This window comes from Pinus tabuliformis, chromosome 8 (genome assembly GCF_031772625.1).
Source record: "Pinus tabuliformis cultivar Carrire ecotype Pingquan chromosome 8, CPIR1, whole genome shotgun sequence".
In the NCBI taxonomy this organism is placed as follows: Eukaryota; Viridiplantae; Streptophyta; class Pinopsida; order Pinales; family Pinaceae; genus Pinus; species Pinus tabuliformis.
The window spans coordinates 1,704,628,347-1,704,772,525 of record NC_142294.1 but is presented as its reverse complement, the minus strand read 5'-3'; the positions used below and the strand labels follow the sequence as shown (position 1 = coordinate 1,704,772,525).

The 144,179-nt window shown below is 34.7% G+C and overlaps 3 protein-coding genes and 2 long non-coding RNA genes across 7 annotated transcripts; 3 read left to right on the top strand and 2 right to left on the bottom strand.

Annotated features, from left to right (window-relative positions):
- Positions 1–106,868: 106,868 nt before the first annotated feature.
- On the top strand, positions 106,869–108,109 carry LOC149242819 (uncharacterized). Of its 2 annotated transcripts, none has more exons than XR_016245744.1 (4): positions 106,869–107,197; positions 107,308–107,492; positions 107,619–107,764; positions 108,053–108,109. It is a non-coding gene; the product is annotated as an uncharacterized LOC149242819 (long non-coding RNA). The 2 variants fall into 2 exon arrangements; XR_016245743.1 differs by having other exon boundaries at positions 108,032–108,109.
- A 9,759-nt stretch (positions 108,110–117,868) lies between these two features.
- LOC149242818 (uncharacterized) lies at positions 117,869–118,727 on the bottom strand. Its single transcript, XR_016245742.1, has 3 exons — positions 118,531–118,727; positions 118,335–118,435; positions 117,869–117,926 (listed from the first exon to the last, which is right to left on the bottom strand). It is a non-coding gene; the product is annotated as an uncharacterized LOC149242818 (long non-coding RNA).
- A 7,921-nt stretch (positions 118,728–126,648) lies between these two features.
- LOC149242816 (uncharacterized) lies at positions 126,649–130,889 on the top strand. 2 transcript variants are annotated; one of them, XM_089367724.1, is made up of 7 exons: positions 126,649–129,645; positions 129,749–129,829; positions 129,910–129,990; positions 130,104–130,175; positions 130,256–130,336; positions 130,441–130,520; positions 130,621–130,889. In XM_089367724.1, the coding sequence occupies exons 1-7, from the start codon at positions 129,555–129,557 to the stop codon at positions 130,630–130,632; spliced, it is 498 nt and encodes a 165-aa protein (XP_089223850.1). In that variant the 5' UTR covers positions 126,649–129,554; the 3' UTR covers positions 130,633–130,889. The 2 variants fall into 2 exon arrangements, 1 of the variants encoding a protein (XP_089223850.1); XR_016245741.1 differs by lacking the exons at positions 130,104–130,175; positions 130,256–130,336; positions 130,441–130,520; positions 130,621–130,889 and having other exon boundaries at positions 129,910–129,960.
- Positions 127,621–128,459, top strand: LOC149242817 (uncharacterized). The gene is made up of 3 exons (XM_089371023.1): positions 127,621–127,803; positions 127,905–128,104; positions 128,186–128,459. Exons 1-3 carry the CDS (start codon positions 127,621–127,623, stop codon positions 128,457–128,459), a joined length of 657 nt encoding a protein of 218 aa, XP_089227149.1.
- A 4,092-nt stretch (positions 130,890–134,981) lies between the features above and the next one.
- Positions 134,982–135,527, bottom strand: LOC149242815 (uncharacterized). The gene has a single exon (XM_089371022.1). It carries the CDS (start codon positions 135,525–135,527, stop codon positions 134,982–134,984), a length of 546 nt encoding a protein of 181 aa, XP_089227148.1.
- Positions 135,528–144,179: the final 8,652 nt, after the last annotated feature.

Genomic DNA, 144,179 nt, shown 5'->3' with positions numbered 1-144,179 from the left:
AGATTTAGGTGCTGCAATAAATATTATGACACTTGAAATAGCACAATTGCTTCAGTTAAAAAACTTTATTAGGGAAACTCCAACCATCCTAGAATTGGCTGATCGCTCTACAATTAAACCGGAAGGGGTCATTGAAGATTTAATAATTTCTGTAGAATCCTGGAATTACCCAGCTGACTTTGTGGTGTTACAAACTAAAACAAAGTTGGGGGGTCATCCGCTGATTCTAGGAAGACCTTGGTTGGCTACAGCAGATGCTTTCATCAGCTGTAGATCAGGATCAATGACCATCTCTAATGGGCAGGAAACCAAACAGCTTACCCTCTATCCTCATGCTACACCCATGATTAATAATGACAATTCTGTATGGGTAGATTATGAGGATGAAGAAACCCAACCTATATTGACTATCGGACAAGCCTTAACCTTCAAAGACTCTACCGAAGATGAATTAATCAGCAGCTTCAGGTCTGAACCTTCTTCAGTCAGCCCAGAAATGTATAATCACTTCACTGCAATCTTAGAATCTGAATCCCAGCAGGACCTGAAAGATAAAAGCTCATTTCAAACAACAGTAGGCAGCCCCTCCAAAAGTACAACAATAGAAATTGAGCTTGGAAAAACATTAAATATAAATCCTAACTTAACTGATAATGAAAAACAGCAGTTAATAAAGTTACTCCAGGAAAATAAAGAAGCATTTGCATGGGACTATACAGATATGAAAGGGATCTCCCCTGAGCTATGCACTCACCGTATTTATATTAAATAGGGATCCCGGCCAGTCTGTCAACCCCAGTGGCGAATGAATCCCAATCTAAGGGAAATTGTGAAGGAGGAAATTCAAAAACTCTTGAATGCAGGATTTATATATCCTATATCTGATAGTGAGTGGGTTTCCCCACTTGTGATTGTACCCAAGAAAAATGGCAAATGGAGAGTATGTGTGGATTACAGAGCACTGAATAAAGCCACCCAGAAAGACCATTTCCCTTTACCATTTATTGATCAATTATTGGATAATTTGGCAGGTAAGAAATTCTTTTCATTCTTGGACAGGTTTAGTGGATATAATCAAATTAATATTGCACCCCAAGACCAGGACAAGACCACATTTACTAGCCCATGGGGGACCTTTGCTTACAGGGTACTTCCATTTGGACTATGTAATGCTCCAGCAACATTTCAAAGAGCAGTGATAGGGATTTTTTCTGATATGCTAAATGATTCATTAGAAATATTTATGGATGACTTTACTCCTTATGGAGTGACTTTTGAGGATGCACTGCAGAATCTTGAAAAAGTACTTAAGCGGTGTATAGAAGCACACCTTGCCTTAAGCACTGAAAAGTGTCATATGATGATGAATCAAGGTATTGTATTGGGTCACTTTGTCTCATTCCTAGGAATTCAAGTCGATCCAGCTAAAATACAGGTAATTCAGACCCTCCCTATCCCTAAAACACAAACTGATGTAAGAAGCTTTTTAGGACATGCTGGATACTATAGAAGATTTATTAAGAATTTTTCCAAGATAGCTTCTCCTCTATTTGTGTTATTAACAAAGAATGTTGAATTTAAGTGGACTGATGATTGTGAAAAAGCATTTAATGAACTCAAACATCAGTTGTCTGCAGCTCCCATTTTGAGAGGACTTGATTGGGCACTACCCTTTCATATATCCTCTGATGCCTCAGACACTGCAATTGGAGCTGTCTTGGGTCAGGAATAAAATAATCTTCCCTATGCAATTTATTTTATCAGTAAGAATATGACACCAGCTGAATTGAATTATACAGTTACTGAGAAGGAATTTCTAGCAGTTATTTATGTTATCAATAAATTTCGACATTATATTACTGGCTACACTACATTTGTGCATAATGATCACTCGGCCATTAAATATTTGATGAATAAATCAGTTACAAATGCCCGAGTCACCAGATGGTTGTTATTATTACAAGAATTTGACATCACAATTGTAGATAGGCCAAGGAAAGAAAATGTAGTTGCTGATTTCCTTTCTCGATTATAAACTGATGAAAATGCTCCAGTAAATGATTCTTTTCCTGATGAATATTTATTTGCAGTATCTGTTCACTCACCTTGGTACGCAGACATTGCCAATTATCTAGTTGCAGGAAAATTACCATCACACCTATCACACAGGGAAAGAAGAAAGATCATTCAGCAAAGTGCTAGGTACAGTTGGATAAGCGGGTGTCTTTTCCATACAGAAATCGATCAGGAAATCCGAAGGTGCATTGGTGAAGATGAAATTTATGATGTACTAAAAGCTTGTCATGATGGCCCTTGTGGAGGACATTTTGCAGATAAAAGAACAGCACACAAGGTACTCAGAATGGGTTATTATTGGCCATCACTCTTCAAAGATGCTAGAAAATATGTTAAGGCCTGTGATAGCTGTCAAAGAATGGGCCAGCCTAATCACAGGGATGAAATGCCACTCAATCCCCAGGTAATTCTTGAACCTTTTGAGAAATGGGCATTAGACTTCATAGGTCCCATTAATCCTCCATCCAATCAAAGAGTGTACATATTAGTATGCACAAATTACATGACTAAATGGGTAGAAGCTAAGGCACTCATTAAAGCTAATGAAGAAGCAGTACTAACATTTTTATTTGAAGAAATCTTTGTTAGATTTGGACTGCCTAGAGAATTAGTCACAGATGGAGGACCTCCTTTCAACTCTCATGGCTTCAAAAATACACTTCAGAAATATCATATTAAGCACAAAATGACTACACCTTATCACCCCCAAGCAAATGGGTAGGTAGAAAGCACCAATAAAGTCATAGAAGCCATCCTAACAAAAACAATAAAGGAGAATAGAAGGGACTGGTTTCAAAGGTTGCCCGAGGCATTATGGGCCTATAGAACCACTTGGAGGAATACTACAGGCTTTTCACCCTATGAATTAGTTTTTGGAAAGAACGCTATTTTCCCTGTAGAGTTTGAGATCAAAACTTTAAGAACTGCTTTAGCTGTTAACCTTGATTTGACTGATGCACAGACAGCCAGGTTACAGCAACTTCAAGAATTGGACGAGAAAAGACTGGATGCCATCCATCAAACAACCATGATACAGCAACAAAGAAGTAAGTGGCATGACAGAACCATCAAGCAAAAGCAGTTCCAGAAAGGTAACTGGGCTCTACATTATGATTCTCATTTCAAGAATTTTCAAGGTAAGTTAAGAACAAGGTGGTTAGGGCCTTATGAAGTGGATGTTGTTTTTCCAAATGGGAGAGTTAGACTTTTAACAATTGATGGAAGCAGAACACCATTACTAGTGAATGGCTATCGACTCTGTTTATATCAGAGGCCTGTTTCTAAAGAAGATTTTAAAGCCACTTTCATGGCAATTAAACAGTATTTTTTTCCAGGGGAACTTGATGTTCCTCAAAGCACTTAAATTTTTGTTTATTTATGCATTTTTTTAGGATAGATATTCTTTTCAAATTACTAATAATCCCTGCCAAGGGTTACCATATTATATTTTAGTATTTTGCAGATTTGAGCTGTGGAAAATAGCTGAGAATGAAAGCTTTAAAGGAATCACTTTGCGGACTTGGAATTCCCGTTGCTGCAACACCAACTTCCGTTGCTGCAACACCAATTCCCGTTGCTGCAACACCAGTTCCCGTGCTGCAATACCTTTTTACATTGCTACAACATCTTTTCCCGATGATGTAACATCACTTCCAGTGGCTGCAACACCAATTCCCGTTGCTGCAACACCACTTCCCGATCCCATAATACCTTTTTAGCAATCCTCTCATTTATAAAAACACCAGTCTCTCCACTTCAGCCCCAAGAAACGAATTTTTTATAAAATACACCACTTCTTGTGATGATTACGATACTCCACTATCACTTCCCGTCATTATTATAAAAAATCGCTAGTATTCTCATGCTCTTAGATCCTTGGTAATCATTATGATCCAACAAAAGATAAGACAAGACTTTTTGACGCAGCAACCAGAAAGGTAAAACATAAAGGTACGCATGATTATGTATGGACATTAAATAATAGTTAATGCGGAGAAGCTGATAGGACTACCAAATAATTTTACTTCCAATCATATCACTTACGCATAGAAAGGGGGGCGATTACCAAAATGATTTCATAATTGCATACTACGCCAACTGCCGTCGCCCTTAACTCTCCCGGTAATATGTAAAAGTCACCTTATCACGGCATGTTACCATTTGCAACGGTTTACTCTGAACTGAATTCGGAAACTCGGCTCTGAACTGTGAAATTCACTGAAACAGCAGCTATGGGAGGAAATCTCATCACACATGAACCTGGCACAACAGCACTTCTTGAGCTCTATCCCGAAGTTTATCAAATCTTTCTGCAAGCGGGATGGCTAGATTATTTCAGGAGACTTCCAGACTTCGACGCGCAGCAAGTCCTCGAGTTTGCATGCAATTTAACAGAAGGATTTTCTGTTGTTCAAGGAGTCCAAATCCCAGTCACGGAGGAAGTCATAGCCCAAGTTACCGGGCTACCAGCTAATGGCATACGGTGGTTCAGTAGGAAGCACTTGATCCTTAATGCGCAGCAGGATTTTCTTCAACCAGGCGAGCAGGTGGAACCGAAGGGCAGAGGTGTAGCACTTCAGTCATTGCCTCAACCGTGGCCGAAAGTTGCTGAATTTGTGAAGCAATACCTGACGTGCGAAGGCCGGTACCAGGTAATTTACCAGCACGATTTCGTCTTATTGAATCATTTGAGGAATGGTCGGTTGATAAATATGCCATATTATTTATTGGGATGTCTTAAAAATATGTCACGTTACACTGTCAACGCAAAGCGTCCGCTTCTTTCCTTAAAACACCATCGTCTAGCTCAATTGCTCATAAATAGAGGCCTCGCTTTAAATAACCCTCCACCCCCCATTAATCCCCATCAGGAGGCAGAAATTCCCCAGCCAGAACGTGAAATCCCTCATCAAGAAGAGGAAATTCTTCACCAAGCTGAAGATATACCTCAGCAAGATGAAGAAATCCCTCAGCAAACAGAGGATATTCCTGAGCAAATACCTGAAGAAATCCCTCAGCAAACAGAAAATATTCCTGAGCAAATACCTGAAGAAATCCCTCAACAAGCAGACGACATTCCAGAACAAATTCCCAAAGAAGTCCTCCAGCAAACACCCCCACAAGTTGCTGAAAATGAACAATCAGCAGTAGAAATACCCGCGGAAACAACCCCATCCCCTAATAGAACCAATCCATCCATTCCCATACTTGGTATTTCTACCGATGACTCTGATGATAATATCCCTATTACCCTGCTCAAACGAAAAATGCAGAGGAAAATTGAAACCCCACCAAAAAGAAGAAGAACCAGGGCTTCGGCTAAAGCAGCTACTATTTCTGCCACTGTCCCTATCTTAAAGAAAGCCAGCCTGAAAATAAAAATATCTGAATTCCCTACTTCTCTACCCAAGCAAAGGACTCAGTCGTCTGCAATAGCTAAATCTCCTAGTCACACCCCTCCCAGTTCACCATCCATCACCTTAAAAACCCACATTACCACCAGCCTTAGAAATTCCTCTCCCTCACCCTCGGAGGCTGAGATGCAGAGTGTTCACAGTTTCGTGACATCATATTTTAAGGTAGCTGACACACAAGAACCAGCTACCGACACCCAAGGTAATATTGGCCAAGAAGCTGCAGCACAAGAAACAGCCACTACCCCAGGTGACACACAAGAATCACCTATCGAGGGTATAAGGGATCAAATTAATGTTGAAACACAACCTCTGCCTCCACTGGAACCTACTGCTCCACAAGCTCAGCCCACCATATTGGCCCTGCAGGAAGAAATTGAATTTTTAAAAGCTCAAATTCAGGACTACCAGGAGGAAATTATAAGGGTCAAGGAAGCCTATCAAAATGAATTTAGCCTGCATGTTTTATCACGAGTAGCATCTGCAGCAGAGAAGAGTAAGGACAATGAATATGTGTGTACCAGTTGTGGTGACATATATACTCAAGTAGGATACAAGATAGTGGCAGAACCAATGAATGAAGACCCTGCTGTTGTGGTTGAAACAAAAGAACATGTTGCTACACAGATGGAAACACCACAACCCTCCGCTCAGAAAGAAGAACCTGTTGTCACACAAAGAACCAACGGGCTCTCCAGAAAAGGTGCAGAAGAACCTGTTGTCACACAAGAACCAACAGGCTCTCCAGAAACGGTGCAGGAACAGAAAGAAGAACCTGTTGTCACACAAGAACCAACAGGCTCTCCAGAAACTGCACCAGAGCAAACAGAAGAACTTACTGACACACAAGAACCAGTAAGCTCTCTAGAAACTGCACCAGAGCAAATAGAAGAACTTACTGACACACAAGAACCAGTAAGCTCTCCAGAAACTGCACCAGAGCAAACAGAAGAACTTGTTGAAACACAAGAACCAGCAAGTTCTCCAGAAACTATGCAGGAGGTAATAGGGAATAAAGAAGAGGAAAAGTCACCACGGCCTACCCAAATTTCCATGGAACGAGAAGAAAAAGAAGTTACAGCAAGAAATGAGGAAAAAGGCATAGACTCACCCCGGCCTATCCAAGAGGAAGAAATGGTTACAGAAGAAAACATGGACTCACCCAAGCTTATTCAAACTATCATAGAAAAAGAAGAACCCAGGCCTATTCAAACTGCCATAGAAAAAGAAGAAAATGAAGAAGAAAATATAGAATCACCCCAGCCTACCCAAATCGCCATAGAGAAAGAAGAGGAAGAAGTTACACAGGAAACAGGAGGAAACGAGGAAAAAGGCATAGACTCACCCCGGCCTACCCAAATCGCCACAGAACAAGAAGAGGAATCAAATACACAGGAATCAGTACAGAATATAGAACATGAAGAAGAAACAATAGCTGGAAATGGAAAGGAAAACATTGGATCATCCCGGCCTACTCCAATTATCACAGAGCAGATTACCCTTGTTGATGCCTTTACACAAACAGAACTTCCCTCTGTGAGTGATGCATGCACAGAAACAGATAGTTTTCAAGAACTAAAAGGAAAATGGTGGAGAGAATATGAGTTGTCACAAGGCAAAGCATTCCAAGAGCAAAAGGGGACCTGGTTCATTTATGCATATAAGAACTGGGAAGCACTTGAGCAGTGCAGAGCTTAGTATAAAGAGATTAAGGAACTAAAAGCCAGATTGTCCCAGATGTTTGAGTTATTCCAAAGAATACTTGCCACAAGGAAACCCTCTTTCAATTATGCGACATTTTTTAGGGAAAGACTCACATTCTTACAGATAAAGGCTGTCAAAGAAGGTAGACCTCATCAGGTAGTTACATCAGAGAAATTTATGATAACCTTTGCAGAGGCACCTAAAAATGATCAAAATTTGTTATGTGAACTGTATCTCCATAATGAAGCCATGACCGAAGAAAGAAACATGAATATGCTACCTGTGGTTGGCGACATACAGCTGAGAGCTTTCATCTCCTTTTTAGCTAACCAACTTACATGGCAGAACGCTTTTACCTCAGCTCAACATAATGAACAGAATTTCCTTCTGTGGATTAGGGTTGAACCTCAGAACGCAGCCACCTTCATTGCACAACATCAGAGAATGATAAGTGATCCTGAAATGAAGGACCACGTCAGGCAACTACAAGCAGTAGTTCTGAGAGACTGTCAACACTATGTAAGAACTAAGGCTCCCTTGGTTGTCAAGGCAAATAACTTGTTCTGGGAAAACTGCCCCAAGGAGAGGCAGGAATATCACCCTTATAATCCACCAAATTTACAGGCAGCACTCTCAAGGGTACCTTACTATGTTAGATGCATGCAATACTGTGCTGAGAATTGGATTGGCTACAGATTTAAATTTCCACTTCTATGGTTATCTGGTGAACAATACAGGGGTCAATTTGGATCATCCAAAAAGGAAGAAGCAGCAGCATGGAGGCAAATACAGACTGTCTGTGGGTTCAGAGATAAGTTTGATGCCACTTCTTATAACTATTGTCTCAGTAATCTACACTGTTCATCCCAGTACTCTGATTCAGACTCAGAGTAAGCATTGCATGAGGACATGCAATCTCTTCAGTTGGGGGGGATGTTAGGATTCAGAATTGACCATTTTTGACCTTATATTTTGGCCATAATATTATCCTTTTTCAGTTCAATAGTTGTAAGCCTTGATTACATGATGACTTAATCACCCCAAGGTATGAAGTAATTCTCCGCATATCTATATGTTTAATTGTTCATTACATGTTCATGATTATCTTTATATTTATCTTTGGAAAAGCTAACTAAGTGCCAAGTAACCGTGGAACTGTCTAAAGTCTGCAGGAATTACAATTCGCAGTTGCTGTAACACTAGAAACAGCAACTACGCAGTTGCTGCAACACCAGAAGCAGCAACTACGCAGTTGCTACATCCAGCAACGGCAACTATCTAAAGCGGGGGAATGATATTTTGCAACAACTGGAAACAACAAATGGCAACTATCTGAAGATGGCCAAAATTCCGCGCTGACACAACATGATCAGCAACTGTCCAAAAAGGGCAAACACAGTTGCTAAAATATCAGAAACAGCACGGGTTTACTAAATCAGCAACCATGGGGAAACGGCGAAGGATAAGGCGAGAATCCCAAGAAGACGGTCAAAGTTCGGTTACCAGCTGTAACAGCAAGAAGCCCAAGAAAGAATACATTATTGTAACAGTATCCTGTAACTCTTATTTTTGACAGAAAGATCTAACTGAATGAACTGTGATAATCTATTGTAATAGATGTCTCCTCTATAAAGAGGAGACATCTACATTGGAAAAGGGAGAGAAAATAGTTTTGTAAAGGGAATTTTGGAAGACAACAGCAAAGTCTGAACTCTCATTGTAATTGAATCTTTTGGCAGATGAATAGAAGATTGTTCTGAGCATCTAATCTAGTATTTGCATTCTGGGGAATCTTGTGAGAGGGACTGGGCCCACCTTCCTCACAAGATTCACCCATTTACTTTTCTGTCAAGTGTGTAAGTGTGTTTGGTAATTTCTTTATGTTGGTACTCTGTTTTGGATTCTGTAGCATTATCTCTGATAGTTTCCTTTTTGCTGGCACTCTGTTTTGTTAATCGTTTGAAACTGTACTTCACCGGTGAATTAGAATTACAGTGTGTATTAGCAATCTGGTTACAGGGGCAGGTGCTGAACGTCCTTGTTTGGAGGATAGGGCCTTGATCCTCTGATAATAGATCATCCATCACTTTTCTTTTCAGATTTGTCATCTTAATTTAACTACTTTCATTTTATCTTTACAGTACATTGTTATCACATAACGTGAGAATTACGTATACTACAACTTTTTAATGCTTTTAGAGTTAAGTACATACAGTACGCGGTAGCCTTTGAAAAAAAAGACTTTCCCAGGTTGACAATTTAATGTGGTACTTGATTGTTAATCAATAAACAAATCAACTAGCCAACACAACTATGCATAGAAAGAGTTAACAAGTAGTCAAAGAGCACACATGTCAGAAAACGATCATTAAAAACTAGGTCTTATGGTGAATTCGCACCTCAGTACCCTTGGAAAAATTCCGTAGTTGACATGCAGACTTTTTCCACTCGTTAACTCAATCAATTAAATAACTTGTGATCATCAATGTACTAAGTAATTGTATGTCTAGATGTTTCTATTTCAATTTCTAATGTGGTAATGGAGATAGAAATAAAAAGAAATAGAAATTTGAAATTGAAATTGACATTGAATAGAATATAAATACAAATTAACATGTACATGTAGGAATTGTCATAGAAATTGACATGTACGTTAAAATCAAATTGAAATAAAAATAAAAACTGCAATGTACATGAAATCAATGTGTTAAAATTTCACACGTACATTGAAATCAATGCGCTAGAAATTGAAAAAAGCTGAAATAGAATTAGAACTGAGATGTACGCTAAAATCAATGTGTTTGAAAATCACATGAAATTTAAATAAGCTCATTAAAAATTGAGATGTCCAAAGAAATTACTGGGACAAAATATGAGGGTGAGAATGAAGAGAAATTGAAATTGACTCTTTTAATGAAACCAATTATGTACAAAGAGAGTTAACAAGTAGTCAAAGAGTGCACATGTCAGAAAATGATCATTGAAAACTAGGTCTTATGGTCAATTCGCCCCTCAGTACCCTTGGACAAATTTTGTAGTTGACATGCAGAATTTTTCCACTCGTTAACTCAATCAATTAAATAACTTGTGATTGTCAATGTACTGAGTAATTGTATGTCTAGATGTTTCTATTTCAATTTCTAATTTTGTAATGGAGATAGAAATAAAATATGAAATAAAAATGGAAATAGAAATTTGAAATTGAAGTTAAAATTGAATAGAATATAAATTCAAATTAAAAATCACATGAACCTTAAAATAAGGTCATTAAAAATTGAGATGTCCAAAGAAAACAATCTGACAAAATATGAAGGTGACATTGAAGAGAAATTGAAATTGAATATTTTAGTGAAACCAATTATGCACAGAGAGAGTTAATGATCCGGATTTAAACAGGAACGCAACAAATTACAGAGATAACCATATACACAAAGATGCAGCGGAAATAATACTTCATTTCATTAATGGAAAATACTGAAATATGCTTACAAACAGAAATGGCAATAAATTAGCTAGGGCGATGGTAGCTTATCTCTGAGAAGAGATGTGATGGCTACATGCCTCTAAACTGTTCCGAACTGTATTACAATGAGGCTCGAAGGCCTATTTATTGTTGAGAAACAATGGAAAACCCTTCACATCCCGAAACCTAACCCTAGAAGATGAAACGCCAAATTGTGGGCCCCGTTTGGGTAAATTGGTACATCAATTTCCCTGGGTCGTAACTTTGGCATACGATCTCTATTTGACGCGTATGATAGCTCGTTAGAAAGATCTATCCGAGTACTACCACTTTGGGAGGCAACATCGGTCCATGGACCCATGTTGCCCCAAAATCCCAAAAAAACGTCGCTTAGGGCCTCAAAACGGCTCCGGAAGTTCAGGACCTGAAAAACTGCTAAAAATAGTAAACTGTGTTGTAATTTAGGAAACTGAAAAGACTGAAAGAGACAGTTGTGGGGGTCCAAATGGGTTGGTGGGTGGCCACCAACATCCACCTGGATCATTCCTCCCCCCTTAGGAAGCAATGGTCCCCATTGCGTTGAGTTCCTCCATCTGCTGAACTTGTCCTGCAATCTCTGATGTGTCTAGTGATGGTGGGAAGCATGGTCGATGATGGTCCACATTGAATACTCGGTGCAAGCGAAGGAATGGAGGAATGCTGTGCTTCAAAGCATTGTTGCCCATAGCCTTGGCACTGTTGTGAGGACCATGTTGGAGTGGTCGGAGCTTCTGATGGGCTCTTGTAAGGCGTTCTTTCTGCAGATGTAACCAGAATTTGTTGCCCACCTGAAACTTGTGTGGTACCCATGTGGGTGAGGAGAAGTTGTTCCTGTGTTTTATCATGACCGTATTCCTTTGCTGCTGCTGCTGCGTAGAGGAACCCTTTTCAGGGGTCATGGATGTAGCAACGATCTTCCCCTTACTTTGGGAGTGAACCAGGCAGATGAATTTCCTGGTCTGTGATATGAGCTTGCTGCCTTTTTTGGTAGTGATCAAAGATGTGGCGGTAGGTGGGGCTACCTCCGGTATCCTGTATAATGAATTATTCAAAGAAATAATGATAGCACGAGGCCTTGACTCATACATAGCATGTCGCCTCCACAAGTATGGCTGGCCTAACAATACATCACAAACATCCAGAGGTGTAACATCACACAATACCTCGTCTGTGAAGGGTTTGATGCTGTAGGAAAGGCGGCACTGCTGGCGAACTTTGAGATCTCGTCCTTCATGAAGCCACCCGATACTGTACGGCTGTGGGTGAGGTGTAGTCGATAGGCCCAACCGCTTCACGACCTCTGCTGAAATGAGGTTCTTTTGGCTGCCACTGTCGACAATGAATTGCAGCGGCGAACCCTTCACCCACATCTATGAGTGGAAAAGACGCTCCCCTTCCTCTGGATTTTCGGGCTCATCTTTCTGGATCTTGGCGGTGGCAACAGTGGCGCTGGGATCCGCATCAATGATCTGCTTCCCTTTGCCAGTCCCCTTGTCGAGTTCTGGCTCAGGGTCGGAACATGCATCTGATTCGGAAGCCTTCAACTCGGCCACCAGCGACTGCTTGGTCCGACACTCACTTGTGTTATGAGTGGGACTCTTGTGGAACTCACACCACTTTCCTGTGTCCTTCTTCGGCTTCGTGGTGTTGTTCTTTTCTTGCGGCTTCGACGGGTTGTCTTGGGTTACCCCGCCTTGGCTTTGTCCTTTGGGCTTCGGATTTGCAGATCCAAAGTCTCGCTTCTTCTGTTTGAACTTTTGCTCGATTTTGACAGCATATCAGTATGCTGTGCCGAGTGAGGGGATGTTCAAGAGTCCCATTTCTTCCTGGATGTATCTGTGTAGGCAGCCACGGTATTTGAGTACCAGATGCAGCTCAGAATCTTTGATACCCAACTGTGTGCGAAGGGTATGAAAAATGTTTGATAACTCCGACACATCTTGGTCTCGTCCCTACCGCAGTGTGGTCCATTTGATGTATTTGTCCTCATAGCTTCCGACAGGGTAGTACTGCTCCTTGATGGCATCCCGGAAGTCATTCCAAGTGGGTGCGGCTGAAAATCGTGAGCCTGTACTTTCATCCTTCTTCTCGCAGTAGGTTTCCCACCAGTCCTTGACGTGGGGGGCTGCTTTGAGAAGAGCGAAAACAATCTTTTCCCGACTTGAGAATTCATGAATAGAAAAATACCCATCTAGCAGATTTAACCATTTATCTACGGCATCTGCATCTATTTGACCCTCGAAGATGGGGATTTCAAAATTAACTTGTACCTTGAACGGTGTGGCATTTCCAGAGTCGCTGTTGGAAGCCGATGCGTCGCCTCTGGGTAGCCGCTGAAGGATCTGCGCAAAGCTATCCATCATCACGTTCCTTTGCCACTCGAGGGCTTCTTCGAGCAAGATTTTGATAGGATCTCCTGCCCCCTCGTCTTTCTTCTCATCCGCCATGAGAGGCCGTCGGGATTTTCGAGGTTGTTCTTGCAAAGGTTCGACCAGTTCAAGCCCTAACTCCTTATATCCCGACCTCGTTGGGGACATGCAAAGAAAAAGGAGACCGCTCTGATACCACTGATCCGGATTTAAACAGGAACGCAACAAATTACAGAGATAACCATATACACAAATATGCAGCGGAAATAATACTTCATTTCATTAATGGAAAATACTGAAATATGCTTACAAACAGAAATGGTAATAAATTAGCTAGGGCGATGGTAGCTTATCTCTGAGAAGAGATGTGATGGCTACATGCCTCTAAACTGTTCCGAACTGTATTACAATGAGGCTCGAAGGCCTATTTATTGTTGAGAAACAATGGAAAACCCTTCACATCCCGAAACCTAACCCTAGAAGATGAAACGCCAAATTGTGGGCCCCGTTTGGGTAAATTGGTACATCAATTTCCCGGGGTCGTAACTTTGGCATACGATCTCCGTTTGACGCATATGATAGCTCGTTAGAAAGATCTATCTGAGTACTACCACTTTGGGAGGCAACATCAATCCATGGACCTATGCTGCCCTAGAATCCCAAAAAAACGTCGCTTAGGGCCTCAAAACGGCTCCGGAAGTTCAGGACCTGAAAAACTGCTAAAAATAGTAAACTGTGTTGTAATTTAGGAAACTGAAAAGACTGAAAGAGACAGTTGTGGGGGTCCAAACGGGTTGGTGGGTGGCCACCAAAATCCACCTGGATCAGTTAACAAGTAGTCAAATAGCACACATGTCAGAAAACAATCATTCAAAACTAGGTCTTATACTCAATTCACACCTCAGTACCCTTGGACAAATTCCGTAGTTGACATGTAGAATTTTTCCACTCGTTACCTCAATCAATTAAATAACTTGTGATCATCAATGTACTGAGTAATTGTATGCCTAGATGTTTCTATTTCAATTTCTCATGTGGCAATGGAGATAGAAATAAAATATGAAATAGAAATGGAAATAGAAATTTGAAATTGAAGTTAACATTGAATAGAATATAAATTCAAATTAACATGTACACATAGGAATTGTCATAGAAATTGACATTTACGTTAAAATCAAATTTAAATAAAAATAAAAATTGCAATATACATGAAATCAATGTGTTAAAATTTCACACGTACATTGAAATTAATCGGCTAGAAATTGAACAAAACTTAAATAGAATTAGAACAGAGATGTACACTAAAATAAATGTGTTTGCAAATCACATGAACCTTAAAATAAGCTCATTAAAAATTGAGATGTCCAAAGAAATCAATGTGACAAAATATGAAGGTGACATTGAAGAGAAATTTAAATTCACTCTTTTAGTGAAACCAATTATGCACAGAGAGAGTTAACAAGTAGTCAAGAGCACACATGTCAAAAAACGATCATTGAAAACTCTGTCTTATGGTCAATTCGCCCCTCAATACCCTTGGACAAATTCCAAAGTTGACATGTAGACTTTTTCCACTCGTTAACTCAATCAATTAAATAACTTGTGATCATCAATGTACTAAGTAATTGTATGTCTAGATGTTTCTATTTCAATTTCTTATGTGGTAATGGAGATAGAAATAAAATATGAAAACAATCATTGGAAACTAGGTCTTATGGTCAATTTGCACATCAGTACCCTTGGACAAATTCCATAGTTGACATGTAGACTTTTTCCACTAGTTAACTCAATCAATTAAATAACTTGTGATCATCAACGTACTGAGTAATTGTATGTCTAGATGTTTCTATTACGATTTCTAATGTGGTAATGGTGATAGGAATAAGATAAGAAATAGAAATGGAAACAGAAATTTGAAATTGACATTGAATAGAATATAAATACAAATTAACATGTACATGTAGGAATTGTCATAGAAATTGACATGTACGTTAAAATCAAATGGAATTAAAAACAAAAATTGCAATGTACATGAAATAAATGTGTTAAAATTTCAAACGTACATTGAAATCAATGCGCTAGAAATTGAACAAAACTGAAATAGAATTAGAACTAAGATGTACACTAAAATCAATGTGTTTGAAAATCACATGAACTTTAAAATAAGCTCATTAAAAATTGAGATGTTCAAAGAAATCAATGTGACAAAATATGAAGGTGAAATTGAGGAGAAATTGAAATTGACTCTTTTAATGAAACCAATTATGTACAGAGAAAGTTTACAAGTAGTCAAAGAGCACACATGTCAGAAAACGATCATTGAAAACTAGGTCTTATGGTCAAATCGCACCTCAGTACCCTTGGACAAATTCCGTAGTTGACATGTAGAATTTTTCCACTCGTTAACTCAATCAATTAAATAACTTGTCGTCATCAATGTACTGAGTAATTGTATGTCTAAATGTTTCTATTTCGATTTCTAATGTGCCAATTGAGATAGAAATAAAATAAGAAATACAAATGGAAATACAAATTTGAAATTGAAATTGACATTGAATAGAATATAATTACAAATTAACATGTACATGTAAGAATTGTCATAGAAATTGACATGTACGTTAAAATCAAATTGAAATAAAAATAAAAATTGCAATGTACATGAAATCAATGTGTTAAAATTTCACACGTACATTGAAATCAATGCACTAGAAATTGAACAAAATTGAAATAGAATTAGAACTGAGAGGTACGCTAAAATCAATGTGTTTGAAAATCACATGAACTTTAAAATAAGCTTATTAAAGATTGAGATGTCCAAAGAATCACCGTGACAAAATATGAAAGTGACATTGAAGAGAAATTGAAATTGACTCCTTTAGTGAAACCAATTATGTAAAGAGAAAGTTAACAAGTAGTCAAAGAGCAAAAATGTCAGAAAACAATCATTGAAAACTAGGTCTTATGGTCAATTTGCACCTCAGTACCCTTGGACAAATTCCATAGTTGACATGTAGACTTTTTCCACTCATTAACTCAAACAATTAAATAACTTGTGATCATCAATGTATTGAGTAATTATATGTCTACAGGTTTCTATTTCGATTTCTAATGTGGCGATGGAGATAGGAATAAAATAAGAAATACAAATGGAAATACAAATTTGAAATTGAAATTGACATTGAATAGATTATAAATACAAATTAACATGTACATGTAGGAATTATCATAGAAATTTACATGTACGGAAAAATCATATTGAAATAAAAATAAAAATTGCAATGCACATGAAATCAATGTGTTAAAATTTCACACGTACATTGGAATCAATCCGCTAGAAATTAACATGTACATGTACGAATTGTCATAGAAATTGACATGAACGTTAAAATCAGATTGAAATAAAAATAAAATTTGCAATGCACATGAAATAAATGTGTTAAAGTTTCACACGTACATTGAAATCAATGCGCTAGAAATTGAACAAAACTGAGATAGAATTAGAACTGAGATGTACACTAAAATCAATGTGTTTGAAAATCACATGAACTCTGAAATAAACTCATTAAAAATTGAGATGTCCAAAGAAATCAATGTGACAAAATATGAAGGGGACATTGAAGAAAATTGAAATTGACTCTTTTAATGAAACCAATTATGTACAGAGAGAGTTAACAAGTAATCAAAGAGCACACATGTCAGAAAACGATCATTGAAAACTAGGTCTTATGGTCAATTCACACCTCAGTACCCTTGGACAAATTCCATAGTTGAGATGTAGACTTTTTCCACTCGTTAACTCAGTCAATTAAATAACTTGTGATCATCAATGTATTGATTAATTGCATGTCTAGATGTTTCTATTTCGATTTCTAATGTGGTAATGGAGATAGGAATAAAATAAGAACTAGAAATGGAAATTTAAATTTGAAATTGAAATTGACATTGAATAGAATATAAATATAAATTAACATGTACATGTAGGAATTGTAATAGAAATTGACATGTACGTTAAAATCAAATGGAAATAAAAATAAAAACTGCAATGTACATGGAATCAATGTGTTAAAATGTCAAATGTACATTGAAATCAATGCGCTAGAAATTGAACAGAACTGAAATAGAAATAGAACTAAGATGTACACTAAAATCAATGTGTTTGAAAATCACATGAACTTTAAAATAAGCTCATTAAAAATTGAGATGTCCAAAGAAATCACTGGGACAAAATATGAAGGTGACAATGAAGAGAAATTGAAATTGACTCTTTTAATGACACCAATTATGTACAAAGAGAGTTAACAAGTAGTCAAAGAGCGCACATGTCATAAAATGATCATTGAAAATAGGTCTTATGGTCAATTCACACCTCAGTACCCTTGGACAAATTTCGTAGTTGCAATGCAGACTTTTTCCACTCGTTAACTCAATCAATTAAATAACTTGTGATCATCATGTACTGAGTAATTGTATGTCTAGATGTTTTTATTTCAATTTCTAATGTGCTAATGGAGATAGAAATAAAATATGAAATAGAAATGGAAATAGAAATTTGAAATTGAAGTTAACATTGAATAGAATCTAAATTCAAATTAACATGTACACATAGGAATTGTCATAGAAATTGAGATGTTCAATAAAATCAAATTGAAATAAAAATAAAATTTGAAATGTACATGAAATCAATGTGTTAAGAAATAACACGTACATTGAAATTAATGCGCTAGAAATTGAAAAACATTGAAATAGAATTAGAACTGAGATGTACACTAAAATCAATGTGTTTGAAAATCACATGAACTTTAAAATAAGCTCATTAAAAATTGAGATGTCCAAAGAAATCAATGTGACAAAATATGAAGGTGACATTGAAGAGAAATTGAGATTAACTATTTTAATGAAACCAATTATGTACAGAGACAGTTAACACGTAGTCAAAGAGCACACATGTCAGAAAACGATTATTGAAAACTAGGTCTTATGGTCAATTCACACCTCAGTACCCTTGGACATATTCCGTAGTTGACATGTAGACTTTTTCCACTAGTTCACTCAATCAATTAAATAACTTGTGATCATCAACGTACTGAGTAATTCTATGTCTAGATATTTCTATTTTGATTTCTAATGTGTTAATGGAGATAGGAATAAAATTGAGAAATAGAAATGGAAATAGAAATTTGAAATTGAAATTGACATTGAATAGAATATAAATACAAATTAACATGTACGTGTAGCTATTGTCATAGAAATTGACATGTAAGTTAAAATCTAATTGAAATAAAAATAAAAATTGCAATGCACATGAAATCAATGTGTTAAAATTTCAAACGTACATTGGAATCAATACGCTAGAAATTGAACAAAACTGAAATAGAATTAGAACTGAGATCTAAACTAAAATCAATGTGCTTGAAAATCACATGAACTTTAAAATAAGCTCATTAAAAATTGAGATGTCCAGAGAAATCAATGTGACAAAATATGAAGGTGGCATTGAAGCGAAATTTAAATTGACACTTTCAATGAAACCAATTATGTACAGAGAGAGTTAAGAAGTAGTCAAAGTGCACACATGTCAGAAAAAAATCATTGAATAAATTCGCACCTTAGTATCCTTGAATAAATTCCGTAGTTCACATGTAGACCTTTTCCAATAGTTCACTCAATCAATTAAGTAACTTGTGATCATCAACGTACTGTGTAATTGTATGTCTAGATGTTTCTATTTTGATTTCTAATGTGGTAATCGAAATAGGAATAAAATAAGAAATAGAAATGGAAGTACAAGTTTGAAATTGACATTCAATAGAATGTAAATACAAATTAACATGCACATGTAGGAATTGTCATATAAATTGACATGTATGTTAAAATCAAATTGAAATAAAATTAAAAATTGCAATGTACATGAAATCAATGTGTTAAAATTTTACACGTACAATCAATGTACTACAAATTGAACAAAACTGAAATAGAATTAGAACTCAGATGTACACTAAAACCAATGTGTTTGAAAATCACATGGACTTTAAAATAAGCTCATTAAAAATTGAGATGTCCAAAGAAATCAATGTGACAAAATATGAAGGTGACATTGAAGAGAAATCTAAATTGATTCTTTTAATGAAACCAACTATGCACAGAGAGAGTTAACAAGTATTCAAAGAGCACACATGATAGAAAACGATCATTGAAAACTAGGTCTTATGGTCAATTCGCACCTCACTACCCTTGGACAAATTCCTTAGTTGACATGCAGACTTTTTCCACTCATTAACTCAATCAATTAAGTAACTTGTGATCATCAATGTACTGAGTAATTGTATGTCAAGATTTTTCTATTTCAATTCGTAATGTGGTAATGGAGATAGGAATAAAATAAGAAATACAAATGGAAATACAAATTTGAAATTGAAATTGACATTGAAGAGAATATAAATACAAATTAACATGTACATGTAGGAATTGTCATATAAATTGACATGTACGTCAAAATCATATTTAAATAAAAATAAAAATTGCAATGCACTTGAAATCAATGTGTTAAAATTTCAAACCTACATTGAAATCAATGCGCTAGAAATTGAACAAAACTGAAATAAAATTAGAACTGAGATGTACACTAAAATCAATGTGTTTGAAAATCACATGAACTTTAAAATAAGCTCATTAAAAATTGAGATGTGCAAAGAAATCAATGTGACCAAATATGAAGGTGACATTGAAGAGAAATTGAAATTGTCTCTTTTAATGAAACCAATTATGTGCATGGAGAGTTATCAAGTAGTCGAACAGCACACATGTCAGAAAACAATCATTGAAAACTAGGTCTTATGGTCAATTTCCACCTCAATACCCTTGGACAAATTCCATAGTTGACATGTAGACTTTTTCCACTAGTTAACTCAATCAATTATATAACTTGTGATCATCAACGTACCGAGTAATTGTATGTATAGATGTTTCTATTTCGATTTCTAATGTGGTAATGGAGATAGGAATAAAATAAGAAATAGAAATGGAAATAGAAATTTGAAATTGAAATTGACATCGAATAGAATATAAATACAAAGTAACATGTACATGTAGGAATTGTCATAGAAATTGACATGTTCGTTAAAATCAAATGGAAATAAAAATAAAAATTGCAATGTACATGAAATCAATGTGTTCAAATTTCAAACGTACATTGAAATCATTGCGATAGAAATTGAACAAAACTGAAATAGAATTAGAACTGAGATGAACACTAAAATCAATGTGTTTAAAAATCACATGAACTTTTAAATAAGCTCATTAAAAATTGAGATGTCAAAAGAAATCACTACGACAAATACGAGGGTGACAATGAAGAGAAATTGAAATTGACTCCTTTAATGAAACCAATTATGTACGAAGAGATTTAACAAGTAGTCAAACAGCGTACATGTCAGAAAACGATGATTGGAAACTAGATCTTATGGTCAACTCACACCTCAGTACCCTTGGACAAATTCTGTAGTTGACATGCAGACTTTTTCCGCTCGTTATCTTAATCAATTAAATAACTTGTGATCATCAATGTACAGAGTAATTGTATGTCTAGATGTTTCTATTTCAATTTCTAATGCGGTAATGGAGATAGAAATAAAATATGAAACAGAAATGGAAATAGAAATTTTCAATTGAAGTTAACATTGAATAAAATATAAATTCAAATCAAAAATCACATGAACTTTAAAATAAGCTCATTAAAAATTGAGATGTCCAAAAAATCAATGTGACAAAATATGAAGGTGACATTGAAGAGAAATTGAAATTGGCTCTTTTAGTGAAACCAATTATGCACAGAGAGAGTTAACAAGTAGTCAAAGAGCACATATGTCAGAAAACGATCATTGAAAACTAGGTCTTATGGTCAATTCACACCTTAGTACCCATGGACAAATTCCGTATTTGACATGCAGACTTTCTCTACTCGTTAACTCAGTCAATTAAATAACTTGTGATCATCAATGTCTTGAGTAATTGTACGTCTAGATGTTTTATTTCGAATTCTAATATGGGAATGGAGATAGAAATATAATAAGAAATAGAAATGGAAATACAAATTTGAAATTGAAATTGACAATGAATAGAACATAAATACAAATTAACATGTACACGTAGGAATTGTCATAGAAATTGACATGTACGTTAAAAAAAAATTGAAATAAAAAAAAAAAATTGCAATGTACATGAAATCAATGTGTTAAAATTTCACACATACGTTGAAGTCAATGCGCTAGAAATTGAACAAAACTGAAATAGAATTAGAACTGAGATGTACACTAAAATCAATGTGTTTGAAAATCACATGAACTTTAAAATAAGCTCATTAAAAATTGAGACGTCCAAAGAAATCAATGTGACAAAATATGAAGGTGACATTGAAGAGAAATTGAAATTGACTCTTTTAGTGAAACCAATTATGCAAAGAGAGAATTAACAAGTAGTCAAAGGGCACACATGTTAGAAAACAATCATTGAAAATTAGGTCTTATGGTCAATTCACACCTCAGTACCCTTGGACAAATTTCGTAGTTGACATGCAGAGTTTTTCCACTCGTTAACTCAACCAATTAAATAACTTTTGATCATCAATGTACTGAGTAATTGTATGTCTGTATGTTTCTAATTCGATTTCTAATGTGGTAACGGAGATAGAAATAAAATAAGAAATACAAATGGAAATACAAATTTGAAATGGAAATTGACATTAAATAGAATATAAATACAAATTAACATGTACATGCAGGAATTGTCATAGAAATTGACATGTACGTTAAAATCAATTGAAATAAAAATAAAAATTGCAATGTACATGATATCAATGTGTTAAAATTTCACACGTACATTGAAATCAATGCGCATGAAATTGAACAAAACTGAAATAGAATTAGAACTGAGATGTACATTAAAATCAATGTGTTTGAAAATCACATGAACTTTAAAATAAGCTCATTAAAAATTGAGATGTCCAAAGAAATCACTGTGACAAAATATGAAAGTGACATTGAAGAGAAATTGAAATTGAATCTTTTAGTGAAACCAATTATGTACAGAGAAAGTTAACAAGTAGTCAAAGAGCACACATGTCAGAAAACGATCATTGAAGACTAGGTCTTGTGGTCAATTCACACCTCAGTACCCTTGGACAAATTCCGTAGTTGACATGTAGAGCTTTTCCACTACTTGACTCAATCAATTGAATAGCTTGTGATCATCAACGTACTGAGTAATTGTATGTCTAGATGTTTCTATTTCGATTTCTAACGTGGTAATGGAGATAGGAGTAAAATGAGAAATAGAAATGGAAATAGAAATTTGAAATTGAAATTGGCATTGAATAGAAAATAAATACAAATTAACATGTACATGTAGGAATAATCATAGAAATTGACATGTACGTTAAAATAAAATTGAAATAAAATTAAAAAATTACAATGTACATGAAATCAATGTGTTAAAGTTTCACGCGTACAATGAAATCAATGTGCTACAAATTGAACAAAATAGAAATAGAATTAGAACTGAGATGTACACCAAAATCAATGTGTTTGAAAATCACATGAACTTTAAAATAAGCTCATTAAAAATTGAGATGTCCAAAGAAATCAATGTGACAAAATATGAAGGTGACATTGAAGAGAAATTGAAAATGACTCTTTTAATGAAACCAATTATGCACAGAGAGAGTTAACAAGTAGTCAAAGGGCACACATGTCAGAAAACGATCATTGAAAACTAGGTCTTATGGTCAATTCGCACCTCAGTACCCTTAGACAAATTCCGTAGTTGACATGTAGACTTTTTCCACTCGTTAACTCAATCAATTAAATAACTTGTGATCATCAATGTATTAAGTAATTGTATGTCTAGATGTTTCTATTTCAATTTATAATCTGGGAATGGAGATAGAAATAAAATAAGAAATAGAAATCGAAATACAAATTTGAAATTGAAATTGACATTGAATAGAATATAAATACAAATTAACATGTACATGTTGGAATTGTCATAGAAATTGACATGTAAGTTAAAATCAAATTGAAATAAAAATTAAAATTGCAATGTACATGAAATCAATGTGTTAAAATTTCACACGTACATTGAAATGAATGCGGTAGAAATTGAAAAAAACTGAAATAGAATTAGAACTAATATGTATGCTAAAATCAATGTGTTTGAAAATCACATGAACTTTAAAATAAGCTCATTAAAAATTTGAGATTTCCAAAGAAATCACTGTGAAAAAATATCAAAGTGACATTGAAGAAAAATTGAAATCGAATCTTTTAGTGAAACCAATTATGTATAGAGAAAGTTAACAAGTGCACACATGTCAGAAAACGATCATTGAAAACTAGGACATATGGTCAATTCACACCTCAGTACCCTTGCACAAATTCGGTAGTTGAAATTTCACACGTACATTGGTATCAATGTGCTAAAAATTAACATGTACATGTACGAACTGTCATAGAAATTGACATGAATGTTAAAATCAAATTGAAATAAAAATAAAAATTGCAATGCACATGAAATCAATGTGTTAAAATTTCACACGTACATTGAAATCAATGCGCTAGAAATTGAACAAAACTGAGATGTACACTAAAATCAATGTGTTTGAAAATCACATGAACTTTAAAATAAACTCATTAAAAATGGAGATGTCCAAAGAAATCAATGTGACAAAATATGAAGGTGACATTGAAGAGAAATTGAAATTGTCTCTTTTAATGAAACCAATTATGTGCACGGAGAGTTAACAAGTAGTCAAACAGCACACATGTCAGAAAAAAATCATTGAAAACTAGGTCTTATGGTCAATTTGCACCTCAGTACCCTTGGACAAATTCCATAGTTGACATGTAGACTTTTTCCACTAGTTAACTCAATCAATTAAATAACTTGTGATCATCAACGTACTGAGTAATTGTATGTCTAGATGTTTCTATTACGATTTCTAATGTGGTAATGGACATAGGAATAAAATAAGAAATAGAAATGGAAATACAAATTTGAATTTGAAATTGACATTGAATAGAATATAAATACAAATTAAAATGTACATGTAGGAATTGTCATAGAAATTGACATGTACGTTAAAATCAAATTGAAATAAAATTAAAAATTGCAATGTACATGAAATCAATGTTTTAAAATTTCAAATGTACATTGAAATCAATGGGCTAGAAATTGAACAAAACTGAAATAGAATTAGAACTGAGATGTACACTAAAATCAATGTGTTTGAAAATCACATGAACTTTAAAATAAGCTAATTAAAAATTGAGATGTCCAAAGAAATCAACGTGACAAAATATGAAGGTGACATTGAAGAGAAATTGAAATTGACTCTTTTAATGAAACCAATTATGATAAGAGAGAGTTAACAAGTAGTCAAAGAGCACACATGCTAGAAAACGATCATTGAAAACTAGCTCTTATGGTCAATTCGCACCTCAGTACCCTTGGACAAATTCTGTAGTTGACATGCAGAGTTTTTCCACTCGTTAACTCAACCAATTAAATAACTTGTGATCATCAATGTACTGAGTAATTGTACGTCTAGATGTTTCTATTTCGATTTCTAATGTGGTAATAGAGATAGAAATAAAATAAGAAATACAAATGGAAATACAAATTTGAAATTGAAATTGACATTGAATAGAATATAAATACAAATTAACATGTACATGTAGGAATTGTCATAGAAATTTACATGTACGTTAAAATCAAATGGAAATAAAAATAAAAATTACAATGTACATGAAATCAATGTGTTAAAATTTCAAACGTACATTGAAATCAATGCGCTAGAAATTGAACAAACTAAATAGAGTTGAGGCTTCTGTGATCCATAACAAGTTTGCGAGAGATTTTTCGGCGAAAATCATATGATAAACCATTTGTCGACGTGTTTCGAACCAACCAGTGTGGTTCATCATCAGGACAAGTTTAAGAAACAGATCCAGCTAAGCATGTTAAATAGTTTGTGCAGAGACTCCAACGGCTAAATCGGCCCATGGCTAATTTTGACCTACGGACCCAAGTCAATATTATTATTATTTTTAATATTAGTACATTTTTTTTAATATATATATATATATATATATATATATATATATATATATATATATATATATATATATATATATATATATATATTAAAGTTATGATATTAGGTTGTTAATAAATAAAATACTTATAACAACCTATAAATACTTATATATTACAGTTATGATATTAGGTTGTTAATAAATAAAATACTTATAATATATATATAAGCAGTACATTCGTCAAAGACAGGAGAATCTCTTACACCTCTCTAAGGTAGCTCCTAAGAAATTTTGGAGGCAGATTCTAACTAGGAAGACTAAGGATAATAATAAAATTGCTCTTTGCGATTGGAATTCCTATCTTAAAAAGCTTTATGAATCTCCAAATGTCATGGATAATTTGGAAACCCTTCTCACAACAAAAGAAGTTTTCTCTTTAGAAGACATTAAGTTTGGGGTTAATCGCCTCGCTAATGGGAAAGCTAAGGACATTGAAGGTTACCAAGAAGAAATCTTAAAAATTGGAGGTCCTGTCCTCATCCCCCACATCCACAAGCTTTTCAATCAAGCAGTCAAGCAAGGGTTCCCTAAAACTTGGACTGAGAGCCTCATTATCCCTATTTTTAAAAGTGGGGATACAAATAACCCCTCTAATTATCGAACAATTATGATCAGCCCTCTCTTAGCCAAGTTATATGGTAGTATTTTGGAAAAAAAGTTAAGCATATGGCTTGAAAGTGAAGGTAAGCGGGCTAAAGGCCAAGCAGGTTTCAGAAGACATCACTCAACAACAAACCACCTTGTTACGCTTAGGATCATTGCGGAGGAATGTCGTAATGATAAATCCAATTTATTTTGTTGCTTTGTGGACTTTAGGCTTTCGATACGGTTCCTAGATCCAACCTTTGGAATAGATTAGAAGAGCTAAAGGTTCCTCTCGAGTTGAGAGTCGCCGCTATAAGGTTATACGAGAATGTAATTGCCAAGCTAAAGAGCAATGAAGGGTGGTCGAAAGATATTAAGTGTAACATCGGAGTTAAACAAGGTTGCCCCCTCTCCCCTACCCTATTTGGCATTTACATCAATAAGCTCGAAGGCTATTTAGAGGAAGCAGGATGTGATGGCACGATCTTAGCTGGGATAGTCGTCATCCTTCTTCTTTATGCTGACGATATTGTTCTTTTGGCAAGGTGCCCATCTGATCTTAATAAGCAACTCAGGCTTCTTAAGGATTTATGCTCTACCATGGGTATGACTGTTAACACTGACAAAAAAAAAGTTATGATTATCAAATCCAAGAAGGACACTTATGCTAATTTTATGTATGACAATAATAACTTGGAGGAAGTGTATTCTTACAAGTACCTAGGAATTGATATTCATCACAAGCTCAACTGGAACCATAGCATTGAGAAAAGGATTAATGGGGGGTGGAAAGCTTACTATGGTCTTGAAAATAATTGTAAAATTGCAAACCTTGTAATGTGGGATAAAAAGAAGTTCCTCTTTGAAACTTTAGTCACTCCTATTATCTTATATGGTTGTGAGGTTTGGGGTTGCAGCATCTCCAGAGAATCATGGAGAAAGATTGAGAAAATCTAGAAGCGTTTTATAACTTATAACCTGAAAATTAAAAGTAATACACCCTATCCTATTCTCCTTATAGAAGCAGGTCTTTCCCCTATTGAGAGCCTAGCTATGCTTAGGTTTCTGTTGTACAAGCACAAAATCAGTAACATAAACGATCATAGACTTCCTAAGCTAGCTTTAAATTCTAGCCAAAACCACCTAAGGCTCAATCGAGGGTGACATAAAGACACAAGGGCCTGGTTAAACTATTGGGAGATCAACGAAAATAATGCATTGCAAAACATAAATAACATTAAAGATATTGTTACTTCTAAGTTCAAAGAAAAAATGTGGTGTGAGAAAGACTTAGCGGCTACAAGAAAATTAAGTTATTATAAGAAGGTCATCAACCCCACCCTAGAAGATCAAAAGTATCTCTCTATTTTAACTAGCTCAAAGAAGAAAATTAATATAGCAAAGATTAGAACGAATTATCATGAGCTCCATATTGAAACAGGTCGTTGGGCAGTTCCTAAAACGCCATGGATGGAAAGGATCTGCCATATATGTAAGAATAGGAACATCGAGGATGAAAACCACTTCCTCTTAGAGTTCCCTGCGTATAACCACATTAGATCTCAGTTTCACAATCTTTGTTACAATACTGACCTTCCTAGCCTTTTACAATGTCAAAATTATAGTGAGCTTGGGAGGCTTCTCTCCAAGCTTTTTGAGCATAGGAATAAAATCTTAAATCAAAATAGATAATTTGTTTATTTAGGTCCGATAGACCATTATTTGGTCTCAGCGGACGTTAACCACCACCACCACCATCATCATCATCATCATCATCATATATATATATATATATATATATATATATATAAATTAAAGTTATGATATTAGGTTGAAAATCAGTCGGTGTTGGGTCCCAGCACTCTCGTCCTAGTAGTTTTTTTTTTTTTAGTTTATTTGATTTTGATTTTTATTTTTTTATTTTTTTTTTTTTAAATTTATTATTATTATTATTATTATGATTATTTATTTATTTATTTTAATTTTTCATTCAGACCATCACTTTGTTTTATATTCATTTATATAAAAATAGCCCTGGTTTTTCTAATTTAACTTACTATTTTTAATTATTTTATTTAAAATTTAATTATTTATTAATAATTTTTTAAATTATTTTTATTTATTTTATTTTATTTTAAGGGATTGTTCCCCTAAGGGTATTTTTTTCACTTAAATTTATTTATTTTATATTATTTTTTCAATTATCTTTTACCTTACTTTTATCTTGATAACCGAATATTATAACTTTAATATATATATATATATATATATATATATATATATATATATATATATATATGTATGTATATATGTATGTATATATGTATATATATGTATATATATGTATATATATGTATATATATATATATATATATATATATATATATATATATATATAATTTAAATAAATTAAAGTAAATTAAAGTTTTTTATAACTAACCATTAAAAGTATTTTATTTATCTATATATTTGACCTAATTTTACTTATTTCCATAAATAAAAATAATAATAATAATTAATAACAATATTTTGACTACTAATATTAATAATATATTAATATCAAGACTATATTACTAATATAATATTAATTATATTTAATAAATAATTTAATTAAACTAAAAATTACTTATATGACTAAATATAATAATAAATAATTTAATTAAATAAATTACCTTTTCTAACTAACCATTTAAATTATTTATATTTTATCCTTAACTTTATGATTTTAATATATATATATATATATATATATATATATTATTAATAAATTACTTTTTAAGATAACCATCGAAAAATCCTTAACAACATATTATTATATATATTTATGTTTTATATTAACAATATTTAGTAAATAATTTAAATAAATAAGTGTATTATCTTAAACTAACCACTATAAGTATTTTATTTATTAACAACCTAATATCATAACTTATATATATATATATATATATATATATATATATATATATATATATATATATATATATATATATATATATATATATATATTAAAAAAAATTGTATTAATATTAAAAATAATAATAATATTAAATTAATGATTATTAATTTGACTTGGGTCCGTAGGTCAAAATTAGCTGTGGTCCGATTTAGTCATTGGAGTCTCTGCACAAACTATTTAACATGCTTAGCTGGATCTGTTTCTTCAACTTGTCCTGATGATGAACCACACTGGTTGGTTCGAAACACGTCGACAAATGGTTTATCATGTGATTTTCGCCAAAAAATCTCTCGCAAACTAAAATAGAATTAGAACTGAGATTTACACTAAAATCAATGTGTTTGAAAATCACATGAACTTTAATATAAGCTCATTCAAAATTGAGATGTCCAAAGATATCAATGTGACAAAATATGAAGGTGACATTGAAGAGAAATTGAAATTGTCTCTTTTAATGAAACCAATTATGTGCACGGAGAGTTAACAGGTAGTCAAACAACACACAAGTCAGAAAAAAATCATTGAAAACTAGGTCTTATGGTCAATTTGCACCTCAGTACCCTTGGACAAATTGCATAGTTGACATGTGGACTTTTTCCACTAGTTAACTCAATCAATTAAATAACTTGTGATCATCAACGTACTGAGTAATTGTATGTCTAGATGTTTCTATTTCGATTTCTAATGTGGTAATGGAGATAGAAATAGAAATTGAAATAGAAATTTGAAATTGAAATTGACATTGAATAGAATATAAATACAAATTAATATGTACATGTCGGAATTGTAATAGAAATTGATATGTACATTAAAATCAAATGGAAATAAAAATAAAAATCGCAATGTACATGAAATCAATGTGTTAAAATTTCAAACGTACATTGAAATCAATGCGCTAGAAATTGAACAAAACTGAAATAGAATTAGAACTGAGATGTACACTAAAGTCAATGTGTTTGAAAATCACATGAACTTTAAAATAAGCTCATTAAAAATTGAGATGTCTAAAGAAATCACTGGGACAAAATATGAAGGTGACAATGAGGAGAAATTGAAATCGACTCTTTTAATGAAACCAATTATGTACAAAGAGAGTTAACAAGTAGTCAAAGAGCGCACATGTCAGAAAATGATCATTGAAAACTAGGTCTTATGGTCAATTCGCACCTCAGTACCCTTGGACAAATTCCGTAGTTGACATGCAGACCTTTTCCACTAGTTAACTCAATCAATTAAATAACTTGTGATCATCAATGTACTGAGTAATTGTATGTCTAGATGTTTCTATTTCAATTTCTAATGTGGTAATGGAGATAGGAATAAAATAAGAAATAGCAATGGAAGTAGAAATTTGAAATTGAAGTTAACATTGAATAGAATATAAATACAAATTAACATGTACACGTAGGAATTGTCATAGAAATTAACATGTACGTTAAAATCAAATTGAAATAAAATTAAAAATTGCAATGTACATGAAATCAATGTGTTAAAATTTCAAACGTACATTGAAATCAATGTGCTAGAAATTGAACAAAACTGAAATAGAATTAGAACTGAGATGTACACTAAAATCAATGTGACAAAATATGAAGGTGACATTGAAGAGAAATTGAAATTGTCTCCTTTAATGAAACCAATTATGTGCAGGGAGAGTAAACAAGTAGTCAAACAGCACACATGTCAGAAAACGATCATTGAAAACTAGGTCTTATGGTCAATTCCCACGTCAGTACCCTTGGACAAATTTCGTACTTGACATGTAGAATTTTTCCACTAGTTGACTCAATCAATTAAATAACTTGTGATCATAAACGTACTGAGTAATTGTATGTCTAGATGTTTCTATTTCGATTTCTAATGTGGTAATGGAGATAGAAATAAAATAAGAAATAGAAATGGAAATAGAAATTTGAAATTGAAATTGACATTGAATAGAATATAAATACATTTAACATGCACATGTAGGAATTGTCATAGAAATTGACATGTACGTTAAAATCAAATTTAAATAAAAATAAAAATTGCAATGTACATGAAATCAATGTGTTAAAATTTCAAACGTACATTGAAATCAATGCGCTAGAAATTGAACAAAACTGAAATAGAATTAGAACTGAGATGTACACTAAAATCAATGTGTTATAAAATCACATGAACTTTAAAATAAGCTCATTAAAAATTGAGATGTCCAAAGAAATCAATGTGACAAAATAAGAAGGTGACATTGAAGAGAAATTGAAATTGTCTCTTTTAATGAAACCAATTATGTGCAGGGAGAGTTAACAAGTAGTCAAACACCACACATGTCAGAAAACAATCATTGAAAACTAGGTCTTATGGTCAATTTGCACCTCAGTACCCTTGGACAAATTCCATAGTTGACATGTAGACTTTTTCCACTAGTTAACTCAATCAATTAAATAACTTGTGGTCATCAACGTACTGAGTAATTGTATGTCTAGATGTTTCTATTTCGATTTCTAATGTGGTAATGGAGATAGGAATAAAATAAGAAATAGAAATGGAAATAGAAATTTGAAATTGAAATTGACATTGAATAGAATATAAATACAAATTAACATGTACATGTAGGAATTGCCATAGAAATTGACATGTACGTTAAAATCAAATGGAAATAAAAATAAAAATTGCAATGTACATGAAATCAATGTGTTAAAATTTCAAATTGAAATAAAATTAGAACTGAGATGTACACTAAAATCAATGTGTTTGAAAATCACATGAACTTTAAAATAAGCTCATTAAAATTTGATATGTCGAAAGAAATCACTAGGACAAAATATGAAGGTGACAATGAAGAGAAATTGAAATTGACTCTTTTAATGAAACCAACTATGTACAAAGAGAGTTAACAAGTAGTCAAAGAGTGCACATGTCAGAAGACGATCATTGAAAACTAGGTCTTATGACCAATTCGCACCTCAGTACCCTTGGACAAATTCCGTAGTTGACATGCAGAGTTTTTCCACTCGTTAACTCAATCAATTAAATAACTTGTGATCATCAATGTACTTAGTAGTTGTATGTCTAGATGTTTTTATTTCAATTTCTAATGTGGTAATGGAGATAGAAATAAAATATGAAATAGAAATGGAAATAGAACTTTGAAATTGATGTTAACATTGAATAGAATATTAATACAAATTAACACGTACATGTAGGAATTGTCATAGAAATTGACATGTACGTTAAAATCTAATTGAAATAAAAATAAAAATTGCAATGCACATGAAATCAATGTGTTAAAATTCCACACGTACATTGGAATCAATGCGCCAGAAACTAACATGTAAATGTACGAATTGTCATAGAAATAGACATGAACGTTAAAATAAAATTAAAATAAAAATAAAAATTGCAATGCACATGAAATCAATGTGTTAAAATTTCACACGTCCATTGAAATCAATGCGCTAGAAATTGGACAAAATTGAGATAGAATTAGAACTGAGATGTACACTAAAATCAATGTGTTTGAAAATCACATGAACTTTAAAATAAACTCATTAAAAATTGAGATGTCCAAAGAAATCAATGTGACAAAATATGAAGGTGACATTGAAGAGAAATTGAAATTGACTCTTTTAATGAAACTAATTATGTACAGAGAGAATTAACAAGTAGTCAAAGAGCACACATGTAAGAAAACAATCTTTGAAAACTAGGTCTTATGGTCAATTCGCACCTCAGTACCCTTGGACAAATTCCGTAGTTGACATGTAGACCTTTTCCACTAGTTGACTCAATAAATTAAATAACTTGTGATCATCAACGTACTGAGTAATTGTATGTCTAGATGTTTCTATTTCGATTTCTAATGTGGTAATGGAGATAGGAATAAAATTAGAAATAGAAATGGAAATAGAAATTTGAAATTGAAATTGACATTGAATAGAATATAAATACAAATTAACATGTACATGTAGGAATGTCATAGAAATTGACATTTACGTTAAAATTAAATTGAAATAAAATTAAAAATTGCAATGTACATGAAATCAATGTGTTAAAATTTCACGCGTACAATGAAATCAATGTGCTACAAATTGAACAAAAATGAAATAGAATTAGAACTGAGATGTACACTAAAATCAATGTGTTTGAAAATCACATGAACTTTAAAATAAGCTAATTAAAAATTGAGATGTCCAAAGAAATCAATGTGACAAAATATGAAGGTGACATTGAAGAGAAATTGAAATTGACTCTTTTAATGAAACCAATTATGCTCAGAGAGAGTTAACAAGTAGTCAAAGAGCACACATGTCAAAAAACGATCATTGAAAACTAGGTCTTATGGTCAATTCGCACCTCAGTACCCTTGGACAAATTCTGTAGTTGACATGCAGACATTTTCCACTAGTTAACTCAATCAATTATATAACTTGTGATCATCAACGTACCAAGTAATTGTATGTCTAGATGTTCCTATTTCGATTTCTAATGTGGTAATAGAGATAAAAATAAAATAAGAAATACAAATGGAAATACAAATTTGAAATTGAAATTGACATTGAATAGAATATAAATACAAATTAACATGTACATGTAGGAATTGTCATAGAAATTGACATGTACGTTAAAATCAAATTGAAATAAAATTAAAAATTGCAATGTACATGAAATCAATGTGTTAAAATTTCACACATACAATGAAATCAATGTGCTACAAATTGAACAAAACTGAAATAGAATTAGAACTGAGATGTACACTAAAATCAATGTGTTTGAAAATCACATGAACTTTAAAATAAGCTCATTAAAAATTGAGATGTCCAAAGAAATCAATGTGACAAAATATGAAGGTGACATTGAAGAGAAATTGAAATTAACTCTTTTACTGACACCAATTATGCACAGAGAGTTAACAAGTAGTCAAAGAGCACACATGTCAGAAAACAATCATTGAAAACTAGGTCTTATGGTCAATTCGCACCTTGGTACCCTTGGACAAATTCTGTAGTTGACATGCAGACTTTTTCCACTTGTGAACTCAATCAATTAAATAACTTGTGATCATCAATGTACTGAGTAATTGTATGTCTAGATGTTTCTATTTCGATTTATAATGTGGTAATGAAGATAGAAATAAAATAAGAAATAGAAATGGAAATAGAAATTTGAAATTGAAATTGACATTGAATAGAATATAAATACAAATTAATATGTACACACAGGAATTGTCATAGAAATTGACATGTACGTTCAAATCAAATGGAAATAAAAATAAAAATTGCAATGTACATGAAATCAATGTGTTAATATTTCAAACGTACATTGAAATCAATGCACTAGAAATTGAACAAAACTGAAATAGAATTAGAACTGAGATGTACACTAAAGTCAATGTGTTTGAAAATCATATGAAATTTAAAATAATCTCATTAAAAATTGAGATGTCCAAATAAATCAATGTGACAAAATATCAAGGTGACATTGAAGAGAAATTGAAATTGTCTCTTTTAATGAAACCAATTAATTGCAGGGAGAGTTAACAAGTAGTCAAATAGCACACATGTCAGAAAAAAATCATTGAAAACTAGGTCTTATGGTCAATTTGCACCTCAGTACGGTTGGACAAATTCCATAGTTGACATGTAGACTTTTTCCACTAGTTTACTCAATCAATTAAATAACTTGTGATCATCAACGTACTGAGTAATTATACGTCTAGATGTTTCTATTTCGGTTTCTAATGTGGTAATGGAGACAGGAATAAAATAAGAAATAGAAATGGAAATAGAAATTTGAAATTGAAATTGACATTGAATAGAATATAGATACAAATTAACATGTACATGTAGGAATTGTCATAGAAATTGACATGTACGTTAAAATCAAATGGAAATAAAAATAAAAATTGCAATGTACATGAAATCAATGTGTTAAAATTTCAAACGTACATTGAACAAAACTGAAATAGAATTAGAACTGAGATGTACACTAAAATCAATGTGTTTGAAAATCACATGAACTTTAAAATAAGCTCATTAAAAATTGAGATGTCCAAAGAAATCACTGGGACAAAATTTGAAGGTGACAATGAAGAGAAATTGAAATTCAGTCTTAGTGAAACCAATTATGTACAAAGAGAGTTAACAAGAAGTCAAAGAGTGCACATGTCAGAAGACGATCATTGAAAACTAGGTCTTATGGCCAATTCGCACCTCAATACCCTTGGACAAATTCCATAGTTGACATGCAGACTTTTTCCACTCGTTAACTCAATCAAGTAAATTACTTGTGATCATCAATGTACTGAGTAATTGTATGTCTAGATGTTTCTATTTCAATTTCTAATGTGGTAATGGAGATAGAAATAAAATATGAAATAGAAATGGAAATAGAAATTTGAAATATAAGTTAACATTGAATAGAATATAAATTCAATTTAACATGTACACGTAGGAATTGCCATAGAAATTGACATGTACAATAAAATCAAATGGAAATAAAAATAAAAAATGCAATGTACATGAAATCAATGTGTTAAAATTTCAAACTGAAATAGAATTAGAACTGAGATGTACACTAAAATCAATGTGTTTGAAAATCACATGAACTTTAAAATAAGCTCATTAAAAATTGAGATGTCCAAAGAAATCACTGGGACAAAATATGAAGGTGACAATGAAGAGAAATTGAAATTGACTCTTTTAATGAAACCAACTATGTACAAAGAGAGTTAACAAGTAGTCAAAGAGTGCACATGTCAGAAGACGATCATTGAAAACTAGGCCTTATGACCAATTCGCACCTCAGTACCCTTGGAAAAATTCCGTAGTTGACATGCAGACTTTTTCCACTCGTTAACTCAATCAATTAAATAACTTGTGATCATCAATGTACTGAGTAATTGTATGTCTAGATGTTTTTATTTCAATTTCTAATGTGGTAATGGAGATAGAAATAAAATATGAAATAGAAATGGAAATAGAACTTTGAAATTGATGTTAACATTGAATAGAATATAAATACAAATTAACACGTACATGTAGGAATTGTCATAGAAATTGACATGTATGTTAAAATCTAATTGAAATAAAAATAAAAATTGCAATTCACATGAAATTAATGTGTTAAAATTGCACACGTACATTGGAATCAATGCGCTAGAAATTAACATGTAAATGTACGAATTGTCATAGAAATTGACATGAACGTTAAAATCAAATTAAAATTAAAATAAAAATTGCAATGCATATGAAATCAATGTGTTAAAATTTCACATGTCCATTGAAATCAATGTGCTAGAAATTGAACAAAATTGAGATAGAATTAGAACTGATATGTACACTAAAATCAATGTGTTTGAAAATCACATGAACTTTAAAATAAACTCATTAAAAATTGAGATTTCCAAAGAAATCAATGTGACAAAATATGAAGGTGACATTGAAGAGAAATTGAAATTGACTCTTTTAATGAAACCAATTATGATCAGAGAGAGTTAACAAGTAGTCAAAGAGCACACATGTTAGAAAACGATCATTGAAAACTAGCTCTTATGGTCAATTCACACCTTAGTACCCTTGGACAAATTCTGTAGTTGACATGCAGACTTTTTCCACTCGTTAACTCAGTCAATTAAATAACTTGTGATCATCAATGTACTAAGTAATTGTATGTCTAGATGTTTCTATTTCGATTTCTAATGTGGTAATAGAGATAGAAATAAAATAAGAAATAGAAATGGAAATAGAAATTTGAAATTGAAATTGACATTGAATAGAATATAAATACAAATTAACATGTACATGTAGGAATTGTCATAGAAATTGACATGTACGTTAAAATCAAATTGAAATAAAATTAAAAATTGCAATGTACATGAAATCAATGTGTTAAAATTTCACACGTACAATGAAATCAATGAGTTAAAATTTCACACGTACAATGAAATCAATGTGCTACAAATAGAAAAAAACTAAAATAGAATTAGAACTGAGATGTACACTTAAATCAATGTGTTTGAAAATCACATGAACTTTAAAATAAGCTCATTAAAAATTGAGATGTCCAAAGAAATCAATGTGACAAAATATGAAGGTGACATTGAAGAGAAATTGAAATTGACTCTTTTAATGAAACCAATTATGCACAGAGAGTTAATAAGTAGTCAAAGAGCACACATGTCAGAAAACGATCATTGAAAACTAGGTCTTATAGTCAATTCGCACCTTGGTACCCTTGGACAAATTCCGTAGTTGACATGCAGATTTTTTCCACTTGTTAATTCAATCAATTAAATAACTTGTGATCATCAATGTACTGAGTAATTGTATGTCTAGATGTTTCTATTTCGATTTCTAATGTGGTAATGGAGATAGAAATAAAATAAGAAATAGAAATGGAAATAGAAATTTGAAATTGAAGTTCACATTGAATAGAATAAAAATACAAATTAACATGTACACGTAGGAATTGTCATAGAAATTGACATGTACATTAAAATGAAATTGAAATAAAATTAAAAATTGCAATGTACATGAAATCAATGTGTTAAAATTTCAAACGTACATTGAAATCAATGCGCTAGAAATTGAACAAAATTGAAATTGAATTAGAACTGAGATGTACACTAAAGTCAATGTGTTTGACAATCACATGAACTTTAAAATAATCTCATTAAAAATTGATATGTCCAAAGAAATCAATGTGACAAAATATCAAGGTGACATTGAAGAGAAATTGAAATTGTATCTTTTAATGAAACCAATTATGTGAAGGGGAGTTAACAAGTAGTCAAATAGCACACATGACAGAAAACAATCATTGAAACTAGGTCTTATGGTCAATTTGCACCTCAGTACCGTTGGACAAATTCCATAGTTGACATGTAGACTATTTCCACTAGTTTACTCAATCAATTAAATAACTTGTGATCATCAACGTACTGAGTAATTGTATGTCTAGATGTTTCTATTTTGATTTCTAATGTGGTAATGGAGATAGGAATAAAATAAGAAATAGAAATGGAAATAGAAATTTGAAATTGAAATTGAAATTGAATAGAATATAAATACAAATTAACATGTACGTTTAGGAATTGTCATAGAAATTGACATGTACGTTAAAATCAAATGGAAATAAAAATAAAAATTGCAATGTACATGAAATCAATGTGTTAAAATTTCAAACGTACATTGAAATCAATGCGCTAGAAATTGAACAAAACTGAAATAGAATTAGAACTGAGATGTACACTAAAATCAATGTGTTTGAAAATCACATGAAATAAGCTCATTAAAAATTGAGATATTTAGACTTCTGTGATCCATAATATTGTAAGAAAATCTTCGGCAAAATCACATAACGAATCTTTTGTCGACGCATTTCGAACCAACCAGTGTGGTTCATCGTCAGGACAAGTTGAAAACCAATCTAGCTTTAGCGTGATTAAATAGAGTGTGCAGAGATCCCAACAGCTACATTCCTAACGGCTAATTTGACCAAGAGACCCTGGTCAAACTACAAACAGTCAATTAATATTTCTCGAAAAAGCTATAATCAGGTAAATATTTGGTAAATTTTAGGTGTAATATTCTTATTTTAATTAAGAGGGTTATTATATCCATAATATATTTTATTTATTCATATTTAATTATTATTCAAAGAAAGGTAATCAAACCCTATTATTCTAAGAATTTAGTTATACTAGATAGACGTGTGATAATTAATTAATGGTCTTTGGTAAGACCATTAATTAATTATCACACGTCTATCTAGTATAACTAAATTCTTAGAATAATAGGGTTTGATTACCTTTCGTTGAATAATAATTAAATATGAATAAATAAAATATATTATGGATATAATAACCCTCTTAATTAAAATAAGAATATTACACCTAAAATTTACCAAATATTTACCTGATTATAGCTTTTTCGAGAAATATTAATTGACTGTTTGTAGTTTGACCAGGGTCTCTTGGTCAAATTAGCCGTTAGGAATGTAGCTGTTGGGATCTCTGCACACTCTATTTAATCACGCTAAAGCTAGATTGGTTTTCAACTTGTCCTGACGATGAACCACACTGGTTGGTTCGAAACGCGTCGACAAAAGATTCGTTATGTGATTTTGCCGAAGATTTTCTTACAAAAATTGAGATGTCCAAAGAAATCACTGGGACAAAATTTGAAGGTGACAATGAAGAGAAATTGAAATTCAGTCTTTTAATCAAACCAATTATGTGCAAAAAGAGTTAACAAGTAGTCAAAGAGTGCACATGTCAGAAGACGATCATTGAAAACTAGGTCTTATGGCCAATTCGCACCTCAGTACCCTTGGACAAATTCCATAGTTGACATGCAGACTTTTTCCACTTGTTAACTCAATCAATTAAATTACTTGTGATCATCAATGTACTGAGTAATTGTATCTCTAGATGTTTCTATTTCGATTTCTAATGTGGTAATGGAGATGGAAATAAAATATGATATAGAAATGGAAATAGAAATTTGAAATTGAAGTTAACATTAAATAGAATTTAAATCCAATTTAACATGTACACGTAGGAATTGCCATAGAAATTGACATGTACGTTAAAATCAAATGGAAATAAAAATAAAAATTGCAATGTACATGAAATCAATGTGTTAAAATTTCAAACTGAAATAGAATTAGAACTGAGATGTACACTAAAATCAATGTGTTTGAAAATCACATGAACTTTAAAATAAGCTCATTAAAAATTGAGATGTCCAAAGAAATCACTGGGACAAAATATGATGGTGTTAATGAAGAGAAATTGAAATTGACTCTTTTAATGAAACCAACTATGTACAAAGAGAGTTAACAAGTAGTCAAAGATTGCACATGTCAGAAGACAATCATTGAAAACTAGGTCTTATGACCAATTCACACCTCAATACCCTTGGACAAATTCCGTAGTTGACATGCAGACTTTTTCCCCTCATTAACTCAATCAATTAAATAACTTGTGATCATCAATGTACTGAGTAATTGTATGTCTAGATGTTTTTATTTCAATTTCTAATGTGGTAATGGAGATAGAAATAAAATATGAAATAGAAATGGAAATAGAACTTTGAAATTGATGTTAACATTGAATAGAATATAAATACAAATTAACACGTACATGTAGGAATTGTCATAGAAATTGACATGTATGTTAAAATCTAATTGAAATAAAAATAAAAATTGCAATGCACATGAAATCAATGTGTTAAAATTTCACACGTACATTGGAATCAATGCGCTAGAAATTAACATGTAAATGTACGAATTGTCATAGAAATTGACATGAACGTTAAAATCAAATTAAAATAAAAATAAAAATTGCAATGCACATGAAATCAATGTGTTAAAATTTCACATGTCCATTGAAATCAATGCGCTAGAAATTGAACAAAATTGAGATAGAATTAGAACTGAGATGTACACTAAAATCAATGTGTTTGAAAATCACATGAACTTTAAAATAAACTCATTAAAAATTGAGATGTCCAAAGAAATCAATGTGACAAAATATAAATTGACATTGAAGAGAAATTGAAATTGACTCTTTTAATGACACCAATTATGTGCAGAGAGAATTAACAAGTAGTCAAAGAGCACACATGTACGAAAACAATCTTTGAAAACTAGGTCTTATGGTCAATTCGCACCTTAGTACCTTTGGACAAATTCCGTAGTTGACATGTAGACCTTTTCCACTAGTTGACTCAATCAATTAAATAACTTGTGATCATCAACGTACTGAGTAATTGTATGTCTAGATGTTTCTATTTCGATTTCTAATGTGGTAATGGAGATAGGAATAAAATTAGAAATAGAAATGGAAATAGAAATTTGAAATTTAAATTGACATTGAATAGAATATAAATACAAATTAACATGTAAGAATTGTCATAGAAATTGACATTTACGTTAAAATTAAATTGAAATAAAATTAAAAATTGCAATGTACATGAAATCAATGTGTCACAATTTCACGCGTACAATGAAATCAATGTGCTACAAATTGAAAAAAACTGAAATAGAATTAGAACTGAGATGTACACTAAAATCAATGTGTTTGAAAATCACATGAACTTTAAAATGAGCTAATTAAAAATTGAGATGTCCAAAGAAATCAATGTGACAAAATATGAAGGTGACATTGAAGAGAAATTGAAATTGACTCTTTTAATGAAACCAATTATGCTCAGAGAGATTTAACAAGTAGTCAAAGAGCACACATGTCAGAAAACGATCATTGAAAACTAGGTCTTATGGTCAATTCGCACCTCATTACCCTTGGACAAATTCTGTAGTTGACATGCAGACGTTTTCCACTCGTTAACTCAATCAATTAAATAACTTGCGATCATCAATGTACTGAGTAATTGTATGTCTAGATGTTTCCATTTTGATTTCTACTGTGGTAATAGAGATAGAAATAAAATAAGAAATACAAATGGAAATACAAATTTGAAATTGAAATTGACATTGAATAGAATATAAATACAAATAAACATGTACATGTAGGAATTGTCATAGAAATTGACATGTACGTTAAAATCAAATTGAAATAAAATTAAAAATTGCAATGTACATGAAATCAATGTGTTAAACTTTCACATGTACAATGAAATCAATGTGCTACAAATAGAACAAAACTGAAATAGAATTAGAACTGAGATGTACACTTAAATCAATGTGTTTGAAAATCACATGAACTTTAAAATAAGCTCATTAAAAATTGAGATGTCCAAAGAAATCAATGTGACAAAATATGAAGGTGACATTGAAGAGAAATTGAAATTGACTCTTTTACTGAAACCAATTATGCACAGAGAGTTAACAAGTAGTCAAAGAGCACACATGTCAGAAAACGATCATTGAAAACTAGGTCTTATGGTCAATTCGCACCTTGGTACCCTTGGACAAATTCCGTAGTTGACATGCAGATTTTTTCCACTTGTTAACTCAATCAATTAAATAACTTGTGATCATCAATGTACTGAGTAATTGTATGTCTAGATGTTTCTATTTCGATTTCTAATGTGGTAATGGAGATAGAAATAAAATAAGAAATAGAAATTTGAAATTGAAATTGACATTGAATAGAATATAAATACAAATTAATATGTACACGTAGGAATTGTCATAGAAATTGACATGTACGTTAAAATCAAATGGAAATAAAAATAAAAATCGCAATGTACATGAAATCAATGTGTTAAAATTTCAAACGTACATTGAAATCAATGCGCTAGAAATTGAACAAAACTGAAATAGAATTAGAACTGAGATGTACACTAAAGTCAATGTGTTTGAAAATCACATGAACTTTAAAATAATCTCATTAAAAATTGAGATGTCCAAAGAAATCAATGTGACAAAATATCAAGGTGACATTGAAGAGAAATTGAAATTGTCTCTTTTAATGAAACCAATTATGTGCAGGGAGAGTTAACAAGTAGTCAAATAGCACACATGTCAGAAAACAATCATTGAAAACTAGGTCTTATGGTCAATTTGCACCTCAGTACCGTTGGACAAATTCCATAGTTGACATGTAGACTTTTTCCACTAGTTTACTCAATCAATTAAATAACTTGTGATCATCAACGTACTGAGTAATTGTATGTCTAGATGTTTCTATTTCGATTTCTAATGTGGTAATGGAGATAGGAATAAAATAAGAAATAGAAATGGAAATAGAAATTTGAAATTGAAATTGACATTGAATAGAATATAAATACAAATTAACATGTACATGCAGGAATTGTCATAGAAATTGACATGTACGTTAAAATCAAATGGAAATAAAAATAAAAATTGCAATGTACATGAAATCAATGTGTTAAAATTCCAAACGTATATTGAAATCAATGTGCTAGAAATTGAACAAAATTGAAATAGAATTAGAACTGAGATGTACACTAAAATCAATGTGTTTGAAAATCAGATGAACTTTAAAATAAGCTCATTAAAAATTGAGATGTCCAAAGAAATCACTGGGACAAAATTTGAAGGTGACAATGAAGAGAAATTCAAATTCAGTCTTTTAATGAAACCAATTATGTACAAAGAGAGTTAACAAGTAGTCAAAGAGCGCACATGTCAGAAGACGATCATTGAAAACTAGGTCTTATGGCCAATTCGCACCTCAGTACCCTTGGACAAATTCCATAGTTGACATGCAGACTTTTTCCACTCGTTAACTCAATCAATTAAATAACTTGTGATCATCAATGTACTGAGTAATTGTATGTCTAGATGTTTCTATTTCAATTTCTAATGTGGTAATGGAGATAGAAATAAAATATGAAATAGAAATGGAAATAGAAATTTGAAATTGAAGTTAACATTGAATAGAATATAAATTCAAATTAACATGTACACGTAGGAATTGTCATAGAAATTGACATGTACGTTAAAATCAAATTGAAATAAAAATAAAAATTGCAATGTACATGAAATCAATGTGTTAAAATTTCACACGTACATTGAAATTAATGCGCTAGAAATTGAACAAAACTGAAATAGAATTAGAACTGAGATGTACACTAAAATCAATGTGTTTGAAAATCACATGAACTTTAAAATAAGCTCATTAAAAATTGAGATGTCCAAAGAAATCAATGTGACAAAATATGAAGGTGACATTGAAGAGAAATTGAAATTGACTCTTTTAATGAAACCAATTATGTACAGAGAGAGTTAACAAGTAGTCAAAGAGCACACATGTCAAAAAACAATCATTGAAAACTAGGTCTTATGGTCAATTCGCACCTCAGTACCCTTGGACAAATTCCGTAGTTGACATGTAGGCTTTTTCCACTAGTTGACTCAATCAATTAAATAACTTGTGATCATCAACATACTGACTAATTGTATGTCTAGATGTTTCTATTTCGATTTCTAATGTGGTAATGGAGATAGGAATAAAATGAGAAATAGAGATGGAAATAGAAATTTGAAATTGAAATTGACAATGAATAGAATATAAATACAAATTAACACGTACATGTAGGAATTGTCATAGAAATTGACATGTACGTTAAAATCTAATTGAAATAAAAATAAAACTTGCAATGCACATGAAATCAATGTGTTAAAATTTCACACGTACATTGGAATCAATGCGCTAGAAATTAACATGTAAATGTACGAACTATCATAGAAATTGACATGAATGTTAAAATCAAATTGAAATAAAAATAAAAATTGCAATGCACATGAAATCAATGTGTTAAAATTTCACACGTACATTGAAATCAATGCGCTAGAAATTGAACAAAACTGAGATAGAATTAGAACTGAGATGTACACTAAAATCAACGTGTTTGAAAATCACATGAACTTTAAAATAAACGCATTAAAAATTGAGATGTCCAAAGAAATCAATGTGAAAAAATATGAAGGTGACATTGAAGAGAAATTGAAATTGACTCTTTTAATGAAACCAAAGAGAGTTAACAAGTAGTCAAAGTGCGCACATGTCAGAAAACGATCATTGAAAACTAGGTCTTATGGTCAATTCACACCTCAGTACCCTTGGACAAATTCCGTATTTGACATGTAGACTTTTTCCACTCGTCAACTCAATCAATTAAATAACTCGTGGTCATCAATGTATTGAGTAATTGTATGTCTAGATGTTTCTATTTCGATTTCTAATGTGGTAATGGAGATAGAAATAAAATAAGAAATAGAAATGGAAATACAAATTTGAAATTGAAATTGACATTGAATAGAATATAAATACAAATTAACATGTACATGTAGGAATTGTCATAGGAATTGAAATGTACGTTAAAATAAAATTGAAATAAAAATAAAAATTGCAATGTGCATGAAATCAAAGTGTTAAAATTTCACACATACATTGAAATCAATGCGCTAGAAATTGAACAAAACTGAAATAGAATTAGAACTGAGATGTACACTAAAATCAATGTGTTTGAAAATCACATGAACTTTAAAATAAGCTCATAAAAATTGAGATGTCCAAAGAAATCACTGTGACAAAATATGAAAGTGAAATTGAAGAGAAATTGAAATTGACTCTTTTAGTGAAACCAATTATGTACAAAGAAAGTTAACAAGTAGTCAAAGAGCACACATGTCAAAAAACGATCATTGAAAACTAGGTCTTATGGTCAATTTACACCTCAGTGCCCTTGGACAAATTCTGTAGTTGACATGTATAATTTTTCCACTCGTTAACTCAATCAATTAAATAACTTGTGATCATCAATGTATTGCGTAATTGTATGTCTACATGTCTCTATTTCAATTTCTAATGTGGTAATGGAGATAGGAATAAAATAAGAAATAGAAATGGAAATACAAATTTGAAATTGAAATTGACATTGAATAGAATATAAATACAAATTAACATGTACATGTGGGAATTGTCATAGAAATTGACATGTACGTCAAAATCATATTCATTATAGGATTTCTAGTTGATTCATTATATCATGTTAGAGGAAGTCCGCTAGGTGTCATGTCGTGTGACTCATCTCAAGCCATGATCTGAAATCTGAAAAGAAGATCAAGATCTTAAGGACTGATAATGGGACTGAATATGAATCTAATGAGTTTCATGACTTTTGTAACAAGGTTGGCATTAAGAGGGAGACTACTACACCGTATACTCGTGAACAGAATGGTGTGGTGGAAAGGAAGAACCATACGATTTTGGAAGTCGTCCGTACCATGCTCCATGATCAAAGACTTCCAAATTTTATATGGGCCGAAGCTGCAAAAACCATCGTATATGTACAAAACCGATGCCCTTATCAAGCATTGGGACTCAAGACTCCTAAAGAAATGTTCACCGGTAAGAAACCTGACATATCTCATTTTAGAATTATTGGAAACCCTATATATTTTCATGTGTTGAAAGAGAAAAGGAATAAATTGGGTGCACCTGGAAAGAAAGGAATCTTCATGGGCTATGGTGAAAATACTAAGGGCTATAGAATCTATGTAGCCGGTCAAAGGGAAGTTGTGATTAGCCATGATGTCACCTTTGACGAAGATATGGCTCTCAACAAGGTGAACAATCTTCCTACTTTAAGGAGCTCTCAAGAAGCTGACACCAGGGAACCAAACAAAAAAGATGATGTAACAATGCTCGATGTGGGTGAACCCATGCATCCTATTGATCCACCTGAGCCTTCCTCTTCTAGGAAGAAGCCCTCTTGGCTTAGGGGGCTACTCGATGATGCTGAACCACACTACACCCTGAGGAACCTTCTGTACATTGCAATTTTTAATTTTATTTCAATTTCATTTTAACGTACATGTCAATTTCTATGACAATTCCTACGTGTACATGTTAATTTGTATTTATATTCTATTCAATGTTAACTTCAATTTCAAATTTGTACTTCCATTTCTATTTCTTATTTTATTCCTATCTCCATTACCACATTATAAATTAAAATAGAAACATCTAGACATACAATTACCCCATACATTGATGATCACAAGTTATTTAATTGATTGAGTTAACGAGTGGAAAAGGTCTGCATGTCAGCTACGGGATTTTTCCAAGGGTACTGAGGTGCGAATTGACCATAAGACCTAGTTTTCAATGAGCATTTTCTGACATGTGCGCTCTTTGACTACTTGTTAACTCTCTTTGTACATAATTGGTTTCATTAAAAGAGTTGATTTCAATTTCTCCTCATTGTCACCTTCATAATTTTCCCAGTGATTTCTTTGGACATCTCAATTTTTAATGAGCTTATTTTAAAGTTCATGTGATTTTCAAACACATTGATTTTAGTGTACATCTGAGTTCCAATTCTATTTCAGTTTTGTTCAATTTCTATCACATTGATTTCAATGTACGTTTGAAATTTTAACACATTGATTTCATGTACATTGCAACTTATATTTTTATTTCCATTTGATTTAAATGTACAAGTCAATTTCTATGACAATTCGTACATGTACATGTTAATTTGTATTTATATTCTATTCAATGTCAATTTCAATTTCAAATTTCTATTTCCATTTCTATTTCTTATTTTATTCCTATCTCCATTACCACATTAGAAATCGAAATAGAAACATCTAGACATACAATTACTCAGTACGTTGATGATCACGAGTTATTTAATTGATTGAATTAACTAGTGGAAAAAGTCCACATGTCAACTATGCAATTTGTCCAAGGGTACTGAGGTGCAAATTGACCATAAGACCTAGTTTTCAATGATTGTTTTCTGACATGTGTGTTGTTTGACTACTTGTTAACTCTCTGTGCACATAATTGGTTTCATTAAAAGAGACAATTTCAATTTCTCTTCAATGTCACCTTGATATTTTGTCACATTGATTTCTTTGGACATCTCAATTTTGAATGAGCTTATATTAAAGTTCATGTGATTTTCAAACACATTGATTTTAGTGTACATCTTAGTTCTAATTCTATTTTAGTTTGTTCAATTTCTAGCGCATTGATTTCAATGTACGTTTGAAATTTTAACACATTGATTTCATGTACATTGAAATTTTTATTTTTATTTCCATTTGATTTTAACGTACATGTGATGGAGGGTTATACCCCCAAAACTATCGGCAATCTCTTTGCAAGTGGAGGACTTACACAATATAATCTATCAAGCAGTAATTCTAAAGAATTACTTTAACACACACACAATCGCGCTTTTATATTTCCCTTTTTTCCTTATATCGGCACTCGCTATCCCTTTGGTATATCGGCGGATTATATGGAGCAATGCTCGATATGCCACGGACCCGATGTCCTTATTCTACCGTCTCTATATTGAATTCGGGTCCGATATGTATCGCGATCGCTAAAGCAAAGCTTGCGGACCCAATATTTTATATGCAGTCTTTAATAACTTCGCTGGGTCCAGTTATCGGCAATCGCCACAATTGACAGCCCTTCCACCTCCGAATTGACGGACCCGACGACCCCTTTCTGAGCCGTTCTATAGGAATTTCGGGTCCGGCCTTTTCGGCGATTTCCATCGGCGGTTGTTAACACAATGGACCTTACGGACCCGCCGAAACCATTTAACTGTGATATATTATATTTCGGAGCTCTCCAACTTAACTATGCCGAGGGTTCCTTTCGGACCCGAAAAGATTATAAACCAAACTCTATAACAAATCGGCTCCGGGATATCGGAGCTTTTGCAATGTTAAGGCCTCTCTCCCTTCCGACGCAATATTTGGTTCGGACCCGATGGGTTATGAACCAATATAAATAGTTTTTGACGTCCGCTACAGTGCCGCTTAATGTATGAATCTTTAAAGTAAACTGAAATATTTGCGAAAAATGTAATTAAGGGCCTGCGGACACATAAATGAAAAGGAAAACGACCAAATGCCAGTTTACACAGCAGGTGTATCAAGCGGAAACAGTAAAACAATTTCACACTGTCAATACACAAAGTGATAAATTATGCATACATATTACCAGAACCCATTGGATTAAGAATGTCGAGAGAAAAGTTTCAATAATAATGCTTGGCACTCACTCCTCTCTTCTCTCTTCCTTGAGAGCTTCGCTGCCTCTTTATTTATAACTAAGGATAGGCCTTCTCGGACCTTATCCGATACAAAGAAAAGCATGCTTTACAGAATGATTTAAAGCTTGAAAAGATTTGTTACAGCTGAGCATAAATAGCATGTTTTATTGCTAGATTCTATTCTATCTTTTAACTAAAAAAAACATAGAAATTGCAGGCTAAAGGACCCCACTCCCTTGCCTGTAGATTTTTTTTGGATTTTTTGAATAATTTGGAAGATTTTCCCCTCTGAGTCACATGCTCCTGCATCAGACTCCTGAGGACAAAATTCTTCATGGGCTCCTGTCCATGAGCTCATCTACAGATTTGCCCAATTTCTGTAGAATGTCTTCTGTAACCCAAGTAGCTTCAGCGATCGGCTGTCCCTTCCATTTCACCAGATACTGGAAATACTCTCGTGCCCTTGTCTTCTTATACACTTTCTTATCCAGAATTCTTTCTGGCTGTAAATCCTTGGCTGTGGGTAACTGTTTTACCCAGTCAATCTCCGGAGTCTTTTGATCCTGTGTTGTATCATCTGCAGCTTCATTCTCATATTTGTACAAGTCTGCAACATTAAAAATTGGTGATATTCCCACACCAGGTGGTACTTCAATTTCATAAGAATTTGCAGAGAATTTCCTCAGTATTCTACATGGTCCAATTTTCTTGGATTTTAACTTATTATACTCTCCCTTTGGAAATCTCTCCTTTCTGAGGTGTGCTAAAACCAAGTCTCCAACTTCAAAGTTCACTTCTCTTCTCCTCGTGTCTGCTCTAGTTTTATATTGAATGTTGTTGTCTTGTAGCTGTTGTTTCACCTGTTCATGTATCGTCTGCATTCTTGAAGCAAAGTCTTCACCTTCTGCACTTCTCATTTCTTCTTTTCCCAAATTCCTTAATTCAGATATTCCCCTTGGGTGCATTCCATAAACAATATGGAATGGGCTCTATCTTGTGCTCCTGTTGGGTGAATCATTATATGCATATTCAACTTGTGGTAACACTTGATCCCATTGCTTTGGATGTTCTGCAGTAAAGCTCCTTAAAAGATTGCCTAAACTTCTATTTACAACTTCAGTCTGTCCATCAGTTTGTGGATGGTAGGCAGAACTGAAATTTAATTTAGTTCCCAGCTTCTTCCATAGTGTTCTCCAGAAATGTCCAACGAACTTTGAATCCCTGTCTGAAACAATGCTTTTGAGAAATCCATGTAATCTTACAATTTCTATAAAAAAAAAGTTAGCAATGTGAGAAGCATCACTAGTTTTATAACATGGAATAAAGTGTGCCATTTTTTAAAATCTGTCCACTACCACAAAAATTGAATCATAGCCTCTTTAAGTCTTTGGCAATCCTAGCACAAAATCCATACTTACCATATCCCAAGGCCTATCTGGAATTGGTAATGGAATATACAACCTTGTGTTCTGGCTCCTTCCTTTTGTATACTGGCAGACTTTACAATTTCTTACATACTTCTCTACTTCAGATTTCATTTTCGGCCAGAAGTAAAATCTGTTGAGCTGTTCAAAGGTTTTCTCTCTACCAAAATGTCCTGCAAGTCCTCCACTATGCTTCTCTTTGATTAAATTCTCTCTCATTGAACAGTTGGGTATGCACAGCTGATTTTTTTTGAATAACAGCCCCTCTTGTATAAAATAATCCAACCACTTTCTCCTGTCCGCCAAAACAGGATTCTTACAAGCCTCAAATGCCTCTTTAAAATCTGAATCAGTCTCATATAATTCTTTAAGAAAATCAAAACCCAACACTTGGATTTGACTTTCTTGCAGCAATACACTTCTCCTACTTAAGGCATCTGCGACTTTGTTTGATTGTCCAATTATATGCTTCAACACAAAATGAAAGCCTTGAAGATACTCTACCCATTTAGCATGTCTCTGGCTGAGTTTTGGCTGCTGCATTATAAACTGCAATGCATGGTTATCTGAATAAAGGATAAATTCCTTCGACATTAAATAATGCCTCCACTTCTTTAGTGCCTGCACAACTGCATAAAACTCCTTATCATAAGAAGAATACTTCCTTCTAGAATCATTTAGCTTTTCACTGAAATAAGCTATTGGTCTATCTTCTTGGCCTAAAACCCCTCCAATTGCTTCTGCGCTAGCATCACACTTAACTTGAAAAGTTTTGTTAAAATCAGGAAGAACCAAAACAGACTTTTCAACTATTTTCCTCTTTAACAGCTGAAAATTTCTCTCTGCTTCAGCAGTCCACTTAAATGGTTGTTTATCCTTCTTTATGGTCTCAATAATAGGTGCATTAATCTTACTAAAATTCTTAATGAATTTTCTGTAAAAACTAGCAAGACCATGAAAACTCCTTACCTCAAAAATACTCTTGGGTGAAGGCCACTCCACAATTGCTTTGATCTTTTCTGGATCCATCTTTAATCCTTCAGCTGAGATAAAAAATCCCAAGTACACCAGCTCCTCTTTCATGAATAAACATTTCTTCAGATTCAACAATAATTTTTCTTGTTGTAGCTTCTGTAAGACATAATGTAAATGCCTCAAGTGCTCCTCCTTGGACCTGCTATAGACTAATATATCGTCCAGATATACTATTACAAATTTACCAATGAATTCTTTAAGAACTTCATTCATAAGCCTCATGAATGTACTTGGTGCATTGGACAACCCAAAAGGCATCACTCTCCACTCATATAATCCTTCATTGGTCTTAAAAGCGGTTTTCCATTCATCCCCTTCTCTTATCCTTATCTGATGATAGCCACTTTTAAGATCTAACTTTGAAAAATATTTTGCGCCAGACAAGCAATCCATTAAATCTTCAATTCTGGGTAACGGAAATCTATACCTGATTGTAATCTTATTGATGGCTCTTGAATCTGTACACATTCTCCAGCCTCCATCTTTCTTCGGGCTCAGCACTGTTGGCACTGCACAAGGACTCAGGCTTTCTTTGATCAACCCCTTGTCAAGCAATTCTTGCACTTGTTTCTTAACTTCTTCATTTTCTGCAGGAGTCATTCTATATGCTGCTTTGTTAGGTAAGCTTGCTCCAGGAATCAAATCTATATGATGACTGACTTTTCGAATTGGCGGTAATTCATTATTCAAATCATCAACAATAATATCACAATAATTCTCCAACATTTCTTGAATTTCAATCGGTAATTCAGAAAATTTAGTAGAAGTCAATATTACCTTGGGCTTGCAAATTACAGCAAAGTTTACCTCATTTTCTTCAATCTGCTTCAAGTATTCCTTCCCTCCAAGAAACAGAGTTTTTGGACTAGTCTTCTGCCCCGGTGCCTCTTCTTCTTGCAAAGGCAACAATGTATGATTAACACCATTCTTTCCAAACTTGTAGGTGTTTCTCTTCCCATCATGTATGGCTCCTCTGTCATATTGCCAAGGTCTTCCAAGCAATATGTGACACACGTCCATTGGCATCACATCACAAATAATTTTATCTTTGTACTTGCCCACTTGAAATTCCACTTCACACTGTTCACTTACCAACAGTTGATGTCCCTTTTGTAACCATGACACCTTATAAGGTGTTGGATGCTTTATTGTCTTCAGCTTCAATTTCTCCACTACTTCTGTAGAGACCAAATTATCAATGCTGCCACTATCAATGATCATCTGGCAACATTTCCCTTGGACTTTGCACACTGTCCTGAATAAAGTTTTCCTTTGTGGCGGTTCAGCAGCCACCTCCTTCATTGGCTTAAGTAAGACTTTATTAACCACCAGAGATTCTCCTCTTTCTGGTGTATTTTCTTCTTTTGCTACCGTTGTCGCTGGTGCTTCTTCTTCAGTTGGAGCATCAATTGCATTCCTCTGCTTTATGTCTGCATTCTCTGGGCAATCAAAAGCTCTGTGTCCCATCTTGTTACATCTGTAACATCTTAATTCTCTGCCTCCTCTTCCTCTGGAAAAACTCCCTCTGCCTCTTGCATCACCTTCTCTGGGTGCATGTTGGGTTGAGCTACTGCTAGCTCCATCTCTAGGTGCTGTAGATCTTCCTCTACCACCTTGACTTCCTTTTCCTCTGAAATTCCCTCTCCCTTTGGCAGACTGCTTCCTCATGAGTTTTTCCTCAGCTTTCAGCGCTATCTAATAAGCTTCCTCTACTGTTTTAGGAGACAGCAAACTTATCTCATCCTGAATGTCCATCCTGAAGCCATTCATATATCTAGCCACCTTCTCATCTATGTCTTGAGCTTCTCCAACTCTTATGCTTACTTTATAAAACTCTTCTGTATATTCTTTTACTGTTAAAGCTCTATGTCTAAGATTTTTCATTTGTCTAAACAATGTTTGCTGATAATTACTTGGCAAGAAATTACCTCTTAACTTTGCTACCATTCGGCTCCAATTCTTGATTGGTTGCTTACCAAGTCTCTTCCTTTCCCCCTACACACCATCCCACCAGAGTGCTGCATGGCCTTTTAATTTGGTGACAGCAAACTTTACTTTCTTCTCGTCTTCTGTTTCCTCGTAATCGAAGAATTTCTCCATGCTGTTAATCCAGTCGATCAATTCTTCTGGATTCAATCCTCCTTGATATATCGGTACTAATTGGTTCCATGGCCTGGCTGTGGATTTCAATACTGACTGAAAGAACCTCATCTCAGGAGTAACCTGTACAGCTTCCTCCTCTTCAGTAGCTTCAATTTCGGGCTCACTGACATCTCCATCATCTATAATTCTATCTGAAGTTAATGCGTCCACTCTAGCTCGCAGCTCTTCTACTGTTTCCATTAGTTCAGCATTTGCAACAGGCCGTCCTCTTCCACCACGTCCTCGTCCTCTTCCAACTCTGAAAGCCATCCTTCTTCCGCTCCTGAGATTCAATTCAATGTCAGTTGATGGCTCCGATACCACTAATGATGGAGGGTTATACCCCCAACACTATCGGCGATTGCTTTGTAAATGGAGGAATTACACAATATAATCTATCGGGCAGTAATTCTAAAGAATTAATTTAACACACACACAGTCGCGCTTTTATATTTCCTTTTTTTCCTTATATCGGTGCTCGCTATCCCTTTGGTATATCAGCGAATTATATGGAGCAATGCTCGATATGCCACGGACCCGATGTCCTTATTCTACCGTCTCTATATTGAATTCGGGTCCAATATGCATCATGATCGCTAAAGCAAAGCTTGCGGATCCGATATTTTATATGCAATCTTTAATAACTTCGCTGGGTCCAGTTATCGGCAATCGCCACAATTGACAACCCTTCCACCTCCGAATTGACAGACCTGACGACCCCTTTCTGAGCCGTTCTATAGGAATTTCGGGTCCGGCCTTTTCGGCGATTTCCGTATGTGGTTGTTTACACAATGGACCTTACGGACCCGCCGAAACCATTTAACTGTGATATATTATATTTCGGCTCCAGATTTCGGAGCTCTCCAACTTAACTATGCCGATGGTTCCTTTCGGACCCGAAAATATTATAAAACAAACTCTATAACAAATCGGCTCCGGGATATCGGAGCTTTCGCAATGTTAAGGCCGCTCTCCCTTCCGACGCGATATTTGGTTCGGACCTGATGGGGTTTGAACCAATATAAATATTTTTTGACGTCCGTTACAGTGCCGCTTAATGTATGAATCTTTAAAGTAAACTGAAATATTTGCGAAAAATGTAATTAAGGGCCTGCGGACACATAAATGAAAAGGAAAACGACCAAATGCCAGTTTACACAGCAGGTGTATCAAGCGGAAACAGTAAAACAATTTCACACTGTCAATACACAAAGTGATAAATTATGCATACATATTACCAGAACCCATTGGATTAAGAATGCCGAGAGAAAAGTTTCAATAATAATGCTTGGCACTCACTCCTCTCTTCTCTCTTCCTTGAGAGCTTCGCTGCCTCTTTATTTATAACTAAGGATAGGCCTTCTCGGTCCTTATCCGATACAAAGAAAAGCATGCTTTACAGAATGATTTAAAGCTTGAAAAGCTTTGTTACAGCTGAGCATAAATAGCATGTTTTATTGCTAGATTCTATTCTATCTTTTAACTAAAAAAACATAGAAATTGCAGGCTAAAGGACCCCACTCCCTTGCCTGTAGATTTTTTTTGGATTTTTTGAATAATTTGGAATATTTTCCCCTCTGAGTCACATGCTCCTGCATCAACATGTCAATTTCTATGACAATTCCTACATGTACATGTTGATTTGTATTTATATTCTATTCAATGTTAATTTCAATTTCAAATTTCTATATCCATTTCTATTTCTTATTTTATTTCTATGTCCATTACCACATTAGAAATCGAAATAGAAACATCTAGACATGCAATTACTCAGTACATTGATGATCACAAGTTATTTAATTGATTTAGTTAAAGAGTGGAAAAAGTCTACATGTCAACTACGGAATTTGTCCAAGGGTACTGAGGTGCGAATTGACCACAAGTCCTGGTTTTCAATGATTGTTTTCTGACATGTGTGCTCCTTGACTACTTGTTAACTCTGTCTGTGCATAATTATTTTCATTAAAAGAGTCAATTTCAATTTCTCTTCAATGTCACCTTCATATTTTGTCACATTGATTTCTTTGGACATCTCAATTTTTAATGCGCTTATTTTAAAGTTCATGTGATTTTCAAACACATTGATTTTATCGTACATCTCAGTTCTAATTCTATTTCAGTTTTGTTCAATTTCTAGAGCATTGATTTCAATGTACATTTGAAATTTTAAAACATTGATTTCATGTACATTGCAATTTTTAATTTTATTTCAATTTGATTTTAACGTACATGCCAATTTCTATGACAATTCCTACATGTACATTTTAATTTGTATTTATATTCTATTCAATGTCAATTTCAATTTCAAATTTGTACTTCCATTTCTATTTCTTATTTTATTCCTATCTCCATTACCACATTAGAAATCGAAATAGAAACATCTAGACATGCAATTACTCAATACATTGATGATCACAAGTTATTTAATTGACTGAGTTAACGAGTGGAAAAAGTATACATGTCAACTACGTAATTTGTCGAAGGGTACTCAGGTGCGAATTGACCATAAGACCTAGTTTTCAATGATTGGTTTGTGACATGTGTGCTCTTTGACTACTTGTTAACTCTCTCTGTACATAATTGGTTTCATTAAAGGAGTCAATTTCAATTTTCTTCAATGTCCCCTTCATATTTTGTCACATTGATTTCTTTGGACATCTCAATTTTTAATGAGTTTATTTCTAGTTCATGTGATTTTCAAAAACATTGATTTTAGTGTACATCTCAATTCTAATTCTATCTCAGTTTTGTTCAATTTCTAGCGCATTGATTTCAATGTACGTGTGAAATTTTAACACATTGATTTCATGTGCATTGCAATTTTTATTTTTATTTCAATTTGATTTTAACATTCATGTCAATTTCTCTGACAATTCGTACATGTACATGTTAATTTTTCGCGCATTGATACCAATGTACGTGTGAAATTTCAACTACCGAATTTGTCCAAGGGTACTGAGGTGCGAATTGACCATATGTCCTAGTTTTCAATGATCGTTTTCTGACATGTGTGCTCTTTGACTACTTGTTAACTTTCTCTGTACATAATTGGTTTCACTAAAAGATTCCATTTCAATTTCTCTTCAATGTCACTTTGATATTTTGTCACAGTGATTTCTTTGGAAATCTCAAATTTTTAATGAGCTTATTTTAAAGTTCATGTGATTTTCAAACACATTGATTTTAGCATACATCTTAGTTCTAATTCTATTTCAGTTTTTTTCAATTTCTAGCGCATTGATTTCAATGTATGTGTGAAATTTTAACACATTGATTTCATGTGCATTGCAACTTTTATTTTTATTTCAATATGATTTTGACGTACATGTCAATTTCTATGACAATTCCTACATGTACATGTTAATTTGTATTTATATTCTATTCAATGTCAATTTCAATTTCAAATTCGTATTTCCACTTCTATTTCTTATTTTATTCCTATCTCCATTACCACATTACAAATCGAAGTAGAAACCTGTAGACATACAGTTACTCAATACATTGATGATCACAAGATATTTAATTGATTGAGTTAACGAGTGGAAAAAGTCTACATGTCAACTACGGAATTTGTCCAAGGGTACTGAGGTGTGAATTGACCATAAGACCTAGTTTCCAATGATCGTTTTCTGACATGTGTGCTCTTCGACTACTTGTTAACTTTCTTTGTACATAACTGGTTTCACTAAAAGAGTCAATTTCAATTTCTCTTCAATGTCACTTTCATATTTTGTCACAGTGATTTCTTTGGACATCTCAATTTCTAATGAGCTTATTTTAAAGTTCATGTGATTTTCAAACACATTGATTTTAGCGTACATCTTAATTCTAATTCTATTTCAGTTTTGCTCAATTTCTAGCGCATTGATTTCAATGTACGTGTGAAATTTTAACACATTGATTTCATGTACATTGCAATTTTTATCTTTATTTCAATTTGATTTTAACGTACATGTCAATTTCTATGACAATTCAAACATGTACACGTTAATTTGTATTTATATTCTATTCAATGTCAATTTCAATTTCAAATTTGTATTTCCGTTTCTATTTCTTATTTTATTTCTATCTCCATTCCCATATTAGAAATTGAAATAGAAACATCTAGGCATACAATTACTTAAGGCATTAATGATCACAAGTTATTTAATTGATTGAGTTAACGAGTGGAAAAAGTTTACATGTCAACTACGGAATTTGTCCAAGGGTACTGAGGTTCGAATTGACCATTAGACTTAGTTTTCAATTATTGTTTTCTAACATGCGTGCCCTTTGACTACTTGTTAACTCTCTCTATGCATAATTGGTTTCATTAAAAGATTCAATTTCAATTTCTCTTCAATGTCACCTTCATATTTTGTCACATTGATTTCTTTGGACATCTCAATTTTTAATAAGCTTATTTTAAAGTTCATGTGATTTTCAAACACATTGATTTTAGTGTACATCTCAGTTATAATTCTATTTCAGTTTTGTTCAATTTGTAGCACATTGATTTCATTGTACGCGTGAAATTCTAACACATTTATTTCATGTACATTGTAATTTTTAATTTTATTTCAATTTGATTTTAACGTACATGTCAATTTCTATGATTATTCCTACATGTACATGTTAATTTGTGTTTATTGTCTATTCAATGCCAATTTCTATTTCCATTTCTATTTCTCATTTTACTCCTATCTCCATTACCACGTTAGAAATCGAAATAGAAACATCTAGACATACAATTACTCAGTACGTTGATGATCACAAGCTATTTAATTGATTGAGTCAACTAGTGGAAATGGTCTACATGTCAACTACGGAATTTGTCCAAGGGTACTGAGGTGTGAATTGACCATAAGACCTAGTTCTCAATGCTCGTTTTCTGACATGTGTGCTCTTTGACTACTTGTTAGCTTTCTTTGTACATAATTGGTTTCACTAAAAGAGTCAATTTCAATTTCTCTTCAATGTCACTTTCAAATTTTATCACAGTGATTTCTTTGGACATCTCAATTTTTAATGAGCTTATTTTAAAGTTCATGTGATTTTCAAACACATTGATTTTAGTGTGCATCTCAGTTCTAATTCTATTTTAGTTTTGTTCAATTTCCTGCGCATTGATTTCAATGTATGTGTGAAATTTTAACACATTGATATCATGTACATTGCAATTTTTATTTTTATTTCAATATTATTTTAACGTACATGTCAATTTCTGTGACAATTCCTACATGTACATGTTAATTTGTATTTACATTCTATTCAATGTCAATTTCCATTTCAAATTTGTATTTCCATTTGCATTTCTTATTTAATTTCTATCTCCATTACCACATTAGAAATCGAATTAGAAACATACAGACATACAATTACTCAGTACATTGATGATCACAAGTTATTTAATTGGTTGAGTTAACGAGTGCAAAAACTGTGCATGTCAACTACGGAATTTGTCCAAGGGTACTGAGGTGCGAATTGACCATAAGACCTAGTTTTCAATGATTGTTTTCTCACATGTGTGCCCTTTGACTACTTGTTAACTCCCTCTTTGCATAATTGGTTTCACTAAAAGAGTCAATTTCACTTTCTCTTCAATGTCACTTTCATATTTTGTCACAGTGATTTCTTTGGACATCTCATTTTTTAATGAGCTTATTTTAAAGTTCATGTGATTTTCAAACACATTGATTTTAGCGTACATCTCAGTTCTAATTCTATTTCAGTTTTGTTCAATTTCTAGCGCATTGATTTCAATGTACGTGTGAAATTTTAACACATTGATTTCATGTACATTGCAATTTTTATTTTTATTTCAATTTGTTTTTAACATACATGTCAATTTCTATGAAAATTCCTACGTGTACATGTTAATTTGTATTTATATTCTATTCATTGTCAATTTCAATTTCAAATTTGTATTTCCATTTCTATTTCTTATTATATTTCTATCTCCATTCCCACATTAGAATTCGAAATAGAAACATCTAGACATACAATTACTCAAGACATTGATGATCACAAGATATTTAATTGATTGAGTTAACGAGTAGAAAAAGTCTGCATGTCAACTACGAAATTTGTCCAAGGGTACTGCGGTGTGAATTGACCATAAGACCTAGTTCTCAATGATTTTTTTCTGACATGTATGCTCTTTGACTACTTGTTAACTCTCTCTGTGCATAATTGGTTTCACTAAAAGAGCCAATTTCAATTTCTCTTCAATGTCACCTTCATATTTTGTCACATTTATTTTTTTGGACATCTCAATTTTTAATGAGCTTATTTTAAAGTTCATGTGATTTTTAATTTGAATTTATATTCTATTCAGTGTTAACTTCAATTTCAAATTTCTATTTCCATTTCTATTTCATATCTTATTTCTATCTCCATTACCACATTAGAAATTGAAATAGAAACATCTAGACATACAATTACTCTGTACATTGATGATCACAAGTTATTGAATTGATTGAGTTAACGAGCGGAAAAAGTCTGCATGTCAACCACAGAATTTGTCCAAGGGTACTGAGGTGCGAGTTGACCATAAGACCTAGTTTTCAATCATCGTTTTATGACATGTGCGTTGTTTGACTACTTGTTAACTCTCTTTGTACATAATTGGTTTCATTAAAAGAGTCAATTTCAATTTCTCTTCATTGTCACCCTCGTATTTTGTCCCAGTGATTTATTTTGGCATCTCAATTTTTAATGAGTTAATTTCAGATTTCATGTAATTTTCAAACACATTGATTTTATTGTACATCTCATTTCTAATTCTATCTTAGTTTTGTTCAATTTCTAGCGCATTGATTTCAATGTACGTGTGAAATTTTAACACATTGATTTCATGTGCATTCCAATTTTTATTTTTATTTCAATTTGATTTTAACGTTCATGTCAATTTCTATGAAAATTCGTACATGTACATGTCAATTTCTAGCTCATTGATCCCAATGTACGTGTGAAATCTTAGCACACTAATTTCATGTGCATTACAACTTTTATTTTTATTTCAATATGATTTTGGCGTACATGTCAATTTCTATGACAATTTCTACATGTACATGTTAATTTGTATTTATATTCTATTCAATGACAATTTCAAATTCAAATTCATATTTCCACTTCTATTTCTTATTTTATTCCTATCTCCATTACCACATTACAAATCGAAGTAGAAACCTATAGACATACAATTACTCAATACATTGATGATCAAAAGATATTTAATTGATTGAGTTAACGAGTGGAAAAAGTCTACATGTCAACAACGGAATTTGTCCAAGGGTAATGAGGTGCGAATTGACCATAAGACCTAGTTTCCAACGATCGTTTTCTGACATGTGTGCTCTTCAACTACTTGTTAACTTTCTCTGTACACAATTGGTTTCACTAAAAGAGTCAATTTCAATTTCTCTTCAATGTCACTTTCATATTTTGTCACAGTGATTTCTTTGGACATCTCAATTTCTAATGAGCTTATTTTAAAGTTCATGTGATTTTCAAACACATTGATTTTAGTGTACATCTCAGTTCTAATTCTATTTTAGTTTTGTTCAATTTCTAGCGCATTGATTTCAATGTATGTGTGAAATTTTAACACATTGATTTCATGTACATTGCAATTTTTATTTTTATTTCAATTTTATTTTAACGTACATGTCAATTCCTATGACAATTCCTACATGTACATGTTAATTTGTATTTATATTCTATTCAATGTCAATTTCAATTTCAAATTTGTATTTCCATTTCTATTTCTTATTTTATTTCTATCTCCATTACCACATTAGAAATCGAAATAGAAACATCTAGACATACAATTACTCAATACATTGATGACCACGAGTTATTTAATTGATTGAGTTAACGAGTGGAAAAAGTCTACATGTCAACTACGGAATTTGTCCAAGGGTACTGAGGTGTGAATTGACTATAAGACCTAGTTTTCAATGATCGTTTTATGACATGTGCGCACTCTGACTACTTGTTAACTCTCTTTGCTTTCATTAAAAGAGTCAATTTCAATTTCTCTTCAATGTCACCTTCATATTTTTTCACATTGATTTCTTTGGACATCTCAATTTTTAATGCGTTTATTTTAAAGTTCATGTGATTTTCAAACACGTTGATTTTAGTGTACATCTCAGTTCTAATTCTATCTAAGTCTACATGTCAACTACGGAATTTGTCCAAGGGTACTGAGGTGCGAATTGACCATAAGACCTAGTTTTCAATGATCGTTTTATGACGTGTGTGCTCTTTGACTACTTGTAAACTCTCTCTGTACATAATTGGTTTCATTAAAAGAGTCAATTTCAATTTCTCTTCAATGTCACCTTCATATTTTGTGACATTGATTGCTGACCAGTACCTCTTTATTTTTGTCAAGCTTGAGGAGGATAACAAATGCTTTTTCTATAACTTGCCCTTCGGGCAAACCCATCGTTATGTTTTAACGAGCCTAGCGATAGTGAAACTCGTTCTCGTCTAAAGACAAGTTTGTCGCTATTAATATTTTTAACGAGTTTAACGACGAAGATAACTCGGTCCTTTTCATTTTTAGAGAGTCTGAAAAGGTACGTAAAGGTAACTCCAAAATTCCTTTTTCGTCATCTAATCCCTTAAGTCCAAAAAAGTATAAAACAATACAGAAGGGATGAATTTTCGATAGTTTTAACGAGCCGAACAAAACAAGCGCTTGATCTTTTTGTGCAATAATCCCTCAGGTCCAAAAAGATTAAAATCTAAATGAGGGATAGCACTTCCTGTCCCTTTAACAAGCTGGAAGGCCAAGGACTCGGCAATCTTTTCATATTTTACGAGTCAGTTGAAAAGAGCTTAAAGAAGACTCGTCTTTTGAGGAACGAGTGATAAAATGGGTAGCAGTTGATTCCAGGTAAGGTTTGGAATTTTCCAATCACGGCAATGTCACAAGGATGGCTAGTGAAATCACTCTTCGCAGTTGTTCCTCAAAATGGGTAAACAATCAAGTGGAGGTGAATGATTAGCCAATGAAAAAGTGGAGGTGACGGTGCAAACACGACCAAGGTTTTAATGGCTGAAGTACTACATTCACGGTGGTTATTTACCGGGGAATAGTTCATTTTTTAACGAGCTTAAACGCGGGTCGAAACATTTGCTCGGTGCGGGTTTATTTTTTAACGAGCTTGAACCTTGTGGTAACACTGCTCGATTAATCCAGTCGTATGATAAGAATGTCTCATATAAAAATGGCAAATTTTAGAGTTTTGCCCCACATCCTTTCTTTATGCAAGTTAGGAGACGACCAATCCTACGAGTTTAAAGGGTTAGAGGTCCTAAAAATTTAAAAAAATAAATAGTCGCTCTTTGCTTGCACTCCAAAAGGTTTGCATGCCCCCAGGTATAAAACAGAGTTTCAAGGTTACCTCTACTTCCATCCGCCAAAACATTTGTTTTACCGAGAGAGGCCTACCTCTTACAGGTTACCCAAAGATTGTTCTATTCACAGCGCAAACAAAACACTTCTTTGGCAATGTCTACCGAAATAAACAAAGGTGAACGGATGATATAGTGAGACCATCCCTGACATAACTTTGACAAGAGGATCTTGTTCTAGAATAACCCCCTCTTCCAATCACGGACAGGGGTACAAACTAGTGTTTTCCTGCCGAAGCAGACCAAGGTGCATGCCCCCTGGGTTTCAGCCATATCCCTCTGAATTACTCGCACTCATCGGGAGGACAGACTGGAGATTGAGACATTTCTTGCGTGAAAAGACCATTCAGGGATGGTATATGACTATTTGCTCTGTATGATCTGGGAAATGAAAGCTGGTCCACGAGCTTGACCACTCTTCCTTCGTGCGAAAAACACATTACTCTAAAGAGTGAGGAGACAATTTCCCCCATGCAATAAATATAGTCTCGTCCAAGGAGTAGATTGTAATCCAGGGGTCCTTGAACTACCATTACGTTCATGCGAACTTTTTCCTTCTCAATGTTATGGGCACATCGGGAAGGATCGCTAAAGGTCGACTGGTTCCTTTATCAAAGCCCGTCATATTTCTCATCTCAGGCAAAAGCGATGGCGAACCAAGCGCTTTCCAAGCAGTTGAGGAAAGGATACTCACAGAGGCCCCCTCATCTATGATGGTACCAGCCATAACCATTCTATATATTTGAACGATGATTCGGAATGGTACGCTTGCTGGTAAACGGGGTCTGCCTAGTTGATTTCAGTCGAAGGAGACAACTAGGTTGCTTGGAGGTGGGACCGAATAGACGGCCGGGTATGGCTCTGACGAACTTCCTTCCTGTGGTAAAGGAACGGGTAAATTGCCCCCTTGTTCGTTGGAGTTTGTGTTTATGAAGAGAATTTGGACGGTGTCGTCCTTGTTCTCTTCAGTGACGGTATCATCTGAAGATAAAACCTCTGAAGGCAAGACCGGGTCAACTGCCGCCTCGACCTTTTGATTTTCGTCTGGTATGGATTCAGATGGCTTATCTTCAATGATAGGTGCTTTAGCCGACCACCTGAGCGGGCCAGCCGGATTTTCAACTAATGACAGACTCGGCAAGAGTTTTTTATATCCAGGAGGAAGTCGTAACGGTGAAACCGGACGATCATCCAAAAGTCTTTTAGCTTCGTCTAAGAAGGGACAACGGTGGATGGCATGATCGCCTTCGCACAGTTTACAAGGAAACCTACATTTCCCTTTTTTTCCTGGGGCTTCACTTTCACTAGTTGATGGTGTGCTTTCAACATGATCATCAGAGGTTGACGACATCGGGTTGTGCAAACGAGGAGACCAGTCCCTTAATATCCAAGGGATGTGAGGACAATCTCTATGAAAGTGGTCTCCTTTGCAAATGACACATGGTGATTTAGGCCTGGTCGGTGAAGTGTGTGGATTTTCGTTAGACGATACTCGTTTTCCCCCATTCGCCTTTGGCTCCATCTTCTTCTTCTCTTTCTTCTTCTTTTCCTTCTTCTCCTTAGGAACTTGACCTTTGGCTTTACCAGCCCCATCAAGCAAAGAGGAAGGAGGAGAGGAAGAATTAGAGGAAGTAGAAGGCTGGTGGGCAACTCTGGATTCGTCTAATTGCTGATTCAATTGTTCAGGAATAGTGGTGTTTTGAACGACAGAGGTTGAGAAGAGCCATACAGGCAAACCAATTGTCAGCCCTGGAAGCGACAATGTGGCCATATGGGGCGCACCAACATCTCCCCAAGAGGAGAAGGGACTAGGATTTCCACCAAGGGGAATTCCTTGGTTGGTAGGCTCCATTTTCTCAACCCAAGATCAACGTAGGAAAGGGTAATGAATATTCCGTTTAAAATAAATTTTTATACGCTTTGACACAACTTGCTTTTTCAGTTTTTAAGAGTCGAGAAAAAACAAAAGATGACTCTAGTCTCCTTCGATTTTTAATGAGCCTGAAGTGACAAGTGCTCAGATGGACCTTTTCCATTAAGGAGTCTGAAAAGGAACGAAAGGGACTACTCTGGAGGTCTAGGTAGAGGGAGTACCAAACCAATCACAAAACTGCAGAATACTTTTTACAGTACGGCAGTCAATCTTCCCGAATGTTGTGTTCAGTGCGTTGTGATCGATAAGGCAGCAGACACAGCTTCCTATGGATAAAGGATTTAAGCCTATAGGGGTCTCCCAAAATATACTCGACGGTACATGGGAGCACAAGTCCGTACTGGCACTTATCGTCTCCAAGTGGAGGAATCACCCAACCATCAGTGAGGACAACAGTTACCAGGCTTTACGACGCCGGAATACGTCTCTAGCCTAGACCTCTAAATGTTGTGCGTCAAGTTCCAAAGCGTTGTTAGATTCATTGGATTTATTTTAAGTTGATCTTGCTTATGAAGTTTGCCTTTTGAGTTCACCACGAGATGTAGATGTAATTCCTAAAATGCAATCTAAAGATGATAAACAAACTTTTATCTCTTTTCTGCAATGAAAATCCTAGCTACTAGAGGAAAAGAAAGACACAATCTTTTCACAAAGAGAAAAGAGCACACTGTAAATGCACTTTCCTAAATCAAGCCAAACAGACTGTCTATATGCAAATGCACATGCATGTATTTGTTTTCGACTTTCTTAGTATTGATGATAAAAAGAAAGTTGATGTACAAATCTAAATTTGCTTTCAAGCGACAAACAAAAACAAGCTTCTTTTCGAAATCAAAAGATAGAGACGATTACGACACCTTGCGATTTTGAAATGAATACTCGTTTTTGACATTAGAAAATCGTAAATTCAGACCAAAGGCAATAGTAAAAGTATAATCGACCATCAACAGTAATCAAGCTTTCTCCTATGATCGAAATCGACACTTGCGACAGATCTAAATCAAAGGATGACAGTACGATTATTCTACTTTTGCAATGGAAAATTGTAAACGACTCAACAAACACACAAAAACATCTACAGTTCTTTTGTACAAAGGAGGCAGAATAAAAGCAAGGAAAAGGGGTTTTAAACAGACATACACTGATTACAGGCAGCAAAATTCAGAGACAAAACTGGAAAGAATGACACACAAGAACCTCAGCTGCACAAGGCTAGTCTGATCAGCGCACCTGTAACACAGAGAAACTGCATTGTAGCGCAGGTTGCCCTGTCGGGAAGTGCGTTGAAATGAAGGATCTCTTCACAGTACCTGCGCTGGGCCAGAAACGAGAATCTGTCCGGGTTCTGGGTCACAGTTTGCAGTTTAGTCTTTGGTTTTTGGCCGAGTAAAAACAATCAGTAATGCACAATCAGGGGTAGATCTAAGAAGGGTCTAAGAGCTATCACAAGGGCAATCAGATAGCCTTTGAATCAGCTGTTCAAATCATAAACAGATCCAGTGAATGGATTGAAGAAGCAGATGTCTACTTTGCATTTGTTATGGAAAATGCAGTTCGAATGCTACTTATAAGTTTATGAAACAAACAACAAAGAGATACACAAACAAACTAATTAGACAATCTTCCCCAGTGGAGTCGCCATTTTGTTACCGGAAAAAGTGTCAATTTAGAACTGCTCTATCCCACTAAGGTGTGACAGTTGCCTTAGAAACAAACAGAGAAAACTACTTTTGTATTTCCTTTATGAACTATAGATAGAGAGGAATAGAAAGAACCAACCTGTGTCTTGCACTAATCCTTTGATCCAATCCTTCTCTTCTTTGACAGCTTCCAGGTACCTGCTCCCTTACTTGCCCAGCTTCACCAAGTACCTGTAAGATCACAGAAGGAGAAAAATATACAAAGACATGGATCTATATTCATAAACAACTTAGGAACAGATTTAAGTTAACCATACAAATGTAACAAGCATCAGTGATACAAAAGTATGGAGGAGAAACTCAAATAGTTTTTATTAATAAACAAGAAGATCCAGGAGGAGTTACAACCGATAGTTCCTGACCCAGCATCAACGTCCCAGCAAAGAAGCCCCTCTTCACCTCCAAAAAATCATAGATCACCCAATACTCTGATGTTTGTCTCAAAACCAACAGTAATTCCTTACAATGTGCAAAATTCCAGCCTCCGGATCTCTGGGATGAGGGATCCATATATAGATGTATGTAAGGAGGATGAGTCAGCTTGTGATTTGATTAGTGTCTTCTATTTTTCAGTTCTTGCTTCCACTTGGAGACTGAAGGCCTCTTACTCATCCTTGGTAAAATTCAGTGAGGCAAGTGTCATAGGAGAAGATTATGGAAGCTTCCATTGTCTCTCCACCTCGCGGAATGACACTGCCATTTGTCATTTCTCGCTCAACGCACCCTCATAGTGCATTTAGGTGCATTTCAACGCACCTAGCCAGTGTATTTGGGTGTTATGCAACGCATCTAGCCAGTGGAGCAGCTGAAATGATCCTGTTTTGACTTATTCTGAGCAGTTTATGGTGGAGAACTTCTGGGAGAAGCTGTAATTTGTTGACCTTGTTCCTTTAGGGGTTAGAACAACACTTTTAGGGACTTAGGAGCCCTTGGTTTATGGACATTTCATGCTTGGAGTTGTAAGGCACAAAAATGTCTATAACAATATTTTGTAACATTGATTTCTTTGGACATCTCAATTTTTAATAAGCTTATTGTAAAGTTCATGTGATTTGCGAACACATTGATTTTAGTGTACATCTCAGTTCTAATTCTATTTCAGTTTTGTTCAATTTCTAACTCATTCATTTCAATGTACGTGTGAAATTTTAACACATTGATTTCATGTAGATTGCAATTTTTATTTTTATTTCAATTTGATTTTAACGTAAATGTCAATTTCTATGATAATTCCTACTTGTACATGTTAATTCGAATTTATATTCTATTCAATGTTAACTTCAATTTCAAATTTCTATTTCCATTTCTATTTCATATTTTATTTCTATCTCCATTACCACATTAGAAATTGAAATAGAAACATCTAGACATACAATTACTCAGTACATTGATGATCACAAGTTATTTAATTGATTGAGTTAACAAGTGGAAAAATTCTACATTTCAACTACGGAATTTGTCCAAGGGTATTGAGGTGTGAATTGGCCATAAGACCTAGTTTTCAATGGTTTTTTTCCGACATGTGTGCTCTTTGACTACTTGTTAACTCTCTCTGTGCATAATTGGTTTCACTAAAAGAGTCAATTTCAATTTCTCTTCAATGTCACCTTCATATTTTGTCAGATTGTTTTCTTTCGACATCTCAATTTTTAATGACCTTATTTTAACGTTCATGTGATTTTTAATTTGAATTTATATTCTATTCAATTTTAACTTCAATTTCAAATTTATATTTCCATTTCTATTTCATATTTTATTTCTATCTCCATTACCAAATTAGAAATAGAAATAGAAACATCTAGACATACAATTGCTCAGTACATTGACAATCACAAGTTATTTAATTGATTGAGTTAACGAGTGGAAAAAGTCTGCATGTCAACTACGGAATTTGTCCAAGGGTACTGAGGGGCGAATTGACCATAAGACCTTGTTTTCAATGATCATTTTCTGACATGTGTGCTCTTTGACTACTTGTAAGCTCTCTTTGTACATAATTGGTTTCATTAAAAGAGTCAATTTCAATTTTTCTTCATTGTCACCCTCATATTTTTTCCCAGTAATTTCTTTGGACATCTTAATTTTTAATGAGCTTATTTTAAAGTTCATGCGATTTTCAAACACATTGATTTTAGCGCACATCTCAGTTCTAATTGTATTTTAGTTTTGTTCAATTTCTAGCGCATTGATTTCAATGCACGTGTGAAATTTTAACACATTGATTTCATGTACATTGCAATTTTTATTTTTATTTCAATTTGATTTTAATGTACATGTCAATTTCTATGACAGTTCCTACATGTACATGTCAATTTGTATTTATATTCTATTCAATATCAATTTCAATTTCAAATTTGTATTTCCATTTGTGTTTCTTATTTTATTTCTCTCTCCATTACCACATTAGAAATCGAAATAGAAACATCTAGACATACAATTACTCGGTATATTGATGATCACAAGTTATTTAATTGATTGAGTTAACGAGTGGAAAAAGTCTGCATTTCAACTACGGAATTTGTCCAAGGGTACTGAGGTGCGAATTGACCATAAGACCTAGTTTTCAATGATCGTTTTCTGACATGTGTGCTCTTTGACTGCTTGTTAACTCTCTCTATGCATAATTGGTTTCATTAAAAGAATCAATTTACATTTCTCTTCAATGTCACCTTCATATTTTGTCAAATTGATTTCTTTGGACATCTCAATTTTTAATGACCTTATTTTAAATTCCATGTGATTTTCAAACACATTGATTTTAGTGTACATCTCAGTTCTAATTCTATTTCAGTTTTGTTCAATTTGTAGTACATTGATTTCATTGTACGTGTGAAATTTTAACGCATTGATTAGATGTACATTGCAATTTTTAATTTTATTTCAATTTGATTTTAACATACATGTCAATTTCTATGACAATTCCTACATGTGCATGTCAATTTAAATTTCAAATTTGTACTTCCATTTCTATTTCTTATTTCATTCCTATCTCCATTGCCACATTAGAAATCGAAATAGAAACATCTAGACATACAATTATTTAGTACATTGATGATCACAAGTTATTTAATTGATTGAGTTAACGAGTGGAAAAAGTCTGCATGTCGACTATGGAATTTTTCCAAGGGTATTGAGGTGCGAATTGACCATAAGACCTAGTTTGCAATGATCATTTTCTGACATGTGTGCTCTTTGACTACTTGTTAACTCTCTCCGTACATAATTGGTTTCATTAAAAGAGTCAATTTCAATTTTCTTCAATGTCCCATTCAGATTTTGTCACATTGATTTCTTTGGGCATCTCAATTTTTAATGAGTTAATTTCAGAGTTCATGTTATTTTCAAACACATTGATTTTAGTGTACATCTCAGTTCTAATTCTATCTTAGTTTTGTTCAATTTCTAGAGCATTGATTTCAATGTACGTGTGAAATTTTAACACATTGATTTCATGTGGATTGCAATTTTTATTTGTATTTCAATTTGATTTTAACGTTCATGTCAATTTCTATGACAATTCGTACCTGTACATGTCAATTTCTAGCTCATTGATTCCAATGTACGTGCGAAATCTTAACACATTGATTTCATGTGCATTGCAACTTTTATTTTTATTTCAATATGATTTTGACGTACATGTCAATTTCTATGACAATTCCTACATGTAGATGTTAATTTGTATTTATATTCTATTCAATGTCAATTTCAATTTCAAATTCATATTTCCACTTCTATTTCTTAGTATATTCCTATCTCCGTTACCACATTACAAATCGAAGTAGAAACCTGTAGACATACAATTACTCAATACATTGATGATCACAAGATATTTAATTGATTGAGTTAACGAGTGGAAAAAGTCTACATGTCAACTACGGAATTTTTCCAAGGGTACTGAGGTGCGAATTGACCATAAGACCTGGTTTCCAATGATCGTTTTCTGACATGTGTGCTCTTCGACTACTTGTTAAATTTCTCTGTACATAACTGGTTTCACTAAAAGAGTCAATTTCAATTTCTCTTCAATGTCACTTTCATATTTTGTCACAGTGATTTCTTTGGACATCTCAATTTCTAATGAGCTTATTTTAAAGTTCATATGATTTTCAAACACATTGATTTTATCATACATCTCAGTTCTAATTCTATTTCAGTTTTGCTCAATTTCAAGCGCATTGATTTCAATGTACCTGTGTAATTTTAACACATTGATTTCATGTACATTGCAATTTTTATTTTTATTTCAATTTGATTTTAACGTACATGTCAATTTCTATGACACTTCCTGCATGTACATGTTAATTTGTATTTATATTCCATTCAATGTCAATTTCAATTTCAAAATCCTATTTCCATTTCTATTTCTTATTTTATTTCTATCTCCATTCCCACATTAGAAATCGAAATAGAAACATCTAGACATGCAATTACTCAAGTCATTGATGATCACATGTTATTTAATTGATTGATTTAACGAGTGGAGCAAGTCTACATGTCAACTACGGAATTTGTCCAAGGGTACTGAGGTGCGAATTGACCATAAGACATAGTTTTCAATGATCTTTTTCTGACATGTGTGCTCTTTGACTACTTGTAAACTCTCTCTGTACATAATTGGTTTCATTAAAAGAGTCAATTTCGATTTCTCTTCAATGTCACCCTCATATTTTTTCGCATTGATTTCTTTGGACATCTCAATTTTTAATGAGCTTATTTTAAAGTTCATGTGATTTTCAAACACATTGATTTTTGTGTACATCTCAGTTCTAATTCTATTTCAGTGTTGTTCAATTTCTAGCGGATTGATTTTAATGTACGTGTGAAATTTTAACACATTGATTTCATGTACATTGCAATTTTTATTTTTATTTCAATTTGATTTTAACATACATGTCAATTTCTATGACAATTCCTACATGTGCATGTTAATTTGTATTTATATTCTATTCAATGTCAATTTCAACTTCAAATTTGTATTTGCATTTGTATTTCTTATTTTATTTCTATCTCCACTACCACATTAGAAATCGAAATAGAAACATATAGACATACAATTACTCGGTACATTGATGATCACAAGTTATTTAATTGGTTGAGTTAACGAGTGGAAAATGTTTGCATGTCAACTACGGAATTCGTCCAAGGGTACTGAGGTGCGAATTGACCATAAGACATAGTTTTCAATGATCATTTTCAGACATGTGTGCCCTTTGACTACTTGTTAACTCTCTCTGTGCATAAGTGGTTTCACTAAAAGAGTCAATTTCAATTTCTCTTCAATGTCACTTTCATATTTTGTCACATTGATTTCTTTGGACATCTCAATTTTTAATGAGCTTATTTTAAAGTTCATGTGATTTTCAAACACATTGATTTTAGCGTACATCTCATTTCTAATTCTATTTCAGTTTTGTTCAATTTCTAACACATTAATTTCAATGTACGTGTGAAATTTTAGCACATTGATTTCATGTACATTTCAATTTTTATTTTTATTTCAATTTGATTTTAACGTACATCTCAATTATTATGACAATTCCTACGTGTACATGTTAATTTGTATTTATATTCTATTCAATGTCAATTTCAATTTCAAATTTGTATTTCCATTTCTATTTCTTATTTTATTTCTATCTCCATTCCCACATTAGAAATCAAAATACAAACATATATACATACAATTACACAAGACATTGATGATCACAAGTTATTTAATTGTTTGAGTTAACGAGTGGAAAAAGTCTACATGTCAACTACGGAATTTGTCCAAGGGTACTGAGGTGCGAATTGACCATAAGACCTAGTTTTCAATGATCTTTTTCTGACATGTGTGCTCTTTGACTACTCATTAACTCTCTCTGTACATAATTGGTTTCATTAAAAGAGTCAATTTCAATTTCTCTTCAATGTCACCTTCATATTTTGTCACATTGATTTCTTTGGACATCTCAATTTTTAATGAGCTTATTTTAAAGCTCATGTGATTTGCAAACACATTGATTTTAGTGTACATCTCAGTTCTAATTCTATTTCAGTTTTGTTCAATTTCTAGCGCATTAATTTCAATATACGTGTGAAATTTTAACACATTGATTTGATGTACATTGCAATTTTTATTTTTATTTCAATTTGATTTTAATGTAAATGTCAATTTCTATGACAATTCCTACGTGTACATGTTAATTTGAATTTATATTCTATTCAATGTCAATTTCAATTTCAAATTTGTATTTCCATTTGTATTTCTTATTTTATTTCTATCTCCATTACCACATTAGAAATCGAAAGTTATTTAATTGATTGAGGTAACGAGTGGAAAAATTCTGCATGTCAACTACGAAATTTGTCCAAGGGTACTAAGGTGCGAATTGACCATAAGACCTAGTTTTCAATGATCGTTTTCTGACATGTGTGCTCTTTGACTGCTTGTTAACTCTCTCTATGCATAATTGGTTTCATTAAAAGAGTCAATTTCAATTTCTCTTCAATGTCACCTTCATATTTTGTCACATTGATTTCTTTGAACATCTCAATTTTTAATGCGCTTATTTTAAAGTTCATGTGATTTTCAAACACATTGATTTTAGTGTACATCTCAGTTCTAATTCTATTTCAGTTTTGTTCAATTTGTAGCACATTGATTTCATAGTACGCGTGAAATTTTAACACATTGATTTCATGTACATTGTAATTCTTAATTTTATTTCAATTTGATTTTAATGTACATATCAAATTCTATGACAATTCCTACATGTCCATGTTAATTTGAATTTATATTCAATTCAATGTCAATTTCAATTTCAAATTTCTATTTCCATTTCTATTTCTCGTTTTATTCCTATCTCCATTACCACATTAGAAATCGAAATAGAAACACCTAGACATACAATTACTCAGTATGTTGATGATCACAAGTTATTAAAGTGATTAAGTCAACTAGTGGAAAAGGTCTACATGTCAACTGCGGAATTTGTCCAAGGGTACTGAGGTGTGAATTGACCATAAGACCTAGTTTTCAATGATTATTTTATGACATGTGTGCTCTTTGACTACTTGTTAACTCTCTCTATACATAATTGGTTTCATTAAAAGAGTCAATTTCAGTTTCTCTTCAATGTCACCTTCATATTTTGTCACATTGGTTTCTTTGGACATCTCAATTTTTAATGAGTTTATTTTAAAGTTCATGTGATTTTCAAACACATTGATTTTAGTGTCTATCTCAGTTCTAATTCTATCTCAGTTTTGTTCAATTTCTAGCGCATTGATTTCAATGTACGTGTGAAATTTTAACACATTGATTTCATGTGCATTGCAATTTTTATTTTTATTTCAATTTGATTTTAACGTTCATGTCAATTTCTATGACAATTCGTACATTTACATGTTAATTTCTAGCGCATTGATTCCAATGTACGTATGAAATTTTAACACATTGATTTCATGTGCATTGCAATTTTTATTTTTATTTCAATTAGATTTTAACGTACATGTCAATTTCTATGACAATTCCTACTTGTATGTGTTAATTTGTATTTATATTCTATTCAATGTCAATTTCAATTTCAAATTTCTATTTCCATTTCTATTTCACATTTTATTCCTATCTCCATTACCACATTAGAAATCGAAATAGAAACATCTAGACATACAATTGCTCAGTATGTTGATGATCACAAGTTATTTAATTGATTGAGTGAACTAGTGGAAAAATTCTACATGTCAACTACGGAATTTGTCCAAGGGTACTTAGTTGCGAATTGACCATAAGACCTGGTTTTCAATAATATTTTTCTGACATGTGTGCTCTTTGACTACCTGTTAAAAGAGTCAATTTCAATTTCTCTTCAATGTCACCTTCATATTTTGTCTCATTGATTTCTTTGGACATCTCGGTTTTTAATGAGCTTATTTTAAAGTTCATGTGATTTTCAAACACATTGATTTTAGTGTACATCTCAGTTCTAATTCTATTTCAGTTTTGATCAATTTCTAGCACATTGATTCCAATGTATGTGTGAAATTTTAACACATTGATTTCACGTGTATTGCAATTTTTTTTTTATTTCAATATGATTTTGACGTACAAGTCAATTTCTATGACAATTCCTACATGTACATGTTAATTTGTATTTATATTTTATTCAATGTCAATTTCAATAACAAATTTGTATTTCCATTTCTATTTTTTATTTTATATCTATCTCCATTACCACATTAGAAATCGAAATAGAAACCTATAGACATACAATTACTCAATACATCGATGATCACAAGTTAATTGATTGAGTTAACGAGTGGAAAAAGTCTACATGTTAACTAAAGAATTTGTCCAAGGGTACTGAGGTGCGAATTGACCATAAGACCTAGTTTTCAATGATCGTTTACTGACATGTGTGCTCTTTGATTACCTGTTAACTTTCTCTGTACATAATTGGTTTCACTAAAAGATATAATTTCAATTTCTCTTCAATGTCACTTTCATATTTTGTCACAGTGATTTCTTGGGACATCTAAATTTTTAATGAGCTTATTTTAAAGTTCATGTGATTTTCAAACACATTGATTTTCGTACATCTCAGTTCCAATTCTATTTCAGTTTTGTTCAATTTCTAGCGCATTGATTTCAATGTATGTGTCAAATTTTAACACATTGATTTCATGTACATTGCAATTTTTATTTTTATTTCAATTTGATTTTAACGTACATCTCAATTTCTCTGAAAATTCCTACATATACATGTTAATTTGTATTTATATTCTATTCAATGTCAATTTCAATTTCAAATTTGTATTTCCATTTGTATTTCTTATTTTATTTCTATCTCCATTCCCACATTAGAAATCGAAATAGAAACATCTAGGCATACAATTACTCAAGACATTGATGATCACAAGTTATTTAATTGATTGAGTTAACGAGTGGAAAAAGTCTACATGTCAACTACGGAATTTGTCCGAGGGTACTGAGGTGCGAATTGACCATAAGACCTAGTTTTCAATGATTGTTTTCTAACATGTGTGCTCTTTGACTACTTGTTAACTCTCTCTGTACATAATTGGTTTCATTAAGAGAGTCAATTTCAATTTCTCTTCAATGTCACCTTCATATTTTGACACATTGATTTCTTTGGACATCTCAATTTTTAATGAGTTTATTTTAAAGTTCATGTGATTTTCAAACACATTGATTTTAGTGTACATCTCAGCTCTAATTCTATCACAGTTTTGTTCAATTTCTAGCGCATTGATTTCAATGTACGTGTGAAATTTTAACACATTGATTTCATGTGCATTGCAGTTTTTATTTTTATTTCAATTTGATTTTAACGTTCATGTCAATTTCTATGACAGTTCGTACATTTACATGTTAATTTCTAGCGCATTGATTTCATGTGCATTGTAATTTTTATTTTTATTTCAATTAGATTTTAACGTACATGTCAATTTCTATGACAATTCCTACATGTACCTGTTAATTTTTATTTATATTCTATTCAATGTCAATTTCAATTTCAAATTTCTATTTCCATTTCTATTTCTCATTTTATTCCTATCTCCATTACCAAATTAGAAATCGAAATAGAAATATCTAGACATACAATTACTCAGCGCATTGATGATCACAAGTTATTTAATTGATTGAGTGAACTAGTGGAAAAATTCTACATGTCAACTACGGAATTTTTCCAGGGGTATTGAGGTGCGAATTGACCATAATACCTAGTGTTCAATGATTGTTTTCTGACATGTGTGCTCGTTGACTACTTGTTAACTCTCTCTGTACATAATTGGTTTCATTAAAAGAGTCAATTTCAATTTCTCTTCAATGTCACCTTCATATTTTGTCACATTGATTTCTTTGGACATCTCAGTTTTTAATGAGCTTATTTTAAAGTTCATGTGATTTTCAAACACATTGATTTTAGTGTACATCTCAGTTCTAATTCTATCTCAGTTTTGTTCAATTTCTAGCACATTGATTTCAATGTACGTGTGAAATTTTAACACATAAATTTCATGTGCATTGCAATTTTTATTTTTATTTCATTTTGATTTTAACGTTCAAGTCAATTTCTATGGCAATTCGTACATTTACATATTAATTTCTAGTGCATTGATTCCAATGTACGTGTGAAATTTTAACACATTGATTTCATGTGCATTGCAATTTTTATTTTTATTTCAATTAAATTTTAATGTACATGTCAATTTCTATGACAATTCTTACATGTACCTGTTAATTTGTATGTTATATTCAATGTCAATTTCAATTTCAAATTTTTATTTCCATTTCTATTTCTCATTTTATTCCTATCTCCATTACCACATTATAAATCAAAATAGAAATATCTAGACATACAATTACTCAGTACGTTGATGATCACAAGTTATTTAATTGATTGAGTGAACCAGTGGAAAAAGTCTACATGTCAACTACGGAATTTGTCCAAGGGTACTGAGGTGTGAATTGACCATAAGACCTAGTTTTCAATGATCGTTTTCTGACATGTGTGCTCTTTGACTACTTGTTAACTCTTTCTTTACATAATTGGTTTCATTAAAAGAGTCAATTTCAATTTCTCTTCAATTTCAACTTCATATTTTGTCACATTGATTTCTTTGGACATCTCAATTTTTAATGAGCTTATTTCAACGTTCATGTGATTTTCAAACACATTGATTTTAGTGTACATCTCCGTTCTAATTCTATTTCGGTTTTGTTCAATTTCTAGCGATTTAATTTCAATGTACGTGTGAAATTTTAAGACAGTGATTTCATGTACATTTCAATTTTTATTTTTATTTCAATTTGATTTTAACGTACATGTCAATTTCTATGACAATTCCTACGTGTACATGTTAATTTGAATTTATATTCTATTCAATGTTAACTTCAATTTCAAATTTCTATTTCCATTTCTATTTCATATTTTATTTCTATCTCCATTACCACGTTAGAAATTGAAATAAAAATATCTAGACATACAATTACTCAGTACATTGATGATCACAAGTTATTTAATTTATTGAGTTAACGAGTGGAAAAACTTTGCATGTCAACTACGGAATTTGTCCAATGGTACTGAGGTGTGAATTGACCATAAGACCTAGTTTTCAATTATCATTTTCTTACATGAGCGCTCTTTGACTACTTGTTAACTCTCTTTGTACATAATTTGTTTCATTAAAAGCGTCAATTTCAATTTCTCTTCATTGTCACCTTCATATTTTGTACCAGTGATTTCTTTGGACATCTCAATTTTTAATGAGCATATTTTAAAGTTCATGTGATTTTGAAACACATTGATTTTAGTGTACATCTCAGTTCTAATTCTATTTCAGTTTTGTTCAAATTCTAGTGCATTGATTTCAATCTACGTTTGAAATTTTAACACATTGATTTCATGTACATTGCACTTTTTATTTTTATTTCCATTTGATTTTAACGTACATGTCAATTTCTACGACAATTCCTACATGTAGACATTAATTTGTATTTATATTCTATTCAATGTCAATTTGTATTTCAAATTTCTATTTCCATTTCTATTTCTTATTTTATTCCTATCTCCATTACCACATTAGAAATTGAAATAGAAACATCTAGACATACAATTACTTAGTACGTTGATGATCACAAGTTATTTAGTTGATTGAGTTAACTAGTGGAAAAAGTGTACATGTCAACTATGGAATTTGTCCAAGGGTAGTGAGGTGCAAATTGACCATAAGACCTATTTTTCAATGATTTTTTCTTACATGTGTGTTGTTTGACTACTTGTTAACTCTCCCTGCACATAATTGGTTTCATTAAAAGCAACAATTTCAATTTCTCTTCAATGTCACCTTCATATTTTATCACATTGATTTCTTTGGACATCTCAATTTTTAATGAGATTATTTTAAAGTTCATGTGATTTTCAAACACATTGATTTTAGTGTACATCTAAGTTCTAATTCTATTTCAGTTTTGTTCAATTTCTAGCGCATTTATTTCAATGTACGTTTGAAATTTTAACACATTGATTTCATGTACATTGCAATTTTTATTTTTATTTCCATTTGATTATAACGTACATGTCCATTTCTATGACAATTCCTACATGTACATGTTAATTTGTATTTATATTCTATTCAATGTCAATTTCAATTTCAAATTTCTATTTCCATTTCTATTTCTTATTTTATTTCTATCTCCATTACCACATTAGAAATCGAAATAGAAACATGTAGACATACAATTAATCAGCACATTGATGATCACAAGTTATTTAATTGATTGAGTTCACAAGTGGAAAAAGTCTGCATGTCAACTATAGAATTTTTCCAAGGGTACTGAGGTGCGAATTGACCGTAAGACCTAGTTTTCAATGATCGTTTTCTGACGTGTGTGCTCTTTGACTTCTTGTTAACTCTCTTTGTGAATAATTGGTTTCATTAAAAGAGTTAATTTCAATTTCTCTTCAATGTCACCTTCATATTTTATCACATTGATTTCTTTGGACATCTCAATTTTTAATGAGCTTATTTTAAAGTTCATGTGATTTTCAAACACATTGATTTTAGTGTTCATCTCAGTTCTAATTCTATTTCAGTTTTGTTCAATTTGTAGCACATTGATTTCATTGTACGTGTTAAATTTTAACACATTGATTTCGTGTACATTGCAATTTTTAATTTTATTTCTATTTGATTTTAACGTAAATGTCAATTTCTATGACAATTCATACATGTATATGTTAATTTGTATTTATATTATATTCAATGTCAATGTCAATTTCAAATTTCCACTTCCATTTCTATTTCTTATTTTATTCCTATCTCCATTACCACATTAGAAATCGAAATAGAAACATCTAGACATACAATTAGTTAGTATGTTGATGATCACAAGTTATTTAATTGATTGAGTCAACTAGTGGAAAAAGTCTACATGTCAACTACGAAATTTTCCAAGGGTACTGAGGTGTGAATTGACCATAAGACCTAGTTTTCAATGATTGTTTTATGACATGTGTGCTCTTTGACTACTTGTTAAATCTCTCTGTGCATAATTCGTTTCATTAAAAGAGTCAATTTCAATTTCTCTTCAATGTCACCTTCATATTTTGTCACATTGATTTCTTTGGACATCTCAATTTTTAATGAGCTTATTTTAAAGTTCATGTGATTTTCAAACACATTGATTTTAGTATACATCTCAGTTCTAATTCTATTTCAGTTTTGTTCAATTTCTAGCGCATTAATTTCAATGTACGTGTGAAATTTTAACACATTGATTTCATGTACATTGCAATTTTTATTTTTATTTCAATTTGATTTTAACGTACATGTCAATTTCTATGACAATTCCTACATGTACATGTTAATTTCTAGCGCATTGATTCCAATGTACGTGTGAAATTTTAACACATTGATTTCATGTGCATTGCAATTTTTATTTTTATTTCAATATGATTTTGACGTACATGTCAATTTCTATGAAAATTCCTACATGTACATGTTAATTTATATTTATATTCTATTCAATGTCAATTTCAATTTCAAATTTGTATTTCCATTTCTATTCCTTATTTTATTCCTATCTCCATTACCACATTAGAAATCGAAATAGAAACCTGTAGACATACAATTACTCAATACATTGATGATCACAAGTTATTTAATTGATTGATTTAACGAGTGGAAAAAGTCTACATGTCAACTATGGAATTTTTCCAAGGGTAATGACGTGCGAATTGACCATAAAACCTAGTTTTCAATGATCGTTATCTGACATGTGTGCTCTTTGACTACTTGTTAGCTTTCTCTGTACATAATTGGTTTCACTAAAAGAGTCAATTTCAATTTCTCTTCAATGTCACTTTAATATTTTGTCACAGTGATTTCTTTCGACATCTCAATTTTTAATGAGCATATTTTAAAGTTCATGTGATTTTCAAACACGTTGATTTTAGCGTACATCTCAGTTCTAATTCTATTTCGGTTTTGTTCGATTTCTAGCGCATTGATTTCAATGTACGTGTGAAATTTTAACACATTGGTTTCACGTACATTGCAATTTTTATTTTTATTTCAATTTGATTTTAACTTACATGTCAATTTCTATGACAATTCCTACATGTACATGTTAATTTGTATTTATATTCTATTCGATGTCAATTTCAATTTCAAATTTGTATTTCAATTTGTATTTCTTATTTTATTTCTATCTCCATTACCACATTAGAAAACGAAATAGAAACATCTAGACATACAATTACTCAATACATTGATGATCACAAGTTATTTAATTGATTGAGTTAACGAATGGAAAAAGTCTACATGTTAACTACGGAATTTGTCCAAGGGTACTGAGGTGCGAATTCACCATAAGACCTAGTTTTCAATGATCGTTTTCTGACATGTGTGTTTTGAATACTTGAAAACTCTCTCTGTACATAATTGGTTCCATTAAAAGAGTCAATTTCAATTTCTCTTCAATGTCACCTTCATATTTTGTCACATTGATTTCTTTGGACATCTCAATTTTTAATGAGCTTATTTTAAAGTTCATATGATTTTCAAATACATTGATTTTTGTGTACATCTCAGTTCTAATTCTATTTCAATTTTGTTCAATTTATAGCATATTGATTTGAATGTACGTGTGAAATTTTAACACATTGATTTCATGTACATTGCAATTTTTATTTTTATTTCAATTTGATTTTAACGTACATGTCAATTTCTATGACAATTCCTACATGTACATGCTAATTTGTATTTATATTCTATTCAATGTCAATTTCAATTTCAAATTTGTATTTCCATTTCTATTTCTTATTTTATTTCTAACTCCATTACCACATTAGAAATCGAAATAGAAACATCTAGACATACAATTACTCAGTACATTGATGATCACAAGCTATTTAATTGATTGAGTTAACGAGTGGAAAAAGTTTGCATGTCAACTACGGAATTTGTCCAACGGCATTGAGGTGTGAATTGACCATAAGACCTAGCTTTCAATGATCGTTTTCTAACATGTTTACTCTTTGACTAGTTGTTAACTCTCTCTGTGCATAATTGGTTTCATGAAAAGAGTTAATTTCAATTTGTCTTCAATGTCACCTTCATATTTTGTCACATTGATTTCTTTGGACATCTCAATTTTTAATGAGATTATTTTAAAGTTCATGTGATTTTCAAATACATTGATTTTAGTGTACATCTGAGTTCTAATTATATTTCAGTTTTTTTCAATTTGTAGCACATTGATTTCAATGTACGTATGAAATTTTAACACATTGATTTCATGTATTGCAATTTTTAATTTTATTTCAAATTGATTTTAACGTACATGTTAATTTCTATAACAATTCGAACATGTACATTTTAATTTATATTTATATTCTATTCAATGTCAATTTCAATGTCAAATTTCTCTTTCCATTTCTATTTCCCATTTTATTCCTATCTCCATTACCACACTAGAAATCGAAATAGAATCATCTAGACATACAATTACTCAGTATGTTGATGATCACAAGTTATTTAATTGATTGTGTCAACTAGTGGAAAAAGTCTACATGTCAACTACGGAATTTGTCCAAGGGTACTGAGGTGCGAATTGACCATAAGACCTAGTTTTCAATGATTATTTTCTGACATGTGTGCTCCTTGACTACTTGTTAACTCTCTTTGTACATAACTGGTTTCATTAAATGAGTCAATTTCAAATTCTCTTCATTGTCACCTTTGTATTCTTTCACATTGATTTATTTGGACATCTCAATGAGTTTATTTTAAATTTCATGTGATTTTAAAACAAATTGATTTTAGTGTACATTTTCTAGTTCTATCTCAGTTTTGTTCAATTTCTAGTGCATTGATTTCAATGTACGTGTGAAATTTTAACACATTGATTTCATGTGCATTGCAATTTTTATTTTTATTTCAATTTGATTTTAACGTTCATGTCAATTTCTATGACAATTCGTACATTTAGATGTTAATTTCTAGCGCATTGATTCCAATGTACGTGTGAGATTTTAACACATTGATTTCATGTGCATTGCACTTTTTATTTTTATTTGAATTAGATTTTAACGTACATGTCAATTTCTATGACAATTCCTACATGTTAATTTGTATTTATATTCTATTCAATGTCAATTTCAATTTCAAATTTCTATTTCCATTTCTATTTCTTATTTTATTCCTATCTCCATTACCACATTAGAAATCAAAATAGAAACATCTAGACATAAAATTACTCAGTACATTGATGATCACAAGTTATTTAATTGATTGAGTTAACGAGTGGAAAAAGTCTTCATGTCAGCTACGGAATTTGTCCAAGGGTACTGAGGTGTGAATTTACCTTAAGACCTAGTTTTCAATGATCTTTTTCTGACATGTGCGCTCTTTGATTACTTGTTAACTCTCTTTGTACATAATTGGTTTCATTAAAAGAGTCAATTTCAATTTCTCTTCAATGTCACCTTCATATTTTGTCACATTGATTTGTTTGGACATCTCAATTTTTATTGAGCTTATTTTAAAGTTCATGTGATTTTCAAACACATTGATTTTAGTGTACATCTCAGTTCTAATTCTATTTCAGTTTTGTTCAATTTCTAGCGCATTGATTTCAATGTACGTTTGAATATTTACACATTGATTTCAACTACATTGCAATTTTTTTTTATTTCCATTTGATTTTAACGTACATGTCAATTTCTATGACAATTCCTACATGTACATGTTAATTTGTATTTATATTCTATTCAATGTCAATTTCAATTTCAAATTTCTATTTCCATTTCTATTTCTTATTTTATTCCTATCTCCATTATCACATTAGAAATCGAAATAGAAACATCTAGACATACAATTACTCAGTACATTGATGATCACAAGTTATTTAATTGATTGATTTAACTTGTGGAAAAAGTCTACATGTCAACTATGGAATTTTCCAAGGGTACTGAGGTGCGAATTGACCATAAGACCTAGTTTTTAATGATTTTTTTCTGACATGTGTGTTGTTTGACTACTTGTTAACTCTCTCTGTACATAATCGGTTTCATTAAGGCAGTCAATTTCAATTTCTCTTCAATGTCACCTTCATATTTTGTCACATTGATTTCTTTGGACATTGTAATATCCCTTCCCTTAATAATAAATAATAAATAATAAATAATAATATAATTATGAATAATAAATAATAAAACTTAACTTCGGGACGGAGTTCCTTAAAGTGGGAGAGTATGTAATATCCCTTCCCTTAATAATAGATAATAAATAATAATAAATAATTATATAATTTTATTATTTATTATTCATAATTATATTATTATTTATTATTTATTATTAAGGGAAGGGATATTACATACTCTCCCCCTTTAAGGAACTTCGTCCCAAAGTTAAGTTGAATTATTTATTATTATTATTATTATTTATTATTTCATTTACTTCATGTTGCCAACACCCTCTGCTGAACTAGTATAACCAGCAAGCATCGAAAGTCCCCAACACCCAGGAAATATCAAGGAATCTTTCTTATTTTTCTTATTTTATTTCTATTTATTCTTATTTAGAGGATAACCATTATTATGGTTTAAGTATTGTAATTCAATTGAGTAACTAAATGTATATCTTATTGTTGTAGCTTTTGGCATGTGAGTAAGAAAGTAATGTATAATTTAACTGAATATCACAGGGTATATCATGGCTTCTAAACATCGAAGACAACCCGAAACAACCTTGGAGTAGAAACACCACCTCCCACCACTTCAGAGATAGGAACCCCAGCTGAGAAAGCTATATTACATTCCCTTGGAGAAATGACCAATATCTTTAAGGACTGGGTCTCAAGCCAAGGACGAGATCAAGGAAATGTGCAAAAGGAATTGGAACAAAAACAGAGACAAGACCTAAATTCTCAACTCAATGCCAAAGATGGACAAGCAACACTTGATATTATGAAAGAAGTCCAAAAATCCAAATTACCAGAGTTTACGGGTCTAGAAGGGGGTTCAAAAGTGGAAGCATGGGTAATGGCTGTCAAAAGAGCACTTAGTTTTAAGGCATACACTTCTAGGGAAAAGGCCCAGATATCAATGAGTCTACTAAGAGGAGATGCCTTATTACGGTGGGTAAATGAAGAAACAAAGATGCAAGTCATCCCAGTACAAGTTACTTGGGAAATTTTTGAGGAAGCCATCCGAACTAGGTACCTATCATAGGAGTACAAACACCAACAAGTAGGAGCTTTCCATGAAGTACAACAGGATGGTAGATCTATCGAGGACTATGAAGCTGAATTTTATTCGTTGGTCCATCACGTGGACTATATGGCTAATGATAAACGTCAAGCTAAAATATTCTTACATGGACTTGACCCCTTATTCTGAGCAGAAGTTGCCATGTGGAAACCCACCACTATGGCAAAAACCACTAGTTTAGCCAAACAAGTCCCGAGGAAGATAAATATGAAGAAACAAATAGTGGTTGATGAAAATTCAAGAAAGGAACATTCCACAATGAGGCTAAATAAACCTGGGGGCAGCCATATAGATTCCAGGGAAGACAAAACACTATTTCTCGGATTGCTAGTGCAACTTCTCAACCACCTCCAGGAGGACGTAAGGGCCAACCTTACTTGAATAGTGGGTGGGGTAGAAGATTTGGTGGCCAAGGACAAGTACAACGTAAGAAGCAAGCACAAGTAGAATGTTGGAAATGTAAAGGTCCACATTATAGAAAAGATTGTCCAAGCTATCAAACAGGCATTAAACAACAAGAATACAAAGCAAAAGGAGGAAGACCACAAAACCCACATCAAATTCATGCAACCACAAACCATCGCCGAGCTGAGCACCAAGCCATTGTAGTAGAGTCTACAGGTATGATTAATAACATCCCTCTATCTATGCTAATTGATCCAGGTGCCACTGATAGTTTTATTTCACCTTCAACCATACTTAGATGTGGATTGACATCTCATGAGAAAAGTAACTTTAGAATGGTAGAAATGGCATCATGCTCTCAACAATCAGTAGGGTCAATGGTAAGAGATTGTAGTGTTAACATTGGGAGTATGATACCAAGATGAACCTATATAGCACGACTCTAGGGACGTATGACTTAATTGTGGGAATGGATTGGCTTGAATCCCATCAAGCTATACTGGATTGCTATAATAAGATAGTTCTCATAAAAAATGACCAAGGAGAAACCAAGGTAATAAAATGGATTAGATGTGATGTTACGTTGTGCCTCATATCAGCCAAGAAAGTTAATAAGTGTATGAGGAAAGGGTGCAAGATTTATGCGGTAGAAATGGTTCCTACCAACGAGAAGTCCTCAGATAAGTTGCACCCATTACTTTCTGAATTTGCAGATGTATTCCCTCCAGAGCTACCAGGTTTTCCTCCAGTTCGAGAATTTAATTTCTCCATAACTTTGAAACCAGAAGTGGAACCCATATCCAAAACACCCTATCAAATGACTGTTCCAAAGGATAATGAATTAAGTATACAGCTCAAAGAACTTCTTGATCAAGGTTTTATACAACCCAGTGTGTCACCTTGGGGTGCACCAGTGATCTTTGTTAAGAAGAAGGATGGAACTCTTAGGTTATGTATTCATTATCGAGATCTAAACAAGGCCACCATTCGGAACAGGTACCCCATGCCTCGAATAAATGACCTCTTTGACCAACTAAAAGGAGCTTCAATATTCTCCAAGATAGACTTACGATAATATTATCATCAACTAAGAATTACAGAGGAAGACATACCTAAAACAACATTCAGAACACGATATGGACACTATAAGTTTATGGTTATGCCATTTGGTTTGACTAATGCCCCAGCAGCCTTCATGAACTTGATGAACAGTGTCTTCCAAAAATATCTGGACCACTTTGTCCAAGTTTTCTTGGATGACATCCTCATTTACTCTCGTAATGAGAAAGAGCATCTAGAACACTTGAGGTTGGTACTACAATGCCTTAGGGAACATAAGCTATATGAAAAACTTTCTAAATGTTCCTTCTTTGAGAAATAAATTCAATATCTAGGCCATACCATTAGTAGCAAAGGCATTGCAATTGATTACAGTAAGATTGAAACTATAATGACTTGGCCCTCTCCCCAGAATGTCAAGGAAGTACGTAGCTTTATGGGATTGGCAGGCTACTATAGAAGGTTTGTAGAAACGTTCTCACAGATATCTAATCCCATCACCCACCTCCAAAAGAAAGGGGTTAAGTTTGAACGGACAAGTGATTGTGAGAAAGCATTTAATGAGATAAAACATCAACTAACAATTGCTCTAATATTAAAAGTACCTGACATGGACAAGGACTTTCTTGTATGCACGGATGCATCAGAAGAAGGATTAGGTGCAGTCTTGATGCAAGATGAAGGGGTTATCGCTTATGCTTCATGAAAACTCAAGAAACATGAAATCAATTATGAAACTCATGATCTGGAATTAGCAGCGGTTGTAATGGCCTTGAAATTGTGGAGACATTATCTAATGGGGCGTTAATTTGAATTAAGAATAGATCATAAAAGTCTTGAGTACATCTTCACACAAAAGGACCTTAATGCTCGACAACGACACTGGAGTGAGCTATTTAGCGATTATGATTTCAAGATATCCTATATAAAGGGAAAAGAGAATAATGTTGCAAATGCTTTAAGCAGGAGACCTAGACTTCATTCAATATCCTCATTAAGGATAGACTTGAGGAGCCGGATTCTAAATCATCTAGTAGGGGACCCACATTACCAGCAAATAAAATTTGCCTTACAAGAAGAGGTACCTGTGGCGACCAAGTGGGAGGAATACACCTTAGAAAATGATGGATTGCTATGATATAAGGGTAGGGTTTACATCCTAGAAGATGATGATCTTCGGAATTTAATAATGAAGGAAGCTCATCAAGCTCCATATGTTGCACATCTAGGAGTCCAGAAAATGTATGCAGACTTAAAACAACTATTTTTCTAGGCAGGAATGAAAAAGGATATAGCAAATTTTGTGGCCCGATGTCTAGAATGTCAACAGGTTAAAGCTGAACATCGTCACCCAGAAGGGCTTTTGCAACCCCATGATATACCGGAAACTAAGTGGGAAGTTATTTCGATGGATTTTGTTGGAGGCTTACCTATGACATCCCAAAGACATGACTATATTATGGTTATGGTTGACAAATTAACTAAGAGTGCTCACTTCATTCCAGTCGAGACCACCTTTGAAGCATCAGCTATAGCTCAAATTTTCCTAAAAGAAATAATTCGCCTTCATGGAGTACCACAAAAGATAATATCTAATAGAGATGCACGTTTTACTTATAGATTTTGGAAAAGTCTATTACAATCTATGGGAACACAACTAAATTTCAGTACAGCATATCACCCAAAGACAGATGGTCAAACAGAAAGAGTAAACCAAGTGTTGGAGGGCATGCTAAGAATGTATGTCATGGATCACCAAAACCAATGGGAGAAATACCTTCCCTTAGTGCAATTTGCATACAACAACAGTTACTATAGTTCAATATAGGCAGCTCCCTTCGAAATATTGTATGGAATACCATGTCGTACTCCATTAAGTTGGGATCGATTAGAGGATCGAGTCATCTTGGGACCTGAAATGCTCCAAGAAATGGAAGAACAAATGGCCACAATTAAACATAGACTAAAAGAAGCCATGGATCGCCAGAAAAGTTATGTTGATGCAAAGAGAATTGATAGAAACTTTGAAGAGGGAAGCCAAGTTTTTATTAGAATCAAACCCTTTAAAATTCCCTTTAGGATGGGTAAGGGAACAAAATTATCACCTAGATTTGTTGGTCCATTCACGATCCTAGAGAGGATTGGACCAGTTGCTCACAAGCTCGAGCTGCCATTCCATCTAAGAAGGATGCATAATGTGTTTCATGTTTCTATGCTTAGAAATTATGTACCCGACTTGTCACATGTTTTGAAATTTGAAAAATTGCAAGTTTCTGAGGAAGGAGTCCTTCAAGTCGAACCATTCTGTATACTGGACCGTCAGGTTCGTCGACTCAGGAACCGTGAGTTTGAACAAGTCAAGGTCCAATGGGACCAATATAGCCCAAGGTCAGCTACCTGCGAAGATGCAGGTGTTATTTTCCAAGACTTTCCTTATTTACTTGATTAAAATGTGTGGAAATGCTTACTAGTTTAGACAAGTACTTGACTGATATGATATAATCATGTACATATGGATCTTATGGTGATAATGTATCCTTATGATTTGCATAGGATTTATGATGCTACAATATGAGGTTTATTGACATGTGGTAAATTCATGATATATCTTTGATGCAATATGTTCATATCATAACTTAAAATGGTGAAGCATGTAATAGTTGCATACAAATGACATGCATGAGCATGTAGTTTGTTATTTTGTGATTAACAATGATAAATATTCTCATGATGTCATGCAAGACTTGGCATGTGGATTATTTTCTAGGATACTATGATGGCATAGTGAATGCATTGTTGCATGTTGAGCTGTAATGATCAACAACACTACACATTGGGCCGTGAGGGCCGATTTATTTGATGATCTCATGTGAGCCCATACGCATGAGTGAGAATAAGTACTACCATATGGGTTGGGAACAAAACTCAATCAACACTACATATGCCAGTGGTTCCTTTGTCTTGTGTATAACTCTTGATGGATAGCTCTACAAGAGCTATGGGACCATCTTGAGGAGGCCAAGTGCCTGATGTTCTAGCCTAGGTGCCTGTTATTGGATTGGGATGCCAAAGTCTGGAAGGGATGTAAAGGACTTCGATGCCTGGGGCTGTGCACCTTAGTAGTTGTGGAGGGAGTGGGCCAGCCTTGCGAGATGCCCAGGGTCATTGAGTACCAGACCAGATGCCTGCCTTGGGGCAGATGAGGTCTGAGTCAGGCGCGAGCCTTAGGGCCATCCTTCGACTAGGATACAGACCAGGTCAGGCTTATGCGTGGTACCGAAAGTGGGGAAAGGACAAAGATTCCTTGAGATTTCCTGGGTGGTGGGGACTTTCGATTCCTGCTGGTTATACTAGTTCAACAGAGGGTGTTGGCAACATGAAGTAAATTAAATAATAAATAATAATAATAATAATAATAATAAATAATTCAACTTAACTTCGGGACGAAGTTCCTCAAAGTGGGAGAGTATTTAATATCCCTTCCCTTAATAATAAATAATAAATAATAAAAAAAATAACAAATAATAATATAATTATGAATAATAAATAATAAAATTATAAATAATAAATAATAATATAAATAATAAATAATAAATCACTTAATAATAAATAATTAAAAAATAATAATAATAATAATTAAATAATAATAATAATAATAATAATACCCGGATGCGGGTGTCTTTAATTGTCCCTTGCAATGGCACGCGCCATGCCAGCTGTAAGCACCAGCCATCGCCGGCGTCTGTACAAGAGAGCCTGTACAGAAATCAGAGGATTAATGCAGTGTTTAATGGCTCTTCGTCTGCGAATTGAGCGGGAGGAACTCGCTTTAATGACCAGAATGGCGGTTCAGGCTTGGGTAGGAGAGGGGCGAAAGGCCCAAGGCCTCTCCCCCGTGCTAAGACAGAAGGCTCACTGTTATATGGGTTTCCACCGGCTGGCCCCTGCACAGAATTTCCTTATTCCGACTTTCAGCATTTGGTATGAAGGCGGCCTGACTGTAATTTCTCTTTGGCTGCTCGAGTATCTGGTTATTTTCATTCTCCAAGCTATGTCGCGCCTCAGAGGGGTCCCAAGACGCGGCGGAAGAACGGGTACCCGCGTAATTCTGGATGATCTGTATCCAATCCCGCCCATTTCTGCAGAGCCCCCTTCATCTTCTAGCTCAGAGCAAGAGTGTCTCCTTCCTCAGGGCACTTATCAGACATTCAGGTTTCGGTTTCCCAGTCGTCTCGTCCGTCCTGAAGTTGTGGTTACCTTCACTGTTTTTATCTCAGAAGAGGATCCTGAACGTTCCACCTCAAGCTCCCCTTCAGTGGAATTTGTCCAGGATTGCGACATCCTTCTGGCTGATCAGAATGGCGTGATGCACCGAGTTCGCGGGCCAGTTCCCCAGCAAGCTGCTCAGGACCTTTCGGGCTTTGATGCTCCTGTGGAAGAACTCCAGCCACTTCCATTTTCCAATGCAGAGAGGAACGTCGGCAGAACTTGGGCTCCAAGACTGGGCTCGACCAGCCACGCTGCCTCAGTAGAAGAGGTCCCGCCACCGCCTGCTTCAAAAATGGAGGTCGAGGACTTAATTGATGAGGATTCGCCAATTCTGGAATACCAGACTCAGCATGAAGATGACTCGGTGATTTGGCTCGGCCCACCCAGCCCAGACAATGGAAGGCAGGAGGCCTCCTCCCACCAGCCAATCTAATCACGGGTGCTCTGTTCTAGTTTTTTTACAGTCTTAAAGCTGAATCTTAGGATATGGTTTTTGATCTTTTTTGTAGTTTTGTGTTGGGCCATTGCTGTAAGTCCATGGCTTCAGCAATCTTTTATCTAAGCTTAATGGTTCATATTGTAACCTGGCTCTGTCAAGCCAGTCAGACTACAGTTTTTGTAATTTTGAGTCAAGGATGTCAAAGGTCCAAAAACTCTACTGGACTAGGTCTCATGTCTCGGTTAAAGCTGGTTATGCTTGAGGACAGGCTTCGGCCTCCTCGCCGATTGTATTCCCCTGTAAATATTTTCTTTTTCTTAATATAGCAGTAGACCTTACTTAGAAAAAAAATAATAATAATAATAATAATAAATCATAAATAAATGATATTTAAATACAAGACAATAAATAAAAATAATGGTTATCCTCTAAATAAGAATAAATAGAAATAAAACAAGAAAAACGGGAAAAAGAAGAAAATAAAACAAGAAAGCGAAAGAAATGAAAAGAAATAAAACAAGAAAACTAAAAAAATCAAAGTAGAAAGCTAAAAACCAAAGTCGCATGTAGACACATGGAGAGTGTGCATGTGGTTCCCCATCCAATGTTTGTTCTATTTATTAGATGATGAGGAGGATGGGAGGCATTCCATCTCTCCGAGTTTCTATCCTTCATTCTCTAGGAGAATAGTGTTCTAAGACTTAGCAGTCACTGGCATACTATGTTGATTCAGGGCTCGGGGGTGGCCAGTTGTAGCAGATCCTTGCACAATTGAGCCTACGGTTGGGTGGAGAGTCGTCCCCAAAACCTTCTTGTCATCTGACAGACTTCGATCACAGGTAATATAGGTATGAGTTTATTTGTTTTTTTATTATTTTAACAAAGAAATTAACTTATATTCACTTTGTACTATTACGGACATCTCAATTTTTAATGAGCTTATTTTAAAGTTCATGTGATTTTCAAACACATTGATTTTAGTGTACATCTCAGTTCTAATTCTATTTCAGTTTTGTTCAATTTCTAGCGCATTCATTTCAATGTACGTTTGAAATTTTAACACATTGATTTCACGTGCATTGCAATTTATATTTTTATTTCAATTTGATTTTAACGTACATGTCAATTTCTATGACAATTCCTACATGTACATGTTAATTTGTATTTATATTCTATTCAATGTCAATTTCAATTTCAAATTTGTATTCCCATTTCTATTTCTTATTTTATTCTTATCTCCATTACCACATTAGGAATTGAAATAGAAACATTTAGACATACAATTACTCAATACATTGATGATCACAAGTTATTTAACTGATTGAGTTAACGAGTGGAAAAAGTCTACATGTCAACTATGGAATTTGTCCGAGGGTATTGAGGTGCGAATTGAGCATAGCTACCCGTCTTAGTGGAACTAGCAGCTCTGAATAGACACTAGTTTTCCCGATAACAAAATGGCGACTCTGCTGGGGAGCAAATAGTTTGATTGTTAGTTATTGTTGTTTTCTTTATAAACTACAGATGGAGCCTGAAGTTAAGCCAACTAGCCTTCGAACTGCTTTTGCTATGCAATTGCAAAGTAGATCAACGTTGCTTTAGTCAATCTCCAGGTTAGTTTATGAATTGAACATCTAACTTGCAAAAATCCTAAGTGCCCTGGTTGTAGCTCAAATAACCTCATTAGATCAGCCCCTATACTTTGTGTTTACTGTCTATCATTAGCTCAGCTTAAATCCCTGAACTTAGCTACAAACTGTGAGTAAAAACCAAGCTCAGTCTCGTCTCTGGACCATCGCACTATCTCTCATTGGCAACCTGGATGCATTGCACCTCCTGTGTGTTGCAGGTAAGATGCATCCCTGTTTCCCTGTGTTACAAGTGCGATGATTGAGTGAGACTGTTTCTGCATCCAAATTTTGGTTTTTCCTTCATTATCTTCAGCTTTATTCAGTAGTTTTGCTGCTTATGATTAGTATATCACTGTTGAAACTTTCTTCCTTTTCATTATTCAGCCTCCATTGATAAATAATTGTGAGTGTTCTTATGTATTTTTCATCATTTACAGTTCTCCTTTGCAAATAGTAGCATAATCGAACTGTCATCTTTTGATTTGAAAGTGTCGCAAGTGTCGTTTTTAGTCAAAGAAAAGAGTGTCGTAAAGTCTTCCTCTTTTAGATAGTCAATTACACTTTTTCTATTGTATTTGTTTTGAACCATCAATTCTTTGAAGTGTTGAAAGTAGTTTTCAAGTCGAAATTGAAAGCGTCATCTAAATCTTCCTTTCGGTTTTTGAAAAGAAATTGCTAAAGTGTCGCTTTGAGGAAAGATAGTTCAGATCTGTACTTAGTTTTCTTTTTGTTGTTCACACATTAAAGAAACTGAAAAGACAAATACATGCATGTGCATTTGCATTTAGACTGTGTGCGGAAATTGATTTAGGATAGTGCATCTTAGTGTGTGTAATATGCTCTATATTGAAAGAATTTTACTTCTCTTTCCTTAGTAGCTAGGATTTTCATTGCAAAAAAGAAAGTAAACGATTGTTTATCATCTTAGATTTCATATTTAGGAATTGTATATCTACATCACACGATGAACCTTAAAGGAAAACTTCTTAAGAAAGATCAACTGTAAAATAAACCTCAATGAACATAAAATTCTTTGGAACCTAGTGCACAACATTTAGAAGTTTAGGCTAGAGACGTATTCCGGCGTCGTAAAGGCTAATAACTATTGTTTTCATCGTAGGTTGGGTGATTCCTCCTCTTTGATACGACAAGTGCCAGTATGGACTTGTGCTCCCACGTACCATCGAGTATATATTGGGAGACCACAATAGGCTATATCCTTTATCCTTAGGAAGTTGTGTCTGCCGCCCTATCGATTGCAATGCACTAAACACAGCATTCGGGAAGATTGACTACCATATGTAAAAAGCATTCTGCAGTTTTGCGATTGGTTTGGTAATCCCTCTGTCTAGATTTCCAAAGTAGTCACTTTTGTTCCTTTTAAGGCTCCTTAAAATAAAAGGTCCATCTGAGCACTTGTCACTTCAAGCTCATTAAAAATCGAAGGCGACTAGAGACATCTTTAGCTTTTTCTCGACTCTTTAAAATTGAAAAATCAAGTTGTGCCAAAGTGTCATAAAATTTATTTTAATTGGAATAATGCCATTGTTCCCTCCGTCTTAGGTTGAGAAAATGGAGTCCACCAATCAAGGATTTCCCCTTGGGGAAATCCTAGTCCTTTCTCTTCTTGGGGAGATGTTGGTGCTCCACATATGGCTACATTGTCCCTTCCAGGACTTACAATTGGCCTGCCGGTATGGCTTTTCTCGACCTCTATCATTAAAAACACCGTAGTTCCTAAGCAATCAAATCAACAACCAGATGATACTAGAGTTTCTCCCCCACCTTCCACTTCGTTTGTGTCTCCCTCTCCTTCTTCCTCTTCGCTTGGTGAAACTAGAAACACTAAAAACGAAGTAACTGAGAAGAAGAAGAAAGGGAAGGAGAAGAAGAAGAAGATGCCAACGACGAAAGGGGGCAACCATGCATCGCCTGGCGAAAATCCACACACTGCACCATCCAAACCTAAATATGCATGTGTCATTTGCAAAGGAGACCACTATCATCTAGATTGTCCTTGCATCCTGTGGATCTTGAGGGACTGGTCTCCCCACTTGCACAATCCGGTGTCTTCAACCTCTGACGATCATGTTGAGAGTACACCATCAACTAGTGAAAACAAAGTCAATGGACAGAAAGGAAGGTCTAAATTTCCTTGTATATTGTGTGAAGGAGATCACTCCCTCCACCGTTGTCCTTTCCTAGATGAAGATAAAAGAGTCTTGGATAACCGTCCTGCTTCACTACAGCGACTTCCTCCTGGATACAAGAAACTCTTGCCGAGTCCGTTGCTAGTTGAAAATCCGACTGACACACCTTTTTTGTCGGTCGAAGCACCTATCATTGAAGATAAACCCTCTGAGTCCACACCGAACCAAAGTCAACAGGTCGAGATGACAGTCGACCCAGTGTTGTCTTCAGAAGGTCCACCTTCAGATGATACAGTCACCAAAGAGAATGAGAATGACATCGTTCAAATTCTTTTTGTTAACACAAAATCCGATGAACATGGGGGCAATCTAACCGTTCCTTTAGCACAGGAAGGAATTTCGTCAGAGATTCATCTGACCATTTATTTGATCGCTCTCTAAGAAATCTAGTCATTTCCTTCGATTGGAATCTACTAGGGAGACCCCGCCTACCATCTAATGTACCATTTCGAATCATAGTACAAGCTTACAGAATGATCATGGCTGGTACTATCATAGATGAAGGGGCTTCCGTGAGTATCCTTTCCTCAACTACTTGGAAAGCACTTGGTTCGCCATCACTTCTGCCTGTGATTCTAAATATGTCAGGCTTCAACAAAGGAAACAGTCAATCGTTAAGGATCCTTCCAAATTTGCCTATAACTTTGAGAAGGAAAACCGTTTATCTAAACGTGATGGTAGTCCAAAGACCATTAGATTACAATCTACTCCTTGGGCGTGACTACATTTATAGCACGGGAGCTATTGTTTCCTCACACTTTCAAGTGATGTGTTTCCCATATGAAGACAGAATGGTCCAGCTCGTAGACCAGCTTTCATTCCCCAGTTCAAACACAGCTACTAGTCAAGTGCCATCCCTAACTAGTCTTTTTGCATAAGAAATGTCTCATCAACCTCCAGTCCATCCACTTGATGAGCGCGAGTGATTCAGTGAATGTGACTAAACCCAAGGGGCATGCGCCCTGGTCTGCTTCGGCAGAAAAACCCCAGATATAAGGTAGGCTTTTGCGTAGGATATATGACTAGTCTGACACATCCGTCCATTTAGGAAAATGGGATTAGACTGGAAAAGGATTCCCTCGTCAAAGGTTATGTGAGTGGAAGTTACCACCATTCACCTTTGTCTATTTCGATGGACAGAGACAAGGATGTGTTTTGCCTGCAAATGCGGATGAAACAACCTTGCTTTAATGCAAGAACTTCCATATGGTAACCTGGAAACTCTACTTCTCTTTATACCTGGGGGCATGAAATCCTTTTGCTTGCAAGTGAAAATCGACCTTTTATTTTCTTAGTTTGTAGGCTCTCAACCCTTTAAAATCATAGGTTGGTCGTTCCTATCTTGCATACAAAAGGCTCCGGAGCAAAGTTGCCATGGGGCAAGCTCCCTAAAAAATGAACCTACTGATGAGAGACATCCTTATTATACGACTGGCATGAGCAATGTTTCTGCAAAGTTCAAGCTTGTTAAAAAATAAACCCAGTTATGAGCATATGTTCCCCCAAAGTTCAAGCTCGTTAAAAAATGAACCCGCTTTCAGTAAATAACCTTTGTGATCGCATTACTATCAGCTTTTGAGCCTTGGTCATGTTCTTACCATCACCTCCACTTTTTAGCCGATCATATGCCTCCACTTGATTGTTTACCTTTTTGAGGAATAGTTGTGATGAGTGATTCTGTTAGCCATCTTCTTTACACTACCGTGACTGAAAAGTTCCAAAACTTACCTAGAACCAGCCACTCCACGAAAATATCACTCGTTCCTCAAAGACGAGTCTCTTTTAAGCTCTTTTTAGACTCGTAAAATATAAAAAGATTGTCGAGCAATTAGCCTCTCCAACTCACTAAAGTGATTGGTAGTGCCATCCCTCCTCTATATTTTAATCTTTTTGGACTTGAGGGATCAGTACACAAAAAGATCGAGCGCTTGTCTTTTTCGGCTCGTTAAAGTGATCGGAAAAGTCATCCCTTTCGTATTATTTTATACTTTTTCGGACTTAAGGGATTATACTATGAAAAAGGATTACTAGAGTTTCCTTTTCGTCTCTTTTCAGACTCTCTAAAACTGAAAAGGACCAATTTATCTTTGTCGTTAAACTCGTTAAAACAATAGCGACAAACTTGTCCATTATAGACAAGAGCGAGTTTCACTGTCACTAGGCTCACTAAAACATAGCGACAGGTTTGCCTGAAGGGAAAATTATAGAACAAGCATATGTTATCGTCCTCAAGCTTGAAAAAATTAAAGAGTTACTGGTCAGCAATGACTGGGGAAAAATTATGAAGAAAAATTGAAGAACTTCATTGGTAGCAGGTCGCTCTTGAACATGACACTCTCACTCCGTCACCATGATTGAGTCGGGTTGGGTTATTCCGTTCACTAGCCATATCACCATTGGTCCTCCGTACCATCCATTTTTTGGGGTTAACGCTACCAATCCATTTTAGTGTCGCCGATATGTTCAAGAGAAGTCGCTCAGAGAATTCACTAGCCCAACTAACATCTCATCTGCTGCAATACCTTCACGCTTCATTCTTTCATGACCGCCACCCTGAACCTTGTATCATCAGATCATTTTCGCCTCCACAAAATCATTTGCTCCATTCCATGTCGTAGATGTGGGATTCATTAAGGCCCTCCTACGATGGGTCACTTCCTATCGACATCAGCTCATTATCCAAGAAATCAACTTAGGAACAACCCTTTTAGTACTTTGAAGCTTGCATGCCTCAATGGCAAGTTTCTCACTTCCAGCAACATGTTTACATCAATGGCCTTCGACCAAAAGATTTTGCGTGGTGTTCGACATTGACTCATGTATTCACACCACGTGAGTTGTACTGCAATACCTTGAGGGTCATTATCATTATCGGTGATTCCTCTCGCACCTGTTAATAGCTTACATCATTGGTTGGTAATCAGGAGATGTCTTTCCATGTTCGACATCAGAACATCTTTTCACATGGATCGACTTGTACTTCGGGCAAAGATTGAATGAGTTTGAAGACCCCGGATCTAGTTTCATCCATCCGAGCTGTGATATATTCAGGAAAGATAAAGTCATCAAATGTACATCATAGCTGCATAGATAATCATCCATGCTTAGGGATGATGGCTCTACCAGAATCATCAGTCTGCCACACAAACGATTTTCTGTCCTATGTACATGAAAATTAATTTATAAAGTTGAGCATAGGAATGCCCGCCTCAGCTAGATCATGAAAATATTATGAAGATAATATTATACTGTATCTTATTACAGGTCACCTTCCAGTTCAAAAAACCTTGGATCCTCATGATAAAGCATTTCACCTGACATCAGAAGATTTACGACCTCATGCTTTAGGGGGCAACTGTTATAGACATATTTGGGCACTGCAACCCTAATTACATATGTCCATAAACCAAGGGATTCTAAACCCCTAAAATTGTTGTTTCATACCCTAAAGGAACAAGGTCAACTGATTACATCATTTCCCAAAAGTTCTCCCTGAAAAACTGCTCAGAACTGGTCAAAACTGGACCATACAGACTGCTCCATGCTGAGGGTGTGATGCATATCACCTGTTACACATAGAGGGTGTGATGCATACTAAAAAGCCCTTCTATAGGGTGTGATGAGTGAGAGCAGACAAATGGCAAAGGCGGTTTGCTAGGTGGAAACCCAGAGAATCTTCTAGAAACTGCTCATTTGACACTTCCCTCTCTAAATTTGCCCAGGGATGAGTAATAGATCATGAAATCTCCAAGTGGAACCAAGAACTATCAGAGAAATGACACTAATAAAAATCCCAGAAGCTGACTCACCCACCTGCAAATATCTATATATGGATCCCTCATCCTAGAGATCCAGGGGCTGGAATTTTGTATTTTGTAAGGAAGTGTTGTTGGTTTCTCTGTGAAACATTGTATTGTTGGGTGATCTAGCTTTTCATGAGGTGAAGAGGGCTTTCATGCTGGGAGGATGTCATTGGATCAGACAGCTTGGTTGTAATTCTCTCTTCTACTACTTCTATCAATAAAGCTATTTGAGTTTTCCTCCATATTCTTGCATATTTCTGAATCTTGTATTGGTGTATGCATCTGAATGGTTAATATACATCTGATCCTATATTTTTTATGGTTATAGATCTCTATGATTTGATGGTATTATGTTGTTTTGACTCTGCAGGTGTTCTTTGAAGCGGGACAAGTGAGGAAAGAGTGGCGAAGCTTTGTCAAAGGGGGGAGGAAACAAGCAAGGAGCCAAGTGAAAGACTGAGGTTGGTACTCTTTGCTTCTCTCTCATCTATCTCTCATAAAGGAAAACACAAGTAACTTTAGTTTGTTTGTTTCTAAGATAGCTACCCATCTTAGTGGGACTAGCAGCTTTGAATGGACACTAGTTTTCCCGATAACATGGTATCAACCTGCCTGAGGAAAACCAGGTCCGTTGGCCACCGATCAACATCATATTTCGTCCAAAATTTAAACATTTTAAGTATAATCATCCTTGCTAAGTTTGCTACTGTATCTATTATTTGCTTAATTTTTTGACATGTAAAGTAAATTCTATCCATCATAAAAAACAAAACAAAAAGAATTCTACTACTCTGCATCAACCATCAGATGAATCAATAGGATTTGGGTCCTTGGCACTCGACCCGAGCACTTAGTTCTATAGCAAGGTTTGGATTTGTTTTTCGATTCGCCCAAAACAGAGGTTCTGGTGGTATTGCTATACCTGTATCGCCTGTATCTCCTTTTGGATATCCTTTAAACTTGGATCCTCCTAGCGAACTTTCACTAATTCTTCTTTGTCCATGTATGTTGCCATGGCCCTAGCCAACAGTCTCTTCATCACCCAGTACTATTGGATGGTCTATCTGAATAGTGTTTGACGGCATCTGGTGTGCCCCAAATCTACGAGCAGTGGCTCCCAGTCCTTTACGAGAAGCACTTCATTCGTTGTTTTGGCATTTAGCTCTACCTCCCATGTTGATATTACAACTTTTACCTGTGTTGGATTTCCTACATGGTATGCATGCATTAAGTTTTGCATGCATTCCTCTCCCATTTTCCTTCCCCTTTTTCACTGGGTTTTGCTCATCGATACCATCGAGTCCTTCATTTTCTTTTTGGCCTATTTGCCAGCTCGAAGACCTCCTTTTCTTCCCTGCCTCACTTCCGCCTTCACCATATTTTCCTTCTGCAATTCTTTCGGCCCCCACTCCTTGCTCGTTCTTTCTTGTTCCTGGTGTCAGAGTGTCAGAGTGTCAGAGTCAGAGTGGTAGATGAGTTAAACATACCTATAATGTTAACATAAGTGCAAACATTATAACCAATCCATATTTCATTCATGGCCTTCTTCATTTCCTTGTAATTCATCTTTTTAGAGTAACAACTTTGAGTTTGCTTTCGACTACCTAGGTACCCCCCTTTCCCTTCGTATCTTTCATTGATCCTTGCTACATGCAATAGTAAGGGAGGTGTTTCCCTCCTTCACTATAATCCCCCTTGGGGTCGACAAACTGGGTTCCAAGCTGAGGTCCAACTCCGCTTCAAGTTGTTGGCAGGAAATGTTTGGGGTTACCAAAGCAATAATTGCATGAGTTTGGCTCAATTTCAGTAGCTAATGCAGACCCACTCGAATTGGGATGCCCCGACACCTCCCTCTTTACTTTAAGAGTTTCGACATGCCCCTGTAGTCCATCTTAAATTAGGATGACTAGGATAAAATTTTGTTGCCCACACAAAATTCCCCCCCTCATCCATACTTTCAGGCCTTAACCCCATCATACCACCATTTCCTCCAGAGAATGCTTCCCATGGTGACCATACCTGTCGCACTGGGGTTCCAATATCCCTCCTCCCTACTGATACCTTGTTGCCTCTCAAGATTACCCAATTTCCATACTGAGACCCATTGGTCAAGCTTCCGACAATTACTATTCCCCAACATCCCTTTCCTACCCCTTGGGGTTTGTGTGCCCCCCACTGGCCGGACTAGCCAGGCTGAGCCTATATTCCTTTTCCCATACCCCCCTCGCACCCCCACTGGTTCTAGAGACTACCATACCCCTGCAGGCTATCAGAGGAGCCATAACCTCTTCTCAATCCCAGGCTATTGATTTTTAATGTGGAAATTGCCAATTTAGTTCCCTAGGATATGAGAGTCCCTCCTAACCCTCCATGAATCCCCTCTTTCCCCCCTAGCCTTCCATAAAATGTAGCAAATACATATCCAGACATTAATAATAGAAAATTGAGCCAAAATTCTCGCATTCTTCTATATCTTACAACAATTAAGAAACCAAACATCAACAACATACAACTAGACCAACATTTTCCAGAAACTTTCTAAACCACCCCCATGCGATGCCAAACTCGCCTCCAAGCATGCAACAGTGATTCCAAATGTAGACTTAGGTAGGCTCGTGTTACATACCAGTCTCTTTCTAGGGAGATGAAGGTGAAATCCAACTATCGACGAATGTCCCTTCTCCCGCAGTCCTAGTTCTCCTCTCGGCTTCGAATCTCATCACTTGGCTCTTATTCCCTTCTCTGACCTTACATGCATACACTATTCTCCCTCACCACCTTTCTGCCTTGAAAGTTCACCCACCTACCCATTTGTTTTCCCGAGGCTACCTCCACTTGCGTCATTCCCCTGAGACCTTCTGTCGCATTCGTGTGGGATCCTTGAATGGCCGCCCACGTACCCTAATCATTCGTCCTTCTACCATGTGAATGAACCCTGTTCGGATCCGATCTCCCTTCACACCCCGATCAAGGGTAAAAATTTAATTTTATTAATGCTAATATTATTAATTTTAACCTTATTAAACACTAAAATTATTAATATTAATCTTAAATTTAATATTAAACCTAACATAATATTAAATTTATTTTTAAACTTATTAAATCTATAAAATTGACTCAACTTTAATATTAAATTCATAAATTTAATATACTTTTAAATTTATTATTAAACTTTAATTTATTAATATTAATCTTAAACTCAATATTAAATCTAATATTAAACTTAATATATAAATAGATATGTTTTAAAAACTAACATAAATAGAAGATTTAATAATTAAAAAGAATGCTCTTTCATCTTTAAAATAACTAAATTAAAATTAACCTATTTACCATTTTTTTCCTTTTAAAATAATCATTGCCAAGTATACCCAAATAGGTTCATATCATAAGGTCATGAGTGTTTCCATTTTCCAATCGATTCAATTTAAGTTGTGGGAGTGTTTCCATTTTCCAATGGATTGAATTCAAGTTGTGGGTAGTTTGAGCTGGAGTAGTTTCTTTTAACGTATTAACTAACACAATTACTTTTATATATATATATATATATATATAAAATTAGATATATAAATAATCATATTTTTTAATTCAAGATTACAAATTTGATAGGTTTTGTCACCCATGTTCTAATTAATAGTAAAGATATTAATTCATTTAAATAATAAAATAACTTAACTATTATAATAAGTATTTCATTGATCAAATGAATATACAGAAATTGATAGTTACACATTTGGTACTTTTTGTCTGCCACTTAGCAAGTGTTAAATGATTCAAAGAAAACTAGTATTTTATTTAAAATAATAAAATAAACTAACTCTATGATCTTTATTTTGTAGTGTAACAAATGAAAGGAGCAATGTAATTGTTTATATATATATATATAATGTTAGTTAGGCTAGATACTTAAAAGGTCTACCACGTTTGTCTCTGAGATATTTTAAAGACCATTGGATTGCAACTATAATAGTTAAATTTGCATATTTATCTTTCTCATTAAAATTATCGTAATTATAGTCTTATCTAATTATAAATTTGAATCTAACAGTTGTCTCTTGTGGTGGATCAATCTATATAGTTGGATCAATCTTGAGCTCACATTAATCTATTTTAAATTGTAGATCGCTTATCTTTGTCTTATGTTCATCCGCAACTTCTTCTCAATTCAGTATTCTACTACTCAATTTCTAGGAGGAGCACTCTGCATGTAGGTAGAGCACTGTGCGTACATATAGAGGCATTTCATGTTTGAGTTAGGATTGAAAGAAATGGGACTTTAGTAGAACTTACATACATTTTAAGTTTTTCCATTCATATGATAATTCGAAATAAATGGACGGATGGAAGACACTTGAAATGATAATCTCCATCCATTTTAGGATTTGGTCTTACTCTTTAAATAGTTTCATTTAATTTGACGTTATTTTAGTTTTCATGTGACTTTAATGTTAATTTTCTATCATTATAGAGATCAATCCACAGAGAAGAAGATTCAGACATTTCTTTGGTTGATCAATGCCAAATTGAAGCATTTATTTGGTTGATCAATGCAACATATGAGCACATTCAAGCTTACCATAAATTTCCTACTTATTTCACTCACTATATTTTTTATTCACAAAGTAAACATTATATATTTAAATACAGACCATCAAAAGTTGTAACCTCATCCTTCATTCAAGTATCATTGTTGAGAAATGCTACATGCATTTCCCCTTTGAAATTCGTGCTTTTCATATTACAAGTTAGTTAAAGACATGGTTAGCGAAAGTGAGAATGAAAATTAGTGATAGCTAACTTATGACAATGAAATTTGGGTTTCGATTTTGGTGAACCAAAATTTGATGTTCTGTTTAGATTTTGGGGATTCCACCAAAAAAAACCTTGTATGTATTTTTGGTGCAGATTATTGTTATATCGAGTGGATGGGCTATTGTAATTATGTCAATGTAATACATTTATGACATAAGGTTGGAATGACAGTTTTGGCCATCCAAAACCTTAGTATATAAACATGCCCAAGTTGCAAAGTATATGTTAAGGCGTGATTGCTAGAAATGAAATGATGATTTTGGCAATACGAAAGCTTAGTGTATAAACACACCCAAGTTGTAAAGCATATGCAAGGTATTAACAAAGGAAAACAATGTTATGATTTCCACCATTTTAATGATTGTACTGGGATTTGAGACGACAAACCTTTGTCTTTTATGGCACCACTTGACCATCACATACTAGGACATCAATATCCATTAATAGGGTAGACACATGCATATGATGTCTAGAATTTTTAACTACATGTGACAAATTGTTGGTTTGACATTGCATTTTTGGTACCTTATACCTATGTTATAATTATCCATTTAGACTAATTTGTTTTTGAATTTACCTCTACATTTTTTTTCCTTTGAACTGTTTTTTCTCCCTTATGGTTTGAATTAGGCATCACCCATTTCATTATTTTTATGGGAAGGATTTGATTGGACATATTTGTGATTCTAGTTTTCTTTATTGTTTTGACTATAATTTTATTATGGATGGAAGTTAAGGTGGATGACATATCTAATCCCTCTCACACAAGATATTAGAGGAAGCAATTGGTAGCACTATTCATGGGTTTTATGCTTTAAACTATAAGATAATTGATTTATTATTGTCTAGTTTTTCCTAGTAGAAATTTTCCGAGGTAAATCATGTATATTGTTGCTATGTATATAATTTGTTTTTTAAAATATTTTCTTCTAATATCAATTTAAGTATTAACACAATAAAATTCTAAGTGAAAAATGAAATAACCTTTTAGTTGAAATTTAATGATATAATTTTTAGTGATATTGTGATTTTTCCTTATTTAAAATGCACTTTTATATCCATAACGATGATGATGATGGTTAACATCCACTGAATCCAAATTGGTCTATCGGACCTATAATTTTCTTAGTTTTTAATTGTCCGGCTCCTCCTCTTTCTTGGCGAGATTGGTGTTGTAGCTTTCTTTTTTTCTCTAGAGTCTTCCAACTTCTTTTATCTTGCATCTCCTTCATCTCTTCTGGTTCTTGCGACATTGGTGTCTTAGCTTCGTGATCTATTGCATTTGTTCTTTTGAAGATAGTCGGACAAGAATTTTGGTCTAGGAGATTTGCTTTGTTGTTAAAAGAAGATTTATTTTGTGCGGTATTCGTATCCTCATAACTATTGATGCTTGAGGGGTTGTCGAGTTCACTTTTTTGTTGTTGGGCGTGGCTTTCTCCCTGCTTGTATTGAGAGTTGTTTCTTTCTTGCCCAATTTCTTGTGATTTAGAGTTTTCTCTAGAGTATTTTTCTTTGATGAGAGTGTAGTGTTTTTTTTGTGCTCCTTCCCACCATGTAGATCTGTGGTGGTTTTTTCTAGCAGAATTTTTCTGGGAGGCTTTTGGACAATTTTTGGCTAGATGGCATGTCTCAAAGCAGGATCGACATCGGAAGGGGACAATTTCATAATCGAGTTTCTGGTTCCACACATAGTCTTTACTTGTTAGGTTTATTTCAGCTGGCAATCCGGCACTGAAGTCCATTTCCACACAAATGTGTGCATAGGTGGTTTTGGCATATTCCTCTGTTTCTGGGCACCTGCAGTAAAATTTCCCAATTGCATTTCCAATGGCTTTTAGTGAGGAGAGATTCCAGAGATGTAAGGGTAGGTTTGGCAATCTCACCCAAACTGGTGTTGAGGTTATGACTGTTGTTGAGGGATCGAATGATGGGTTCCATGGCTTCATGAATAGGCCCGAGTTTTCCCAAAACCAAGGGCTAGAATCTAGAATATATCGTCTGTTTTCAGGATTTTCAAAATCTACTATAAAGAAAGCCTAGCATGGGGGTAGATATTAATTTCGTCAAAGATGACAGGCTTCCATACCTTCGAGATCCAATTGTGGAGAGTTGTCAGCTGTGGCCATAAACCATTGAACCGACAGATTATGGGACTTTCAGAAAACTTCAAAGCCTCATCGAGTGAGGCCTGGACCACCTGGACAGTGGGAGCTGGGGCTTCACTGACGATATGGGCAGGAGCTTGCCCTCCAGAAGTGAACGGAACTGAGCCAACAACTATTTTGTGAAGCTGGGAGCCATATCTTACTTGCACATAGAACCCAGCTGTAGAGAAATAAGGTAGAAGATTAGATCTAGATCTAGTCGCAGAAGATAGATTTGATCTAGATCTAGCCCCATAAGATTGAACAGGTGGCTTGTCTATGAAATTGGTTGTTGCCTTTGATAACCCCACAGAGTGAGATAGCGAAGAGTGTCGAAAGACAACATGGGAGCCGAGACCCAGCCGTAGAGAAATAAGGCAGACGATTAGATCTAGAACTAGTCGTAGAAGATTAGATCTAGAACCCAGCCGCAGAGAAGATTATATCTAGAACCCAGTCGCAGATAATAAATAGATTTATTATAATAAAATAACCCGTATACCACTCGAACTATGCAAAATAAACAGCTTAAACCTATAATTGTTGTATTTTGAAAAAAAAAAACTAGAAAAAAAAATATTTATCTATTAATTAAACTTTGTTTAATATAAATTACTAAACTATAATGATTATCTTTCTTACTAAAATTTATTTTAATTTTAATTTTAAAATTTTATATAAAAATTATAATAAAATGTATTTATAATAATGAAATTTATTTATTTAATAAATTTTATATAATTTACACCAATATAATTTTTCTCATTTAAATGTCAAAATTAAACACAAATGGTGCAATCCCACTCATAATGATTAACTCATTATTTTAAAATAACTAACAAACATTCTAATTATAATTAAAAAAATTTAAAAATAAAATATTTTTTTAAATTAAAAAAATAATAATAATAATAATAATAATTAAACATTAATAAGAATTTAATAAGTTTTATTGGATTTATCTAATCTAATTTATTCCATTTAAATATCAAAATTAAATTCAAATTCTGTTATGATTAAACCATTAATTTAAAATAATAAAGTTTTATTGAATTTACATAAATCTAATTTATTCCATTTAAATATCAAAATTAAACACAAATTCTGTTATAATTAAACCATTAATTTAAAATAATAAAATAAATTTGGAGTATAAAAAATGGGGACGCCGCTGAATACAGATTTAATGTTTTGGATGGTCAAGGTTTTCAATAAGTTGATTAAGATTAATGCACTATTACACGAACAATTACAAGAATGACATCCATGGCTCATGACGGACAGGCATTGAAATCTTCCGACACCCTTTTTTATCGCCGTTTTTATTCTGACACCCTTTTTTATCGCCGTTTTTTTTCTGACACCCTTTTTTTATCGCCGTTTAATTGTAACTGCCTTCCAATCCAACGGTGCAGATATACTGGTGTAATTTGGTCAAGTGGAGATTGAGAAGTACATTGCCCAATGAACTGAGGCGAAAACCTTTCCATGCGGCAAAGTGCTTATTGGCGACTCCATCTGACCTGTTGATCTAGGGATTCTGTGAACTATATTCAACTCCGTCCATTCTGCTCCAAGCTCTGTTTATCCTATGGAGTTTAGTTCCATTCCTTCATCCCTTCGTCCGCAGTGTGAATTATGAGAAGTGCAGGTGGCTGGATGAATGACAATGACTGGTGGTGTTCTTGTGATCCGACCATAGCCATGGTTTGAACTTCAATTAATAATAAGAACATCCCACTGCAAATCGAGTTTGCCATGGCTTATTCTTTTGTTTGTAATTCGAAGGTGAGGTATACTTTGACATCCATTATCACTTCACTTAATGGCCATTTAAATGCTCAGGTATACTTTGACATCCATTTTCACTTCACTATTTTTGTAATTTTTTTACATTATAGTACTGATGGTGTAATGACTGAAATGGCCATTTAAATTTCAGGGGAAATGCTGCAATACACACGAAAATGAAAAGAATTCGGCAAAGAAGAAGCGTTGCAAATGCATCGATTGCAATAAACAAATTACAATGGTTATCAACCGTATAAAGTATTTATGATCGAGGGTAAACAAATCTGCATTTATATTTTTGCTCAGCCATTGGTAACTCGGACAGAGGAACTGCAGGCCGTCCAAAGATGATCCACGTTGATGTCTGAAAACATCCAGCGCATTAAACTTTTGCTGCTGCTCAGGTTCTCTGCCTTCACTGTCATTTTCTTCGAATGCGAGTGGAACAATCTGCTTCAATTTAGGTGATTTCTTCGAATGCTCCTCTCACCTTTGACTTCTTTCTCAGTTGCTGCATCTAATTCTTGACCGGCAGACTCATCTTTAGCATTTTCTTGCATATCTGTGGTTTCAGCATGGCCGGCCCATGGAGGAGGGTTAATAGCGTTGCTGCTATCAAAGTTCTTTTCCTCCTTGCTGGATCTGGAACCCTTGCAGTGCAGGCGCTTCCTTCGGCGCATTAAGCTACTCTGGCCTTCCCTGGCCTCCTGCTTTTGCTGTTGCTCAGCTTTTCTGCCTTCACCGTCGTTTTCTTTCAATGTAAGTGGAGCAATCTGCTTCTATTTAAGTGATTTTTTTGAATGCTCCTCTCACTTTTGGTTCTTTGTCCGCTGGTGCATCTAAGTCTTCACAGGCGGACTCACCTTTAGCATTTTTTTTTGGCAGATCTGTGGTTTCAGCACGACATGCCCATGGAGAAGGAATAATAGCTTTGCTGCTATCAAAGTTCTTTTCCTCCTTGCTGGATTTGAACCTTCGGGTGCAGGCTGCCGCTGTCGCAGCCATGTGTTCAAACAAATCGATAGCCTTATGTAAATTCTTTAAATCCTATCTTTAAATTAATTAAATTCTTTAATGCTGTGGTGCTTTACGCTAATTCTGATGTGGCGCATAGAGCTAATGCTCGGTTACACTCATAAAGAAACCGTATGATTTTTTATTTTTTTTTTACAGAAAATATTATCTATGTACTGCAAAACATCTTTATCTCTACAGTTTACGAGTACATTGAAATTTAAATATCTAGTTTCCGAATTTTTGTTGTTTGATTTTTTCTCACATGTATAAAAGAATTGCAGATTGTTTGATTTTTTTCTCAGATATAAAAGAATTGCAGAGGCTCGAATGCTTTTGACGGATCTAATTTAATATGTGGTAATTCCCTTCCTCTTATTGATTTGATTTAATTATATTTGGATGCATTTTCAATAGCATATCAATTTGTTCACTTAAATTTAAATTGAACTTTTGTTGTTAGAGATAGCAAAGAATTACAGAGTTATTTAAATTTAAATTGAATATTTGTTGTTGCACAAATATTTCGAACAGAACCTCATAAATATGTAGAGTTTATCAATATGCCATTAGAACTGGCATAACTGTAGCTACACTCGAGAATCCGACACCTTTTGATCTCCCTTCTCCACTTTTGTATCCCTGCCCCATTCCCTCACTTCATCGGAAACCACATTCAATTTTTATAAATAGAACATTCGAAAAACACTTTGATCTACTGATTGGCTATCAGTGGCCCAATAGTTCTAGTGAAACATTTGGATGAATATATCCCTCAACTGTAGATAGCAGTCTTATCGTGGGAGTAACCAATCTCGAAATCAATCAATCGTGACAGAGCTCTATCGATCCTGTTTTCATACCCACCCCAGCCAACATAAAACATAATCTATTGGGATATAGGATCACAAATAAGACCAATCCGTGGTCATCTTATTCTTATTAGTTCTTAGAGAGCCCATAGTCGCTCTTCTCCGATCGCCCGGGGGAATACCTACCTATCTAAAACGTTTTCTTATAAATTTGCTTGCTACACGTCTAGCTAGTTGCGAGACAGACACAACAAAATTTGTTAAATTATATACGTAATAGATATGGCACAATGCTAGTCTGTTTCCGAGCGAGGGAAGGGAAATAAGCCGTTCAATGAGTTTCTCCTCGTCCATCATCTAGAAAATGAGTTTTGCCCCTCTCGATTATTAATTCCTATAATACACGGGGGCGAATTATTTGCGTCTAGAATGGTATGGATATCGAGGTTCACCAGAAGCTCCCAAACAACGCCTATTGATCTAGCTGTGTATGATCGTTTGCATCCCAGCCAGCAGGTGTTGATGCACAAAGCTTTCATGCTAGTGTTTGAGAGGCCCCACTTTATATACACAATTGTGCCGTGTTCCATGGCTAAAGGACCTCAAATCCCAACCCTCCATTTTTCGATTAATAAGGTAATGTGTAGTGCCTTAAGTAATAATAGTAGGGCCCGTCGGATCATACATGCAAAGGATTCGGGCTAACCAATCGATACAACTCGCCCTTTCATGCCGATCCCAAGAAGCATGGGGAAACATCCAATTCTATGTTTTATGGGAAATTTTTGTAGGTAAGCATGGGAAAGGGAGGTTTGAATTCCCAAGAGATAGATGTCAAGTCAAATCACCCATGCACCCCCTTTTAGATTCCTGTCTTGTGGTATCATAGTACTATTGTTGTTTCTTATGCAACATTTTTTTATTATATTATGATATATTTCTTTTTTGTGAATGATTTTACATAACATAAGCACACGATGGAAACATAACAACCACACCATAATCCTAGCCCATCATGGGGACTCATACACATTCACTAGTCAGGCCTTGGCCTTGACCTCCGCACTAGGAATATTTACAATGCATTTACATTATTGACACATATGGTCCTTTAACAAAGCCCACATGGCTTGTATCCTATAACATAAACCACCTAATTCGAATAATACATGATTTCACATATTATATTCCAAGGGTCAAAACCGGGGTATTACAAGAACCTACCCAATTAGTAGAGTAGAAGATGTAGAAGTTTATATTGATAGGATAAAGACCAATTTTTGGGGTTAAAACCAAAAAGAAAGCTCTTCAGTCACAACTTTAGCCTCACAGCTCTTCAGTGATAGTGGTTACCTTGTAAGTACTTCCTTCAAGAAAGAAAGCTACGCTAAACCTCAATCTCATACAGCCCCTGTCCCTGCCCTTAAAATAGCCTGCTCAACCTAGTTTCTCTATTTCCAGATAGTGCCTGAAACCCACCTATTCAAGGTGTTGCCACCCTCTAGCTATAGAGATAAGGCAGGTCATGAGGAGAAACCCTAAGCCCCTTACTTTGGGTAAGGAGGTTCGAGTAGATAACTCCTTGTATCTATCCTTAATGAATGCTCTATAACCGTAGGTTCCTTCAGTCATATACCCCTCCAGTACGATTGAAGTATACCACCATTGCTGACAGGGAGAAACAATACCCACACTGTCAGAGATCCACTCGTTCTATCTCCAGGCCTTTTGTCAGTACCCTTTGAGTCGCGTTCGATACGAGTATGTTACCTATGTGATTATGGTGTGAGATTTGAGAGCAATATTAGTACGTAAATCAAAGAATATAGGAAGGGTAGTTCCTTATAGACGGATATATAAGATCAAGGGAAAATTTGATATATGTCATTCTTCATAGCAAGATAAGGGCTTGATTTGATATGTCATTCTTTATAGGGCTTTCTATATCTGAAGGATAGGTTCCTTTCCAATATACTGTCTATCAAGGGCAAGGAGGAATGCTTATGAGTTCAATAGCAAGCTTCACAAAATCTAATAAGGATAGGACTGAATGAGTTATATCAAGGTGGTTAGGAATTTGACCTATATATGAGCTCCTAGATCTTAGGCTAAGAGTAGGGAAAGAGGGGATAAGAAGGGGAGAGTAGGCTCTTGTAGCAGTAAGAGTAGGAGGGTCATGGCCTTAGGTAAGAGGGAAAGAGCCCCTGCCCTATATGAACGGGATAAGGCCCTATAAGGACAAGATGCACTTGCCTTATATCAGTCCCCTAGGCTAGAGGGTATGAGTAGGGGGACAGGTAGGGTCAAAGGGTATAGGCCGAGGTAAGAGGGGGAAAGAGAGGCCAAGGCCCTATAATAAGGTAAGAGTGTCTAGTTAGGCTAGAATCATTATCCTAATGTGCCTTTTCCCCAATCCTTCTTAAGGCAGATAAAGAGAGAAGAGACAGGGGAAACCTAACTACTTAATACCGCTTCTTATGCTGCTTCTTAAGGCTTTTAAGGCTCCTATATCTAAGTTAGGCTAGAGAGAGAGGTCGTTAGCTCCACTCTTAAGGCTAATGGTTGGATTAAGAGACAGGGGATGGAGAGAAAAGGACATAACTACTGCTTCTGACTTCCTGAGCTTCTCTTAACCCACTTAATGAGCTTCTATCGGACTTAGCATGGGTAAACAACCATATTTGTTGCTTCTTAGGACCGCTTCTTAAGGCTCTTAAGGCTTTGATACCGCTTCTTCGGACTCTTCGGATTCTGAGTTTCTCTCTTATCTAATTGTTAAGGAAGGGGTGGGGATAGGTAAGAGGGAACACCCCAGGAGGGAATGCACGGGCTCTGCAGGACAAGCTCCGCAGGTGACCTCATGATACCGTTTTCTCGTTCTATATATGTGTCTCTTAACCGCTTCTTCTAACTTAATGACCTAACTGAATGAGATCTCATAAGCGACATACTTGATATACAAATATAGGCTATCTATGCATATAAAGTTCTTCATCAAATCTAGCACATATAGATCGAGTAAAGTGAGATATAGAATATCTTAAGGGACAGGCCAACTTACCATGACTTCTATCGGAATTATCAAGGTTTGACTTAAGGATATCTAATAAGGATATCAAGTCTTAAGGCTAATGGAAGGGTAAATACTATATATGAGCTCCTATTTCTTACTTATCTCGTGCTTGTTCTGAGCTCTGGATATCTTAGGCTAAGAGTAGGAAACTCATGCTTGTGTTAGGCTAGAGAGAGACAAGAGAAAGGGATACCACTTCAAGCTTCGAGGAGGGGAGTATGTTGAGCGAAGCGAGCTCGACGAGAAGGCAAGTAGCCTCGCTAACGGACTTCTCAGCTTATCTGTCCTTATACGAATATCAAGCTATAGGAGATGGAAAGTGTAATTGTCCTTTAAGATAGTAAGTGTTTTATACGGAGATATCAAGGTTAGGACTGAATACCGCTGATATACGCATTCCTTATATCAAGATATAGGTTGTATTTTAGATGAAGTTATTAAGCAAATATGTCTTATATCTCTAGGTGATTTGTCAATATACTTTCTATCAAGGAGACTGACTTCCGACTATGACTTCAATTCAACAATATAAAGGGTCTTTTTTTTAGCTTATTTTAATCAGACTTACTTATCAAGGGATAGGGGAAACCAAATATGATGTGCCTGACTAAATGAGCCTCTCTTCTCCTCTCTTCAGGCTACTTGACTGAATGACTTACTTATTCCTTATCCTTTGGTTGGATTAAGATTGGAACATATAAGGTAGGGTAAACCGTTTCTTTCATGATACCACTTTATCGGTTGAAACTCTAAGGAAGAGACAGGGGAAACAACTACTATAACTGCTTCACTGCTTACCTTTCTATTGATTGGATGCAAAGGGGAACAACTCTATCCGCTTCTGACTTAATGATGGTTGTTGGCTCCGCAGGACACCACAAGCCTAAACGAAGATATGGTGGTAAACCTAATAAGATAGGGCTTCTTCAGGATACCACTTCTTCTATCAGACTTAGCTAGGGTACTTCTATACGGATATAACCTCTCTCAAGGACCTGACTTAATGACCTTCTCTTAACCACTTCATGAGCTTCTCTTATATTGGATTAAGAGGGGAACAATGCTATCAAATCAATCAAGGCTAAGGGGAACTTACCGCTAATCATGATCCTAATGTTCCTTTTCTCCTATATCTCTTATTGTTAGGATAGGATAGGGGAATCTGAGCTAGATCTGAGCTCCCCCGGAGGGAAATTTGAGCTTCTCTCAAGGCTCCTATCTCTCTAATTAAAGGATAGAATGGGTATATTCCTTCTTAAGAGGACGAGGGAGAAGAAGGGAAAACCTCCGTGAGAGAACAAGAGGGCGAGCTGACCCCAAAAGGGTAGCATAGACCCGTAGTTTGACTGACACGAGGGATTTCCCTGATGATCCCATTCAAATAATATATCAAGTCTTAACACTGATACTCTATATATGTGTCATGAGACCACTTATATCCACTTCTGACTTCAAGGGTACTTTTTCTGCTTATCTCAAGGGCAAGGAGAAACAACTACTATATCCACTTCTCCTTCACTACTTACTGAATTTTGGATGAAGACAGAATGGGGAAACCTAACCTCATAATATAGGGTTGAAACTTTCTTCAACTCTATCGGACTTATCAAGGGACAGGGTAAACCACTTCTATAATGAGACCACTTTCATCTTTTCATCTCAGGTGTTGCTTACTATGGAAGTGCAGGATATAGCTCAGATGCTGGTGCTATTGCTACTACTGGGTGGTCACCCAGCACGCACTAGGGCAACAACATTTGGATACAGGACGGGTTGGGGGCTACTAGCTTGAGAACAAGGAGGGATTCAAGTCAATAACCTGGAACTGGTGAGGATGTTGGCCCCGGTAATAGGCTTGATAAATGGAAGGAATCCTGTCAAGGCGAGTTAATGGCTTTCGAAATGAAATAGGTAGGGGTTCTTGCCCCGGTTTTAAGGTTGTTTCGTTCCTTGCTCTGGTGGGGCCGGAGATCGAGATAGAGACTGACCAGTTGGAGTATACCCAGTTAAAGAACCACCGTCAGCGAAGGCTTTATACATGGCATCCTTTCTTAGAGAGCCACTTTAAGTAATAGAAGCGACTTACTCTAAATAATCAACTGATTACGAAGCTCCTAAGGATGAAAGGACTCCACCCTAAACTGATAAATACAAGTAGTTTTTTTCCACCCCCATATGTTGCTCCCCTCGGTATCGAAACTTTAATTTAGATGATTGACCAAGTGCACTAATCACGATTGGAGGGAATGACTCGTACTATGCAACTGGTTCTGCTCAATGGTACTAGCTAAGATCTTCCTAGAGCTTTTGAAGACGGAGTTGTACTACTAAAACACTATAAAACTCCGTCCTCAAAAATAGGTGGTTAAAAAATGGAAGGGCTCAAACCTCCGCTAAGGCGAGTTGCTTGTGTCACCACTAAGGCGAGATGATTGAAGTGTCGCTAAGGTCGAGATCAGATATCAATGCGACAGTCAACTGCGATGGCATTTAGTAGTGGATTTGAGCTTTTCTCGTAATACAACTGCAATGGTTGATGCGATGGTCTTGGTTACCCCCCCACCCAATAAGTAACTAAAGGCATTTCTGGGAATACAACTGCGATGGCATTTAGTAGTGGATTTTCTCTTTTCCGCTACTACAACTGCGAGGTTGCACAAGTGAGACCAAAGGGAAGAGGAATGATATATATTATATATGTCATTACATATAGATTGTAGTCTTAAGAGCTCTAGAGTCAAAGGATAGATAAGTATCGAAGTTACCAAGCGAAAGTACTCGATCAGAGATGCACTTTTGTTTATAAGGATCTCGCTTGCTTGACGTTAGGAGAGCAAGGAGAAAAGTGATAGAGGGAAAGTACTATACGGAGATGTGCATATTCATGTTAAGGTGAAAAGAATCAAGAAGTTTCGGAGCTATAGTAGGAAAGTACTCTACGGAATAAGGGGTCAAAGTGTGAGGATGCTCCCCTAGATGAAGGTCCCATAGATGCCTAATGGGTTTTTATCGAGTAGGAGGCTAGATAAACCTAGATAAGGCTTTTAACACCAGAGATAAGGCCTTTATGAACAAGTCATTTTTGGTCGATGAGGAAGGGAATCAGGGGGACGGTCCTTTAGGAAGGAAGTCTCACTATGGTTGTTTGATTGGCTCAAATGTGACTGATGCTAGTTGTTCAACTTAGGCTATTAAGTATGGAATATAGTGAGATTCAATCAACTATTGATTAGAATATCCGATAGAATGCCATTCTAGCTACTTTTCCCACTTAGGTGGTTCCTTTGCTTCCTTTGCTTCTGGCTTTCTAAACTTGGGAGATGATGGGCGAGTTAGCTTTTCGATTTAGCTTCTCGAGAGGTGTTATACGAAGCTAACAACTAAGGTCATGTTCTATTTCCCGGTAAGGTCAGGTTCTATTTCCCGGTAAGGTATAGAAGTAGATTCAAGGTTGAAACAAAAGGAAAGAGGCTTATTTTGGATTGAAAGGACAGAGACATATTCTGGGTTTATAGAGGAAGCCAAATTTCATCTTCCGTAGCTAATCATCTTCCAATTCCAATCGTACCTAAGCCAATCCGGGATTGTAGGAAAGGACTGGGTCTTACCACACCTATCTACCACCAAATCTCCCTTAGAGAATTGCTATAGAACTGTCCATCCACATTGCAGGAATAAGAGTCTTCCCACACCATCTCCCCATTGTAGGAATATGGGTCTTCCCAATCCATCAATGCACATTGTAGGAATCTGGTCAGAAATCTATCCAAGCATTATCCAAATAATGGCTTGAAGGACCTAGATGATGGAGTTATGTCTTTCATTCATGAAGGAAAGGTTCAATGCTATTGAAATTCCATTATGTAGACTTCCTTGAAGGAAAAAAAGAACTAGGGACGCTACCAGTACAACTTACCAATCCTATTTGAGTTATTAGCCCTGAAGTTGGGTTAATCGCCTCATGACTCTCTAATCTGGTTGAGTTACCCGCCTCATGACCGATGAAGGGTGCACAACAAAGAAGGGTTTGATTTACTGGTTTGCCCTGTGGGGCCCAGACCCGTAGAGCGTTAGCCAGGAGCCATACTGTCTGGGTTGTCTTGACTTACTGCAACCATCGGACCATGAAGCTTGTCAATATTGCGAAGGACGCATAGCTTAAAGCCATAGACTTCGATGTTGGTACGTATTGCTAAGGATGCATAGCGTAAAGCCATAGACTTGGATGCTTTAAAAAGAGACTAATTCTTCTTGTGAATAACTATTGCACTTATCTCCTAAAGTGAGTAACTCTAGCACTTTCGAGCTTGTAGTTCATTCTCATTGCACACCTTCTGCCTCGAAACCCTCCATGCACCTTGAATGTGGCTTTCACTCTCATCTTGCTTTCTTTCTTGAAGGAAATACTTACAAGGTAACCACTATCACTGAAGAGCTGTGAGGCTAAAGTTGCGACTGAAGAGCTTTCTTTTTGGTTTTAACCCCAAAAATCGGTCTTTATCCTATCAATATAAACTTCTACATCTTCTACTCTACTAATTGGGTAGGTTCTTGTAATACCCCGGTTTTGACCCTTGGAATATAATATGTGAAATCATGTATTATTCGAATTAGGTGGTTTATGTTATAGGATACAAGCCATGTGGGATTTGTTAAAGGACCATATGTGTCAATAATGTAAATGCATTGTAAATATTCCTAGTGCGGAGGTCAAGGCTAAAACCTGACTAGTGAATGTGTATGAGTCCCCATGATGGGCTAGGATTATGGTGTGGTTGTTATGTTTCCATCATGTGCTTATGTTATGTAAAAGCATTCACAAAAAGGAAATATATCAGAATATAATAAAAAAATGTTGCATAAGGAACAACAACAGTACTATGATACCACAAGACGGGAATCCAAAAGGGGGTGCATGGATGATTTGACTGGACATCTATCTCTTGGGAAGTCAAACCTCCCTTGCCCATGCTTACCTATAAAAATTTCCCATAAAACATAGAATTGGATGTTTCGCCATGCTTCTTGGGATCAGCATGAAAGGGCGAATTGTATCAATTGGTTAACCCGAATCCTTTGCATGTATGATCTGACGAGCCCTACTATTATTACTTAAGGCACTACACATTACCTTATTAATCGAAAAATGGAGGGTTGGGATTTGAGGTCCTTTAGCCATGGAACACGGCAAAATTGTGTATATAAAGTGGGGCCTCTCAAACACTAGCGTGAAAGCTTTGTGCATTAACACCTGCTGGCTGGGATGCAAACGATCATACACAACTAGATCAATAGGCGTTGTTTGGGAGCTTCTGGTGAACCTCGATATCCATACCATTCTAGACGCAAATAATTCGCCCCCGTATATCATAGGAATTAATAATCGAGAGGGGCAAAACTCATTTTCTAGATGATGGACGAGGAGAAACTCATTGAACGGCTTATTTCCCTTCCCTCGCTTGGAAACAGACTAACATTGTGCCATATCTATTACCTATATAATTTAACAAATTTTGTTGTGTCTGTCTCGCAACTAGCTAGACGTGTAGCAAGCGAATTTATAAGAAAACGTTTTAGATAGGTAGGTATTCCCCCGGGCGATCGGAGAAGAGCGACTATGGGCTCTCTAAGAACTAATAAGTATAAGATGACCACGGATTGGTCTTATTTGTGATCCTATATCCCAATAGATTGGTGGCATTTTTCATTATCCTAAAACAGGATCGATACAGCTCTGTCACGATTGATTGATTTCGAGATTGGTGGCATTTTCCATGAAATTGGTGCTGGCTACTCCCACGATAAGACTGCTATCTACAGTTGAGGGATATATTCATCCAAATGTTTCACTAGAACTATTGGGCCACTGATAGCCAATCAGTAGATCAAAGTGTTTTTCGAATGTTCTATTTATAAAAATTAAATGTGGTTTCCGATGAAGTGAGGGAATGGGGCAGGGATACAAAAGTGGAGAAGGGAGATCAAAAGGTGTCGGATTCTCGAGTGTAGCTACAGTTATGCCAGTTCTAATGGCATATTGATAAATTCTACATATTTATGAGGTTTTGTTCAAAATATTTATGCAACAACAAATATTCAATTTAAATTTAAATAACTCTCTAATTCTTTGCTATCTCTAACAACAAAAGTTCAATTTAAATTTAAGTGAACAAATTGATATGCTATTGAAAATGCATCCAAATATAATTAAATAAAATCAATAAGAGGAAGGGAATTACCACATATTAAATTAGATCCGTCAAAAGCAATAGAGCCTCTGCAATTCTTTTATATCTAAGAAAAAAATCAAACAATCTGCAATTCTTTTATACATGTGAGAAAAAATCAAACAATCTGCAATTCTTTTATACATGTGAGAAAAAATCAAACAATCTGCAATCCTTTTATACATGTGAGAAAAAATCAAACAACAAAAATTCGGAAACTAGATATTTAAATTTCAATATACTCGTAAACTGTAGAGTTAAATACGTTTTGCAGTACACAGATAATAATTTCTGTAAAAAAAAAAGTCATACGGTTTCTTTATGAGTGTAACCTAAACATAAAAGTGTGAACACAAACATAAAAGAATTCATGAGTATAGCGAGCATTAGCGCTATGCGCCACATCAGAATTTGTCTAAAGCACCACAGCATTAAAGAATTTAACTAATTTAAAGATAGGATTTAAAGAATTTACATAAGGCCCGAGGGTTCAAATCCAGCAAGGAGGAAAAGAACTTTGATAGCAGCAAAGCTACTATTCCTCCTCCATGGGCATGCCCTGCTGAAACCACAGATCTGCAAGAAAATGCTGAAGGTTAGTCCGCCTGTGAAGACTTAGATGCACCAGCGGATAAAGAACCAAAAGTGAGAGGAGCATTCGTAGAAATCACCTAAATCGAAGCAGATTGTTCCACTCACATTGAAAGAAAACGATGGTGAATGCAGACAAGCTGAGCAACAGCAAAAGCAGGAGGCAAGAGGAGGCCAGAGTAGCTTAATGCGCCGAAGGAAGCGCCTGCACTGCAAGGGTTCCAGATCCAACAAGGAGGAAAAGAACTTTGATAGCAGCAACGCTATTAACCCTCCTCCATGCGCCGGCCATGCTGAAACCACAGAAATGCAAGAAAATGCTAAAGATGAGTCTGCCGGTCAAGAATTGATGCAGCAGCTGATAAAGAAATCAAAGGTAAGAGGAGCATTCGAAGAAATCACCTAAATTGAAGCAGATTGTTCCACTCGCATTCGAAGAAAACGACAGCGAAGGCAGACAAACTGAGCAGCAGCAAAAGCTTAATACGCTGAATGTTTTCAGACATCAACATGGATCATCTTTGTGAGAATAATGCAGAAATAGAATTAGTTGTGAATTGGTTGAACATAATTAGTTGTGAGTGGTTAGGAATTGGTTGCCAGAATTAGTTGTGAGTTTCCTATATAAGTGTGATGTAATTGAGCAAATTTTTTCAATGAAGTTGTGTGAGCTTTGTCTCACGTTTTGCTGGTGGTTCTGCCTGTGTCTTTGTTATAGTTTTTGTTGTAATTTGTAATTTGGTATCAGAGCCATCCTTCTGTCTGCGCCTCTCTCCTCTTCACGGGCAGTGAATGACTCTGCCATTAGAGTGTGCGCAGTGACAATATGTTGTGTGGATCGGCTGAGTGAATAAGGTATTGGAATCGGCAGAACTACTGTATCGTAAGCCCTGCATACTTTCTTGATCTTTACTTTCTTGATCTTAATAGCAAGAAGATACTTCTTGTTCTTGCTCTCGTATGTCCTCGGCTGAACTGAGTTTTGAAAACAGTTTTTTTGTTTAACACGGTGGCAACATATTATTAAAGGTGTTTTTGTGGTGCATTTTTAAGATCGTGTGCAGCGTTTTATGTATTAACCAGTTTTCCTGGAGAAATGGCTAATCCCCTTGCAGATTCATATTTAAATGAGTCTACAAAACTTGATGGAGACAATTATGTCAATTGGAAATTTAAGATCATAACAGTACTGGAGGCATACAATCTCTGGCCGATTGTCAAATGTGATGAGACCAAACCTCAACCTCCTACTGCCACTCAAGATTGGGAGAAGCGTGAAATGAAAGCAAGGGTGCTGCTACGCATGTCAGTGAAGGACAATATTATTCCTCACATTCGGGACTGTGAAACTTCAAAGGCGACATGGGACACTCTCAAAGGTTTGTATGAGACTACTAATGCAAACCGTATTTTATTTTTAAAAACAAAGCTGCTATCTATCAAAATGGATGCCAATGAAAGCATTAGTAACTTTCTTTCCCGAATTAAAGATTTCAGTGATAAGCTTGGTGATATTGGTGAAAAGGTTTCTAGTACAGACTTGGTAACTGTTGCTTTAAAGGGGTTAGTCCCAGACTATAAAGTCTTTATTTCAGCTCTCTCAGCTAGACCGACACCTCCTACATTTGAAGAATTGGCTGGAATTCTTCTTCAAGAAGAAGAGCGCATGAAAACTTTTGAACTGGAGTCAAATGGTTCTGATTTGGCTTTGACTGCAAGAGGCAAAAGACCATTCCGAGGGAGACCATGGGACAGGAACAGAGGCCGTTTTCAAGCAAAGCAAAAAGGTATGACACCTCCTGATTCTTATGTTAAAAGGAACATTGAATGTGATTATTGTGGAAAACCTGGACATCTGGCTGAAGATTGCTATAGGAGAAAGAATAATAATCAAATCAAAGACATAGCAGGCATAATGGAAATTACATAAACAGAGACACCTCAGTGAATGATGGATTTAAAAATCTTAAGTTATTTCTTTCTGATGCTGCATTGTCTGCTGAAACTGATGATGAGAATGCTTGGTTTATAGATTCTGGTGCATCGGCACACATGACTTGTAATAAAGAATGGTATGATAAATATTATGAGAAATCTGATGGTACACACATTTACCTAGGAGATGACAGGTCACTTAGAGTTCAAGGCTATGGCATAATAAATGTGTACTTACCTAATGGACAAATGCGACAGATTCATAATGTGATGTATGTACCTGCTCTCAAAAAGAATTTGCTATCTGTTTCCACTATCACTGATAATCATTTAAAAGTAGAATTTGGTAAATTGGGGTGTATAGTGAAAGATGTTCAGGACCACTACAGGGTTGTTTCTACAGGTACCAGGGTTGGAGGATTATACAGATTGGATGTGACAGTGAAGCACCATGTTGCATTGACATCCAACGAGACATCGACAGCAGAATTATGGCTTCACAGGTATGGGCACTTAAATTACAATGATTTATCGTTGTTACAAAGGAAATCAATGGTTGGAGGTCTTCCTGTTATAACGTGTGAACATTTACCATGTGAAGCTTGTGCACTTGGTAAGCAGCATAGAGAAGAGTTTCCTGTTCATACTGAGAAACGAAAATATGATATACTTGAATTAATTCACACTGATGTATGTGGCCCTATGCAAACTAGGTCTCTTGGTGGTGCTTCATACTTTGTTATTTTTATTGATGATAGATCTAGGTATACCTGGGTCTATTTCATTAGAAGGAAAAGTGACATATTTGAGTATTTTAAAGAGTTTCGAAATATGGTTGAAAAACAAACAGGAAAGTGCATTAAAATACTCAGATCTGATCAAGGGGGTGAATATAAATCAAAAGCATTTAACACCTATTGTAAATCTAATGGAATTCAACAACAGTTCACAGTGCCACATACCCCTCAGCAAAATGGGGTTGCTGAGCGATGGAATAGAACCTTGGTGGAATCTGCTCGTAGTATGCTGCAAGGTAAGAACATCTCTAATGGTTTCTGGGCAGAAGCCATTAACACTGCTGTTTATCTGAAGAATCGATGTCCCACTAAGCAATTAGTTTTTCAAACTCCTTTTGAGGCTCTTCATGGTTATAAACCTGATGTGAGTCATTTCAAAGTCTTTGGATGTACTGCTTTTGCTCATATTCCTAAGGCTAACAGAAGAAAACTTGATGCCAAGTCCATCAAGTGTGTTTTCATTGGATATTGTACGGATCAGAAAGCCTATAAATTGTTTGATCCAAGTTCCCATAAACTATTTGCAAGTCGTGATGTATTGTTTCATGAGGAGACTGATAAAAGTAATACAAAGAATGATACATGGCATATATCTAATGATGCACATATCAAGCTTGATACTTTGATTGAGCAGGAACAGGAACCGGTCCAGGTACAGGTACAGGATCAGGATGATAGCAGCAGTACGAGCACAACTAGCAGCAGTGAGTCATCACAAGGGGGTGATTCACCTCAAAGCCGACGAATCATGGATGGAACACCCACAGGTATTGAAGCACCAAGAAGGTCGTCCCGACAGACTCAGCTTCCTGCAAGGTATAGAGACTATGCCTTAATGACTAATATAATGAATGTTGAAGAACCAATTGATTATGAACAGGCTAAACAACATGAACCATGGATTAATGCTATGAATGATGAGTATGCTTCTCTTATGAAAAATCAAACATGGGAATTAGTGGAACTTCCTGAAAATAAAGTTCCAATTGGAAGCAAATGGTTGTACAAATCGAAATTTAACGCAGATGGTACCCTTGATAAATTTAAGGCAAGATTAGTAGCAAAAGGATATGCTCAAAAGGAGGGAATTGATTATGAAGACACTTTTGCACCAGTAGCTAAGTTGAATACAATTTGATTACTGATTGCCTTAGCCACAAAACATAATTGGAATATACATCAATTGGATGTCAAATCTGCTTTTCTAAATGGTGATTTAAAGGAAGAAGTTTATTTGGTTCAACCTGAAGGGTTTGTCAAACAGGGACAGGAGCATCTGGTTTGCAGGTTAAGAAAGGCATTGTATGGTTTGAAACAGGCACCAAGATCATGGTATGTAAAGATTGATACCTTCTTTCTTTAGAATGGATTTGTAAAAAGAAAAAATGATCCTAACTTGTATGTTAAGAAAGATGAAAAAGGAAATGTTGCTTTAATATCTTTGTATGTGGATGATCTCATTATAACAGGCAGTGCTCACAAGTTAATTGAAGAAATTAAAGTTCAGTTGTCACAGGAATTTGAAATGAAAGATTTGGGTGAAATGCATTACTGTTTAGGAATTGAGGTATGGAGAGAATCTGGTAAAACTTTGATCACTCAAAGCAAATATACAAAGGAGATTCTTAAAAAGTTCAATATGACAGATTGCAAAGCTATGTCAACTCCCTTAGAACAGAATGCAAAGTTGTACAAAGAAGATGGATCGAAAGAGGCAGATGGAACATTATATCGTCAGTTAGTGGGAAGTTTGAACTATCTCACCACTACTAGACCAGACATTGCATACTCAGTCAGTATCCTTAGTCAATTCATGGCTAAGCCTTCAGGCAATCACTGGAATGCTGCAAAGAAAGTTCTCCGATACTTAAAGGGAACAGTGAATCTTGGTATTATGTATACTGATGAATCTGATGTTGCACTGACAGGTTTTTCTGATTCAGATTGGGCAGGCAATCCAGATGACAGACGATCTACCTCTGGCTATGCATTTCATATTGGATCAGGGGTCGTATCTTGGAGTAGTAAGAAACAGCCAACTGTTTCTTTATCATCAACAGAATCAGAGTACAAAGCTTTGACCAATGCCACCTGTGAAGCTATTTGGTTGCGGAGAATTCTTGCAGATCTTGAAGAAGCGCAAAGTGGTGCAACATGTATCAATTGTGATAATCAGAGTGCTATCAAATTAGCACATAATCCAGTTTACCATGCTAGAACAAAACACGTTGAGTTACAGTACCACTTTGTACGTGAGAAAATTGAGTCAAATGAAATTGGATTGATATTTTGTAACACCAAGGATAATGTGGCTGATATATTTACTAAGCCCCTTTGTAAAATCAAATTTGAAGTTTTTAGAAGTCAGTTAGGTATTGTAGAAAATCCATTTCTCCATTAAGGGAGGATGTGAGAATAATGCAGAAATAGAATTAGTTGTGAATTGGTTGAACAGAATTAGTTGTGAGTGGTTAGGAATTGGTTGCCAGAATTAGTTGTGAGTTTCCTATATAAGTGTGATGTAATTGAGCAAATTTTTTCAATGAAGTTGTGTGAGCTTTGTCTCACGTTTTGCTGGTGGTTCTGCCTGTGTCTTTGTTATAGTTTTTGTTGTAATTTGTAATTCTTTGGACGGCCTGGAGTTCCTCTGTCCGAACTACAAATGGCCGAGCAAAAATATAAAGGCAGATTTGCTTACCGACGATCATAGATACTTTATACGGTTGATAACCATTGTAATTTGTTTATTGCAACCGATGCATTTGCAACGCTTCTTTTTTGCCGAATTCTTTTCATTTTCGTGTGCATTGCAGCATTTCCCCTAAAATTTAAATGGCCATTTCCGTCATTACACCAGCAGTACTATAAGGTAAAAAAATTACAAAAATAGTGAAGTGAAAATGGATGTCAAAGTATGCCTCACGGAGCATTTAAATGGCCATTTCCGTGATTACACCAGCAATACTATAATGTAAAAAAATTACAAAAATAGTGAAGTGAAAATGGATGTCAAAGTATACCTCACGGAGCTTCGAATTACAAACGAAAGAATAAGCCATGGCAAGCTCGATTTGCAGTGCGATGTTCTTATTATTAATTGAGGTTCAAACCATGGCTAGGGTCCGATCACAAGAACACCAACAGAAATTATCATTGTCATTCATTCAGCCACCTGCACTTCTCATAATTCACACTGCGGACGAAGGCATGGAACTAAACTCCATTGGATAAACAGAGCTTGGAGCCGAATGGACTGAACAGATTGAGTCGCCAATAACGCTCTTTGCTACATAGAAAAGATTTTCACCTCCGTTCATTGGGCAATGTTCCACGACTTCTCAATGTCCACTTGACCAAATTACACCGGTATATTTTTGACACGTGTCACTTACATTTAATTCAGAACGTCGCTGCACCGTTAGATTGGAATGCAGTTACAATTAAACGGCGATAAAAAAGGGTGTCAGAAAATGTGTCAGAAAATTTCAAAGCCTGTTTGTCATAACCCATGGATGAGTTCTTGTAATTGTGCATTAATCTTAATCAACTTATAGAAAACCTTCACCATCCACATCATTAAATTTGCATTCAGTTTCTTTTTTTTTGGTACTCCAAATTTATTTTATTATTTTAAATTAATGGTTTAATCATAATATAATTTGCTTTTAATTTTGATATTTAAATGGAATAAATTAGATTTATGTAAATCCCATAAAATCTATTAAATTCTTAAATATGTTTAATTAAAATAAATTTTTTTATAATTCAAAAATTGTTCTATTTTTAAAATTTTATAATATTTTAATTTTTTTTATTATAATTTGGAGTGGTCTATAATGCGACTTTTTGGAGATTCCGATCATCCAAAAAGTGCATTATTCCGCCAACCACCCAACCGGCCTTTTCCTCTCCGTCTCCGTCACCTCGTTGGAAAGTCAACTCCGTTACCTCCGTCACCGTCACCTCGGATGCCCACTGCCTGTTTCAAATTCACCAACCCCGCGTACAAGCGTATCGCAATTGCGCCAACTCGATTTGAAAATTTCAGCCGAACCGGAGCATCCCCTGCTACCCCGCCCTTGCAAGAGCAGAACCACCAACTGAGCGAACCCCGTCTTTATTTCCCGTCTGCTGTCATCGACTGAGTCAGCGGTGAGTGCGTCTGGATGAAGTTTTCTTCTTCGGGGCTGCAATTTCTTGTGGAATCAGACACCCAATTTCCCGTACTGAAGAAGAAGCGTTCAAAATCGCCGAGTAAATGGCTCTGAATTCTATCCAAGACACTCAACGTGCAATAAACTGGGTCTAAATTCCAAATGAATCCACCACATTTCATTAACCAATATTATCCAACTCGTGAACACTGAAAGCTATAAACAGATCCACCATTGTGACCATTAATGTCGATATTACAAACGATGGACGCCTGAACACAGTGAGCAAGAGCATTCAGAATCTTTATACGACCTTGGACATGTATTTTGCAGCCTATTGGTACAACAAGAATACTGGAGTCAGGTTCAAGAGGGTTAATATCACTAGGATTTGAATTACGGGGAAGGAGAGAAAATGGGCCAACCACAATAGTTGCAGACAAGTGCTGCGTTTCCCCACTCATAATTTGCCCCTGCGGTATGTACATGGATGCAATCTGGTTGCCATAGTAAAACAACTCGATATTTGCTTCTGTGAGTGTAATTGAGGGTTGCAATGTTTGGGTTCTTGACTGCAACAAACACTGAGATGGTGATATTGATTCTACTGTGCTCCAAATCTGAATAGTCTGAGATGTAGAGGCTTTGTACCTGCACTCCACTTAAAGTAACTGCACTCCAGTTAAAGTAGTCTATAGTCCTCAGCCTATAGACTACTCCGAATTTAGTTTCCATAAAGATGAAGTTTTGGGAAATTATTTGCTAGAGAAAGGAAGTCTAGAAGGCAATTCTACTACCAGGAGTTCAGGGAATGTTCTTAAAGACTGACTCCAAAACAGAAAATGACAACTTCAGAAATCAATTTTGTCTGAAAACTGCAAGCATGATCGACTTCCACTGCTCGAATATGTGCTGAAGGTGGCTTATTATTCAATTCATTGGAATGGGAATGGACCACACATATATATCCATAAAGTAAAATTAAAGTAAAATTACGGCAACAGGGAAGTTTTGCAACTTGTTCTACGATCTCATCAATTGGACCCACGTTAAAGTTGAAGTTCTGTATCTCACATAAATGTTAACCCTACACTACATTTATTTTAAGGCCAAAGCTAATGTGGTTCCCACATTGTGAATAGGGTACAACTTATCAGGATAACAATCCAGTGCTATCGTATTCAAGAGGCATTATGCGAAGTTCTATGTCTCATGTTAATGCTAGCTTCTAGTACATTTCCTTGAACGTTGAAGCTACTGTGGTTCCCACATTCCACGCTATGAATGTATCTGCAAGTTGTGACCATAAAAATCCCATGGTATCAGATTCTGCGGGCATCAGGTACCAATCTGACATCAAGTTGACCATAAAAATCACGTGGTATCAGATTCTGCGGGCATCAGGTACCAATCTGACATCAAGTTGATGATGTTAGTTGGTCCATTGTTGGCAATTGGTTGGTCCACATTTTTTTGCAGACATTGAGACAACATGGAAAAGAAATGGAAGACTATTATGGGCCTTGAGGTGCAAGACCCTAAAGAGAAAATCATATTTTCTAGTAAAGATTTAGTTTGGTCTGAAGTATACAAGACGAACATGAATATTGACCGCGTTGCAAAAATTCCTAAACTAAGAATTAATGATTTTATTCAAGGAGAGGAATCGAATCCAGATGCTCCATGTTCCTTCCAGCGTCGAAAAAGCAAAACTCCAAGCTCAAGGCCTAGTGCTGCCTTACTATGGGAACTGTAAGTATTTTAGAAAAGCCTTCTTTACATGTTGATATTAACAATGCTTTATCATTTGTCATATGTGTTGACATTTCAAAATTTATTTTGTATTTATACTTGCTCATATGGCCCAGAGGACAAGAGAGAAGAATGGAAAACCAAACCAAGGCGTTCAATTGTCAAAAAGAGGGGTTGCCAATGCCATTTTATTATAAAGATCGTGGTTCAAGATCCTGATGTTGCAATAATAACATACAACATGTATGATCATGAAGATGGGCAAGGATGGCCTTGTCATGGCAAACACGACACTTTTGGTGATGATGGTCCTCAGAGGAAGCCAAGACTTTCAAGAGACATGATTTCTTATTTAGAAAGTTGTTTTTTCCTTCAAGTGCCAATTGACTCTGTTTGTAAAATGCATATTAAGAAATATGTTGACATACATCCCACAGCTCAGGTTAGGGATTTTTTCTTACGCAGAAAAGATGTTGTAAACATCTATAATCGTCTGACAAAAGAAAATTACCAACTGCATAGCAAAGACGAAATGAGTGTGAATCTCTGGTATGAAAAACACGATAATGATTTCTTCTTCTATCAGAAACCCAATGGTGGAGAGATCCCTTTTATCGCTGGAATACAAACAAAATGGATGTTGGAAACTATGGTCAAGTTATCCCATAATAGCTTGATAGCTATGGACTCAACATTCAGTACAAATAAATATGGAGTGAGTATATTTGCAATGATAGCCTTAATGAATCATCTTGGTTATAATGATTCAATATGATTATTGACTTAAAATTAACTTCATTTTTTTTAATATGACAGTATCAGTTGTACACGCTTGCGGTGTTTGATGAGCAACAAAGTGGGGTTCCAGTCGCATGGGTGGTGATGTCACGTAATACATCACAAGATATAGCGGTATGGCTGGAGCACCTCATGCATAGGTGTTTTCAGCTTCGTCCTGACTGGAAGGTCAATGCCTTTATGGTTGATGATGCATTGGCTGAAATCATTGCTTTGAGGTAACATCAATATTCTTATTTGACATTGCAAGTTGCATTTGTTCTAAATATTTCTCACTTAAAATGAATTAAGTTTGGCAGGAGAATCACCAGATGTGAAGTGATCTTGTGTATTTGGCATGTAAGGAGGGCATGGCTAAAGAATGTTAATCGGTTGGCCAGCAGTTTAGAAAAAGCAAAAGAGATGTTCAATGAACTTGGTTATATCATGAAAAATGTTTCTAATGATGAAGTGGATAATGCAATCAATGGTTTTTTCACCAAATTTGCAACCGAGGAGAAGTTTTTGGACTATTTCCACAGGAATTGGGTTGCTGGTGAAAAGATGCGTAAGTTCGCATACTATTTTTTTTAGTTCATACATTTTTTATTTTATAATGACAAGATATATTTACTAGTTCAAATTTTACATGTAGGGATGTGGGTTAAAGGCTGCCGAGATTTTCCTCATTCAAATCAGGAGACAAATAACGCTGTGGAGTCATACCACGGTTATCTCAAGACAACCTTTCTATGTGATAGACGAAAGAAATGTTCTCGTAGGATGGATTGGCTATTCTATACTCTAATAAAAAATGTTGAGCCATGTTATCGATTCAAGGAAATTCTGAAAAAAGAAGGATATTTGAACAACCAAAAGAAAGAGAAGCAGCTTGAATCATCAATGGAAAAGGCTAGAAGAATTCCAGACAGTGATTGTAGGCCTCATGAGAGCATATCTCACGCTTATTGGGTGAGGAGTCAAAGTAAACCTAATAAGCAATATCTTATCATATGGCATCGCACAAATTTTATCACTTGTGATTGCCCATGGTCTATTCGTGGAAACATTTGCAAGCATGCCATAAAGGTAGATTGGTTACATTCCTCCTTAATGGATTCAAACCCTTTATTGGATCTTGATACCACACCTAATACATTGAATTCCCCTCCTGAGATAAGTATTGAGGCACCAAACCTTGATGCAGATACTAGCACAACTATTTTGGATGATGAAAATGTTGAAGACCTTAATTTGTTGAGAAAGGAGTTGTTTGGTTATCTAGACCTGTTTTGGAATAGTCCTCCTTCTGCTGTGAGTAAGACAAAACAATTAATTGATTTGGCTAAAAAATTTGTGGATGATGTTAATGATCTTCATATTATGGATTATGACTTCACCCTTGGGTTGGGTGCTTATGAGTCATCTTTAAAGAGGAAGAAGAGTTTCCTTAGTCCTAAGAAGAAAAATAAAAGAAGCAAAAAAAATGCCAGCTTGGATATTGATTTGAATGTCCCTGCATCTGAAGATGAACCATTTCAATTTCAACACCTTAACAAGCGTGGTCGTCCTCGCTCTAACAATGCATCCTCTACTGTCCCAAGTAAGTTCTATAGAGAGATTTATGATATGTGTTTTCTCTTAACTATGTGCATTGGTTGTTGTTGATGTAGTTAATGTAGTGTTTGAATGTTTGCAAGGGTGCACTATCCAAATATTGTGCCTTCACTTGAAGCACGTAGACAGAAGAACCATCACTCTATTTATCACATGAGTCAAGGTGAATTTGATGGGACACCTAATGATGTAGTCTATATTCTGATGCCTCTATAAATTAGCATCATATTATTTGCTTTGATGGAAATTACATTGTTATCTTACAGATACAACATCTTCTTCAATGGATCGCCCTCCATCCAAACATGATTGGCTCATTGACAACACCCAAATTGGTCATTTTCCAGGTTTGTTGCTATGTCATTTCTCTTATCTGTGTGCATTGGTTGTTGTTGATGTTGTTAATGCAGTGTTTGAATGTTTGTAGGGGTGCACCATCCCAATAATATACCTTCACTTGAAGCACATAGACAAAAGCATCATCCCTCTATTTATCACATCAGTCAAGGTGCATTTGACAAGACACCTAATTGATGTAGTTTGTATTCTGATGCCTCTATAAATTAACATCATATTATTTGCTCTGATGGAAATTACATTGTTATGTTACATATACAATAGCTTCTTCAATGGATCTCCCTCCATCCGAACATGATTGGCTCATTGACAACACCCAAATTGGTCATTTTCCAGGTTTGTTGTTATGCCTTTTCTCTTATCTGTGTGCACTGGTTGTTGTTGATGTTGTTAATGTAGTTTTTGAATATTTGCAGGGGTGCACCATCCCCATATTGTGCCTTCACTTGAAGCATGTAGACAGAAGAACCATCGCTCTATTGATCACATGAGTCAAGGTGCATTTAATGGGATCCCTAATTGATATAGTTTGTATTTTGATCCCTGTATTAATTCACATGATATTATTTGGTCTTATGGAAATTGCATTGTTATCTTACAGATACAAAAACTTCTTCAATGGATCAACCTCCATCCGAACAAGATTGGCTCATTGACAACACCCAAATGGTGATTTTCCAGGTTTGTTTCCATGTTTATGCTCTTAGTTTGCTCTTAAATTGTGTAGTGGTTGTTGTTGCCATTGTTAATATGGTGTCTAAATGTTTGCATATTGACCCAGGACATAGAATAAACCAGCAGGGCTGAGGAAAAGACATAAAGGTTAACCAACTTGTAGGCTTCTCCAACAAGTTGTCAGAGAAAATCCAGCTTCTTCTTCTTTAATCTCCCATATACCAGCATTCGTGTCATGAATGTCATTGCAGTTGATGATGCTAGGTTGCTGAGGATTCTTGGTGTAGTGACTAGCTTTTGTTAGGTGTGATTCTTATATATGAGGAGTTGGTTGTTAGGGTTTTCTTGGTTTCACTGGCTAGGGTTTGAAATTGTTCCAACTTGTGATAAGTTGCAAGTATGTAAATGTACTTCATCTTTTCTATATAAATAAAGTGTTCAATGGTCCAATAATCAAGTACTTGCATATTTGATTATGAGCTTGTTTTCTCTTTCTTCATTGGGTAATTTCCAACACTTTTTTTTATAATGACAATTTCACATGACAGAATGCAATAAATCATTATATACAACAAAGACTGCAATGCCTCTTGCACCTGAAGCACTTCTTATATAAAAGGGAAGTAGCTGATATGTATGGTATATGTAGACTTGAAGATGTGTCTCTTTGACAACACTTGTTTTTATTTTTGGTTTAAAAATAAATCAACTTTACCAATACATTTGTTAATGGTTATTGCTGTGCATGCTCATATTTCTTCAAAATGGAGTTCTTCTGTGGTATTTTCTAAAATAAAATTCACGTGTCTATACTAAAACGAGTTGCTGGACCTGTACATAATTTCTGGGCAGATTCAAACATTTGAAGGTGAATTATGCATACTCCTATGTATGCATTGTCCATGTGGAAGGTGCTGATACTATTGATATTTTATCTTAATTAAAGCAACACTTATATGTAGTCATATATCTCTTATTTGCTCGCTGATATTTCTCAATCTATCCCACAATTGTTGGCTGCCCCATGGGTTATCAGTGGTATGTGTATTTTCATCTTTAATAAAAGTGATCTTGGCATGTTCAAAAATATTGCTACCATATGGATTTTATGTTATTTGTGTTATATTGAAGTCTCTTTGGCATATATGTTCATTGTACCTTCCTATTTGCAGATAAAAGCTCAAACAGTCACCTACAACAGTATGCAAACCAACACTTTGACAAAATATCAAAATGGCTAGAATCGTATAAACATATAATATCTGTGGTCATATTTCTTTAGGATGTAGTTTTTTTTTGGTATTTTCTAAAATAAAATTCATGTGTCTATACTAAAACAAGTTGTTGGAAAGTGTTCTGCAAAGCAGAACCTGTCTTAAATAATTGAGCTCAAAGCAATTGGTTTAGCACAAAAAACATTCTAGGTGTTATTTGATAAAAGGGAAAGCATGTGCGTTCAATTGTTTAAATATTTTAACGTCTTTTCAATGACCTCTCATTGCTTAATATATAAATCATATTAATGGTTTCCATGCACTAATAGTTGGTTCTAGTTCATCTCACACATGGTAAATACTTGTGACGGGATTCCTTAGCATGCTCTGTGTTAGAAAATTCAATATTAACAAACTAGAGCTTTCAGTGATTAACCTCCTTAGTCAATAGAAAGGAACATTAGAGGGCACAGTATCTGATAAAGGGTTTAAAATAATCAGAGGACTGGTAGGTCTTTACCAAAGCATGAATACCATAACTTGATCTTATTTTGAACTTTCATTATAGCTGTCATGGGTTATAGTGCATTAGAATTGCAGTCTTAAAAAACTCTATTATGCAGATGTTGAATATTTGATCAAACTATACACAATTTTTATTTGGAAGAGTTTATAACTGCATTTTTGTTTTGCTGCAATTTATTATGGGTTCAGAATACAAGTTTTATCTTGTTTAGATTCAGCCGTTGGTTCCAGATAGCAATTTCTGTGCTGGATGGTGGTACTTACAGTGTCTAATAGATAATTTCTTGACTAATGGTTGTCTGATTATGTGCTCCTAATTTTCAAGAACACGGTTATGGTTTTTCCACTTCTATTATGGTTCCAAGAAGTTTGCTTAGCATTATGAATTGTGATATTCTAAGAGGTTTGCCTGGTCATTTTAGAAGTAGTTAGTTTCTTTCTTTTCATAGTCTCCCTGATCCTCTATTCACTGCATATTCCTTAAAATTCAGTCACTCCTGCAAGAATCTCGCTGTGTGTGTGTATATATATATATATATATGGTCTTCTGTTGACATAGACTTTATATTGGCCACTTGATGAGTTAGTTTATGAGTGACTGGGCTGCAGGGCCTAAAGAAAATAATAACATGAACAAGTTAATGGATTCCATGGTTAAAGATATGGAGGAGGACACATTGAATTCAGTCTCTGCTATTAAATTACAACCCCCTTCACAAGCGAGAACCTGCAATTCACAAGAGGCTTTTGTGTTTCAAACTTATAAAACTTGGCAAATGAACCACATAGAAAAAAGTATCTTGTAATAGTGGGTCTCATGATAATCCTGGGAATAGCTATTGGGACTGCTTTTGTGGAAAGCCTCTATGAATATAGAGTGAAGTTTTTGAATTATGGTGATGTGTATTCCAGGATGTGGGAGGGTCCTCTTTTGATCATCATGTATACTTTTGTGGTGCTTATTGATGCCATGATGAGCTGCATCTTCTATTTCACTTGCAAATGTTCAAGTTTGGAAAGCTTTGACAGCCATTCTCTGTTGGAACACACCACCAGTTTTTCTGGATCGATGGAGCAAGCTAATGTGAATGATATCTCCCGATCAAAGCTATTGGTGGGAAGCTAGTGGATCGACTACACTGCAGAGAGGATGAAAGCTGCTGTGCATTATTTATTACCCTTAAGAACTTCAGGGAAGGGACATCTCTTTCAGGCAGATAATAGGTATTCTTTGGTTGCAGCTATCATATTAGATGCTGGCATGACTTTCATTTAACATGCTGTAGCCATATTCTGTGACCCTGTTACTGAATTGATGAACAGTCAATTTTACATTATCTAGTCCACATCATATATTATGTGTTTGCCAGCCAAAACCGCCATATTATTCCTTCCAATTTTGTAATTACATTTGCTGCCAACATTATTTATGCAGATACATCTGTTCTTTTAATAAATCATTCAATGACATCATTCATATCCTAGCTCAGTGAGCTGGTGCCATTGTTAGTACAAATAGAGGGAGAAAGAAAACATGTTCATCGCTTACTCCTCTAGTTTGTGTGTTGCCATTGTATTCTGAAATGGAAAGCGTTCTCAGTAATATTTTGAGAATGTTAATACTGCCTGTGCAAGTTTATGTAGCTCTATTGTTGAATGAATTCATTGTCGGACTCTCTGAATATCCAGGGCATCGGTTTGAATTGCTACCATCTTTCCTCTCTGAAGAAGCTGTGCAAATTTTTTAAGAGTCCTTGAAAAGCATGGGAGTACCGAGTGCTATGCCTGAAACAAAGGGCCTTTCACATGAAGAAATTGAAGGGAATTTTAGCATTAATTTTTGAAAGAAGGATAACCCAAAAGTTTCTTCAAATAAAAGAACCCTAAAAACAATGGTGTTGCAAGCTAGCTCTTAGACAGGAAAATGTAGCTGTCTACATGTGAAGTAATTTGATGTAGGCTACAGTATCCTAAGAATCATTTTGGCAAATTTGCAGAGGGAGCCTTTTATGTAACATGTATTGAATCAAGCAAAAAACTAGTAAATCCTTTTATTGATCCAAAAAAAAGAAAATACTGCACTTGTAATGACAAAAAATAGAAAATGTTAATGTTAATAATGCATTCCTTTTTGTCTGTTTGAATGTCACGGCTCAATTCAAACCTGGATGACTCCGAATTATAAGTTGGCCCAATGCTATGTAATTCACAAGCGAAAATTCAATAACCTAGTAGTTGAGAGTCGAAACGGAACGTCATTCAACCCAGATTCAAACTTACGAGACCCTGAAATTCTTTTCCCTTCTTTAATTAAGGTTATGACATAGAATTCATAATGAAATTGTGATTTCTTAAGAGAAAATTCACTGTTAAACTAAATAGAATAGAATTCATAATCAGCATAAAATTTTAAAAAGCAGTGCATTCTTTTGAAAAGATGTTTAGGAAAAAAACACACTGTAATTTAGTTATTTCCTAACTAAATTACCTCATAATGGTTTCTCTGGTGGTTTTTTTAAAGACAAGAACTGCGATTTAGGTCATCAACTATGGCATACATGCCTTTCATTGAATAATTCTAGCCTTTCTATTTCTTCTGTAAAACCAGCATAAAGAAGTATAAAACAGGACACACAGCAATAAATTCGTTCTAAAAAACAGACAAATGGTAAGTGCAATAAACTGGGTCTAAATTCCAAATGAATCCAACACATTTCATTAACCAATATTATCCAACTCGTGAACACTGAAAGCTATAAACAGATCCACCATTGTGACCATTAATGTCGATATGACAAACGATGGACGCCTGAACACGGTGAGCAAGAGCATTCAGAATCTTTATACGACCTTGGACATGTATTTTGTAGCCTATTGGTACAACAAGAATACTGGAGTCAGGTTCAAGAGGGTTAATATCACTAGGATTTGAATTACGGGGAAGGAGAGAAAATGGGCCAACCACAATAGTTGCAGACAAGTGTTGCGTTTCCCCACTCATAATTTGCCCTTGCGGTATGTACATGGATGCAATCTGGTTGCCATAGTAAAACAACTCGATATTGCTTCTGTGAGTGTAATTGAGGGTTGCAATGTTTGGGTTCTTGACTGCAACAAACACTGAGATGGTGATATTGATTCTGCTGTGCTCCAAATCTGAATAGTCTGAGATGTAGAGGCTTTGTACCTGCACTCCAGTTAAAGTAATTGCTGGGGAGGTGGCCTTCAACACGGTCAAGAAGAGAATCAGCACCCCTATAACAATGAATATCATCGCTAGCAGACAACAAATGAAGTTTCCCCTGAATTGTGATGAGCCCTTTTTAGGTGCCATGCCATGCAGCCCCTCATCAGAGCCCTCACCCACTTCATGCCATTCCATGGAGCCCGTCGCCAGAGCCCTCACCCACTTCTGTTAACTAACTGTCATATCATATGGCCAAGATTCAAGATCGATCAATCAAGTATTAAACACAAGGCCAATAACAGAATCATGGCAGCTTCTTGGTCTCAGTAGGTTTTCTATGAGGGTGATCTTACGTGGTTCCTTCAAACTCGCAAACATTCTTGGCCATGCAAGATACTGACCATGCAAGAAGTCGATCATGCTTGCAGTTTTCAGACAAAATTGATTTCTGAAGTTGTCATTTTCTGTTTTGGAGTTAGTCTTTAAGAACATTCCCAGAACTCCTGGTAGTAGAATTGCCTTCTAGACTTCCTTTCTCTAGCAAATAATTTCCCAAAACTTCATCTTTATGGAAACTAAATTCGGAGTAGTCTATAGACTGAGGACTAAACGAACTTTTTACAAAGAGGTCAATAAGCTTTGAGTTTTATTCGCCTTTCACGAGATGCCATCCAGCAGCGTAAAACAAGAAGTATAGTACGCAGAAATGAGTGTCTTGGATAGAATTCAGAGCCATTTACTCGGCGATTATGAACGCTTCTTCTTCAGTAAGGGAAATTGGGTGTCTGATTCCACAAGAAATTGCAGCCCCGAAGAAGAAAACTTCATCCAGACGCACTCACAGCTGACTTAGTCGATGACAGCAGACAGGAAATAAAGACGGGGTTCGCTCAGTCGGTGGTTCTGCTCTGGCAAGGGCGGGGTAGCAGGGGATGCTCCGGTTCGGCTGAAATTTTCAAATCGAGTTGGCGCAATTGCGATACGCTTGTACGCGGGGTTGGCGGGGTTGGTGAATTTGAAACAGCCAGTCAGCGTGCGAGGTTGGGTGGTTGGCCGGAATAATGCACTTTTTGGATGATCGGAATCTCCAAAAAGTCGCATTATAGACTACTCCTAATTTGAATGTCAGTTTTATTGCGATTTTGTTGGTTTACTATTAAGATTGTTTGAGTGTTGGGTCATGTTTAGAGGTCTAATCATATGGTAGTTCGCCCCACCTAAAACGAAGGAGTTACACAAGGACAAAACATATTTTATCTTAAGCAGAGTGCTCTAACTGTATGCTAATTAGACCACCAATATAAAATGTCACTTTACCATTTCCTTCCATACGCTCTTATCAAATGTACCATTTTTCTATATAAAGGTTCTAACATTTGTCATTAGCTCTCTTGAAGCCACGTGATGATATTTGTGATATCTTTGTAGAGAAAATGAGGAAGTTTCCATTTCTTCTTAGCGTGGTAGCAAAATAATCTTCTGCAAAAATATTGCAAGTCAAATCTCATCTTAATTTTTTGGGTTTCCTTGGACTAGTGTAACAATACAGCCTAGTTTCAAGAGATGTTTGTGGTTGTGTAATGCTATTATATTGATAAAACAGGTAAGATCAGACACATAATGTACAAGTAAAAGATTACGAGCATAGATCTATCTTTATACCAGATCTTTTAATTAGTAGGAGTTTATACCTGACTTTTTAAGATGAATCGATCTATCTTTATACCAGATCTTTTAACTAGTGGGAACTTATACCTGTCTTTTTTATCTTTATACCAAATCTTTTAACTAGTGGGAGCTTATACCTGTCTTTTTAAGATGAATCCATGCTCTTCTGCGCATTTTATAAGTTTTTGATCATAATCCGACCTAGAAATCTAGCCTTTCATTATATTTGTATTCCATTTTGTTTTTTTAAATAATACTCTAGATTTATTATTATTTTAAAATAATGGGCTAATCATTACAAGTTGGGTGTGCATCATAATTTGTGTTTTATTATTATTTTAAAATAATGGGTTAATCATTACAAGGTGGCCGGTGCATTATAATTTGTGTTTAATTTTGACATTTAAAGGCTAAAAATTATATTTATGTAAATCATATAAAATTTATTAAATAAATAGATTTCATTATTATAAAATTAATTTTATTATAATTTTTATATAAAAATTTAAAATTAAAATTAAAATAAATCCTAGTGAGAAAGATAATCATTATAGTTTAGTAATTTATTTTAAGCATAGTTTAATTAATAGATACATATTTTTTTTTCTAGGTTTTTTTTCTTTTTTCTTTTTTCAAAATACAACAATTATAAGTTTAAGTTGTTTGTTTTGCATAGCTCCAGTGGTATAGGGGTTATTTCATGATAATAAATCTATTTATGGATCTAAAAATACATTTTAAATAAGAAAAAATCACAATATTACTAAAATTTATATCATTAAATTCCAACTAAAAGGTTATTTCATTTTTCACTTAGACTTTTATTGTGTTAATAATTAAATTGATTCTAGAAGAAAATAATTAAAAAACAAATTATATAGATAGCAACAATATACATGATTTACCTTGGAAAAATTCTACTAGGAAAAACTAGACAATAATAAATCAATTATCTTATAGTTTAAAGCATAAAACCCATGAATAGTGCTACCAATTGCTTCCTCTAATGTCTTGTGTGAGAGAGATTAGATATGTCATCCACCTTAACTTCCATCCATAATAAAAATATAGTCAAAACAATAAAGAAAACTAGAATCACAAATATGCCCAATCAAATCCTTCCCATAAAAATAATGAAATGGGTGATGCCTAATTCAAACCATAAGGGAGAAAAAACAAAGTTCAAAGAAAAAAAAAAGTAGAGGTAAATTCAAAAACAAATTAGTCTAAATGGATAACTATAACATAGGTATAAGGTACCAAAAATGCAATGTCAAACCAACAATTTGTTACATCTAGTTAAAAATTCTAGACATCATATGCATGTGTCTACCCTATTAATGGATATTGATGTCCTAGTATGTGATGGTCAAGTGGTGCCATAAAAGACAAAGATTTGTTGCTCAAATCCCAATACAATCATTAAAATGGTAGAAATAATAACATTGTTTTCCTTTGTTAATACCTTGCATATGCTTTACAACTTGGGTGTGTTTATACACTAAGTTTTTGTATTGCCAAAACCATCATTTCATTTCTAGCAATCATGCCTTAACATATACTTTGCAACTTGAGCATGTTTATATACTAAGGTTTTGCATGGCCAAAATGGTCATTCCAACCTTATGTCATATATGGATTACATTGACATAATTACAATAGCCCATCCACTCAATATAACAATAATCTGCACCAAAAAATACATACAAGGTTTTTTTGGTGGAATCCCCAAAATCTAGATAGAACATCAAATTTTGGTTCACCAAAATTGAAACCCAAATTTCATTGTCATAAGTTAGCTATCACTAATTTTCATTATCGCTTTCACCAACCATGCCTTTAACTAACTTGTAATATGGAAATCACAGATTTCAAAGGGGAAATGCATGTAGCATTGCTCAACAATGATACTTGAAGGAAGGATGAGGTTACAACTTTTGACAGTTTGGTATTTAAATATATAATGTTTACTTTGTGAATAAAAAATATAGTGAAAGAAATAAGTAGGAAATTTATGGTAAGCTTGAATGCGCTCATATGTGGCATTGACCAACCAATGAAATGTTTGAATCTTCTTCTCTGTGGGTTGATCTCTATCATGATAGAAAATCAACATTAAAATCAGATGAAAACTAAAATAATGTCAAATTAAATGCAACTATATAATGAGTAAGACCAAATCCTAAAATGGATGGAGATTATCATTTCAAGTGCCTTACATCCATCCATTTATTTCGAATTATCATATGAATGGAAAAACTTAAAATGTATGTAAGTTCTACCAAGGTCCCATTTCTTTCAATCCTAACTCAAACATGAAATGTCTCGATATGTACGCACAGTGCTCCACCTACATGCAAAGTGCTCCTCCTACAAATTGCGCAGTAGAATGTTGAATTCAGAAGAAGTTACGGATGAACGTAAGACAAAGATAAATGATCTACAATTTAAAATAGATTAATGTGAGCTCAAGATTGATCCAAATGTATAGATTGATCCACCACAAGAGACAACTGTTAAATTCAAATTTATAGTTAGATAAGACTATCACTACGATAATTTCATTGCTAACCTACCTATCCGCAGCCTTACCCGCATTCCTTCAAACGCTGCCCACGTACTGCCTCCTCTCCTACTGCGTGTGATCTCGCTACCTGTCTGCAACCCTTCATCCATCTCCCTACGTGCATTCTTCCCCTCCATACCCTCAGTCTCCTCATCCATCGTCAAGTTTCAAACCTGCATAGACAACAAATAAACACTTCGATTTTTTCTATGTATGTGATTAGGTTAGTTTAGTTAGATTCTTTTTTTTTATTTCATTTGTATTTTAGTTAGGAGTTAGGGTTAGGCATATTTTTTTTCTTTTTCAAGTTTCAAGTTTCATTTAACGTTTTCGATTCTTTTTATGATTTGATTTGATTTTTTTTTTACTTTTTTATTTTAACTTGTGATTTTAAATTTTTTTACTTCTATTTTCATTAAAAACATTAAAAAATCTAAAACATTTCAAAAAATCTAAAAAAATTCTAAAAATCTAAAATTTTCTAAAATCTAAAAAAATCCTAAAAATTAAAACATTTAAAGAATGTTATAAAACTAAAATGTTTAAAAAAAATCTAAAAAATTCTAAAAATCATAAACATTTTGGTGACTAAGGAATTAAACTAAAAATGGATTTACGCTTTCACATTAAAAATTTTAATGTGGCCTATGGTCCATTAAAATTTCAATTTATTAACCCTTTTGATTTACTGCCATATTTTGATTTCTTCATTCAACTAATTTCCTAAGGAATAATTAAAATTCTAATTTAAAGTTCCTTGGTGTTATTTGGTGATTAAATGCAATTCTCATGATTTTTCTATGGTCAAGGTGCGATAAATGTTTTAAATCATATTGACTGTTGGAGAAAGATAATTTTGCTAGATTAACTTGCATGTTAAAGTTTTGAGCATTTTAAGTTTAATTGTTCATGATCGTTGCTTTGCCACAATATAAATTGCTTTGGGTGACTTCTCATTTATTTAGTCTTTGGTTAATTCAAGTTAAAGGCACTGGTCTATAATCATTTCTATCTTGTGGTCGTGTCTTAGTTACATTAGCGTTTAATCTATTCATCTGAGTTAATCGAGATTCATTTACATTCGTCAAGTTGTCCATCTTTAAGTCTCCTAGAGCCTATGTTCCACAAGCCTTTCTCATTCATTCACCTTAGGAACCACCCCCCTTGACTTGTCTAGGAGAGAGTCTAAACGGAGTGAGTAAGGATTAGAGTGACGGCCCTTACTCTGAGCGTTGTCGCCGTGCCTAGACACTTTGTGCAACAATAGGAAGCAATTCAATTCCTTGGCTATCTTATAATGAATAAAATTATGGGTACTTCTCGAATCAATCAACACTATTACCTTTTTTTTCTTGATGTGTCCTTCTATCTTAAGAGTTTGAGGAGTGGTAATTCCAACCAATGCATTACAAGATATGGTCGGATTCATTTCTTCTTTCTCTAGGGTTTGTTCTTGGTGTATATCCTCTTCTTTTGATGTTTCTTGTTCTTTTTCTTCCTCATCTTCACAACCTATGTAAAATAATTTATTCTCAGCACACTTATGACCTTTAGTGTATTTGCTATCACAACTGTAACAAACCCCTTTTGCTCTTTTTTCTTCCAACTGTTGTGGTGTCAACCTTGTAGGTTGTGAAAGGCTAGGGGCAACAACACTTCCATCTTTACAGTTGTGAGTGGTAGGCTTCCTTGTTGCCATAATTTTGCTTTCAATTTTTCTTGCCAACCTGAATGCCTTCTCCAATGAATCAAGTTCCCAAAGGCGAACCTCGTGTTGGATGTTATCCTTTAAATTCCCTGTGAACACATCAATCCAATGCTCCTCTGGAATATCTTTTACCCTTACATTCAATTTTTGGAAGTCCTCAATGTGCTCCATCATTGAACCCTTTTGTTTGAGATTTATCAATTGGCTTGAAAAAGTGTTGCTTTTTGAATCCTCATAATGTGCTATCATTTCTTCCGTAAAAAATGCCCAAGTGACAATTTGTTTACGAGAACAAAGCCATCTATACCATACAAACTGATTTGGTTCCAAATATAAAGTTGCAATCCGTACCTTTTGTGTGTTTTGCACATTATTGAGATCGAAATATTGCTCCATCTGTAGTATCCATGTTATGGGATCCTTGCCATCAAACTTCCTCATATCGATCTTTGGAACATGGTGGGTCTTCAATCCAACATTAGAGTCTATGAAATCATGATTAATATTTCTTTTGTTCTCATCATGAGTTTCCTTTACTACCCTTTCGCCATTAGTAAGCATTCTTGTAGCAACTTTGTCAAATCTATCTTCAAATCTTCCATGTTGCCTTTAAATTTTGCTTCTATACCATCCATCTTAGCTTCCATGTCTTTCTTTAAACCATCCATCTTAGCTTTTGTTACTTTTTGTGAGAGTGAAAATTGTTACACTTGGTCTCGTAATTTTGATATCTCATGTTGCATTTCTTCCTCTTCTTCATGAGTCATGGTAGAGCTTTCAGGTTGCTTACTAGGTGTTTCCATTTTCTTTCTTTGAGGCATCAATTAATGATAATTATACCTCATTATGCCCTTTGAATCACTTCAAACTAATTTTTAAAACCAAACTTATGCAAATTAAAAAAAAAAAACTACACACCTTTTTTCACTTTGTAGGAGATCGATATTGAATCTGTTGTATCTCTGTAATTTTAGATCTTCAAGGTTTGAAATAGCGTCTTATGGTAGCCCTCTGAGTCCTCTTTCTAACCCGACCAGTCTGATCAATATTGGATTCTTCAAGAAAGAGATATGCCAAATCTCCCACGATGACCTGATTATAGACTAGTTCAGTAAAGCGGATTTGTATGACTTGCCACGTGTCACTATTTCGACCTTCGGACATGAAAACGATACACAGAAAATAACAATCCGTCCCCTTTCTATAACTTCTTACGAAATTTCAATCCGATGCTCAGAGAGAAAGTTATGACGATTTTCCTAAGGTCACGTGTTTGGGATGTAATTCGGGAGCCTGCCAAATGTTAGAAAATTATCTATTACGGAGCAATGGAACAATAAAATATTACAGAAATATAAACACAGAAAACGTACAGAACAAGAGAGACACAGCTATACATGGTTCACCCAGTTTGGGCTGCGTCCACCCCGAATAGCCAGTCCTTCCTTTCTATTATCCAGCAAAATGAAGAGACACAACCCACAACAAATCCGCTATAATATCCTATGTTTTCTCTCACAGTCTCACCTCTCCGTTTTTCGCTCACACAGAATACACATCTATCACACAGCCTCAAATACAATACCCTCATACAAATAGAGGGGTTGCCTTCTAGGGCAAAAAACCCTAAACAAACATAAGTTCTACCGTCAGATCATCCGCCTAATGAACGGCCCAGATTGACTAGAAATTACTATACTTTTACAAGGCAATTTTACATTTATTTTTGGCTTCGGGGGCGCTGCCCCTGAGCCCCCGCTGGCCCCTGGACCCCCGCGAGGGGGACAAGTCCCCCCTGCACCCCCCTGCGTGGAGGGGTGTACAAAACTTCCTGGGGTATACATCCGGCTAAAACAAAGACCTCTGAACAATCATGCTCCACACACAACAATCTCCCACTTGGAGAATGATTGTAGCAACTCCACCGCTGCTTCATTTGCTGGACAATGGCTCCTCTTTGGACCTGGTTGTTTCTCATCTTCATCGTCATCCTTGAAGACCAATTGAAACTGAGCATGTTCTCAGTTTCTCCCTGGTTACAACTTTTGTTAGCATATCTACAGGATTCTGGCTAGTGTGTATCTTTTCCAGCTTCAACTCTCCATCTTCCAACACTGATCGTATGAAATGATACTTGAGCTGTATGTGTTTAGTCCTGGAATGAAATGCTGAGTTCTTTGCAAGATGAATGGCACTTTGGTTATCACTGTATAACGTGCCCATATCATGCTTCTTACCCAACTCACCCATAAACCTTTGTAACCAAATCATTTCTTTACTAGCCTCTGTAGCAGCAACATACTCTGCTTCTGTTGTTGAAAGTGCAACAACACTTTGAATTTTTGAAACCCAACTGACAGTTGTTCCTCCAACAGCAAATACATATCCTGTAGTGCTCCTCCTGTTATCTCTGTCACCTGCCATATCTGCATCAACATATCCTTGTAGGGAGATGTTTGAACCACCAAATCATAATGCTTGGTTTGTGGTACCTTTCAAATATCTGAGAATCCATTTCACTGCCATCCAATGTTCCTTTCCTGGATTGTTCATGTACCTTCTTACAACTCCCACTGCATGTGCAATATCAGGCCTTGTGCAGACCATTGCATACATTAAGCTTCCAACTGCTGATGCATATGGAACTTTAGACATATAATCCATGTCTTCTTGGGTCTTTGGGCACATTTCCTTGCTAAGTTTGAAATGGCTAGCAAAAGGTGTACTAACTGGTTTTGCATTGTGCATGTTAAATCTTTTCAACACCTTTTGTATGTACTCATTCTGAGACAATGTT

Bases quoted from the DNA above. Each gene is read 5' to 3' on its own strand.
- LOC149242817 (XM_089371023.1), top strand. From the start codon at position 127,621: ATGAGTGTGAATCTCTGGTATGAAAAACACGATAATGATTTCTTCTTC. The intron at 127,804-127,904 runs GTGAGTATATTT...TTAATATGACAG, and splicing joins TCAGTACAAATAAATATGGA to TATCAGTTGTACACGCTTGC. The intron at 128,105-128,185 runs GTAACATCAATA...TAAGTTTGGCAG, and splicing joins GCTGAAATCATTGCTTTGAG to GAGAATCACCAGATGTGAAG.
- LOC149242816 (XM_089367724.1), top strand. From the start codon at position 129,555: ATGTTTGCAAGGGTGCACTATCCAAATATTGTGCCTTCACTTGAAGCA. The intron at 129,830-129,909 runs GTTTGTTGCTAT...GAATGTTTGTAG, and splicing joins CCAAATTGGTCATTTTCCAG to GGGTGCACCATCCCAATAAT. The intron at 129,991-130,103 runs GTGCATTTGACA...CATATACAATAG, and splicing joins TATTTATCACATCAGTCAAG to CTTCTTCAATGGATCTCCCT.
- LOC149242815 (XM_089371022.1), bottom strand. From the start codon at position 135,527: ATGATATTCATTGTTATAGGGGTGCTGATTCTCTTCTTGACCGTGTTG.